The 142,961-nt window shown below is 38.8% G+C and overlaps 9 protein-coding genes across 10 annotated transcripts; 4 read left to right on the top strand and 5 right to left on the bottom strand.

Moving 5' to 3' along the window:
• Positions 1-17,399: 17,399 nt before the first annotated feature.
• On the bottom strand, positions 17,400-21,344 carry phospho2 (phosphatase, orphan 2). The gene is made up of 4 exons (XM_006779701.3): positions 21,282-21,344; positions 20,691-20,768; positions 20,373-20,467; positions 17,400-20,293 (listed from the first exon to the last, which is right to left on the bottom strand). Exons 2-4 carry the CDS (start codon positions 20,759-20,761, stop codon positions 19,728-19,730), a joined length of 732 nt encoding a protein of 243 aa, XP_006779764.3. The 5' UTR covers positions 20,762-20,768; positions 21,282-21,344; the 3' UTR covers positions 17,400-19,727.
• A 288-nt stretch (positions 21,345-21,632) lies between these two features.
• Positions 21,633-28,069, top strand: syap1 (synapse associated protein 1). The gene is made up of 9 exons (XM_006779700.3): positions 21,633-21,955; positions 22,203-22,321; positions 23,421-23,487; positions 24,068-24,141; positions 24,278-24,417; positions 24,555-24,706; positions 26,974-27,023; positions 27,131-27,284; positions 27,389-28,069. Exons 1-9 carry the CDS (start codon positions 21,754-21,756, stop codon positions 27,517-27,519), a joined length of 1,089 nt encoding a protein of 362 aa, XP_006779763.1. The 5' UTR covers positions 21,633-21,753; the 3' UTR covers positions 27,520-28,069.
• An 11,699-nt stretch (positions 28,070-39,768) lies between these two features.
• adgrg1 (adhesion G protein-coupled receptor G1) lies at positions 39,769-61,330 on the top strand. The gene is made up of 15 exons (XM_087843132.1): positions 39,769-40,147; positions 50,584-50,658; positions 51,661-51,926; positions 52,252-52,438; positions 52,669-52,711; positions 52,891-52,969; positions 54,314-54,436; positions 54,630-54,746; positions 55,203-55,245; positions 55,356-55,462; positions 55,633-55,748; positions 55,827-56,089; positions 57,208-57,307; positions 57,513-57,790; positions 60,493-61,330. Exons 2-15 carry the CDS (start codon positions 50,613-50,615, stop codon positions 60,618-60,620), a joined length of 1,896 nt encoding a protein of 631 aa, XP_087699258.1. The 5' UTR covers positions 39,769-40,147; positions 50,584-50,612; the 3' UTR covers positions 60,621-61,330.
• Positions 61,331-64,230: 2,900 nt separating this feature from the next.
• Positions 64,231-72,844, top strand: slc7a6 (solute carrier family 7 member 6). Of its 2 annotated transcripts, none has more exons than XM_087843098.1 (10): positions 64,231-64,327; positions 67,221-67,803; positions 67,894-68,019; positions 69,795-69,939; positions 70,039-70,162; positions 70,257-70,360; positions 70,505-70,601; positions 70,859-71,008; positions 71,671-71,854; positions 71,947-72,844. In XM_087843098.1, exons 2-10 carry the CDS (start codon positions 67,314-67,316, stop codon positions 72,012-72,014), a joined length of 1,488 nt encoding a protein of 495 aa, XP_087699224.1. In that variant the 5' UTR covers positions 64,231-64,327; positions 67,221-67,313; the 3' UTR covers positions 72,015-72,844. The 2 variants fall into 2 exon arrangements, with proteins under 2 accessions (XP_087699224.1, XP_006779761.2); XM_006779698.3 differs by having other exon boundaries at positions 64,260-64,499.
• Positions 72,845-73,949: 1,105 nt separating this feature from the next.
• LOC148106278 (adhesion G protein-coupled receptor G1-like) lies at positions 73,950-80,877 on the bottom strand. Its single transcript, XM_087843855.1, has 11 exons — positions 80,838-80,877; positions 80,149-80,414; positions 79,710-79,896; positions 79,446-79,488; positions 79,232-79,310; positions 76,642-76,764; positions 76,338-76,454; positions 75,750-75,792; positions 75,516-75,637; positions 75,254-75,370; positions 73,950-74,297 (listed from the first exon to the last, which is right to left on the bottom strand). The coding sequence occupies exons 1-11, from the start codon at positions 80,875-80,877 to the stop codon at positions 74,289-74,291; spliced, it is 1,146 nt and encodes a 381-aa protein (XP_087699981.1). The 3' UTR covers positions 73,950-74,288.
• Positions 80,878-83,831: 2,954 nt separating this feature from the next.
• Positions 83,832-93,416, bottom strand: slc7a6os (solute carrier family 7 member 6 opposite strand). Its single transcript, XM_006779697.3, has 5 exons — positions 93,030-93,416; positions 90,037-90,366; positions 88,506-88,712; positions 87,756-87,888; positions 83,832-84,700 (listed from the first exon to the last, which is right to left on the bottom strand). The coding sequence occupies exons 1-5, from the start codon at positions 93,216-93,218 to the stop codon at positions 84,558-84,560; spliced, it is 1,002 nt and encodes a 333-aa protein (XP_006779760.1). The 5' UTR covers positions 93,219-93,416; the 3' UTR covers positions 83,832-84,557.
• A 407-nt stretch (positions 93,417-93,823) lies between these two features.
• Positions 93,824-104,824, bottom strand: LOC102785241 (adhesion G protein-coupled receptor G3-like). The gene is made up of 12 exons (XM_087843853.1): positions 104,702-104,824; positions 104,339-104,393; positions 102,896-102,983; positions 102,627-102,755; positions 101,687-101,836; positions 101,545-101,599; positions 101,358-101,449; positions 99,306-99,424; positions 96,646-96,920; positions 96,011-96,113; positions 95,519-95,847; positions 93,824-95,431 (listed from the first exon to the last, which is right to left on the bottom strand). Exons 1-12 carry the CDS (start codon positions 104,757-104,759, stop codon positions 95,310-95,312), a joined length of 1,575 nt encoding a protein of 524 aa, XP_087699979.1. The 5' UTR covers positions 104,760-104,824; the 3' UTR covers positions 93,824-95,309.
• Positions 104,825-105,998: 1,174 nt separating this feature from the next.
• LOC118453693 (adhesion G protein-coupled receptor G1-like) lies at positions 105,999-121,068 on the bottom strand. Its single transcript, XM_087843224.1, has 14 exons — positions 120,946-121,068; positions 120,805-120,840; positions 120,616-120,667; positions 117,601-117,679; positions 117,291-117,398; positions 115,814-115,975; positions 115,679-115,736; positions 115,496-115,587; positions 114,246-114,364; positions 112,498-112,775; positions 111,501-111,603; positions 111,040-111,374; positions 106,959-107,016; positions 105,999-106,110 (listed from the first exon to the last, which is right to left on the bottom strand). Exons 1-14 carry the CDS (start codon positions 121,001-121,003, stop codon positions 105,999-106,001), a joined length of 1,650 nt encoding a protein of 549 aa, XP_087699350.1. The 5' UTR covers positions 121,004-121,068.
• A 10,188-nt stretch (positions 121,069-131,256) lies between these two features.
• On the top strand, positions 131,257-140,707 carry LOC148106277 (adhesion G protein-coupled receptor G1-like). The gene is made up of 12 exons (XM_087843844.1): positions 131,257-131,309; positions 131,790-131,934; positions 132,419-132,538; positions 133,967-134,074; positions 134,218-134,263; positions 134,441-134,535; positions 136,703-136,836; positions 137,154-137,422; positions 139,009-139,105; positions 139,414-139,543; positions 139,963-140,119; positions 140,539-140,707. The coding sequence occupies exons 1-12, from the start codon at positions 131,257-131,259 to the stop codon at positions 140,661-140,663; spliced, it is 1,479 nt and encodes a 492-aa protein (XP_087699970.1). The 3' UTR covers positions 140,664-140,707.
• The last annotated feature ends 2,254 nt before the right edge of the window (positions 140,708-142,961 follow it).

Genomic DNA, 142,961 nt, shown 5'->3' with positions numbered 1-142,961 from the left:
CCATTTTGTCCTGTTGTCTAGAATCACTCCCACTGGGCATCTGCTTTCATCATCTGAAGGTGTTCTCCACGTGAATGGATGCTCTTGGCTTTAGAGTGAAGCTGACACCAGACAACTTTGTCTATGATGTCTGAACAACCCAGGCCTCTCCTGAGGCATGTCTGTTGGGATGATGACCTATAACTGTGGCGAGTCAGATGCCCGCCCTGTTCAAGTCGTTCTCATCCACAGCCTAAACACATTTTAGAGTGAAATACATCAGTTCTGTTTGTCTGCCATCAACTTTCTGGCAGAATGTGGTCTGGCTTTAAAATTAGATTTTTATGAAACAGCTTTTACTCAGTGGGAACTTTTCGCTGAATTTAAACAGTTTTCACCATGCAGACAGTTTAACTGTTATCATTTAGTCCAAATAACTGCCAAGTTTGACAATTAAGTGTAAAAAATGTTTAAAGTATGGAGTCAGGATGTAAAAGAAATGTAAAATATTGCTATGGCTTTGCTTTCTGTTAAGATCTTGTAGAATTATGGATACCATCTTTTTTTATATTCATGTATTTATTATTAAGATAAGCAGGTCCTCTTAACTAACACATTCCCCTGTTCATTTTTCTAACAATAGTACTAAATGGCCTGTATTTGTATAGCGCTTTACTAGTACCTAAGGACCCCAAAGCGCTTTACACATCCAGTAATCCACCCATTCACACACACATTCACACACAGGTGATGGCAGCTACGTTGTAGCCACAGCCACCCTGGGGCGCACTGACAGAGGCGAGGCTGCCGGACACTGGCGCCACCGGGCCCTCTGACCACTACCAGTAGGCAACGGGTGAAGTGTCTTGCCCAAGGACACAACGACCAAGCCGGGGCTCGAACCAGCAACCTTCCAATTACAAGGCGAACTCCCAACTCTTGAGCCACGATCGCCCCAGGTTAAAGGATAATTAACAGGGAAGAAACAATCTGGTCTTGTGGTCGTTCATCCTGTAGTAATAACATTTAATCTAATGATTGGTGGTGTTAGACACAAATTTTCATTGTTGTGTGTGTGTGTATGTGTGTGTTCCTCAATGTGAATTTCCCAAAAATATTTATTGTTCGTCATATGGAGGTCAGAGGGATGTTTGAGCCCTATATCATCTTGATTTTCACATCAGAGCTCCGGGTTTGGCTCATGTTAATAAAATGTGTCACCTCACCAATGTCAGTGCGCCCCAGGGTGGCTGTGGCTACAATGTAGCTTGCCATCACCAGTGTGTGAATGTGTGTGTGAATGGGTGGATGACTGGATGTGTAAAGCGCTTTGGGGTCCTTAGGGACTAGTAAAGCGCTATACAAATACAGGCCATTTACGTGGTTGGGTTGATCTGTTACAAGTTCTTGTTTAAGAAGTCGGCAAGCAAAAAGATGGATGGATGGATAAATCGATCGATAAGATCAGGCATTTAAAATTACTGGGTAACGCGAGGACAAATATCATTGATTGGGTTATAACACAATGGCAGCCTTGTCTTTCAAATCTTTATCTTTCTGGTTGCCATGGTGATACCTCCCTTCTTTCTATGCAAAAATAAATGTAAATAAATGACACTCAATATATTTCCTATAGAAATGAATTTCTTACACATCTGCATTCACTAACACACATACAAAAAATGTCATACTTTGTGTTTATGAACACAAAAATGTAGATTCATAATTTTGTGACTCTTCCGTGAACTGCCACGAGACCAGGCCGGGGCAAACTACATGAAAGTGAGGTAAAGCAAGTTAGAGAGTGTATTGTATCAATACGTTATTAAACTGAAATAATAATTCACACACAGTGGCATTCGTTTGGTAGGAATAACAATACAATGTCTGCTGTTGATCATATTGTTCTATTAAGTATGACTGAATCACTATATTATGATGCATACATACATATACTGGGGAATCATGGGGAAAATATTGTGACTAAACATGAATTATGCAAATGTTAAATCTACATTTCTTAACAAAGATGAAACCAAAGAGAAACATCCCCATAAAGATATGAATGTATGTCAAGTATGTCCAACTCAGTCTAAACTCAGTGAAATGAAACCCATGGTATTCATCTGTGCCAGTAATCAGCTTGTGCTGCAGCGACTTCTGTTTTTTAACCAAGTCATTTACACATTACTCAAGTCTTCCCTGCCTGTGGCACTTATTAAACCTGCAATCTCTGATTTTTTGCCACTCTTTACAGGCTGTCATCCTAACAGTGATGTGACCTTTTCAGCTGATAATGGCGTGCTTACAAAGATTTCCTTATTTACACACCCAGGGAAACATTGCCTTTGTTTAGAGTGTCTTGGAGCTTTGTTTTTGGTTTCTAACAGTGCTGAGGGTTAGCATTTGCCTCTTTCTGAGCAGGTAGATTAAACCTGTCTCACAAATATTATTTGTTATACCTGCTGTACAACAAAAAGTTTGAAACACGGTAAATAAAACTTGAAGTAGTGAAATGAAAAGATGATTTTACAAATAGCTTGTAGAACTAGTGATGTGCGATACCACTGATTTCCTTTCCGATCCGATACCAAGTAATATTCAGGGTGGTATCGACGATACTGATCCGATACTTTGTACAAAAACTTATTTTATTTATTGTATCTCAAATTATAGCGCCATACTGATTACAGGACATCAGATTACTTGTTCTTATCACTTAATAATGCAGAGTTCATCATATAGAAATAAAGAAACTGAAGCTCTGCCCTATTTGAACACGTTGCCTGCCTGCAGCACTAAAGGACTGTCCCTCTCCTCCTCTTCAGTTTGCCTCAACATACGCTTGTCATATCCTGTGATATGATTTACTCTGAGGTGTTTGACAAGGTTAGTGATGTTGCCACAACCATACATGCCAACCCTCCCGATTTTTCCGGGAGAATCCCGAATTTCAGAGCCCCTCCCGAAAATCTCCCGGAGCCACCATTCTCCCGAATTTTTCCCGATTTTCCACCCCGGCAACAAAATTGAAAAACCATATCGCAGAATTCATAGCGCGGCCCAGCCAATTCCAGTCTCCAACAATGGCGGCAGCGACTTAGTTTTAATATTACTCTTATTTCTCTTTCGGGGTCGCAAAAAAACGTTTAACATATTTTCAGGTGAGAATGTAGCTGTGTAAACTTCAAATATCTGAGCCGACCGACACATCGTCTTTAAACCCCCGCGGTCTTTCGCTACTCGGGTTAAACATGATATATAAGTCACTTTGATAATTAAAAATGTTATTGTTTGGCTTTTTCAGTGTTTTATTTGTTCGTGAGTAAATCGGTTTGGCTGAGATTAAAGTTATTAGATTAGATTAAATTAAATTTAACTTTACTAATCCCTCGGAAGGGGTCCACCAGGGTTTTCACACAGCTGAATAAACGTTAAACAGAAAACTAATTAAACAAAGTGTGAGACAGTCCAGAGTTTACTCCCGTTATATTTTAGATAGCAAGGAGCAGACGGCAGAGTTTCACTCCACCGAGGGAGCCTGTGACGTACTACCCGGCTTTCTTTAGACCACGAAGGCCGGGTCCTCAGGTGGAAGCAGCCTCTGAATTTGGACACCCCAGCTGTTTCCGGGCCGGCCAATAATAACGGTGACATTTAACGTATTTTATCTGATAAATAAACACTGTAAAATGTATTTATCACCCCCCAACAGCCCTTTTGAATGTCTCTCTAGTATGGCCACAACACCTCACTCTTGGAGCACTTTTTTGCCACATGTATCGCAAAGCACGTCTGAGCTGTTTGTGGAGGTAAAATACGTCCGCACATGACTCCAATTACGCTCAGCTGCGCACGCCAAGGGGCTGCAAGACATTTATACAGCCGTATTTCGCACATGACAATGAAAGGCAGAAGACGAAGTAGTTCATTTGAATGTAGACAATCCGAATGCTATAGTTTCTTTCCACTCTGTTCCTGTTAATGATAAACTAAAATTTACTCTAAATTACTAAAATATCGATATTTTAATGTGAGAATCGATTCTAGAACATACCACCGATACCAATCATTTAATGGTATCGGAGGAATCGATATTTCAGGATCGATCCGCACATCACTAGGTAGAATCCAGACTGGCCATATCAGGGTTGGGTTTATCTATATTTTTTGCCGATTTTAAAGACAAAAAGATGCTAGATTGCATCCGCTGAAACACTGGCACCTTACTCCTTCTAACACTGAACTGATCTTAAGATTCTTCCCCTTTTGAACTTAAGCCTTTCTCATTCCTGATACAACGTCTTCCCCTGGAAGGCAAACACATGGGCACATTTTGCAACACCCACAGGTCATCACACAGGATCTATGCCTTTTGCTTGACTTTCTAATACCTCCTGGCTTTATCAAAGTGCACAGATGGTGAATCTTAGCATCTTTTGTGTGACCTTCTACATTCTAGCCTGATGTGTATTCCTGCCTAGGGTGACAAAAAATGGAGATGGATGACTTTTTACTTGTTTGCTGCCTTCTCTGTCTTGTATTAGTTTGACTTGGATCTGAAATAGAACACAAGAGCTGCCAGTGCATTTGAGCTTGGTCTCACGAAAGAAGGTCATGGTTTCTTGTCCTGCTTCAAGGTAGGCCTCAAGCATCTCTACATGCAGTTCCTTGACCCATACACTGACCTTTGCATGCAGCATGCAACAGAATTGTTCAAGAATGAGAATCTCCTCACTTTGTGTCTTCTGTGGTTCTGCTTGGCCACTTCTACTTGTGGTAGAGTTCCCCTTATGCCACAGATCTCCCAGGGGGTCTCGTCTGGTGTGATGTCAAGTTTTTGTGGGTTTCAATCTGAAGTATTTTATGCTTTCCAAACAGGACTGTGTGATATATTTCTTTTTTCACCACTTAAAGGTATTCTGATTTTGCAATTACACTAATTTGATATCTTTGGATAATAAATAAGCCGACTAATAATAAATACATGAACTCAGTATTTCAGTATTGTAACAGTATACTGTTCAACCTTTAATTTAAACATTAATATGTAACTTTTTAAAGTCGCAGCAGTCTTCAGCAGTGAAGCAGTTCAGATTCAGGGTTTTGAGCTCATCGGCACGACAGCTGAGAAAGAGTTACCAACCTTGGTTTAAGCAAAGCTTCTAAACCAAATGTTCACTCATATGGGATATGAAGGGAAATATATGTAAATGAAAATCCCTGAAAAGCCCTAATATATACACAACTGGATTAACTCTTTTTTTAACAAAAAAAGTTCTGCAAGAAAACTTTTGTTGCAACTAGAATTTTAACTAGAAATGGATCTTCAGATATGTTTCCCAGACTTGAGGTAGTATTCCAGACAAATGGTTATGGGGGATATGTTCACACTTTGCTATCTTTTATGTAATTTATGTTGCAATTAATGGCAGCTCTCTGTGCCAATGCAATAAAAAATGAAGTATATATAATGACAAAGAGTTGTTTGTAGTGACGATCCCACAGAGATGTAACGCCTTGTTTTGCATCAACAAAACAATTTTTGACTTTAAGCTCATTCTTTGTATTTTCTATTCCCCAAAAGCTCTGAACACTACCCAGCCAGCAACAAACAGAAGAAAGGTAAATATATGGGTGCTTCAAGCTGCTTTAGAATTTCCCATCAAGAGTTTGTGAAATAGTCTTTGCTACCAATCAAACAGACCTGTTTTGTAATTGTCAAACCCAAAACCACTGATGATAGAAGGTTATTTTCCATGACCAGTTATCACCTCACATTCATTTACTTTGTTTAAATCATTGGCAATGAATATGTTTAAAGAGGAATGTTTGTCTACTAATGGGCTGCTATAACATACATCAGAGTATTTATTTTTCATATTATCAAACCTATTATTAAGCTGTATATTTTAGCCTTAGGGTTGATAACTTATGGTAACAATGTTGACACCGGTTTCTTAGATCAACACTTTTTAAAATAACACTCTAACGCTTTTGTATTGCAAATATGGCAAGCGCACACAATAAAATACAAGTATTTATGTGTCAAGGTGAAGATGTGTTGAGTGACAGTGATTATGAGTTCAGAGATGGGAGAAGAGTAAATGACAGCCTGCAGAGAAGGAAATGAAGGGGGAAGGAGATTGCCAGTACCTTAAATTACTCAATAGTGTCTGATAGGAGACACGAAATGAGCAGTGGTTAATTCTAACCACGAAATAACAAAGATGTGGTGTTTTATTGCACAACTGGCCCACATATCTCCAGTCTCTGCTCAGCTGCATAAAAAAACTAAGGCATCAGAAATATAATAGTTTCAGTTTTCACACATAGTTCCACAAACACATCCTTTAGAAGCAAATTGTTTTACTCGCTGACAGGCAGTTCATCACACTGATGTCAGCGGATGAACAGCGGGGGTCAGGATGGGCAAAAAAAACCTACCCTTACCACAGGCTGAATGCATCTCTGTGTTCATCTAGTACAGATGTTGTGAAGATGCATGAGACTAATGGCAGTGCTGGAGAGATAAAGCTGTTCTCTTCCCATCAGCTCTCTGCCACATCACCATTGTCTGGTTCCTCAGATGAGACTGTGAGGTCCAATTATGATTTGTGATCTTTCAGCACAGCATATAAATGTCACCTCTGACTGAGGATCCCAGCTTCATAAAGGAATTCATTTTAAGTAAAAGAGCCAGGTCATAAAGTGTGTTATGTCTCTACAGCTCTGGATTTTTTTTTTTTTAAGTACACAGTCTTCTCAGAGATTAGAAATGGGAGTTTTATAAAAGAGCAGCGCCTTGACTAGCAAACTTTCTTTGCATACTTTTTTACTAGTATTGTCTCTTAACATCGTTTTGAAAGTCCTGAAGTCCATTGACAACACGTGAACCTGTTTCTGTGTTTAATCTTCTACTTCAGCGGTCCCCAACCTTTTTGCGCCACGGACCGGTTTATGCCCGACAATATTTTCACGGACCGGCCTTTAAGGTGTCGGTAAATACAACAAAATAAAACTAGTACCGGTACCGAAAAAAAGAAAATTAATTCATAACACACGTGAAAAGACCAAGGAAAACCGAGAAAACGATAAAAACGATAACAAAATAACGCTGAAAACCGATAAAAACCCTGAAAACTATACATTTCACACCTGAACCTCAACTCTCGTGGCCCGGTACCAAACGACTCACGGACCGGTACTGGTCCGAGGCCCGGGGGTTGGGGACCGCTATTCTTATTCATTTGTTGAGTCCCTTTCAAAATTGGCCACTGTTCTGTTAACATTTTTTTCTGCTCAGTTTTTAAAACCTTATGGTGTACAGATTTGATTGGGGTTGTGACATTTTGGTAGCAAATATTTCGAATCATAGAGCAAGATGTTAATTACAAACTTCATTGTGGATAGAGTCATCTGAATCTCTTTGTCGGCTCCAGTTTTGTCCTAATTGATGAGCTTGGTCTGCCCTTCATTTACTCACAGGTGTGTAGGTGTTCCCCAATGACTGACCCTCTATGGCTGTATCACAATTCAGGGTCTGCAGCCTTAAAGGCCGATTACATCACAACGACGCGACGAAGGCTGCCCCAATTCGAAGGCTGCTCGAAATGCGGCCCTCAAATGCGTCCTTCATTTCCCTGAATTTTAAGGATGTGGCGGTGTAGACTTCGTGGCCCAACATATCCCAGAATGCATAGCGCGGCGGTGGGTGTGGATAATTTTGCCAAATAAAAACGGCGGATCAGGGGCGCCCGAAGAGTAAACTTTAAGTAAGTACTGAATATTATGTCACTTATCTATGTGCAAATGTTTAATAACGAAGAACATTAAAACATTACTGTTGGCCACATGTCGGCAAAGTTATGTGACATTAGTGACGTTTGTACAAACTTGGCTTTAAAGCCTTTACTTTAAAATATACGCCGTTCAATAGCTGACCGTTATCTTACAGGGAATGATCAAAGCTCGTGTAGAAACAAACAAACAAATGAACAAAATATTTTCTCCTTCATTTCTGTCAAACAAAATTGTATGAACCGTTTCCAGCTGTTAGTATCATGGTTGCTAGGCAACCCGGGCAGCGCAACGGAGGCTAGACCGTCCCATTTCACAAGCCTCGCACTTCCGGCCTTAGCGGTCTTTAAGTATGCGGCCCTTGAGGATCGTTGAGGCTGCGTACTTTAAGGCTGCAGACCCTGAATTGGGATACAGCCAAAGACTGTCTTGTATCTATTTAACCACCCCTCACCCAAAGCTTCTCAAATGTGTTGTATTCATTACTTTAATGATACTTCTGCAGCTAGCCATGTAGTGGCAAATATGTCGACTAACTCTTCCTAGTATTTAGTTGTTTCTTTGTTTTAATATTTCATTTTTAGACTTCAACTAGCTCGCTAGCTAGCTTAGTGCTAACTAATAACGTTACTCTTTGTTGTAACATCTGCATGACCAGCTGATCACTTTATTTGTGCTGGAAACATTTTGACCATTTCTAATTCCCAGTGGGGCTTCTGTAGTTGTTTGCATTTGAGAATCAAAGTTTAATTTGGAAATGGCACCTATATGAGACTGGCAAGCGATTACGGTAAAGTTACAATCTTGGAATAGGAATTTTGACAAACTCGAGAACGTATGCCATTTTGCTGTGAGACCACAGCGCAGAAAGCCCTTGTGTACACATCAGATAAATTAAACCAATATCTCTCTTTTTCAGGATTTTTCTTCACTTTTTTGCAAACACGTCTCATCCACCAATATTGTCTGCTGCAATATGTATAAAACCAAATTTGCTTTAAACAAAAAAAGACAAAAAAAAAAAGAAATAATAGCATATAATGTTCTATTTTCTGACACCAATTACCTACAGCAAGTGAAAATTTCATTATCAATTTACTACTTCATGGTTAAAAAAGGGTCATTTTTGCCTCAATCAGAAAGTGGTCAAAAGATTGTGTGAAGCGACGACACCTCTCACAGAAACACTATGAAATAACACTTACTGTAACTCCCAATCAAAGACTTACAAGTAAAGCTTATATCTGTGAATACTAGACACCTCATTAGGCAAGCAATGTACAAGAGTCAAGTTCAGCTGCATCAGGTCCCACGCAATGGACCTAATAGTGGTTTAGCATCATTTCCATTTTGACTAATCAACTGAGTAAGGCATCTGCTCTTGCCAGTTTGAAAATGTGTGTGATGAACAGAGTGGACTGAATTACGCCCAGCTTGTAAGTTACAATTAATCTCGTAACATAATGCAGGCAACATCATGGAATATTCAGTCGCACACTAACACACTAGCAGATTTAATGCTGTAGCCCTCAGGAAGAGAAACTGTTGTAAACAAACACATTTTAGAAGAATGGAACCAAAATTTATCTGTAACATCTAATAAAGATTTATGGAACGTTGCAGCCTCCTAACGTAAGAGCTAAAGCGTGATTGGGATCAAATAAATTAGCCAATATAATGTAGAATCTGTAAAACAATTTTTTATTAATTCAGGCTATATAGGTTATATATTCCCTGCTATGCATTGTGCAATAATAGTGGTATATTAAAGTTGAATACTATTATTAACATGCGAGATATTCATGCAAATATAAGATCAATATTATAATGTTAACTTAGGAGAAGGAAAATATCATAAGGTGCCCGGGGAAAAAGCGATCCAACTTCTCAACAACTGTAATATTCTTAGTTCAAAGTAAAATATCACATGAAGATTAAAGTGGTCTCATAAAAAAAAACGTGATTCGCTAGTATATTGTCATCCCAGATTTATCAGGCCAGCCAACATGACAACAGCCCACCAGCAGCCTTTTCGCTGGCCAAGATGAGACATGATCGCTTCTGAAGTGTGAGAACATTTCAGCATCGGCTAATTAATTGTAATAAGGCCGGCTGGCACATACGTTGGCAATGACAACCCTTGGGTGAGAGGCGAGGCGAGGCTTCCCTACTAAAGCCGGTGTGGAGTTTGAACTGTCAGGCCGCCGTGCTCCAGAGACTTGGTCTGGCACTCACCTAGATACACATCTGCTCTGATAAATCGCCTGCATCACCCAGTGCATACATTTCATTATCGGCTTTAAGTGGGCGAAAACAACAAGAATCGGGGCTTCGAGCAGAACTTGGGTGAGAGGGCGGATGAAAGGGAGGAACAGGAGCAGAATATGCTGGGTGTTTAAAGAAATGCCCTCCTCATTTTCCTGTTAGTCACATTGACCTCTATCAACCTCTATTGACAGCTATGTGCAACTACAGAATCACACAGTTTAATTGTCTTCCATTGCTATGGGCTGATATTAGTGCTAAATTATTTGAAACTGTTACATTAATATGATTGCATAAAATAACACGGGGTCCATCCCCATTGCAGTGTGCTATATTAACTACTGCTGAGGATTAACAGCCTTCCTCAAGGGTAACTTGACAAAATGTTCTGAGGGTTTGATAAATTCTGCATGGTTTCTGGCTTTCACAGGGTGGGAAAAGTGTATTCTGCAAGTAACACAGTTTAAATGAGGAGGCTTTACCCTGCACCACACACCTGATAAGGGATGATCACTCACTCTGGCTACATCCAAAGGCAATTCACCACGACTTTCTTGTCCATCAGCTCTTTCATTGATTTTATGATTGTTCATGTCCTTGCTTGTCAAGAGCAAAGCTCCTCTGAGTTTGGTCTCAAAATGTAAGAAAATCTCAAAAGTGTGTGTAAGAGCCATTTTTATTCACAAACTCTACTGCTTTTCAAGTCTACTCAATGTAGAACAACACTGCCATCACTTGGCAGCTTCTGCTCATTACTCGGACTTGAACCCACGCCGACAATGCTGCAGAGGGCACCAAACTTGCAAGAAAGAGCAGAGTTATGCAGTCCTGCGTGGAACTTGAAATTAAATGGGTCAAGGAGATTTAGATCTAGGCCATTATTGTCAAAGAGAACAATGGGCATGGACGTAGGAGTAATTGGTAGAAAAGGGTAAGCATTTGTCATGTTAGTTCAGACTGAGTTCTGCACATACTTAATAGGGTTTCACATGATTTACAAAGGCATATTTGCTTTATTACAGCCAATGCCAGACTTGCTGTCACTGAGTATAATTAATGTGTCACACTTTAGTTGCTTCCTCTTTCTATAGTTTAAAACACTGCAAACTTTAATAGTAAAAGATTTATTTATATAAATATCCAGCACTAGCAATTTCACATGCACTAATTCCATTTCAAAACAGATTATCAATTAATCGGTCAATCTGGAACTCAATCTTTTTACAATTGCCATAACTATGAGTAATTCTGAACTAAAAAAATTAAGAAAAAATGAATAAATTGCAGTTTTTATTTCTTTCAAAAAGAAGAATGTGACAAAGTTAGAGGGTGTTGTACTTCTAGCTTAAAGCTCATATTAGCATGCTAACATGCTAACTCTGCTAACATGCTATCACTGATATTGCCAAACTAAACAGATTGTTTATTTGGCACTATATTGATATATTATTTGTTTGTCTCCTTTTTTTTCTGTTGTTGCTATACTATTTTAACAAGTTCAAAATAAAGATACATTCTAACTATTACCCAGTAAAAACTGACTGAAAGTCACAGGTGTGTAACCACAACTGGAGCTGTCCCCCCAGAAGTGGTCCTGAGAGTAAATGACCCACCCTGTAATCATGTAAGACATTTGCAGTCACATGAGTCAAGTTGTGAGTCAAGTTGTGAGTTGTTAATGTCACACAGGCCAAGGTGTGAATCCACTGTGAGACATTACCCTACCCCACCCCCATCATGTAAGTTACTATGAGCAGAGGATTGGAGAGTGGATTAACCACTCTCAACACCACCTCCCTGGGGACGAGCCCACTAAGGGTTAAACACTTTTAGTGCATCAGAACTGAAAAGCCTCTTGGATGAGAGGTGACATGCCTTCATAAACCAAAAAGAGGTCCAGTTCATTTCAAGTGCTTGAGTTTTCCAGGTCAGAAAACAAAGAAAGCAGCTTAAGAACAGATCATGAAATGCCTCAATGGAAGGAATCATGAGAGGTCATCATCGGGTAAACGAAGCACAATCCATCCCGTTTTTGAGACACTAAAAAAAACTGTACACTTCAAGCATGCTTCAAATCCTGATGCTCATCCATCACCTTAGAGCCTGAAGTCATTAATACAGTGTCATCAGCCCACAAAACCTTTTCTCAGCAGTGTTGTAGAGGCACAAAGCGCAGTGCTGCTTGTGTTTTTGGAGTTCATACTTAATCTCAGGTGTCCTTTCATGAAAACCTCCCCAGTTTAATGATGTCCCTTTACATTTTTTAACTTAAACCAGGTTCTACAGAGCAGTGTGTACCTTAGCGAGCCCCACCCAGCCACACACACAAAGAGAAAGAGAGACAGAGAACAAATAAAACTACAGATTGATTGGGATTCCCTGACTTATGCAGCGTTTCAGAAATAATTAAATGTTCAATCATAATGAATTATTGAATATTAAATATGAGCCATATTCATTTAAGCAAATTAAATTACATAAAAAAGAAATACATTTTCACTGGCGGTCTCAATCATTTTACTTTGCTGTAACCATGACCAATGTCCAACAGACACATGGTGCTTCCTAGATCTAGATAGAAAAATAGGTTTACTCATTTATTAATATTTGTCATTTTTAAATTGAAATGTAAGTGCATGATTGATTAAACTTACATTTTTTTTGCAATTCAGTATGGTCTGATCCATCCACATAATGTACCATCATGAACTCAGATACAGCCGTGCAAATTTACACTCCAGGCACATCTCTAACGATTTCTCACATTCTGTATCTGTGTATGAGGGTCATACTTCTTTATGCGCTGCAGGTAGGTCCCTTTAGTGGAGGAATAAACCCCCGTGACTTGCACGCAGCCCAGCATGGTCACCGCCCTGCACTCTACCCCTCTCTCCTTCATGCTGACAAGTGGGATCCATTCTTCTGTGTCTGGGTTGAAGCACTCAGTGAGGGTGGTCTGGCCCCCTACCATGCGCAGCCTGCTGTTCAAAGACACCAGGCACATCCCACACTCTGCAGGGAGCAACAGCATGACAATCATAGATTTATTTTAATAAAAAGGTTAAATTAAAAGTAATGTGTCTTTTTGCACATACAGTCAAGAGCAGGCACTTAATGCTAAACAAATCTCAGATAAGTTTGTCTTTTCTATTTGTTTTTTGTGACTAGATTTGCTAACACAGCTACGTGGATGCGGGTAATATTATGGTGGTTGAAATCCACTGTGAAACTTTACACCTTTTCTTAGATATAGTTGCCCTTGAAACCAAAAGATCCATCTGCTACATAATTTCCACACCTGACAAAATGTTAAAGAGAGGAAAGCAGAATAGAGATTTGATCTCTGACCTGCCTGCTAGCAGCCTGTGGGCTTCTTTCACCAGCAGGAGGGCGCGCATAGAGCTGAGAGAATGCTAGCATGTTGAAGCACTTGTCCACAACCAGGAGGGCCTCTCAGGCCCCTTTCACTGCTCAAAACTGCAGTAGGTCAGCAGCCCTTAGCAAGCTTTTCACGTTCAGCAAGGTTATGTTGACTCTGGAGGAGTAGACACGAGTCACCCAAGGCCAACACAAGCGCCGCGTCTGCCCCCGGCAGCTTGGATGAGAGAAGTAAATAACATCTTTACTTTCAAACTGAAACGTTTGTACACATTTGAGAACTTCTTATGAAAGTTAACCTCTAACTGCCAATCTCATGATTACATTTTTGTGAAGAGGACCTGCCCTGTACTTCCACACATTTATATTATTTGTGGGTTTCTTTTTTGTTGTTATTGTTGTTTTTACTGCATGGTAGTTCCTTTAACAGCTCCGCTGTGTAGCAGTTTGCACATTCCTCTAACAACCAAACGATCCCTGCTTTGATCCTGGGAGGAGAGACTAATTTCTTTGTTTTTTTGTCAGGAGAGGAATCCTGAAAGGTGTAAAAGGTCTCCCAACTCTAAAACATGCAAGACGACCTACTTTGGTTGTATTGCTGTGAAGGAAAAATGGGAAAGCAGGTCCATTTGCATCCAGTTTCCTTTACTATACATACCAAATGAGTTACAGATGCAAAAATCATATGTTGGAATGAAACTGACTGCTTCCGAACAATCTTTTGCCAAACTTTCCAAGGAAAATAGTCCAAATTCATAAAACTTGTACCCAAGTTTGACAGCTTCAGTATTCAAGATGGCTGTTTCTAAGCATCTTCGTTTAATACAAAAATCCTCATCTAAACCCTCTTGCTACTGAAGAGTGAATTCAGAGAGTAAACAAAGCCTGCTTGTCTTGGACGGTAATACCAGGTTAGATCTTAGACAAGTGCAATTGAGTTGTTGGCCCTGATTCATACTCTAAATCTATGTTCAAACCGTGATGCATTTGTGCCAACCTACTGATGTGTGGGAGGTTTTCAGTCTTAGGAAGGAATATCTTTGCATCTCCACAGGATGTAGCTGCCTCTCTGGATAGAAATGATAAATCAGTCCTTCATTTGCCACTGATTGAAGTCTGGGTGACAACAGCCCATTTGCATTTATTCATTTGGCAGACACTATAATCCGTACTGATGTACCGCTGAGGCACAATCCAAAGCATGGCAGATCAAGAACTGAGAAAAAAAACCCTTCCAGGTGTGATGTAATACACAAGTGTGTTGTCATTTTCTTTTTTTCCTTCTTCTTTCTTCTTCTTCCTTTTTTTTTTTAGGAGAAACTAGTAAAAAATCAAGCAAGAGAAATAGACAGAGGCAGTGCAAACTAGTCCAGTAACTCAGAGGCTGGGCTCCAAGCTAAATTTGACAACAGCAGCCTAAATTAAATTTGGTAAATCATTACACCAAACCAACACAGCTCTACCATGAAGTTCTAAATACCCAAGCAGCAACCCCCAGGGCTGAAAAATGAAGCCAGTGAGCCAGTACCAAACACATTTCCTTTAATTGTAACCTGAGGTTGGCTCCAGAAGTGACTCAGTCCCCATAGAGGCCCATGTTAAGGTGTCCACCTCCAGCAATGGAATGATCATGTTTTTAAAATTACCAAGGCTTATGGCTTTGGCAGTGATGGGAATAACGGCGTTACAAGTAAAGGCGTTACTGTAACGAGTACAGCGCCGTTACTGTTACTAACAAGAAAATGCGGTGCGGTTGCGTTACTGTTTTTCAACAAACAGACGGTTGAAGCTGTCTTCAGCTCACTGCACGTTATATCAGTTGCACGGAAGTAGCTGTAAAAATATGGTTATTTCCAGTAATGACAATACAGTTTGTTGCACTAATTTTACATGGGATCTTGCCTTTTCAAGTGATTTTAAACATTAAATTAGGAACATGTTAATGTGATTAAACAATGAAATTATTTATATATGGAAAAAAAAAAAAACCTAAATAAACAGTAATATTCCAGCAGCTGGGGCGCCAAAATACAACCGTAAAATAACAGAAAATAACTTTCTCATGAAAATACAGTTATTTTCAGTACTGAAGAGTCTGCCCTTTCCAATTGCTTTTAGACATCAAATTAGGAACATTTTAACGTGATCAAACAATGAAATTACCTATAAACAAGGTCAATGAATGTGGCAATATGAATGATAATACGTAAATGTACAGAAATATACAGTTAACAGTTGGTTTAAATAATAATGGATTGCATGCCCTGGGACAGATTGACAGAGGCGAGGCTGCCATATCGCACCATCGGCCCCTCTGGCCATCACCAGCAGGCGAAGAGTCTTGAGTGTCTGAGCCGGAGCTCGAACCGGCAACCTTCTGATCACAAGACAAACTGTCAACTCTTGAGCCACGATCGCCCTAAATAGCAATGATAATAATACTTATGTGATGCTTATGTTCTTTGGTGTATTAAGAGTTTTTTCATGTGCTATGTGCAGAGGTGTTTTTTTCTGTTCTCAAACTGATCTCCCTGTTGGAGCTCAGTCTGATGGGAGTTTTTATTTTCTCCTTATCTTTCCTCATGTGGTGCATTTTCCATTGTTATACCTCTCTGACCTGTCTTCCCCATGTGATGTTTTGTGTAATGTATGTATGGTCGGAGGGTAAGATGGCAACGCCATTGCATAGGTCGGCAGCCTTATGAAATTTCCCCTTGTGGGACAATAAAGATATATATCAAATCAAATCAAATCCATAGCATTACATTTGAATTCAACAGTTCAATCTTTCAAATAACGGACAGATATTTGTGAAATCATGATACATTTGTGAATGTATTTTAACAGTCTAAATATGCATATGTACAGACAGATACATTTAATAATCATGAAAATTATGTTTTATTACATTACAGTGATTTAACGTTAATTTACATTTAAAATGTGAAATCACAGTCTATTTACGTAACTTTAATGATATTCTAGAAGAACAGAACAAAACTGTGAAATGCAGTAAAATACTTTTATATCAGGATTTTTTCCTACAGTGCAGCCATACCCGCGACCTTGTGGTTGTTAGTTCACATTCATTGGCCGATGCTTAGCATCATGTTATTATGTGTCCCAACATCCAGTGGCGTGTCACATTGTTTTCATGGCCACACCCTCCCCCCCAGGTGCAGAGGCCTATTTCTGTTCAGGAATGTTGTGAATACTTTGAGATTTATATTAATTGCAATTCCTACCTCTACATTTATTTTTTAAAATATATAATTAGCACAGCGTGGCCATGCAGTGTTTTATATGTTTTTTTTGTTGTTGTTTTTATTCCTATTAATTATATTTTCAACCCTGCCAGGGTTGATCAGGTCCTGGAGTGTGTCACTGGTTTATGTTAAATTGTTATTTCTCTTCTTATTTCTTCTGTTTAGTTTTCTACAGAAAACTGAGAAATAATAGAGAAATGGATATGACACTTTGATATAATGTAAGTAGTCCATGTACAGCTTGTATTACATGTATACCCTTTAATCTAGAGAGTCTAGAAGCTAGCTTTTGTATTTGTCACTGAGTGGTAAAATTACTTTAGATTTTAGGAAAACAATTAATCTTAATTATTGTCATTCTCATTTAATATTTCTGACGAGAAGCTTGTTTTCATCCATTTATGACAGTCTGTATAGTCAGTACCCCTCAAAAATCGATTGGACTGCATTTAGTATTTTTAGTAGAATTGCTCATTGTGAAACACGATTTAAAGCAATACCTCACAATATAATGAAATCTCACCTCACCATCACAGTGTTACAAAACCATCTTAATTACTGCAGTGGAAAATATTTGCACTGCATTAATTTGGAAATATATTGGAGATAATACTTTAAAGATATGGCCACAATATTTTATCACTGCTGGTGAGAAGTAAGACTTGCCTCTAGAAGGATTTGAGTAAAACCTGAGAAAAAATAATCAAAGAGGTAAATAATTTGATTTAATCATTGGAATTACACATTAACAACACACAATATTATTTTATCAAACTGGCTTGTGACAGTGGCAACAGAAAGTCAATCAATGCATATATACACATATATGTCTCCATGAGCACGGCTTTGAAGTTGTACATAAAGAACTGAATAGTCTATTCAGATAATACATACTGGCTACAAGAAACCTGAGCAAAATCCTAAATGAGGCTGTTTGATACTTCAGAGTTAACGTGGTAAAAACAAACATGGAATATTGTTCATGTAGCTTATAGGGTAGTGGTGGTTTATGCACTCCAATAGACATATTATTAATGTACTACTCACATTAATCCAAACGTGCTTTCAAAAATCAAACAGACCTGATCTGTAAAACACAGCTGACAATACTGGAGAACACAAAGATTCAGAACTATAGAGCAGCACAGCTCTATTAAATGCGAAATAACATTAAACAAGTACAATCATTTAGGACCAGTTATAATAATGAGTCCATCTGCATTTTCTAACACCCCAAACAAAGAATTGCAACTGTAGAAAAACTGCTGGAACGTATTCAATCTTTCTTAACCAGATATCAGCTGAGGTAAGTTCATGTAAAAATGTTACATTCAAAATGTTGACAAAAGCACCTTATTTAAAGTATGTATTAGTTACATTGTAATGCGCCTTTTACAGACGTATTTTTAGTCAGTTTACACTAAGATAGACAACTTCATGCCATTTGGCAGTTTCAAGTTCCTGGTATGGTGCATGCTGTAACACTGTCTGGAACATTTAAATATAACACATCATAATGCCATCAGTAACATCAGTGCTTTTCTTTTCAGAAATCAAAATGTCTTACACAGAATATAGCGGGGAAGAACTGGTATAGTGTTTTCCTCAGATTCATAAAGAAAAATTACTCAAGTTAGTAGGAGTGCTTTAGAAGCTTTGAGTCATAATGTGAAGACAACTAACATTTGTAAACTATAAAGCAAATTTAATTAAATGCAATATCCAGAACCCATTGTTTGTTCATTGGTTTGGAAATATTAACATATATCCAGTCAGCCAGTTTCCCAAACACAGACCGAGTCTGGTGCTCACAAAATGAATAAAATTTTAAAAAGAAAGAAAAGAAAATCAGTGAAGGTCTTCACTGAGTAAAGAGTTTAATCACCAGGCTTAATCCAAGGTTGGGAAATTGAGCTAGTGTGTGTTGAGACCCACAAAACAAAGAACGAATTAATTTTTTTTATCTTTTGGCCCATTCTTAGCACGTGTTTATTAGCAGCCTGTCACAAAAACACAACGATGTCCCCACTTCTGTAGTAAAAAACACCAAAGATGACAGTTTGGCAGGCATGAATTTGCATTATAGTACCAGTGAGCTGATTTCCAAAGTGTTTTTAGAAGAAATCCACATCAGTCAGTGTGTAAAACAGGAGGCTCTTTCGTGGTTTGGGGAAAATAAAAAATTAAATAAATTAATAACTTTAAAATTTTGAAAAGTAAAGTTCATATCAAATATTGACTTTTTATGTTTATAACTGTAGAAAAATGCTGTTTTTGTTATATATATACTTAATTTCCATGCATGTTTTCACATGTTTCAATAAACTGCTGTACCAATTTTCTATCTTTCCACCAAAATATAAAGAAATAAGGGTGGCTCAATATTTTTGCACAGTACCGTGGCTAGATATAGTGCAGACTGCATGAAGTACACTGATTTAAGGTTTTCAGTTTAACAAAACGCCTTTAACATGAACCTTTCTAGCACCCTAGTCCAGAAACATTTCAATGGAGACATCTTTTAATTTTTCTTGTAGTCTGAGACTAAAATTAATCCATGTCTCAAATCTGCTCAGAAATTTCCCTGACTTCTACTTTATCAGATCAAGTTAACTTGCGGGTTCATCTCTGCTTCTTGAATCAGCCCCAACAACTGAGATCTTGAATACTATACTAAATATAATCTTAATTGAATTCTTACGTAGTATTTAACATACACTGCACATGTAAAAGCTGCTGTTGTGACACACTGCCTATGTACTGTTAGTGGTTTCAGGCGCCTCTATTTTTGATCACAACGGAAAATTAGAAAAATTGTAAAGATCATAAAGATAAAAGATAAAGGTAAATTTCCCTGCAGACAAATTAACCTTTTTAAAAGACAGGTTTACATGTGCAAATTATGTCGTTTTAAATAAGTTAAAAATTTCATAAAATCTTCTAAAATTTTGAATTATAATATGAAAAAAAAAAGAATACAGGCAGCACAATGCATCCTGCAGTGCAGGCTCAATATTTGTAATATTTCATGTGCCACGGCTACGACTGCATGCTTGCTTTCAGCTCCCGGAGAATGTCAGTGCCACTGCTCCAGGCAATGTTTTTAGCTCTTACAGAAAAGTTGCCCTCCTGACCTTCCAGTTTGGCTAGCAGCTTCTCCAGAGTGTATCCCTTTCTTGGCATCACAACATCACGGCCTCTCAGACAGGAAGTAGGGCAGAGATCATTCCCCCCATCCCCCGCATAAAAGATTTGCTCATACTCCACGCCGGCATCAGATTGCTCAGAAAGGTAAAGCTCCAGGACTTTTTTCTTGCAGAGGTTGACAGGGCATTGATCACAGGCGTGAGAATGATAGCACTGCACCTCAACGTGGCCCAACTCATTGAGCTTAGCTGGGTTGGTAAAAACCTTGTCAACAGCTGCCTGGAGTCCTGCAGCATGGAGAATCCATTCTATAAACAAGGTGTTGGAATCAGAGATGACTATGCAGTCAATGGCACTTTTATTCTCTGCTATAAACGTCAGCAACTCAGTCATTCCGGCTGTGAAGGGGATGGTCTCCATCACACTGCGAACCCTGTCTGGGCTCACCTTCTGCTCCCCTGCGGGCATAGATTAGAAAATGTTGAAGGCAGATTTCAGGAAGTAGTAAAACAAAAACAAACAGCATGACAGACTCACCTATGTAGTTCAGCACCCTGCCCATGTACTCAGTCCAGTAGCCTTTTCTGTACGAATTCTCCACAGAGCCAGGAAGTGTCTTATCAGGAAGGCACCTGACACAAGGAATATATAAATAAGATAACTCAGCTATAGTGTTTCTCTAATGGTGTATTAAGGTCCTAGTATAAAACAGTAATTACAGAGTAGTAGCGGGAGCAGTGCAATAGACATGAGGAACTGATATTATGCTCAAAGAATAGGAAAATCTTTGTCAAGATAATACATACAGATGACAAGAAACCTGGAAAGAGCTGAAGTAAAACTTTCTTGACCTACCTGACCACCCAAGTGTCACTGTTGGCATCGACCACGGTGTGGTCAAAATCAAACACCATCAGAATCTTCATTTGTCACCTTAAAAGCAAAATAGCACACAAAACTAACTTAAAAAAAATTAAGCATGATAATAGTTATTTTTAAGCTCCACCCTTCTATTATTTCGTTTGATAACGGATACTGCTCTCAACCGGTCTATTTACGTCTTATCAGCTCAAAACACAAGTAACTGAGCCCACACTTCCGCTTCTTAAAAATTACCCTTCCCATTAAAGCCGATCCTTACTTGACATGTCAAATAACATTTATTTAACAATATTTATTATTCTTTTCTCCATCAAAACTACGTTAAAACTAACGAACTTTTAAATGCCTTATTTTTTAAAGGAAGTATGGTGTAAACTCGTCCCCTTACAAGTAAACAGCCCACGGGTAGAGCTAGTCAGTCAGTCACAACGGTCCCTAACGTGCTGAAGACACGTGACTGGGATTACATAGCTTTCTGTAATAAACTGTAGTAAACTATACCCAAGATAAATACACATAAAACACATAATAACAATGTAAATTTTTGAGCAACTGCAAAATTACCGGTACGAGTCCTCCGTCAGGAATTCACCGATCTTCCTTATCTTCCTTCTCCTTATCTTGCTTTGCCGCAAAAAGTGGAACAAATCTCAGCTCATTACCGCCACCTGCAGCTTCTTTTGGATGTTGCGTTATAACGTAGTAGTTCCTCTACTGCCAACAATGAGCACGTACTTTATAAGTACCATCTTTCTACTTTAGGAAAGGTATAGATCTTTCAACATGCAACACTTTCGTGATAGTTTTTACTGATAAATGCTCTTTTTTTATTCATATATTCCACCATAGCACTAACAACAACCCATCAAACCAGACTTCCCATATTTGGCCTCCGGGTGGCGGTATCGCACGAGTGCACACACGAGAACGCAGAAGAAGAAAACGTCAGTTTATTTCCTGGTTGTATAGTCAGGAGAGTCCGTGCAGATTGTTTTTCCGTATCTTTAATCTAAGCGATCGGTGTTTTTCCACCAGCATGTTAAAAGGTTTAGGGACGTGGTTGGGTCTGGAGGGCCCGACCGTTACGGAGACGTCGGTTGACAAGGAAAAGCTGAACGTGGAGCAGGAAGAGAAGGTGGTAGAAGCACAAACCGAGGTAAACAAACAGCAGCCAGCTGACCAGGATGGAACACCAGAGGCGGAGCAGGAAAACTCGGACCAGTCCACGGGACTCGGCGGTGAGGAACAGCTCATATCTGGATGACTAACTCTTAATTAACTCTAAGCTACGTGCTCAAAGTTACTCAGCGTGACGTTAGTCTTTCTGTCTGTGTTGAACCCTGAAGGCTTTCCTGTTCATCTTTTTTGTTTGTTCTTCACTTAAAGCAAGAGCAAATATGACTGCAGGAGAATCTGTTCTGTCATATATGTATCTTTTATTGCAGTGGCAATGGTTTTATTAACAGACTCTTTGTCCATTTGAAGGTTACATCTTCAGTTTTGCTTCCAGTGCCACCAAGAAAATCTCTGATTCAATGGTGGAGACTGCCCAGACCATCAAGAAGACAGTGGAAGAAGGAAAAATTGATGGCATCATAGACAAGGCACGTTGCTCTCAGATTCTTTTTGACTGGTTTTTCAGATTTTAAAAACGGCGTGGGGTTCATCTGTGCATTTGTGGGTTTGTAGGTCAGTTTTCTGTATTTGCTTTCCCCGAACTGGCACACAAAGCTGGTTATCAGTTCGCTAATTTAACCCAGGGCTTCTCCTAGAACTCTGAAACCTAAGATTACTGTCTGACAGTCTAATAAGAAGATGAGCATAACCTTCTCCCAACAGTTTTATTTTTGATATTCTCAGCTGCAAACTTTAAATGTTTGAGAGTAAAGGTTTTTTTTTTATTATTATTATTCAAATATTGGCTCAGTCTACATAAGTTTCATATGAGTTCAGCAAGTACACTGTCGGTGTCCTATTTTAGAATCAGATTTTAATACTTATAGTTTGTTTATTAAAACCAAAAGAATAAAGTTGTGTCTAGAAATCTATAGTATTTATTACTGATTCTTATTAGGAAAACAAAGACAGTAGACGCTATAGAAGAAAACTTTAGACTCCTTTTTATGCACAGAAGTTTGAGGGATCTTCCAGGAATAGTGATGCTATTTTCTGGAGAATTGATTAATCAGTAGGCAGTGAGTTCATATCTGCTGATCTCTATTCTGGATCTTAACTTGCTCCGGATGGCGATTTACCCCAAGTAAGAAGTGAACCATCTTCAAAGTACAGAAAACCTAGGGGTTAAACCTGAGCTTACCTGGATAAGCAGTATTGTATTATTATTAAGTAGCATTGGCCTCTGGACTTAAAGGTTTGATTATACACACAAGCACACTGTGCTGTATATAGTCTACACACCCTCTTCTTATTTTTGGCAGTTTGATCAATAAAAATATCTGGGGCAAATAAAGCTTCCGTAGATTAAACATAACTTTAAAAAGTTTTCAAAGTATTTTTTAAGTCTAAAAGTGTTAAAGTTTAAAATTTGTATCAAAGTTTCCAGATTTTTTTATATGAAAGTAAAATCCTGGATTTTATCATAACTTTTTCAGGACTTCTTGCTTTGTTAACACTTTCCATTTATGCATCAGCTTTTCCAATCTATTTATTTGTGTGTGTGTGTGTGTGTGTGTGTGTGTGTAGACATTTTTAGGGGACTTCCAAAAAGAGCAAGAGAAATTTGTCCAGGAGAAGAAGGCCAAGAAATCAGGTAAACCAGACTTTAAAGCATGAATGTTATTTACTGATGACTTTAAATGATCCGCACAGTCACCACATAATCTGATTACACACCTTTGGGATTAAGTGACAAATCTGCAGCAGCTGTGTGGTGCTATCATGTCAATATGGATCAAAATGGCTGCGTGATATTTCCAGAATTTTATTGAATCTGAGCAATGAAGAATTAAACTGGTGCTACAAGGTGAATGAAGTGTAGTCATAATGTTTTCCGAAGTCAATTATTGAACCGCTATGAAAATAAATATATCAATCAAAAGTTCAAATATTAATTTCTGAAAGCAAGACTTACACTTTGAAATTGACACACTTCGTTTAAAATTGGAGTCTTGTGAGGCCTGACTGGGATCAACTGTGTAATCTTCATTTTTACATTGCGCCTGTGAGGGGCAGCAGAAATGATGTTATCACGATTTTATCAGCATATGTCACTTACTGGCCAAGCAGCTTCTATTTACAGAGAGCCAGGTGTGTGTATGTGTGCATCTCAGAGATAAGGATTGGAACTGATGACTGAATGTGTGTGCGCACATGCTCTGATGTTTGTGTAGAAGCAGCAGTGCCACCCTGGGTCGGCTACAATGAAGAGGAGACAATCCAGCAACAGATTCTCGCTCTGTCCGCTGTAAGCAAAGGCATCTTGCACAATATATAGTACGAATGTATGAATGGGTAGCTATTTTTGTAGCTACTGTTTTACTTATTTAAATGTATAAATTATGCTTTGAGTAGAAACTGAGCTGTTTGGTTGCTGATTCTAGGACAAGAGGAACTTCCTCCGCGACCCTCCCGCTGGTGTTCAGTTCCACTTTGACATGGAGCAGATGTATCCTTTAGCTGCAGTCATGCTGGAAGAAGATGAGCTCCTCAATCGCATGCGCTTTGACCTGGTTCCTAAACAGTCAGTGCTCTTCAAACATTTGTGTGTGTGTGTGTGTGTGTGTGCATGCAAATGTACCTGTTTTTGCCTCCATTTATAGCAGAGTCAACCTAAAACTGAGATTTAAAAATGGATGGTGACATGTTTGTGTTTGACAGTGTGAAGGAGGAGATGTTTTGGCGGAACTATTTCTACCGGGTGTCTCTGATCAAGCAGTCGGCTCAGCTCACAGCCCTGGCAGCTCAGCAGCAGCGGAATGATAGTGTGGACAAAGGGGCCAGTGTTTCACCTGAAGACATCGTCCTAACAGGTCTGAATTTTTAGCTCTGCTAGAGAGGTAGAGATCGCCAAGCAAACTTTGTGGTATCACAGCTGCAGGAAGGCAGGGCAGATTTACAACCCCAATACCACAGTGGAAAAATTAAATGTTTATTTTATTTATTTATTTGTTTATTTATAAGGAACCCCATTAGCTTCCACAACAGTGGTTGCTAGTCTTCCTGGGGCCCAAACCATCAAATACCACAAAATAAAATGTTACACAATGAGTTGGATGCAAAATGTCCACATAATTTGGCTCTTACATCCACAATAAGGTTTTACAATTCTGAAAATGTAAACATGTAAATATTAAAAATTATTAAAAAAAAATAAAATAACAAAAAAAAAACCACTCAAACAAAATACAAAATACACAATTTCCATTCCAATGTAGCAATTTGAAAATCTCTTTTCAAAATCTTTGGTCATGGCTTTATAAAGGTGGTTTATACAGTCAAAGACCTTCACAGTCCTGCAACTTAGGCTGTGTTATTTTACAGTTTGTAGGTACCTAAACACCATGTAAGAAAGAGAGGGCCACAGCTCTCTTAAAGTTGGAAAGATATCAGTTTAAAATGTAAAAGCAGATACTGTGAAAGGAGCTAAAAGCTATATTTATTTTGCTCTCTAGGAAAAGTTGGCATCCCTCTGCCAGATGGTCTGAGAATTCAAGAGTACTTGTACAATAAAGATTACTCTGTCAGATCTTTTGTGGTCTAGAGCCACAGAGAGCTTTATATCCAAACAGCAGTACTTTAAATTGTTCTCTGACACACTGGAATCGATGGCAGAAATTGCTCCCATGTGTTCTTTTCTTGGGCTTTATTGATACTCTGACAACAGCATTCAGAATGAAAGGAAGGTGCCTATTTGATGTGAAATAATAATGAAGGAAATGGAAAAACCCAATCATCTTAATGCATCGCTGAAATCTCTTTTGCTCCCTTATTTAAATGGACACATACAGTGTTTGTTAAGACTGATGTGGAATTTATTGTCCTTGTCTGTTTGAGTAGCTCATTGGCTACAGAGAGAGAGAAATTGTAATCCAGCAAACACAAAGGCTTTCAGTGGCACTGAGGGCAGTTGTCCAAAAGGCCAAGAACAAGTTACCCAACAGTGATGGTTTATGTAGATAGAATGCTGATTGGTTGATAAGCTAAAGGAACCAGGAAAAGGATGATCACCAGGAAGAGGTATGTTATGTAATGAAGGCTTTCCCTCTAAGCTAAAGGATCAAAACCGGTGGAAACATAAAGAGCAGCCCACATTACCAGTTGTTCCATATATTTTTAACACTACCCCCAAGTCACAGTACTTTGCTACAATGTATAAAATGGAGCTAAGTACTGTTTTTGTCATGAACCGAAGTTCAGTACACAAGCTGGACCCAGAAGCAGAGACAATACGCACAGGAGTACGAAAAATAAATTTTATTTCAACTAAAGGTGCCCCGGAAGGGTTAAAGGAAAACACACGAGAAACTAGAAAAACCAAGGAACCGGGGGATGAGTTACGCAGGAACGCCGTAATCGGGACTGTGGGAAGAGTCAAAGCGGGGCCGTGGGAGCCGGAGGGAGGGGTGAGGGTCCGCGGGGGAGCACCAGGAAAGTAGAGGCGATCCAAACTCCAGACGGGCAGGTGGACAGGCAGGTGGCTCAAAAACACGCCGAGCTGTTACCGCTGTGAGACGACTAACGGACTGGCGTGGAGCAGCTGGCTGGGCTGGATCAAATAGTCCACCTGATAATCGCCTGAGATGGGATGCAGGTGTGGAGTTAACAGCCACACCCCTGGGCGTGGGCATCCCATCAGCTCCTCGGACACCGGGCCGCGGACCATGACAGTTTTAGTACTGTTTGGGAAGCTCTGTGGACTGTTTGGGAAGCTCTGTGGACTGTTTGGGAAGCTCTGTGGACTTCCAACACAATATCTGAATGTCTGATTCAATTAGTTTAATTAGGGAAAGAAATCTGTCTTTTTTAATTATTCAATATAAACATGTAAAACGTCATTTCTTTTTTATTTTCTGCTTGGTTGAACTGGTAAACAAATTAGATATTTTATTTAAGGACTGAAAGGTAAAGAAGTCATATCATATAGTATTATAGAGTTACCTGAATGGATCAGGCAGCATCCATGGTAAAAGCTAATAAGGTTTGTGCTCATATTTTGATAAATGACCTCAGACACCGTCCAAAGGTCAGAGGTTAAAGAGTAAGTCCATTGTAATAACAATGTGTTATGTCTTTGTAGACAATGTCAGACCAAAAACGCCGCCAGTTTCCATCAGTGACATACAGAAGGTAAAAGCACTGCACACGTTGAACTTTTCCAACCACCTTTTGAGAAGTTAAGAAGAAAAAAAACAAGAGTCGCTCTCCTCTTTCTCTGCTGCCTGTTTTCCTCATAGCCAACACATGAAGAAGATGAGGAGATTTCAACAAGTCCCGGAGTGTCCGAGTTTGTTAGTGATGCTTTTGACTCGACGGCCATAAACCAGGAGGACCTAAGGAAAGAGATGGAGCAGCTGGTGCTGGACAAGAAGGACAGTCCTTCTCCTGATGGTTGGCTTTGGAAGAGTTCCTATCCTTTTTTTTTAAGCTTAAAGTATGTCTTGTTCTGTAAGAGAATGGCTTTGCTCATAATATTTCCTCCCTTTTATATCCAGACGAATCAGCAGATTGGGAAAAGGAGCTGCAGCAAGAACTTCAGGAGTATGAGGTGGTGACTGAATCGGGCAACAAAGATGACCAGTGGGATCAAGAGATCGAGAAGATGCTCCAGTCTGATGACAGCTAGTGTGTTTGATGCGTTTATAGTCACTTATCTGGGCTGAAATGAATGACTCGTGACCATTGATGCACGAGGAGAGGAACTTTCCACGACTCTCATTTCTATCTCGTATCTGATGAAGTGTCGTAGATCCAATTATAGCAAGAATGTGTCACCTCTGCTGGAGGCAGCAGTCATTTTCTGGCATATTAGCGAGTTCATTGTTCCCTCCTAAATGAGTTTCCTCTGTTTGGTTCTCCTAATCAGCTGTGTTTTTGATGAGAAATATCACTAGATGATACTCCAGTACAAGTACTATGAATTTTATAATGGAGGAAAATGGTCTTTATTATGTTTTGTTTGTTTGTTTTTTAATCTTAGTTTTTCACTGCTGGTTCCTGGTGGCTTGGACAGTCGTATATACGTCTTGCTATAATCTTAGTACAGAGAAGTCAAATGTAAAGTAACATGTATGTAAATAAAGAAGACTGTAACACTAAACTGCCAGGTGCATTTCTCTCTAATTATATCTGTCTGTGTGTTTCGCTGTTACTGCTGTGTCATTCTGTTTTATATGTCAGCCTTTAATAAAAATGCATCTGTTATGGATAATTATGCCTCATGTTCAAGGTGGACACAAAGTCAAGGAAAACCGATAACCGCAGCTGATAACCTGAAAACCTTCCTTTGGAAACTTTTAAACTACTTTACAAATCTTTTAAATTAGCTCTAACCTACATATAACATTATTCTACCTTAAAATATTTATGTGTAACGACTTGACTATGTTTTTTTTACTTTTATGTTTTGTGACTGTCTGCACAGTGGGAGGTATGTTTGGTGACTTTCAGTGAGGATTTAGTGCCCCCTCACCCAGATCGAACACTGGTGACACTTTTCAGCAGTGTTGGTCAAGTTACTTGAAAAAAGTAATCAGTAACTAATTACTGATTACTTCCCCCAAAAGTAATCCCGTTACTTTACTGATTACTTATTTTCAAAAGTAATTAATTACTTAGTTACTTAGTTACTTTTTAAAAACACGATTTACAACCTGAATAGGTGATAAAGCAATCGATCTTTAAGCCCAATTCTACTTTTTCTGCATAATCTATCATACAAAATGTAATCAAATGGAAAAGTCTCTTTTTAAAACTTGTTTTATTAGTTTTAATCTTTTAACTTTATGCATCAAGCAAAATTTTAATTATATGCAACATTCTCTGACTGGAAGAAATTTGTTTAATATTTAAACCTATTTCCTGCACATTCCAGCACATAAAATATTTTTTTGTGTGTGTGTTAACACTCACTCTTTCAAATAGATGCAAGTAAAACACAGCAGAAAATAAATAAAATCAAAGACTAGCGGTCCTGTTGCTCTATTTTCACCTGTAAAGCAGGAGTGGGGCAGGCGGAGGTTTACCCTGGTGCAGGTGTGCAGCGGTCAGTGGAAGAATCCGCGAGTTTCTCTGTGAGTTTCCCATTACGTCGTAGCGCACTCAGTGTTTGCGCGGAAGTTTAGGGGTTTTTTTCACTGTAAAAAGAAGTTTTCTTCCCACGCACAACGGACACTAATTTTTTTGTCACTTTTTATGGAATCAAACTCAAAGTAAGGTCAGTACTTCCACACTTTAAACGCTGCACCTCATACTCTCTCCCGCACTCGATATATTATCCATTGTTGCTCTGCACACAGCTGTTGTCACGAACGTCCACTTGCTTACGTCACTGTTATGAGACATTCTCGCAAGAAAATCACGGTTTTAGTAACGCAGTAACGCAGCGTTCCTACGGGAAAGTAACGGTAATCTAATTACCGTTTTTGCAATAGTAACCCTTACTTTACTCGTTACTTGAAAAAAGTAATCGGATTACAGTAACGCGTTACCCATCTCTGCTTTTCAGTGACAGGTAATGGATTCATTTGTATATACATTCCTACTGCTTTTCACACAAGTGGTCACGCTTTATAATCCAGTTCCAAAATCACTGGTACAGTCTTTAGAATATAGAAAGAAAACAGCAATTTGCAAATCATTATCAATATTTAATCCCGTGTGTAGCTTGAAAACAGTAGTTTCAGTACTGTGTGTTGAAACAATGGAAATATATCTCAGTTTATCAGGCATCTAAAGTGATATTGTATGTGGTTGTCATGTGCTACTCTATAAAAAGCTTTGAAATGAGTGCTCGTTGAAAAAACAAAGCAGTCCTGCATATTAAACAGTTTTGAAATACCATATACTCAGCACCTTTTGTCTACACCCAGCTGAAGAGTATCCAAAGCAGATAACACAGTTCAGCCTCAGGGTGGAGCCAGAGCTACAAGATGGTGTTAGCAACCACATATCAGTTTATCTCATGCTCATTAACTGAAAGTAAAGTCTAGAAATTCTATTGAGACTAATCTCAGGTTGCTGGATTACAAAAAAGGAAAGAAAATAATCAATACATCAAAGGCCAAGGCTTTATCAGTTAACTGCATGATTATTAGAGTCATTCCTGCCTCAACAGAAATTTAATATTCAGTGCTTAAAAAAATACAGTTTTCTTTAAATGTTTGTTTAAAGAAAGTTTTGAAACATTAAAAATAATTTGGTTAAACTGGGGAGAGGAACGCGAGTATTTCAGCAGAAAAAAACAGGCATTCATAATAGTCATCAGTCTAAAACAGCAAGAGATGTATAAAAACCAAACACACAGACAAATGAGGACAAAGACCGCAGACAGGAAAGATGTGCAACCGACACAGTCATGTAACCTATGTTGTAAACATCAAACTCACATGATCTGCGTGCTTTACACGTCCTATTATCATTTTCAGCTTTCAGCCTAAATTTTGAAATGTTTCGAAATATTTCATACAGTAGAAGTCTATAACATCGAGGTTTTGGGGGAGTTTTTAAATGATGAGGAATAAAATCCACTAAATCCATTCTGACAAAAATGTGAAAAGTTTTATTTTCTACTGTTTTCTTTTCTTTTCTTTTCTTTTCTTTTCTTTTCTTTTCTTTTCTTTTCTTTTTCGTTTCTTTTCTTTTCTTTTCTTTTCTTTTACTAACAGTTGGCAGTTACTAAAAAAGTCAAGAGAACCCTCCAGTAAACTAAATGAACATTCAAGTATATCATTACTGCAGGCCAGCCTCTGCTTTCATACAGTGTCTGACTTTTTAATCCTATAGTACACTTAATGCTGTATTTGTTGTCACCGCTGCCTCTTCTTTTCTATGCTATATTTGTGTAGAATGCAGAAACATGCCACCAAATATTAATTATTGCAGATGAATAGTTTTTTTTTCAGTCTCTTGTGAGATCCTAACGAATAATAATTTCATTTGTGTACTAAGTGTCGTGTGAGAAGCTATCCAACTACAAACCTCTGTATATTTTATATATTTTATTTTATTGCTTACTCTATTTAATTTGTAAAATATGTATACACACACACACGTAGAAAAACATATTTAGTATACACATCCAGTAATGCATATACTATTATATATTGTACATATGTTTATTAGTCTCAGATTTAGCCATTCTTATATTTTGCTTGTTTTATGTTATTGTATTTTTGCACAACTCTGCTGCTTGTGAAGCTCGCACACAAGAATTTCACTCGCATGTACTGTACCAGTGTACCTGCACATGTGATGTGACAATAAAAGTGATTTGATGGCAATTCATTTTCAAATTTCTCATCTAACTTTTTGGTACCAGGTCAAGTGCTTTTCAAATGTTCTTTTCTTCCACTTCAATATAATTTCTGGCAAGTCCTGAAGTTTCAGATGTCCACAGTGTTGACCTTGCAATTATGCCTCATTCTTACATTCTTCCCACGAGAATAAAATGGCAGCACTGAAGCCCTTTGAATTCCCAGGAATGCCTATACCTGTACCACCTCAAAACTGAGTTAAAGTACTTGCAATATAATGTGTTGTTTCTATGTCCAAACAATGCTTGTCCTAGTCAAATGTGAAGTGGAGTAAGGTGAGAAAAGAAAGTCCTTCAAAAGAGTGATTCAGTCAGCGTGGAATGATGTCCTGGATGTTTGGTAGTGGAAAGCCTGTAATCATGGGAAATGAAACAAACACATATCTGTGCTTGTGCCAACCAGACAGCAGACCTGCCCCAGCATGCTCCTTACAGTCTATATGAGACTGGAAGGAACAGATGCCACCCTGTCTGTAGTGTTAATGCTACTCCTACCACTTTAAGGATACTGAAATGAATTGCAAAATAAATGCCCATTGGGACTAGCAATCAATACAAGAATCAATAAACCGCGTATGTGAGCTGTGCCTTGTGTTTGAGGTGTTTCCAGGCAGTTTTATGGGTAGGCTCAGTGCTGCTGTGTGATGTCTTCTCTCTTTGTTCTGTCTCTCATTCTAATTCACATACATGTCACTCACATCACATCGTCACAGCTAGACTCCACCAGCTGGCCTCAAGTCAGCTGCACAACCATCACCATGGTGATAAAGCCCAGCAGATGAGGACCCATGTGTGTGGTTTACTGCTTGTGTGCGACGCTGCTTTAATAGTGTTTTAATAATGCATAGGGGCAGACTTGTCTGTGCGTATGTGTGTTGTTGTGTGTCTAGCCCCCATAGCCTGCAGATTTTCTGTCTGACTTCAAGATAAAGAGGATGAAGAAGAAACAGAAATGAAGAAAAACCCATTGAACTCTCTGAACTGCACTTCACACTTCATGTGCAGCACATAATATGCTGTTATTACATTTTGCTGCTGGTGTTCACACATCCTAGGTGAGGACTGCAGAAGAAAGAAACATAAAGAGGAGGTGCTGTACTCCCAATCGTCTGCTAATGGGTGGAGGCTGCTATCAAACAAAGACAACAAAGAAAGTTTGTTTATTTGTTTGTTTTTTGTTTGTTTGTTTTGAAAGTATACCACCACTGAACTCATGTTAGCATAGAAATATTTCATATGCATATTTTTCTTTAAAAACCTCACAAATGAATTCCTCAGTTTGAATGTTCCAAGTGAATAAGTTAATTTTTATTTTTCATTTATTTAAGTGGTAAGGTGATTGTTTTGCTATACATAAAACACACTCTAATACACAATACTAATTATCGTGGTGCATGTTGTCTATTGTGTCTCTTCTCACACTTCCTTAATCCGTCAACCTCCCCCACCTTATCTCTAAGCATAAAGCATTTCAGCATTGACTTCACCTTCACAGAGTAAAATAAGATGCTTTCATTTATTGCTTTGTTTGGTGGTGTTACAAAGACAGTGACCATATTTATTTTGTAATAGGCTGGAGGAGATTAAATCAATAATCAAACATGACTGTTTTAGTTGATAAGGTTGAACTCCTGTTGTTTTATGTGGGTCCACATGCAGTTCTGTCTTATCTAGAAGAAACAGTAAGAGGGAGATGGATAACTTTATAAGAAGCATCTTTATTGTTCACACTTCATCTCTACCGCCATGTAAATTTCCTCCCTCTGAGCCCTTGTCCATGAACTAACCAATCAGGAGCTAGAGGCTTTTAGAATGAGGTAAAGGTGAGAAAACCAGGGACAGACATTTAACACAAATGGCAACCTTTATACATATATGGTGTGAATATCCTTTAGCATTATCTGCTTTCATAATTGGACTTGAAGCATCTTGTGCAGCTTCTAATCTAAAATCACTAACACCCCATTTTCATGTGCTAAATGTGTCATACGTACATATGTCAAAGATCAGTCTTCACTCAGAAACACCCAGGGGCCCCAGCGAGGAACGTGGTAAACTGTAAGTTATCTTTTCTAGACACAAGGTTTCCTTTCAGTCATCAGACACACTTGTCTGGTGGCTGGACTGCAGCTGTGTTTGGTTTCACATATGGTGCTACTTATTACAGTTTTTATTTTGCGCAACGATGTATTTGCTCAGAACGATGAGCAAACATTTTCACATTTTGTTGATTGTGCAAACAATTTGTGACTTGTCACTTTGTGACAAGTTATTATGCGCTAAGTAGCTTTATTCTCCAAGAGTTATCATCACAGTATTCGATCGGATATGCAGAGAACATTTTTAAGATGTGATTTTTGTTAAACATACTTCCATACCTTGCAAGACAAACCTCTAGATCGAGCGTGGAAAAGTGTGCAAACAACAGATGTGACAAACAGCATATTTTCACTTCTTGCATCGCAAGAGGAAGGATCGATGAGAATCTGTTGATCTGGCGCTATGTGCGGTGATTCTCAGCAATATTTTGCTATTGTCAAGAAAAATGTGTAGAATAAGACTTTTAGGAACTAAAAAATGATGAACACATGCTTACTGACAAATCTAAAGATTTTGACTTTTCTGATTTCCGTAATGTCACCTGAAGTGGATGTTTTAGTACATGTGACTTGTTCCGATTGCCCCCTGAGTGAGTTAGTGTGTCTTGCAGGTTAACAATAGTGTTTTGTATGAGCTCCTTTGAGTTTCCAGAAATGTGCCCAATGGAGTGAAGTTATACTGCAATATTTCTATTTTATTTTATTTATTTTTTCTCAATATGCTGTGCACACTGGCTTCCTAAGGAAGTCATGCTTACATTATTGTGCACTAGTTGAGAACCATTGGTCCAGCATACAGTTGAGGATAATACTGTTAGTATTGTTGAAACTGCTATCACTGCAAATGATTGCTTGGAAAAACTTTAGGTTGCTTATTATATGATTTCACCTGATGTCGCATCAATTGGGGAAGGACCTGCTGCTGCTTCATTCTCTCTGGTTGTTTCTAAAAGGAAGTAAGTGGTTTAAAGTTGTGCTCAGTCATTTTGATAGATATAGTTTCATATCTGACAAGTTTGTTATTGTTTGTTTTATTCCAGGCTAGCATTCCAGCCAGTGGTACCCTGTGTAGTCTGTTTTCCTACAACCAGAAAGCCTGTATGCAGCGCTGATTTCCCCCAGAAGTTGGATGTCTAATCTGGGAGTCATTTTCAAGTTGTCCACTTTCCACTCAGTGACTCGATTCTAGCGGTGAAGTGAGAAAAGCAAGAACAAATAGAATTTGTTTTGTGCTTTAGCAAGGTAGCGCATCATTAGAAAGACAGCACAGTGCTTGTTTTTGTGGTTAAAACCCCCCTGTAGCACATTCATGGATCATGTCTATAACTTATTTCTTACTTATTAAGTCACAATAACACGAAATACACAAAGGTTGCAGTAGAGATTACAAGTTTTAAAGTTCTACTGCTGTTTATGGATCTTCTGCATTTGATCTCTGAATTTCTGAGTCCCAGTTTAACTCAAGTTGGACTTTCAGCTCCACCAACCCCCAACTTCACAGTCCAAATGGTAGTCGTGCACATGAACATTACCAAAACTGTAAAAACCTGTACAATGCACTACCACTGTTGCACAGTTGTGACCAGGCTTCTTTTCTGAACTTGTGAGTGACATCACTCCCACCGCCAACATCTGCCTTCAGAGTCAATTGGGACAAAGCAGAGAATTCAAGTGCCTTAGCCCCATCCAATTAGCTAATTATGTGTCAGGAACTAACAACTTTAAGTTAAACTATCTTGTTTAAATGTTTTAAAATGGTGTGAAATGTACCGAGGTCAGATGAACTTGTGGCAAGTAGAGCTGATTTAGGACCCTGTTGTTTCTGTTGCAAAAGCTAGCTTCTCTTTTATGACAGAGCTATAAAGTAATTATTGAGAACCTCAGAAAGCTTTGACCATTGTTGCTTAATTTAACAAGAAAGGGGCCCCCGTGAGAAACATCTACCAAGAGATCACAAGCTAACATAGTCTGAGGAAGACTGATAGTGAGAATTACATTTCAGAACACTTCAGATTTAGGTCAAGATGGTCGAACCAGTGAAACGTCACACAAGATGTGAAACAAGAAAAAACTTGACACAGCCTCACGTGTAGCTAAATGTGTTGCAGTTGTTAGAGCCTTACGTTTCTGTGTGCACAATGCAACACAATGCCTTAGCAAGTGTCTCATTCCAAGGTGGTGTGTGTGTTTCCCCTACCACTGCTGAGTATTTGCACAGTTACTTTTTATTGTGTTGGCAACAAGTTTGTTCCAAAATAATACTTGAGCTTGAAGAGGATTTTCTTTTGGATCTCATTCTTTGGTAGCTGCTGGTGGGAAACCATAATTGCAGTACGATTGACTGAAACACTGTTTTTTTGCTTGTCTGTTTTTCCTGTGAAGCTGACATTTGCACAACGTGACATTACCGCGTGCATTGTAAAAGTATTTGTCTTGCAGTTCAGCCTAGATTCTGACTGCATGTGGAGCGTTCCACAGGGGATACTATTCAGCACTATTCAGTGTATATTCAATACACTCAGGAGGCAGAATACGCAGGACATTACTTGATGTTGGCAAACATGATCAAATATTTTCTCTTCTGCTGCACCTTAGCCGTTTAGCACAAAGCCTTTAATAGGTCATGTATTAAGGAAGGACTTCAGCCACTCGAGTAGTCTGTTATGGTTTTGCATGGTGATGGAAGATAAGATAGCTACGTTGCGCAGATGCGTAATGGTCTTGCACTGCTGCCTGTCATCAGCATTTTCTTCCTCTTCTCAATTGTCTGTCTGGCACGTTTTCACCAACCGGACTTGCACTCTCACCTCTACTTTCAAAACTGCACTGCACTTCTTCTAGGTGACAAGGGTCTCTCACTTTCAGTTCTGTTCCTGTTTGTCCTTTGTGTTTGTCTTTGGGTGTGTGCATGATTCCAAGCACACCTGCCACCGCACACACAGTGAGCCCTTTATTACCTTAACCCACGCAATGCAGCTGACAAACTCAGCTCCAGACAAGAACACACACATGCACGTATTACCAGCCAAAACGGTTAAACTGAAAAGAGGAGCCAGGTGCTCGACCAAGCCATTTCCTTCTCTCTTTCCCCCTTCTTATTCTTCTATATTTGTCTTTTCCGAGGAATACAAAAGCTTAAATTTGATATTTTAAGAGGTTTGCAGCGGAAAATAGGTTTTAAATTGTTGTGTGAGTACAAGAAATGGTATCAGATATCAGTGCTGTGGGTTTAAACATTAACCTGCGGCTCAAGATATTTCCTGGATTTTTCCGTTTTGTGCAATGCAAATCAGAGTCAAGTTCATTCAAACCTAATTTTATTAACAAGGAAACAGCATTGAAAAAGAAATGCTGCTTTAACCACAGCTTTTTTTGTTTTGGATATTACAGTGGCTTGCAAAAGTATTCGCCCCCCTTGAACTTTTCCACATTTTGTCACATTACAGACACAAACATGAATCCATTTTATTGGAATTCCACGTGAAAGACCAACACAAAGTGGTGTACACGTGAGAAGTGGAACGAAAATCATACATGATTCCAAACATTTTTTACAAATAAATAACTGCAAAGTGGGGTGTGTGTAATTATTCAGCCCCCTGAGTCAATACTTTGTAGAACCACCTTTTGCTGCAATTACAGCTGCCAGTCTTTTAGGGTCTGTCTCTACCAGCTTTGCACATCTACAGACTGAAATCTTTGCCCATTCTTCTTTGCAAAACAGCTCCAGCTCAGTCAGATTAGATGGACAGCGTTTGTGAACAGCAGTTTTCAGATCTTGCCACAGATTCTCGATTGGATTTAGATCTGGACTTTGACTGGGCCATTCTAACACATGGATATGTTTTGTTTTAAACTACTCCATTGTTGCCCTGGCTTTATGTTTAGGGTCGTTGTCCTGCTGGAAGGTGAACCTCCGCCCCAGTCTCAAGTCTTTTGCAGACTCCAAGAGGTTTTCTTCCAAGGTTGCCCTGTATTTGGCTCCATCCATCTTCCCATCAACTCTGACCAGCTTCCCTGTCCCTGCTGAAGAGAAGCACCCCCAGTGCATGATGCTGCCACCACCATATTTGACAGTGGGGATGGTGTGTTCAGAGTGATGTGCAGTGTTAGTTATCCACACATAGCGTTTTGCATTTTGGCCAAAAAGTTCCATTTTGGTCTCATCTGCCCAGAGCACCTTCTTCACATGTTTGCTGTGTCCCCCACATGGCTTGTGGCAAACTGCAAACGGGACTTCTTACGGTTTTCTGTTAACAATGGCTTTCTTCTTGCCACTCTTCCATAAAGGCCAACTTTGTGCAGCGCACGACTAATAGTTGTCCTATGGACAGATTCCCCCACCTGAGCTGTAGATCTCTGCAGCTCGTCCAGAGTCACCATGGGCCTCTTGGCTGCATTTCCGATCAGCGCTCTCCTTGTTCGGCCTGTGAGTTTAGGTGGACAGCTTTGTCTTGGTAGGTTTACAGTTGTGCCATACTCCTTCCATTTCTGAATGATTGCTTGAACAGTGCTCCGTGGGATGTTCAAGGCTTGGGAAATCTTTTTGTAGCCTAAGCCTGCTTTAAATTTCTCAATAACTTTATCCCTGACCTGTCTGCTGTGTTCTTTGGACTTCATGGTGTTGTTGCTCCCAATATTCTCTTAGACAACCTCTGAGGCCGTCACAGAGCAGCTGTATTTGTACTGACATTAGATTACACACAGGTGCACTGTATGTAGTCATTAGCACTCATCAGGCAATGTCTATGGGCAACTGACTGCACTCAGACCAAAGGGGGCTGAATAATTACACACACCCCACTTTGCAGTTATTTATTTGTAAAAAAATGTTTGGAATCATGTATGATTTTTGTTCCACTTCTCACGTGTACACCACTTTGTGTTGGTCTTTCACGTGGAATTCCAATAAAATTGATTCATGTTTGTGGCTGTTATGTGACAAAATGTGGGAAAGTTCAAGGGGGGCGAATACTTTTGCAAGCCACTGTATATAATACTTTCACACAAGACAGTGCACGAAAAAAGATTTTGAACATATACAAGAATACACTTTGTGCATGTATGCACCTTGAAAAAAGGTTATGTCTTTATTTTGTGCAGCTTTGGGGTTTCTTGAAAGTTGCCAGTAGTAAGACACTCAAGCTTTTGTTGCTTGATATCTTGCAACATAAAATTTGTCACGATTAGGAAGAATTGCCTGCTGAGTCATAAACTCAGCTCAAATAAGTAGAGTAATACTTCTCCTAGTCTCATGCAGCTGAAGATTATTTTATAAGCTAGTTGATAGAATGTAATCTATCAAGGAAGGAACAGTGTTACAGCTGTTCGTAATGTTACACTTTTGTTTTTTGTAATTGAGGACATTAGTTTTCAACCCGAGGGCCTTGTTTGTCTGTTGTTCATGCTAAATATCACATTATAACAAAATTGTAGTCTTTTGCACTTCACCTGTGGGGTTTTCTCATTGATTTCTTTGCAACTCTGTTCAAAGCATCTCCAAGGTGAAGCTGTGGTTTGTGGTGATATTTGAAGTCTAAAAGCATGCCAGCTGCTTGTGGCATTGACGTTGTACAGTCATAACTGCCTTCCTGATATCAGTATCACAAAAAATAAGTCACTTTTATGGAATGTTGATCTATTGATAAGGTGGAGACAGGCCTGCCTTTTCAAGTGTTCAGGCACTTAAGAAGTAGCCTACTTAAGTGGCATTTAAGCACGCATAGAATAACTGATTTGTGCTTTTAAGCAATGCCCAACTCAGAACAAACCTTCCCACAGTGAACAAAATAAATCGATATGAATAAAATTATACATTTTAGGAGGTTTTGAAGATGTGATAACAAAGCATAATGTAATAAATGTCTATATGCCAATAACAATGACATTAAGTGGGTAGTTATTCAATCAAGCTATGCAGTGCTGAGGTTTGTCTCCTTGAGAATGTTCTTAGAAGTAGAATGAGTAATTGGATTCTCGCCAGCCCTCTCTTTCTCTCTCGCTCTCTTCTGCTCCCCCCCCCCCCCAACCTCCCCCCAAGATCCAGGGAGAGTCACTCTGTCTGGCTTTCCGTTGAACACCTTGCTGCTGTGACAGCAGTCAAGTGAAACTCGGAATTTTAAAGAGAGAGAGAGGGAGAGAGAGATACGGACAAAATTGCGTGGCTTCAAAATAAAAGCACCAATGACCAAAGTGTGAAATTGAAACTAGTCAAGTTCAGTTTCCTAAAAACTATAGGTAACTAAATTACTCTCTGGCTAAATTTAGTTCTTGTTTTTTTTAAAGATGCATGTACTTTTAACAAACACATAGAATCTGTCTGAGATTACAAGAGGAGTTTTTGCATTATTTAATTATTATTTATTTATTTATTTTGCTTAGATTGCTTAGGTTTTATTTTGAAAGTCTAAAAGAAAAGTTCCCTTATTATAGTAAACTCGACAGCTGCCGGCGCGGGCACCTTGTTATCTGTGGACAGGCTTCGCGGTGGTCGGCTTCAATTATCGTTTTACTGGGACACTTTTTTTAATCGCTCACTTTCCTTTAAAAAACAAAAAACAAAAAAACGTTTTCACGGTTTCACGTGTTTCGAACTGCTGCCGGAAAAAAAAATAGCAGCAACGGTCCAGGATGAACTTTTCCTTATCCCGGTTAACATTTTCGCTTTCTTTGATTGGAGAATCCCGGGCGTGTGGAACTACATTTTTCCATTTTTAGTGGGTTCACTGCGAGTGGAACAGTGGGTGAAAGTGTTAGGTGAAGACTTTGAACATCATAAAGCGTGGTGGTGATTCTCACGAGGAGACCTGAAACCTCGAATACTGACGGGAGAAATATTCAAGGTAAGCCCACGCGCTCATGGAAGAATAATGCTGTTTACGTTGGTTGGCTGTAGAAACCTAGGCTAAAGTTAAACACACACACATATGTATATATAACATTATCTCTCGCTCTCTCTATATATATTTGTGTGTATGTGTGCGTGTGTATAGAGAGACAGAGAGATGTGTATATATCACATTATAGATAGATGTGTGTGTATCTATTTATGTATGCGTTTGAGTAGCTCTGATATACATTTGCACCTCAATCAATTTATGAAAACATTTTGTGAATAAAATATAAACTAAAATAATCTTACGAGATAATCTTTGTGCTATAAAGTGATAATTAATTTACAAAAACATTTAAAAGGAGAGAGATACTAAGGCTCATTTGTTACATGCCCTGTAAGATAACAATGGTGGTTCAGTGTTAGTATTTATTATAAATGGATTGGTTAACAGTGGTCGACCCATTTTTAATGTGTTATTTTGCCTCGTTTATTTCACATTAATTTCTTTTTTCATTGCTTATGTGCGCGCTTGAGCTAGGAATACATCAGTGCGCTGTTTACAGTAAAAAGGTTGTGACACTGGTTACCATTTTCTTCACCTCTCTCAGCCTGTATCTGTACAAAGAGGTGATGTCTGGGTTCATGCTGCTGCCTGAAGGCAGCCATCAAAGGTAGTGACAACAGCTCGAACTTGCTCTCCTTACAGCTGTAGCGTGCGGTTTCCTGTCAGTGATGAGATGCACAATCAAAAGTCTTCACTCATGTAGAAAAAAAAAGACTCCTGAACAACAGAAGATGGGCAATGGCCCAAATTAAATTAGATAAAGCAGCAGATGCAGATATGAGAACTACTGGAAACTGAAAGTGATAAAGTGACAAATGAGAAGGGAATTTTTTTAACCATTCATCTTAAGAAATGCAAATGCTGCTGTGGTTGTGTGACTCATTTCAGAAAGCGCTTCTCCTTTGTGCTGACTTCTTTTTTTTTTAATAATGAGGAAAAGAAAGCCGTTGATGGCGAACCAAAGCCCTTGGCGATCACCTAAGGCCACACTGGGGGTGATTTAGACTTAATAATATGCAGTCTTTTGTCCGTGCCAGAGTTTGTGTGTGTGTTGTTTTATTGATTTATTCATATCCCCGAAGGAAATGTGTGCAGCATTCCACCTGCTCCTCCAATTTCCTCGCAGAGTATGTCGAGATACAGATAAAGGAGCCATGTAATCGCATGCACAGACATGCACCCTGCATCACTGTGGTGCTATGGGAAGGTATGCAAGGTCCAATGCAAACGTACCCTCAGGAACATTCCCCACGACCCATATTCCACCTAACCTTGAAAAATATCTCCGCATTCCTGCTTTGACTCAGCTTTCCTGGGGTTTAGTTGAGTGTCTGCTGCATGTGGTGAGATGAGAAAAAACAAACAACTTATTACAAATACTTTCAATTGTTTTAGAATCTCACTTTGAGACTCATTCAGTAGCCGCTCAGCGTTAGTGCTGTAAATCAACATGACAGCAGCAGCACTGATGGGCCTGTTCCTTCATGTAATGTGCTTCAGAAACACAAAAACGTCTTATCTTTTAGGAAACGGTTGCACAAAAGTGTAGCCAAGTGAAGTCTCCTCCTAGCAGCACCATTTAAGCCAGTGTTAGAAAAGACTTGAAATTCTTATTAAGGACCCCTTAATTGATTCTGTCATTTTTCTTGATGAAAAATCATATAGGGCCATAAAATAAGTAAATACAAACACATATGTACGTTTCAATGCAATCAGCGAATATTGTAATTTGAAAGTAAGTGACAGCTTTGTAAGTGTAAGCTGTCAGTATGGGTGTGCACAGTTCTTTTAACCACAGGCTGAACCAGCCTCTGAATCAGCCAGTGGTCTTTGACCCTTATTCATGCTCGCTGTCACTTCAGCTCTAAAGCCTGACAACAAAGAGCAGCTTTTGTTCCCTGGCTTACTCTTCTTCCACGCACATTCTTTGCTGCTTCACTCTGCTGCTTGTAGACGAGTGGGGTGAATTTAGATTGAAAACTGCCACAGGAAACAAACTCAGGCTACTTTAAAGGCACATTCATAATAAATATGTTATAATTTAAAATGCTCCAGTTTGTTCCAAGACTGAGGGTAAAAGAAATGGTGAAACTGGATGGGTCTTTTTTTTTTTTCACATATTTAACTCAGATGAACAGTCAGCAGAATAGAAGGACAGACATGAAAAGCAGTGACAAAAAATGTTACCCTGAGGTACTTTAAATCTTTGAGAATGACAGGAAATGGTATTTTCAAGGTACTTTTGCTGAAACCAGGTCACGTATGTCAAAGGGTTTAATAGGAGGTGCTTATCATTTGTAGAAAACATTCTCGTTAACTCATGAAAGATTAAACTAAGAATAGACTAAAAATGTAAATGTTGCCCCTTTTCACAAGTGAATTGTATAATGTGATACCCAAGTCTTGTGAGATGTGTATATGAAATAAACATTTACTTTTGAAGAATGTTAATGTGAGCATAGCATGCCCTCAGTGGCAACGCTGAAATGCTGATCCTAGCAGTTTCGTCTACTGTCGTCAGAGCTTGATCTTTTCGTGTTTGGTTGAAAATCAACCCAACTGACAAGTAAATGATAATTCACTAGAAGATAAGTCTGTCACACGCATTTACATGAAGATACTTGCTCAGTTATAGCTATATCTAGCAAAGGTGTGTGCTGCATAGATGCCAGAAGTCGTGGCGTGGGCTATGTGTCCCAAAATAACACAACACACTTAACATCTAGCCCACATTGCACAGATCTTTGTCTGAGGCGATGCAATGCGTTTCAGTTCATCTGCTAGAGGTGTGAATTACCAAAGACCCAAAGGTGCAATATTATCATAATACCCAACTCAATGATGCAATTTTATTGTGATTCTGATACTTTTGCTAAATATTGCAATAAGTTATTGTGATATATTGTGTTATATAGGGATGGGTATCGTTTAGGTTTTATCCGATACCAGTACCAAACCGGTACTTTTGAAACGGTGCCGGTGCTTAAACGGTGCTTGAACCGGTGCTTAAAGATGTGCTCGATGTGAGGTCTGGCAGCAAACGATCAAATACGGTGCATTTCTCTGTTTTTAAAAAAAACGCTATGAGTCGCCAAGTGTTTCATCAGATTCGAGGTGTTACCTCCTTTGACAGTATCACAGTATCACCTTAAAGCACTTGTTGCAGCTGCTGAGTTTGCATATTTTGCTGTGAAGTACAGCCAGACTTTTGACCGCTTCGCCTTGGGCGTTTTTAATCTGTAGCTCTGCTCTAAAAGAACGTACGTACCTGGACCCGCCTACTACGCTTGCAAAGGTAAAATGATTGGCTAGAATCCAAAGTGTATGACATCTCAGGAAAAAAAAGCACCGAAATGTGCGCTGCTTTTCCGTCTGGTTACTACCGTTTATGTCAGAACCGATACCGGTACCCATCCCGAGTGTTTTATCATCTTTTTTCTGTTGCAAATTATGTCTTCAGTCATTTTTTTCTACAGCAAAGTGTGATTGTTAACCAGCCAGACTGACCAACACAGTTTATTCAAACTTGTAATTAAAGTTGCATGCACCTGACAAACTGAACGTTTTCTATTGCAATCTAGTCCAGCTTACTAACTAACGAAAATACTTTCTATTTACTTACCAATTCAATGCAAACATGTAGACTATTGTACCATTAAATAAGTTTTGAACCTAGAGAGTGATCACCATTTCTGAGATGTGAGGTGTTGTATGAATCCAGTGCCTGTGATGTCCACATGTGTCAGGTTAATGCAACCCTTTCTGCTGTACCTTTCCTCAACTTTGCACTTCCCTTCTCTGTAGAACCTAGGTGTGGCTGTATACATGAAAAAGCATTGAGATGGTGTCAGATATCTGGATCCCATTGTCTTCATCAAGACCAGGTGATCGATATGTTATCTTCTTAGCTCACTCTGAATTGGGAGGTAGCTCTAGTGTTTACTTTGGCATCCATGGCTGATTATTTTCAGAGTTTTTACTACCATACAGTACTCTTTACAAATCCATCTACTTTGTCTTGCCCTTGTAAGAAAAAAAAGTCCAAAATAAGTCCATGTGTCTGATTTAGATGTAGATGGCACTTTTTTGGTTTTCTTTCTTTTGCTTTACATCACCCACACCAAAAAGTACCAGTAGTCAGTACTTCGTTTTCACAGAACCAAAACAAGACGAACGCCTGCCTAGAAAGGTAACTACACATTGCTGTCAACACAGCCCATACAGTTGTAAGCGCTGGCCACAATGTTGATCACTACCTTGGACTACCTTATATTGTAGTACAAGCGTAAACCAGATTGGTTATGTAGGCCAAAGTACAACCACAGCAGGTTTATTGGTACCCCAGCACAGTGTATTTGTGGTAGTAAACTGCTACCAAACATACGCCGCAACTACAACTATAACAACTATAACCCTGGTTGAATACCAAGCTGTAGTCTCTATTGTAAAGGCATACATAAAACAAATTTAAACTACTGGATTTTTGAAACAGAGTTGTCTCTTGTAACAGCAATTACCTATCCTCAAGCTTCACAGCCACTTCATTACTAACACCTTGGTAGTTCAAGGTTGGGCCCCCTCGGGCCTTCAGATTGCCTAAAATTTACATGTTAAAGATTCAAAAACATTCGAGAAACAATCTTCAGAGATTTTTGTCCATATTGACACAATAGCATAACGCATTTGTTGCAGACTTCTCATGTCCACTTCTCAGTGTAGTTTATGTTTGATGAATGAGAATGAAGAACGGCAAAGACAGTCGGCCTTGATGAGCAGAGACGTTTCAAACTTTTGTGGCAAAATATATTAGGTTTGGATAATTCACTAGCAAATATAAAAGTGTTACATATCCACAGATTGCGTACTCCGTCTGGTATCATTTTCTGCCGTCTGTGTCACACATTGTTTTGACTTTTGTGCCATAGTGTGAGAGCTTGTAAAGATGATTCATATAGGCAGGTGAGTCAGACCCACATATGTCATTACTGGAAAACAGAATCAAGCAGACGGGGGAATCACAAGTGTTGTCTCGTTGACACAGTTGTGGGTAGTTTGAATGGATGCATGTGTTTGCATAAATGCTGAGGCAAAGGCTCTTATCATATCATCTTATAAATGTGTAGGAGTGACAAATGGAGTGAATCTAGTTTCTGGATGTGTGGAGTCTTTGTGCTGAAAGGTGAGAAATTCGAAGACTGCTACGGTATGCGAGCACTGCGTCTCACTAACACACTTCCACGTATGCCAGGCTTTGGTCATTGCATCTCTTTCACACCCACATTCACGCACAAGCATAGGAAGTGAAAGAAAAGGGGAAATTCTTGTGCTGAATTGATCCTTGGCCAGTGTACATGAACAATAGAGAGTGAGTGCAGAATTAGAGTTAGTTTACATGACAAGCTGAAATATTGTGTAAGAGAGAGTGAATATATTTGTTTAAATTATTTGTGTCACTGCAAAATTTGCAAAGACTCGAACCCAATTATATAATTGCACATAAAAGTTTTGATAATAGGCATTATTCTCACCTCAACTAAGCTTACAGTGTGTGTTCACTCTTGTAGCACTGGGTGTGGTGACAGTGGCCATTTATTTTTAACCTCTGATCTCTTCCTAGATATGCTGTCCATAATGAGAAAACTGTAATGAGCAGTTGGTGGGTGATGCTGCTACAAATCATACACTAATGCTGTGTGTGAATTCATCACCACTGCGATGCACCTGATATTTCACCCCAACTCTAAATTTAAAGTTTGGGCGTTGTGATAAGTACGTATGGGGACCATGGACTCTATTATGAAGATGCAAACAAAAAGACATAACAAATTAAGACAAACATTTTAAAGCCTCAAGATTGGCCTTCTTACCTATTTATTTATTTATATACATAGGAACTCTCTTTGATGATATGAGGAGTTCGTAAAATGTACTTTCATGAGAAACGGAACAGCTGACAAAGTAACCACACCCATGTTTATTCACAACTTCAGCTTTTATACCACTCCCCAATATTAAAAACAATTGGGGGGGAAGTCTTTGTGTAAAGGGGGAATTTATACTCTTTGAAGTGGGGGTGATCAGGGCTGGTTCAGCCTGCTATTTCCGGGTGGGCAATTACAAAAAAAAAAAAGCTGGGCTGCTTGGCAATCTGCCTAGTTACCCACAGATTGCTGGTTCGAGGCTCTGCTAGGATCACCTGTATCTAAGATTACTATTGCAGACTATACCTTACAAAAAGAGGGATAATGAAACAAACAAATGACTGAACTAAATTAGGGTTTCGTGGAAGGATCATTTTGGAAATTTTAGCTCGAAAAAGTCCAAATTGGTGTGTAGGTGTAAAGGTCATATGTAGGACTTTGATGACACTATTGCCGTGTTTTTCTAACCTTAGAATGATCCTTTTGTATCTACAGAGGGAGGGATTCCTGTTCCTCCGAGTCCACCAGGAGAGACAGAGGTGTGTGTTTAGGTTAAGGTACAACAACAGCTCATTTCTGTCCTAGCATGGTACCATGCTACAAGTGCCACCAAACAAGCTCATCACTGCTTTTGAAGATTCGTCCAAGCTTTGGTCTCTTTGAGCTTTTGTTTCCGTTGTAATAACATACATGAAACAGACCGATGTTTGATGTTTTTCCTTAACAGATGTCTCTCTCATGAGACACACTGATAACAGCAATTATCCCATGCTTAAGCTTACTTCTTCTTAAGCCACTTCATTAAGCACACCTTGGTGGTACAAGGTTGGATCCTTTTTGCCTTCAGAACTGCTGTAACATATTCAACAAAAAACATTTCTCAGATGTGTTGGAGCATATTGACATGATAATATTACACAGTTGTTGCAGACTTATCAGTTGCAAATGCGTGATGTGAATCTCCCATTTTGCATGTGCTCTGTTGGATTAAGATCTAGTGAATGAAGAGGCTATTTGAGTTTGTGAAACGGTGCATCATCATCCTGGAATCAGTCATTAGATGATGGCTGTTCTGTGATTGTAAAGGGATGGACAACCATAGCAACAATACTCAGGGAGGAGGTGGCATTTTGGAAGTTAGAGGCCCAAATATGTACAAAGACTCTACCACTACCACTCTGACCTGCTGACCTGTTGATACAGGACAGAATGCTTTTATTAACACCAAATTCTGACCCATCAAACTATTGCAACAGTTTATCGTCTACCTTTGGTAAGTAGTTTTTTTCGTGCGCCAGCGCCAAAAAAAACCAAGGCACTCCGAGTTGGCTATGCACGTGCCCGCATTCCTGTCATGATCAACCAACAACGTGCTGAAGAGGTGGAGAATTTTACATATCTTGGCAGCATCATCTCGAATGACGGGGTCTCTAATCGGGATGTTGACGCCAGAGTAGGGAAGGCAGTTGGTGTCCTGCGACGTCTCCAACCTATTTGGAACTCCCTAAATGTTAGGGTCAAGATCAGACTACTGAACTCTATCGTCTTCCCTGCTGCACTTTACGCTAGAGAAACCTGGCGCTCAACAAGTGCAATTATTCAACACCTGAATGTGCTTCAACAACGTGGCCTGCGGCGAATCCTGAGAATTTCCCACCGGGACCGAATAACAAATGAGGAGGTCCTACGAAGAGCAGGCACCCGCCCATTAGCCGATGTTGTTGCAAAAAGGCGCTTCCGCTTTGCGGGCCATATTTTACGCCTACCCCCTCATCGCCCAGCTAAGATTGCCATGACATGGCGTCCACGCACTGGCAAGCGAAAGCAAGGCCGACCAAAGACTACATGGCGTCGAACATTCACGGACGATCTGAGAACTGTCGACATTGCCTGGGACGAAGCTGAAGCAGTCGCTGCTGACCGACATCGATGGAGATCACTAGCTGCCCGATGCGCCGCCCGGCGTAGGAGGAACTAAGTGCTAAGTGTGCTTTGGTGAACATATGTGGATTGTTATTTGAGTAATTGTTGCCTTCTTATCAATTCAAAGCAAGCTCCTCCTCTGAACAACAAGACATCTTTACACAGAGAACTGCCGCTCAGTGGATATTTTCTCTTTTTCTGACCATTCAAGGTTAACCGTAGAGATAGTTGGGTGGAACAATTACAGTAAATTGACACCAACAATCACGTCGTGTTCAATATCTCATAAATCACTTTTTTCCTGACATAGAGGCTGAAATTATGATACAGAGCTCCACAATGAATCATGTTATTATATCATGTTGTATCATGCTATTCTAGTAAAAGTTGTAATTCAGATAAATAAGTTTTCTATAGATTATTATTGTTATTAGTTTTTATTATTATTCATCCCCACATGTTTATTTATTTGTGATCCTTGATAAATGAAAAGACAGTAACATATTTTAAACTACAATATCTGTTTAACTGAGGCAGAGAAATACTACTGCGCTCCTTCCTGGCAGGTCACTATATTACACATTAGTTCCTTAAACATGCACCGCTTGAAGTTACACCTTAGCAACTTTTGCTTTTGTCACTTTTAAATTATCAGAGAACGAAATGCCAAAACCACACTTTGACACGGCAAAATACAAAGGTTTCATTTTCACACGTCTTTGTGTTAGATAACTGAACTGAAAAGTAAACTGTGGGATATTTTGATATTGTCTTCTTGGCTTCATTTCAAGAAGATATCCTATGTCAAACCACAGTTCTGCATCACAAGAAGTGTCGGTGTGACATCTTCACAGGAAAGCTAATGTTCAGTTGTCGCTCTCAAACGAAATGCTTGAGTAACAAGTGGTGAGGCTTGTGTGTTGACTGGGATGACCATAGTGAAGACGTGACACAGATACACAGATAATGATAGAACAGACTAACTCTTTACAGCATTCTCATGTCGGTATATATAAGAAAATGCAGTTAATTCAATATGACTTTATTTACATGACAGATTATTATCTGAAGACAATTTGTACTGTAAGCTAAAAACCCTACTGTTTTTATAGAGAGAATCCTAGCAACAGACATCCTCTATGAGTAAGTATATGGCAATGGTGGGAGTGAAGAACTCTCTTTTGACACGAGGAGACCTAAAGGAGAACCAGGTCTTGGGAGGGGCAGCCAATTGCCTTGACCAATTTGGGTGTCAAGAGAAGGAAAAGGGCGAAAAGAGGAAGATATAGAGGCAAAAAAACAACAAAGAACTGAGCATGTTAACATCACCGACTCATCAAACTCTAAAACTGAAGCCCAGCCAACAGAGCTTCAGTGAAAGTGCCACATAATGCAAAAAAGTAAGGTAGCATTTTGTATGTTCATCAAATAAACTTCCTGTTTGTGTGTGTTTGTTTGCTTATTTGTATGTCTCTGTGCATTACTGGGTGGGTTGTGTAAGGCTTATATCTTTCTCAAGTATCGAGTGTGGGTGTTATAAATAGCAAGCTGACCTCTCAGGATATGCAGTGTGATGTTTCCCTGTCTTTCTCTTGTTCGTTTGTCTGTCTGTCTGCCTGCTTTGTCTGTGGTTCAACAGGTTCCTGTCTGCCTTTTTGATTATTTTCCAGACATTCTCACTGTCACGCATACCATGCAGTAAACCCATGCGACGTGGTCACAGATCTAGTATTGGTTAGGTTTGAACTTCCACGCTATCAGCTTGTCTGGATGTGGTGACGCTTGAAGCAATGACACCAGACTAGGATGAGTTTCCGTCTTTGGTTGAAATTGAAAATGACAAAAATGCATTTGTGGTTATTTGAGACATGTCCGTCTGTTGACAGTCATGTGATTCTCTAATATGATGCAAAGTGGATTTTTTTCAAAGAAAATTCCCAGTTGTATATTTTTCTGCTTTAAACACTAACTGGTGGTGGACATGGAAACCGTCAGTATAAGCTTGCTTGACTATTCAGCACTTGACCTTGGAGGAAAAGCAGCTCACTGTAGGGTTATGGAAAGACTGAATTGCTGATGCATGTGTATGTGTTCTCATTCCCGTTACAGGGGGAAGACTGTTTCCATTGATAAGAGCTTAGAAAGGTCGCTGTGTTTATTTTGAGGCTGAACTCATTTGTGTTCACTGATATATAAGGACAGATAACAAACCAGGCGTCCAAATGAGAATGGTATCACTAAAAAAAAACGTCATTACATTAAACTGGAAACTTTTTGTTTCGTTTTTTTTATGACTTCATGTAAAAAGAATGTAATTGATTTTATTTGTTCTAACATTTTCTATATGTGGTTAAAATTGGCTGCAAATGAACACTGTGCTCTTTCATTTAACCATGCACACACACACTCACACACACACACATTTTTAGCCACTGATTTTAATGGTGCTAAATTGCTGTTCTCCTTGCATAAGCATTTACGCAGTTATAAATTTGTTCCCCTTTTAAAACCGTTTCACTTTTTGTATTTCTGCAGAACAGGTGTTAGCAACCGAGCCGCAGCTGATGGATAATCTGAAGTTTGCGCTCTTCTTAATCATCCTCACCACTGGTAAGATCACCACATCTTAGAGACTTCCACATCTTTATCTTGTTCATCAGAAAGCAAACTGCATTCATGTTGTGCCACTTCCTACATTATACGTTATGTTGCCCTTTTTATAGATATTCTAGAAGAGACATTAAATGAACATGACAGAATTCTCAAAAATATATTAGATTATCAGTTTTTCATAGCATTTCCTTTATAGTATTTTTCTCTATGTGACCTCTGTTTGTGAGCATTAGACAACTAGAGTGCCTCAGATACTAAGGAAATACTTTGCTGACACAGGAGAGTTAAAGTTTCCACTACCATAAGAACTCTTCGGTCAGTATCATAAAGCAAGGCAGGACACATGGGCTCCAATAGGAATCAATGCAACGCCGAGCTCATGAACTGATCATTAGTTTGAAATTTGTAAATTGTAACTGTGACCTATTACTCAAGTGCTGGCAGACACACATTCATTTACATGTCAGTTTTCTGCCCTGAACTTAAAGTCTAGCCAAAGTAGTGACATTTTAGCAAACAATGCAGGTAGATGGCAGGATTGTGTTACTGAATGCAGAGGTGTAGTATTCATTGCTTTCAGTCATGTAACCAAAGCAAAGCCCTGGAGGATGAAAATAATATAGCGACAATATGCTAGGAAACACTCAGTACTGTAGAACTGCAATACAACCCACTACGTTTCCCAGTAGCTTCAAACCACAAATATTTAAATCACCTCAGTGAAGAGAAGTGAAAAATATTATTTGAGCGCTTGTGGTCCACATTGCAAAGTCCCTGCAAGAGGTCTACTTTAGAAATGTTTAACTTCTCTCTCTTGGATAATCCCTGCCCTTAAACTACCACCAGGATGAAAGCACATACAGTAGAGTGCAGCAAGAGGATTGTTTTTAGCATCTGGACTGGTCACTAATACCATTGTGACGTAGATGAAATTTTTCATTGTCAAAACAAGTGGGAAAACCAATTAGCTAAATAATACTGTGTGCTGTATTTTAACAGTTTCCAGTAACAATGACCTGGACTGGAACTTTTGCGGCACATGGCACCATGGCAACAACCCCCTGAGCCTGAACCTCAACATCTCTACTGGCTGTAAAGGAATCTCCATTTCAGCCAATGAGAGCTTTCTGTCCATAAACGGGCAGATCACAGCCCAGTGTAGGAGATCTGAAGTGATTACCTTCAAGCACCTTGGACTTGAGTCAGGAGGGGACATCAATTTCTGTCTGGACTGGGAGCCACTGCTGGACCAGTTAATGCTGACAGTAAGTGATAACAATTTTTAAATTTAAGTGTGGGTTCTAAATGCATTTTTTTTTTTTTGTTTCATCATTTGACACCCATTATTTTACTCAATAACATTAAAGTTCAGGAGAACTCAACTAAAAAATGAGCGTGAGGTAGTTAAATGAAAGATGTGGAAAAAGAACGTGTGTATAATAATGTACCACCACCACATTCTAAAAGCCATATAACAAAATGTGAAATTTATATGATATTCTGTACACTGCATACACTACACTAGCTAAATTCAAGATTATTATGATAATTTCTGTTTTTTGTTTTTGTTTTTCCTGTTGTGATGTTCAGGTAAGAAACAAGAAGCTTATTCTGTGCTCACCTGCAAGCCTGCAGGATTCCTGCTGCACTGACGTGAGTAATGGCCCAAACACACAAGAAGCAGACTACGGCATCCTCAATGTCACGTTCAAGAATGATTTCATCACCAACAAAACACGGATAGCGTACAACTTTCAAGCGCATTCCACCAACTACAGTAAGGAAGATTACACATATTGTGTCAGCATATTCTTGATAGAAAATCTGTGAATGAAATATATTTAGCAAAAAATAAAATTGATGTTCTGTACTATTTTATTTGTTCCAATAACTCAGTTTGTCTGTAATGTTGTTAATATTTAGCCTTGCTGAACCAACATTTCAGATTTCAGTTATCAAGTGCAGCATGTCAGAATCAGAACTTTCTCTTCTTTTCTGTTTTTGCAGAAGAATTATGTGAACAGGCGAAACAGGAATCCGGCTCCAACAAGTAATTTCCTCTCTTTTCCTCAAATGCACCAGTTTATTGCAGACTTGATCCTTCCTGAAGTACACAAACTTTGATTACAAACGAGGAGTGAAGACATTAGCTGTCTGATGTAATATTGCTCCATTCAAATGAAACACGAGAAACTTCTAATCATGGCTGTGCCTGATGTTTGTGTCCAGGTGTGCTGAGCCTCCATCCGCTTACAAATCTGATGTGGAGATGAAGAAAGATTTCAAAGGCCAAATCGTCACATCACCTGTAAGACAAACACACAAAAGTTAAAGAGACTTGTCTTCAGATTAACCTTTTCTTTTTCAAACCAACCAGTGTGAGAAGGCTTTGATGATTTCTTTTTAGAGAGTGGATGCTCTTTGTGATAGTGTGTCAACTGTTGTATTGCAGTGTTGCTGTTCTGAACTACCTCATCTTACAATCTCATTTAATTATAGCTACATTATGAAAACTTGTATTATGAATTTGTAATAAACTATACTGAAACAAAATGAAATTGAAAAATAATTGAAATTGAATAAAAACTAATGGATAGCTCAAGAAGATGATTATTGTGTCAGGGATAAACTAAAAACAACATTTGTAGTTCATTGGAATTCATTTCTGTTGCCCACTGTGGCACACGGATATGTTTTTATAGGTTAAGAGGAACACAGAGGGCATAATACATGTCAGGTTTTGGATTTGTGTAAACTCAGTAGTGTCAGTTATTATTTGGTGTAGTGATGAGTTTAAAAACTGGAGGAGTGAAGAATGAAGTTAGCCTTACCTTCGCTTTCTTTAGTGCTCGGGCTGTGATGAAATGCAACCTTTCCTCCTTAGACACACAGAAACATGTCCCGCTCTGCAGAGTAATATCACCTCTTAAATCCAAATATTAGGTTTCTGTAGGTTTCACCTGAATCACACATCTGCAGACGTGAGATTTCACTTTCAGTCATACGACTGGGATGAAGATTCATATTTTTAGAGTTTGCCACAGCACTGCTGACATTAGCAAAAAACCTTCTTTGCATCTGAGACTGTGTGCTTCCATTTTTAATCCAGACTTACTTTACAGCACATTTTTGAATAACCTAGAGCATAAGTGTCAAACTCTGGCCTGCGGGCCAAATTTGGCCCGCAGCCTAATTACATTTGGCCCGCGAAGCCGTACCAAATTACTATTAGAGCTGGCCTACTGGTATTATACAGCTAATATATATATATTGTTTAGTATTAAGCTTTGCTTGTTCCATATTCAGTTTTTCAGCAAAACTTGTTTGAGTCCATAAGAAAAGATTCATTCTTATATCTGGAGGAAGTTTTTTTTTTTCAATAAATATTAATGTTAGCCCACGACTTTGTTCCAGTTTTGAATTTTGGCCCACTGTGTATTTGAGTTTGACACATAAAAGTGACTGATGGCAGCATTCTGCTGACGATTACAGGATGGTGTTGAAAGCTGACATTTTTTTCTCTAAACGACCCTAAAATAGAGTCATTTAGTAACCCAACAATCTCAAAGCGGAGCCACAAGAGCTGCAGAGTGAAGCAGGTTTTGCTTACATTGTAAAAACTCACAGTTCTTATATGTGCTCTTTTTTCCAGGCCATTGCTAGTAGATCTGTCAAGTCCAATATCACTGTCCACCTCCCTGCTGCCTTAAAACAAGCTGCGAAAAATGTTAGCAAAGTAACCTGCACTTTCTTCAAGAACATCTCCCTGTTACAGGTAAGGCTGTTTGCCTTCAGTCGATACAGGCACATATGACAGGATTTCAGGTGACCTCATTTAGCTGTCAGCCTGCCATTTTTTTCCAGTGTTCACATTTGCGATACTATCTGGAATACTTTTGTTGCTATGTGTGCAAATATTTATGCTGCATTATGTAAGATGAAGGTCAAGTTGTGTGTGTTTGTTTCAGGAGGCTCACAAAACTGCCAAGCCTATCAGTGATGTGGTGGAAATCACGGTGGAGAACGAGATCATCAGAAATCTGCCTGAACCCATTAGGATTGATTTTTACCATGAAGCCGTATCTGTAAGTTTGTGTGCTTCTGTGGCCTTTAGCCTGTATCAGTACGCTCCCCACCCACTTTATATTACTTAAAGCTACTTCCTTAAATTGACACCTACTGTACCAAATAGTAACTGTTGAATTGACTGCAATGTGCTGCAGTACAGATGCCCATACACACACAGGCTGTCAAATGTGGCTCAGGTGCAGATGCTGTTAGAAGAAAAACAAGATGGTTTTTACTTCCGTGATGTCTGCATATCTACCTCCACGGTGCAGCAAACACACAGAAACCACTTATAGGTTTCTTTTCTAACCTTATGTATGGCAGAAACAGACTGTTGTTTATGCAATTTATGAGGCTGTTTATTGCATCTGTGCAATGCACACAACAACACATAAAAGCACCTGTGACGTGGATATTCTTTAACATTGTGGTGACATTGCAGCTCATGTCTCTCCTCTCCTTCTTTATTTCAGAAAAGAAAAACAAGGGCATGTGTTTCATGGGACACCAGAAAAGGTTGGAACCATTTAGAGATGAATATTATGTGCTACTTTACATATTTATCTGTATTTTCGTTTATCATCATTTTCAGCAATGCGGACTGATTTGATATTTCCCTGTTGCAGATTCTCTGCAGGTGAACTGGTCGAAGGATGGATGTAAGACAGAACAGAGTGGGGAAAACCACACTGTGTGTCAGTGTAACCATCTGACGTACTTCACTGTGCTGGTGGTGAGACATGCGGATACACTGCTTTTCATACAGCAAATAAACAACAGACAGAAACCAATAGTGATGAGATTAGTAATGATTTTTAAAAGATACACAGAAATCAACAGTCTTCATTGTACCAGTGTGTCTTGTGAAGGCCATGTTGCTCACTGCACTGTTTCCTATGGCAGGACCTGAATCGTCAACCAGTGCCCCACCTGCTGGAGCTTACTGTCATTACATATCTGGGATGTGCCGTATCTCTGATCAGCTGTGTTGCTCTTATAATATATCTCTTCAGGAAAAGGTACAGATGTATTTATGTAATATACAATATATATATTTTTTATTATTTTATTATTTTAACTTTCCACTGTCTTTCAAGGAGGCGATCAAAGGAGCAGTCCTTGCCCATCCATGTGGGCTTAGCTGTGTCCCTCGCCTTCCTCAGCCTGAACTTTTTCTTCAATGGAGTCCTGGCTAACGTGGGAGGGGAAAGCGTGTGCCCTTGGGTAGCAGCACTACTTCACTACGCCCTCCTCTGCTCCTTCGCCTGGATGGGCATCGAAGTGTTGCACACTTTCTGGTTGGTCTACATGGTCTTCACCCCCCGCCTGAAGCCCTACATATGGAACCTAGTTGGTTTTGGTGAGTTTAATTTCTGAAATATACCTCATGACTAGGGATGGGTATCGTTTAGGTTTTATCCGATACCGGTGCCAAACCGGTACTTTTGAAACGGTGCAGGTGCTTAAACGGTGCTCAAACCGGTGCTTAAAGAATGGAGAACACAAAATTGGTCCAAAAACCTCTCATGTTCAGCTGTTTTTTTGTAAAAAGATAACAATGTTAGCCTTTTCTGCAGCTATGGGGCATATATGGTATCACTCTTGGCTGGGAGCAGTGCTTAAACAATGGAGAAAACACAAACTTTGTCCAAAAACCTCTCATGTTTAACTGTTTTCCACTTTTTCTTTGGTCATTTTAGCCTTTTTGGCCAGGGTGAAGGGAGTATCTGCCATCAAACAAGAAGACAGCCGCATGTAGCTATGATGATGTTTGCTAGTTCACCTTACATGCATTAATGTAATAACGTGGTTAGCCTACTCAACGTAAATTACACACGAACAACATTAAGCTACTCACGCAGAGAAGAACGGCTGCTGCTGCATCATCATCCTCATCATTTCTGCTACACTGGCAGGGCTAGGGGCCAGGACTCTCCTCTTCGGGTTTTTGGGGAATGTTGCTAACTCCGGGTCCGATAACAGGCACCACACCCGCAGTAGATGTGCTCGGTGTGAGGTCTCGCAGCAAGCTATCAAATACGGTGCATTTCTCGGCTTTTAACAAAAACGCTATGCATCGCCAGGTGTTTCATCAGATTTGAGGTGTTACTTCCTTTGACAGTATCACAGTATCAGCTTAAAGCACTTGTTGCAGGCTGCTGAGTTTGCATCTTTTGCTGTGAAGTACAGCCAGACTTTTGACCGCTTCGCCTTGGGCATTTTTAATCTGTAGCTCTGCTCTAAAAGAACGTACGTACCTGGACCCGCCTACTATCCTCGGAAACGTAAAATGATTGGCTAGAATCTAAAGTGTATCACAGCTCAGGAAAAAAAAAGCACCAAAATAAAGCACCGAAATGTGCGCTGCTTTTCGGTCTGGTTACTACCGTTTATGTCAGAAACCGGTACCGGTACCCATCCCTACTCATGACACATAAAGGTAAAGCACATGTAACACTCTTGATTATTCTTTTCCAGCTCTTCCTGCTGTTCCCGTTGTCATCCTGGCTCCAATAGGTGATATTTATGGGCCCATAGAGGTGCCACCAAGCGAAGACCCTGAGAATCCATATAAGATGTAAGCCTTTCCTTATCTGATCTAAAATTATTTGGAAAGTGAATAAATACAAGCACATGCTTGTATTTAAAATCATGCTTTCAAGGCAACAGCAAAACATTTCAAGGGGGTTATTGGAATCTTTAATAAAATGCTGAGCATGTTTTGAGCATCATTTTTATTCTGGATTTTTTTTCTTTGTCTTCTGACTGTTTGATTTTTCCAGGTGTTGGATGGATATAACTGAGAATAAGGGCTGGCTAGCTTTCTGTTTCACCAACGTGATGATTCTGGCCCTGCTGGTGTCATCTGGCCTTGTGATGCTGTTCCTGGTCTACAGGCAGATCCGCACCAGGGATGAATGGAAACAGAACCGAGTGGCGTTTCTCAGCATCTGGGGCCTCAGCTGCTTATATGGGACCACTTGGGGTCTGGCCTTCCTTGAGTTTGAGCCCATTTCTACCTTTATTCTCTTCATCACCTGTATCCTCAACTCATTTCAAGGTCAGTGCTTTTGCTGTACAGTGATTCCAGATTACACTTTGGGTTTGAAATGAGATGTTACACTTAAGGACAAGTACCATAAGGATATTTTGCAGACCATCACGTGATAGATGAGCAGTTCAACAGTCATGATGACTGAGATGTATGATGACTCATACATTCTCCTACAGCTGTGCGAACACTGAACTGCTCCTGATAGGACAGCTCACATGGACTCTTTGCTTTTCAGACACAAACCAACATGGCCACTCGCTTGTAAATATCCAGCAAAAGAAAAAAAGAAAAAAAATTAATCCGAGGCATGAAATGCCATGCATCTTCATCTTTCAAAATCCTTCGGGAGTTTCCAGAGGCATTATATTATGCTGGATGCCCCTAATTTGCATATAGAACCCTACACCTCAACTGTATGCAAATAAGGAATGTGTACCTCAACACCACATAGCCTGTAACACAATGCAACTTTACCTCAGTGTGTTATGTAGATGTTTTTGTAGCACAGTAGATGGAAACAATGGAAATGACAGACTCCTTGGACACATGCCATTGGCTCATGTTTATGAACTTCTTTGCATTTGTTCTTATTTATGAATACATTCCAGAAAGCTGTCAAAAGAGGATGATGATGCTTCTCAACATTAAATTACATCATTGTCATCTAATAAATACACAGATCCAAAGAAAAGGTGACTTGGAATAATCTCCACGTGCGTTTATAGCTTTTAACTATTTATAGTCGGTTGTTGGATGGGAGTATATTCATTGTTGACTCATACACTGTGACTGTACATGTGGAGCCAGTGGCCTATTGTATCAGTGTGGGAATGAGACAATGGCCATGATTAATCAAGGCCTTCAGTTGCTGTTGCCTATCAGAGACAAAGCTGTTTCCTCTCACGTGCAGCGTGCTTGTTTTTGATTCAACACCAAATATGTGATTTATTAACCCCATTATTGCTGCATAGTGGTGTCAGAATGTGTTCTATGCCAGCCATATAACATGCAGTGGCTAAATGCTACATCTGTAATTTTATTTCACGACCCTACCTGCAGGTGTATTCTTTTCTTAAACATAGAAACAATTTAGAGCCCAATCTAGCTGTTTGCTGACATGACATTATCTGCATTTATAATGGCTGTAAGTTTGTATAGAATAGGATTCTCTGCAACTTCCTTGTTGCTAGCACACAAGCTTGGAATGGTACGAACACAAAGACCATCTGATCCAAGCAAAGGCAGGCAGCATAGAAATGACTAAACTATGTCTCGTAACAGTAAAACAAGATTAAAGATTATTTTTAAACTGAATTGTTATGATATCGTTGTAAGAACTACCACATAAATGATACCACAGATTATTTATTGTAGAAGAGCTGTATTATCCCATATGGAAAAGAAATAGTAAAAACATATATGATTTACTCATGAAAGTGGCCACTTTCTCATTACTTTCATATATATGTATGAATATTCATATATATCAGTTATATATTTTTTTAGTAAGTATACAAAACATACAAGTTTCATTATATAATTTTTCAAGGGATCTTATGTGTTTTCACTCTTGTATGCTTTTCATACAAGTTTCATGCAAGACAGATAAAAACTTTATATATATATCTTTTCCATATGGAATATTTTTGTCAGCAGAAGTTGGAAATAATGTGGTTTCTTTTTTTACAAAACAGAATATAATTTTTCATTTTTTGTCCGTCATTTTTAGAGTCATTGTTCAGCTACATCCAGGCAGCTGATAAAATCATGAGTGTATTGGTTCACCTCTGTACACTGTAAAATAATTTATTTTCAAAAATTCTTTAAATAAAAAAAATATTAAAATTATGCAATATCTTTGAGTTAAAAATATATATTTTAAGGCTTTTGAATGATTTTAGAAACACGTGAAGTGAGCTGTTCTGCTGAGGAATGGTGGCATTTACTGCAAATAACAGATATTAAAGGCTCATTTGTTTATCCAATCCAATTTTATTTATAAAGCACTTTAAAATACCCAGCACAGGAACAAAGTGCTGTACAGAAAATAAGTTAAAACAATAGAATAACAGAAAACAGCAAAAAGAAATAAATAAAACACATAAAACATAAAATTAAAACAGCCCTATATTAAAACAAAAACAAGATAAAACAGCATCGAATCACCTAAAAACAACTAAAATAAAAAAAATAAAAACCAACATCTCACGTGGTGTCAAAGGTCAGGGTAAAGAGGTGGGTTTTCAAGAGTGACTTAAAAACAGATAAAGAACTGGCCTGTCTAATCTCTAAAGGAAGCTCGGTCCACAGTTTTGGAGCAGCTACAGCAAAAGCACGATCTCCTCTAAGTTTACGCCCAGTCCTGGGTATCTTCAGGAGCTGCTGATCAGCTGACCTGAGAGAGCGGGTGGGTGTATAAGGCTGTAGCAGCTCAGAGAGATAAGATGGGGCTAGGCCATGGAGAGCTTTAAAAGTAAATAAAAGACTTTTAAAATGAATCCTAAAAGAAATGGGCTCATTTTTTATGTAGTATATCTGAGAACGTTTTGCCACTGACATATTCTTACTGCAAATCATGCTCGTTTCCTGCTAGCATATTTACTGCATATTTTCACTCACGTCAAAGATTTTTTAAAACAATCAGATACTGTGGCAACTGAGTAAAAACAATACATTTTGAATCTTGGTTTCTCGTCTGTCGCTCACAGGTTTCTTCCTGATGCTGCGATTCTGCATGCTGGACTGGATGCAGAAGCAGGCTGGTGGCTCTGGTCTTGGCAGCAGCAGCACCGGATCTACCAGGCAGCACATGCTCCAGGCCCAGGAGAGGAGTTAAATGAACAAAGATGCAGAAGCCGGACTTTGAATGTAAAAATAATGCCAGTATACCACCAGTGATGGAGGAGCTGGAAGCTGACCAGGCCGTTTCTCCTGGAGGATTGTTCTGATGAAATGTGTCTGTCAGGGGTGGTAACTGCAGGAGAATAGGAGCTACAGCTTAAAAAAAAGTCCAGCAGGTTCTCCATATATCCTACGTTTCTTAACTCTGTAACTCGGTAGTAACGAGCACAAGTTAGCTGTACGGGCAAACACAAATATGACCTGCTGTGTAACTGTAAAAGTAAAGATGGGTCAGTATTCCTTCCCAAACATAATCCAGCTGCTGTAACTTCTCAAATTTTGAGTGTACAAACCTTTTTTATTCACTCTAAATTATTTATTCTTGAGCTTGTGTTCTATTTAGTAATCATTACAACAGGAGAAAAAAGAAACATTTTACAAAATGTATTTGCTGTTTATTTATAGCTCTATATGTCACACATTCTGAGTTATAATTAATTTTGGTGGCAATTAGCTAAATATAATATATCAATAATTCACTCAAGTTGCATTAAAAAGGCATTTAATCACTTGATTCTTCTCATTTAGGCAAGTGGCAAAGAAATGACAGCATCACTCAGGAACTCCTTAATCAGGCCTAAAGCCTGCATTTGCAGAAAAGCTAGACTGGCTCTAGTTATACAGGAGACGGATGTCAAAGTTCAAAGTAACGTATGTGAAATTAGAAATTGTAAGTTGGAAATAATTATGAATTATTCCCAACACGGAAATTGCGAGCAGGAATAGATGCAGGTTACTGTTCTATTGTATATATATATAAAAGAAAGCTATATAATACTATTGATGATGTTTTGAACTTTAGATAAGCTTTTTATTTTATTTTGTATCATGTATGCTTTTTATAGCTGCTTCCTAAGTTGTTTAAAGTAGCACTTTAGATTGTCGGTCATTTAAACATGTACTTGTTGAGCCTCAGTGAGTTTTCTTTTGTACTGTTTTGATGTGCAGATGGTAAATTCCATATTGCATTTGTCCACACTGTAAATTAATAACTGAATATTTTATAAATGAATCCAGAGTGACTGTTTTTCTTTTTCTTTCAAACCTGATTATCAGACCTTTGTCTTTAAAATGGGCCAAAATGCATTTATTTGGTTGGATGTGTTCCAGTATTAAATAGAAATGTAAAATTGTCATGTATTTCATTGGCGTTATGTTTCAGTCATGTCCAGCAGAACTCACATATGTAAGCTTTTAGATACTGAGATGTTTGCACTTTTTTCAAAATGTTAAAATTAAAATATATGTCACTCAATTTAATGTGTATATTCTGGTTTTCTGGATATATGTTGACTTTTAATAAAAAAAAAATCTTTTGGTTAAAAATGTCAAACTGCTGTGTGTTTGTCTAAATGCATGCCACACTGCACAACAACAACATTTGCAGCTTGTTGTTTTCCTGCCCCCTCCCTCTTATCTGCTTCCTCCCCTGGGTTTTGTTTTTTCTTAATTGTTGCTTTCTTGCTGCTTGTCTTCCATCTCTGTTGTGATACAGTGCGTATGTATTTGGTGGAAGAAGCCAGCCTGATAGTTCGAAGAAAAAATTCATGGCTTTTCTTAATGCCTCAAAAGACTTTCATTAATAAATTTCATGATAGTGTTTTACTATTTTTTTGCACCATAGCAATAAAATACATCCTTGCTCCTAGCATATGGATGTCACATTATTCTGTCTTTTCAGACATGGTGTCTCGAGACAGGTCTTTGTTCCAAAGATTCAATGGAAACATTGTTTCATCATCCTTAACATGTAATATATTCATAATAAACTAAATAAAACAGAACACTTCACACTGACTTTTCCTATTGAAAGGAATAATAATACATTATAGTAAATATGCAGGGCCTAGCCTGGTGACCCCTATTGGATACAGACACCCTGGTCAGGAGGGAAGTAGTGTTACCAGTATGCCATCCAGCTGCTATATATACACATTGTGCCAAAATCAAGTCTTAAAATCATTGTTCAAATTCATAATTGGTCAATTTTAGTGTTTAAAGGATAAAACGATTATTGAAATTGCATGTATAATTCCTTGAAGCTTAAAAGATCACATTTTGAGGTTAATCAAAGAATTTGAAACCAGCACATGGTGAAAATATGCAAACTCCCCAGGACGCTCTTGATGTGAGGCATCAGAGCTCAAAAGGTTACTGTTGCATTACTAAATATCTTGTGAGTGGTTGTTTTTGGCTGCCAGCGGTTACTTGCTCTGTGGTGAGCCTTTCATGGTTTTTGCTGTTTAGGAAACAAGACCCATCACTTAAAGTTATTTTGTAATACACTACTTTGTTTTTTATGCATTGCACAAACGGTCTACAGCTATGAATGTGTCCTGGATTTTTGCGGGTGTGCTGACATGGATACATTTGTTTCATCACCTGACATCTGACTAACAGAATATTGGCACATTCTGTTCAAGTACCCCTCTGCCCCATGCTTCTAACAGGAATGCTCTAATTACACATGTGCTTTTTACACACTCGCATCAAGTGCCAAGGGGAGAGAAGTGATAACTGAGAGAAGTGATTAGAAACATGACAGCAACAACTTGATGATACTATTATTTGTAGCATCCTGTGATGACTTTTTGTCATCTTTTTTGCTTCAGTGTAAACACAATTAGTCCCTCTTTGGTATCGGAACAATGATATGTCGATCATGGGTAAAGAAAATTTCCAGGATGGATGCATTGGGGAAAACCAAGCTGGCAGCAGACGTGTTACAGGCATCACACAGTGTCTCCAGGCTCTTTCACGTCTGTCACATACATTTAGTGTTAACCTGTCCTTGAAGCATGGTGCACTGATGGTAGATCTGTAAGTTCTAGTGTTCTCTAACAAATGCCACAAAGGAGCAGATAACAGCACTGCTGCTGGGTCGATGTCCTACTACAGACATGTCCAGGTCTTTTTGTCCATTGCCTGCCACCGGGTACCTCCTTCACACTCCTGAGACTGTGCTGGGAGACACAGCAAACCTTACATTGGCCTGGATATGCCATCCTGGAGAAACTAGACTACCGTTGTAACTTGATTGAGTTGTCGGTAGCAGTAGTGACAAGGAACCTAGAAAATGGTAGAGAAAGATCAGTCAGAAAGGAGCAATGGTCTGTCACCACTAGCTGCAAAGTCATTCTGTTTTGCTTCTCCACTGCACCTGTTGCATTTATTTGCACTAACGCTGGTCCAGTGGATTTCCAACGATTTATGGTTCCTAACTGGACAAGATGAAAACCTAACTAACTTTAACTTTAAGTTATACTGTGAAGATCATGTTTCTTTCTTTTTTTCTTTCTTTCTTAGCAATATATTTGATTTTGAGCTCTTAAAGTGTTAAAAACATAGCAGAGCATCTGATGTCTTATGTTTAAAATTTCCTTGCTTAGTGCTCAAACCAAACTTACGCCCACGGTGATGATATGACAACATAACTCTGAATGCCATTTTCTTTTTATTTATGTCATAGTCTTCCTAACAGATATGTTCGTACATGTATGCGCAGTTATACGAAGAGCCAAAAATACTGCAAGATCACGTGACGACGTCTCCTCCTGAGCAGCAGCCGGTTGTTTACGGGGTGATGAGGACGCACTGCTGGCCAGCTGTCAAAATCATTAGACAGGAGGAAAACCAGCACAGGTACCACTGAGGAGCACGGCTCTGAACCCGTCGTCACTTAGCGGGCATAGTTTATGTTAAATGTGTTCGTGTTGGGAAGTTTTAGCACTATCTGAATTTAGACAGAGAAACGGGAGAAAGGGGAAGTCCGTTTGCTACAAGCTAGCCGCAAAGAGCCGAGACGGTACAGGAGGTAAGAAGCTCCGCATTCAAAATTAAAGCCAAAATTACAATTAGCCAATTCAATTCGTGAGAAATTAAAGCTGTGTCGCTTGATAAAAGATGGGAAATTTCTGCTGTTAGGGAAAAACAAAACAAACAAAGAAAAAAGCAACTCCATGGTTTTTCTCAAAGAAATCAAAGCTATGATATGCAGTGAGTCGGCTCAAACAATAAGCTAACAGGCTAATATAATTTGGATAGTCTCATGTTCTAACTGTTGTTAACATCAAGGTAAACTAGACCAATTTTATTAATTGTTACACTTTTTTGTTCGTTCACTATATATCACTATTCACCGCGCACGTATTTTCATTTTTGAATTGAGGTAAATGCTTAGTAACGAAAAACCTGATGAACGTGGATTTGACTGATAAAATTGACAACAAAATGTAGCAAGGTTGCCTTGAAAAATAAAGAGGGAATGTGCGAGAAAATAGAGAAAGCCCTTTTCTACCAGAGATGTTTGTAACTTTATTTTGAAAGTCTTACGCGGAAGTAAGGTTATTGTTTTAGGAAGAAAACACCGGCTGCAGCTGTTTTGCGTTGACAGATGTTTTATTTTGTCTTTGTGATGTAGGCAGGGGACGGGCAAGAGAGCTATTAGATCATATCCGTATATAGGTTAATTCTCTAGCCTTAAAAACAACATTTTACAGATTTAATTTAAGAAGAAAAAAAAATTAACATCATTATTTATTAGATTTCCAACAAATGTATTTCACAAAGGAGGGAATAACGTGTCATTGAACGTGCTGCTTTTGCTTAGCACAACAGTACCGCGTTTTACAAAAAAAAAACAAAAATTAAAGATTGTTACGGTGGTCCACTCTAATAATTACATAAAACAATAGACATATTGTGACTACAGCAAACAAAAGCCCTGCTTGCTTTTGTTACTAGGGACTGTCTGTTATCGTGTTTACCTGCCTGTAGCTCCTCCTGCACTGCTGAACACACATCTTGAATGGAATGCACGGACAGATAAAACCTTTTTTTGTTGTAATTGCAGAACATGCTGGCATGCTTACATACTTGTTGAGACCAGTAGAATACATGATGTGTACAGATAGATTTCAGTATGATTCATTTCACCTACTAATTCCTGGTCATTTTTCTTCTATAAAAACTACCCTCCTTGCCATCAAGGACTTTGTTGCGCAATGTACAACTGTAAGCAAAATATAAGAACGCTTGGAAGCAATTTTGAAATAGTTCTCATGGGAATATTTCTTGATTCTTTTACAAAACAGATCTTCAAAAGCAGGATTCGGCTAACTATTGGTTACGTTTTTTTGGGTCTGTTAATCAAAAGAATATGAAGTGAATGAGGATGCAACTATTTGGTTCATGAACACAATTTTCCTCTGAAATGCAGCGATTTTCCTGAACAATAAACATTTTTGTTACCAACCTTATTTTTTAGCCACCGTTTCCAATGTGGAAAACAAAACAATATGTTTATTTTGTTTTTATGTTATACATTGTCTTTGCCTTACATAATTCATCTGTATTTGTTTTTTTTTTTATTGTTTTCTCATGTTTTTAACTGATTGTGAAGCACTTTGGTCAACTCTGTTGCTTTTAAATGTGCTATAGAAATAACTTTGATGTGATTAGATTTGAATGCTACCGATTTTAAACCAGCTTTGGGGTTGCAGTTACTGGATGGATAGATAAAAATAACATAGATATGGATTCAGTTCAGTCAAACAATCTAACAGTTAGATATATTGTGCTTGGAAAAATCTTCTGTATATACAGTAGTCAAGTGTTTCTTAACATTGGACAGTTGACCTACTCCGCAGTGTCTTTTGTTGTTATTTTTATATTTTAACCTTCTTTTGAAACCACAGGGAGAAAGTCAGTTGAAATCCAGAATATCACCATTGCATAAAAAGATCTCCAAGGGATGCCTGTTTAGTTTTAATTCCCTTTGAATGCTGAATCCTTCTTGTGTTGTGTAATCTTCAGGATCGTTAGCAGAGTTGCATGATACCTGTTGCATTTCGCACATATGGAGATTCACACCACCGTCACCCTTTGCTTTAATGAGGCACAGGCAGCTTAACGCAGCCATGAAGGCAGCTTTATCTCCTCTGCTGTTGAGTGATGAGTCAACAGCTGTGAGCTTGTTTGACTCATTGATTGTTAAATTATCATGAGGTAAACAGGTGGTGTGCTGGTGAGTTTGTGCGTGAGGAACAGATGCCTAATGATTGAAGTGAAGCATGTACCTCACATGCACACAGGCACAAGCAGCTGCCCATTAATGATGATTAATGCAGAATATAATAAGAGTTAATAAGCAGCTCATCATATCTAGTCGTGGTCATGTAATTGAGCTGTAAATTGCACAATCCACACTGACAATACAGAAAGCCACTGATATTCTAAACTGCTTCTCCCATATTCAGACTACTTTTGCAGCCTTATAATTTCTAATTTGGTTTTTATTTTGAAATAATTATTTCCCTTTTAACAGAAGTTAAAGGCTGAACAACCTTCAGCATCCTCCATGCACAACGAACAAGTTCCATGTCATAGCCTTATAAATTATGTTTCTCCACTTGATTACCTTTGGCAATAAGTGATACCCTAAAAATCAATCACTGGACATTCGTCTGACTGCTGAGAATTTATTTACTCTCTACTTTACCAATAAGAATTTTCTTCTTCTGGTTCTGTTGGACAGGTTGTTTCAGAGGTTCTCAGAAATTGACAAGGGACTGTAGCACACACAGCCGGTCTTCAGTTCTTGCTGGTTTTGCCCTGTTGCAGCGGCACCATGGCCAACCGTGAAGAGTCCAAGAAGATGAATGGCAATTCTGGTGACTCTTCTACCCTTTTGGAAACACCCAAAGAGAGCATGCAGCTTAAAAAAGAGATCTCATTGCTTAATGGCGTCAGTCTGATCGTAGGAAACATGATAGGCTCTGGGATCTTCGTGTCCCCGAAGGGTGTCCTCATTTACAGTGCCTCTTACGGACTCTCACTAGTCATCTGGGCGATTGGAGGTCTGTTCTCAGTAGTTGGGGCCCTTTGTTATGCTGAGCTGGGCACCACAATCACCAAATCAGGAGCCTCTTATGCATACATACTGGAGTCATTTGGTGGTTTTATTGCATTTATTCGTTTGTGGACATCTCTGCTGATTATTGAGCCCACGAGCCAGGCAGTCATAGCCATCACATTTGCAAACTACCTGGTGCAGCCGCTCTTTCCAACATGTGAGCCACCGTATGCGGCGTCCAGGCTCATTGCTGCAGCATGTGTTTGTAAGTACTTTAGTTCTGTTTATATCCAACTTCTGTCTGCTCATATCTATCTAGCCTTTTCTGCAGTAGTAAGTGTTCCTCTCTTTCCAGGCCTGCTGACATTCATCAACTCTGCGTATGTAAAGTGGGGCACCCGTGTTCAGGACATTTTCACCTACGCTAAGGTGGCAGCCCTGATCGTCATTATAGTCACTGGCATCGTCAAGCTATGCCAAGGTGAGTGGTGACGACAGTACTCACCTTTTCATGTAGTTTGGAAATTATGATTAAATAACATCCACAGACAGATGATCCCTTGGCTTTAGTGCCTGTTGGAGGTTTTCTAGGTGTCAGGAAAATTAATTTTGTTTTGAACATAATTCATGGAATGTCTGTTTGTCAGTTAGGAACTTTTAAATCAGGATTTCAGCCCTGAATTATCAGTGTAGCTGAAGAAAGTTAACAGTGTAGCTGTAAACCCATTCTTGAAATAGTACAGAACTTTCATAAAAATAAATGTATCCTCCAGGTCTTAAAGCAAACCCAATGCAAAAGCAGTCTTGGAACTCATTGGATAGTCCTCTAGTTTACCTGGTCAGGCCAACAACTATTTATGGAGTCTTCAAGTAAAGTCATCTTCCTCTTCTCTGTGGTGGTCATTAGGGGTGGGGAAAAAAATCGATACTGTGTAGTATGGTGATATTTTGTTTGCTAATAATGTATCGATACAGGGACAGCAGAAATCGATATTTTGTTACAAAAAAAGTTTTTGTGCTCTGACTTCAGAGCATGTTGATCCTTTTTCTGAGCAAGAATCCTGACATTCCTTCACTGTCCAAATGTGTTTAACTTTTTTTTGGCAGCAATAAACATGACAGTTTACTTATTTTAATTTAAGACATGTTTTATTTTAATTAAGTTTAAAACTTTTTTATTTAATGTAAAATTATATTTTGTTTTAATTTACTTTCAAATTCTTCAGTTGCTGAAGGGGCTGCATAGTTTTCATAAATTGCATAGTTCAGAATAGCTATAATTGTACCAGATGGTTGTTCAGTTAAGTTGGACTAGACTGTAATACAAACCGTTCAGTTTGTCAACAATAAAACTGAAATGAGAGAAAGACTGAGTGTGAGACTTTGATATTAGATAAAATGAATATTAATAAAGTTTACCTTTATGTACAGAATCTGAATATCGCAAAATATTTTAAAAAATTGCAATAATATCGTATCGTGCGTTAAGTATTGTGATAATATCGTATCGTGGGATGTATGGTGATTCCCACCTCTAGTGGTCATCGCCTGCAAATGCCCACTATTAAAAAAACAAGTTAAAAAAAATCTAAATCATCAGATGGCAGCCACCAGTCTCAAGTCCTTCTTTTGATCAGTACAAAGACTGATTAACTTCATCCACACAAAGTCTACTGTAATGTGCTTGGTGAACAAACCCAAACTATAAACAGAAACCAGAATCCTTCCAGTTCCAAAGAAAAAGTCAATTAATGATAAGGTCTGTATAATCATATTGATATGCATTAATCCTGATTAATGGATTGCTTTAGATTGTTATTATTTCTGAAGGTCAGCAGTGCCTTCAGAAATAATAACACTTCTGCTTAGGAGTAAAGCAGAGATCTTTGCATGAAAGTATATGACAAATTGACTCTGGATATTGCTTCAGTAAACATTTTCCTAAGGACTTTATGGTATTAATCGCAAGTTCAATAAGGTAATGAATATGGTATAAAATTTTGAAAATTACAGGTTCATTTAGAATAAAGTGAGTGATAAAGCAGGGGCTACCTCAAGTCAGCTACCATACGAATGTGTCCTCAGAATCCTTTTATAACTGCTTGGTGCTACAAACCAAACTGAAATCTCGAGAACCATCAACATACTTCTCGCCAGAACACCTAATGCTGTGTATCTGTGGCATCTAATCACTGTTAATTTGAATGCAATGAGATTTCACAGACTGTTGCTTTGATTGTCATGTTTCCATTTTAGGCTATACAGGCAACTTCGAATCATCCTTTCAGGGATCATCTACCAACCCCGGTGACATTGCGTTGGCGCTGTACTCTGCCCTGTTCTCTTACTCTGGCTGGGACACTCTCAACTTTGTAACTGAGGAGATCAAAAGTCCTGAAAAGTACATTTTCTTTTCAGTTTTTTAATATTATTATTATTTTCCTCAGTAGAAAAGATGTGACAAAAATACTCAGCCTGATCAAATACCCCGTTTTTCCAGGAACCTGCCCATGGCGATTGCCATCTCTATGCCGATTGTCACCATTATTTACATCCTCACTAATGTTGCCTATTATGCTGTTCTGGATGCCAGTGCTATACTGGCCAGTGATGCAGTTGCAGTGGTGAGTAAGCAAACTGAAAAGAAGTAGCTAATGAAAGGGAAAACTATGCTTGTGTGAGTTTAAGTTGTTGAACCAGTTTCTGTTTACTGCTTAGACGTTTGCCGATCACACGCTTGGTGTAATGAGCTGGACCATTCCCATTGCTGTGGCTTTGTCCTGCTATGGAGGCCTCAATGCATCTATTATAGCTGCATCCAGGTAGAACAAACAAATATGCAATGATTTAAGAAGTGCAATAAATATACTGTGGTGATTTCTTTTTGTTAACCATTTATTTTTAGGGGTTGATTTATCTTTAAATGGCAGAAATGGTATCCATGTTATGTATTACTTTGTGTCCAGGTTATTCTTTGTGGGATCTCGTGAGGGTCACCTTCCAGATGCTCTGTCCATGATCCATATACAGAGATTCACTCCGATTCCTGCTCTGATCTTCAATGTATGTAAATAGAAATGCAGATTATAGTGGTTGAAGAAACTCCTACTTAATAACAGCTCACTGGGAATCCTGTGATTACTACTCCTTGATTGCATTATTGAAACTCAGGGGTGTCAGTTTCATTTCTTGTGTTGGGAAATAAAAGGATATAATACAAACTGCTATCAAGGGGCTCTTGGCACACTTGTTCTATTGTACTTGCTCAAACTATGAAACAAACTCAGATTCTGGTGTCATTTTCCCCGTCTGCTGTCCAGTGTGTCATGTCGCTGATCTACCTGACAGTGGAAGACGTCTTCCAGCTTATCAATTACTACAGCTTTAGCTACTGGTTCTTCATGGGGCTGTCAATCGCTGGCCAGATCTACCTCCGCTTGAAGGAACCAGACAGACCCAGACCTCTTAAGGTATCTCAGGTTTTCCATGTTCAGTTTGAATGTGGGTGACTCATTTTAATTATATGTAATTATAGTATTAAAAGTAATGAAACAGATTTAATTTGGCTTTATTTAATGCTTTAGAAAAAAACAGCTTTTACACTGCTTTTTTTTTAAATTATTTTTTTTAATTATTATTATTTTATTATTATTTTTTTTTATTATTTTTGATTTTTATTTATTTATTTATTATTATTTTTTTTATAATTTTTAATATTCACATGTTTACATTTTCAGAATTGTAAAACCTTATTGTGGATGTAAGAGCCAAATTATGTGGACATTTTGCATCCAACTCATTGTGTAACATTTTATTTGGTGGTATTTGATGGTTTGGGCCCCAGGAAGACTAGCAACCACTGTTGTGGAAGCTAATGGGGTTCCTTATAAATAAATAAACAAACAAATAAATAAACAAACACACACTTTTCTGCTTTGCCAACATTAGGCTGACTGTTTCACTAATAAGTAAAGTTACAGTAACTGGATGGATGTTATGCTGAGGTATGAAGAATGTCACAGTGTAGGTTTACTCATATAAAATCAAAAATAATGATGATGATGATGAAATATTTTCATACTATGTTTTTATTTAGGAGGATCTGTTTTTGAACTCGTGTCTCTCTCTGCAGCTCTCATTATTATACCCGGTGGTGTTCTGCCTCTGTACCATTTTCCTGGTGGCAGTTCCTCTCTACAGCGACACCGTCAACTCCCTGATCGGCATTGCCATTGCCCTGTCTGGTGTTCCAGTCTACTTCCTGGGTGTCTACCTGCCAGAGTCCAAACGACCACCTGTCATCACTAAGCTGCTGCGTGAGTGCACTACATGGGAAGCAAGAAGGATTTGTCATTTTCACTTAACTTCACCTGAGTCAACTAACCAACACTGTGTCTGTTTTTTGCAGGTTCTCTGACTGACTTCACCCAGTACACCTGCTTCTGTGTGCTGACTGAGATGGACAAAAGTCAATAGACTCTGTTACACTTTAAAACCCAGGAGTTTGTGCATCCTCACAGCCAACAGATGTGGCCTTCAGCTGTATAAAACAAACATTCCTTTGTTGTACTGTCCACTGTCATCTCAGAGTTGTTTACAGCACTGAAGGTGCTGCAACAGATGAACATATTCACCTAAAGATTTTTGTTCTGGGAAAACATTTCCAGGTGCAGTAGAGAGGTGGTTATGCAGTTTATTTATTATTAATCCTTATTAAGTTTAGCAGGTAATTTTATATATTATATGCCTTTTAAACAGTATATGCCTTTGAGACTTCACTGGTGCTATGAACATGACTGCAGGGACCAGAGCATAATGCAGGTAAATATTCTCTCCTGGGTTCTAACTAAAAGGTGTGAGTGTGTTTAACATTGATCTAAACTATTGGTCTTATTTATTTTCTAATGAAGAAGGGGAGAAAATACTGCTGCTGCTATTTGAGGACAGTGACTCATCCCTGTAATGTCATTGCCTTTATTTACTCTTGGCCTCATTGCTTGTAGTTTCTTGCTGTTTTTTTTTTTTTTTCAACCAACATAACATGTTTTCCATGTGTTGAATTCAGTGACTCTTGAGTGTTTCAAGCTGACCAGCTGAGGTGGGTTTAGTGTAATTCACCCTGTTTCACAGTATGAGATGCTGTAAGCCTTTTTTTTTTAAACCCACTGTTGTTATTTTTGAAACATAACTAATATGCACTATTTCTTTTTGTTCTTAATCATGTCCACACAGACACTTTGTTCATTCCACATCTTTAGTCCAGTTGTGGAACTTCTGCACATCCTGTCTTCTAAAGTAAACTATGCTCCAGACATCTTGTATCGCCGAATCTTCATTTCATCTCAAAAGAGAACCTTTTAGTTTCAGATTAGTGCCTTGGTCACATTTGGAGCTTTAGTTTTAGTCCAGTCTGCTAGCTGTTGTTGTATGAACGTAGCTGCTTTATGGCTTTTGAAAACTTTCTGTAAAATTCCATAATTATTAGTTTAAATGATCTGTCCTGTCAAAACCTGACTGCAAATGAGAAAAGTTGCAGAAGAAACAGCTAGCCTAGCTGGCTTACAGATAAGAACCTGGGACATTCTGAGTAAACATCACAGAGCGATCACTGTTAAAAAGCAATTTCTCAGTTGTGTAAAAGTAGAATAGCCTGTGTTATTCCTTTCTCCATCCATCCATTCGCTTCCGCTTCTTCTTTTCAGGGTCGCGGGGGGCGCTGGAGCCTATCCCAGCTGTCATAGGGCGAGCGGCGGGGTACACCCTGGACAGGTCGCCAGTCTGTCGCAGGGCCAACACACAGGGACAGACAACCATTCGCGCTCACATTCACTCGCACATTCACACCTAGTAGCAATTTGGATTTTCCAATTAACCTATCCCCACAAGCTGCATGTCTTTGGACAGAAGCCGGAGTACCCGGAGGGAACCCACGCAAACACGGGGAGAACATGCAAACTCCACACAGAAAGACCCCGGCCTGATGGTGAAATTGAACTCAGGACCTTCTTGCTGTGCGGCAACAGTGCTAACCACCGTGCCACCGTGCTGTCATTATTATCAATCTCATCTTACTGCTGCTTTCCTCCCTTTGGTGATAACTACAATGATGTTGTATTGGTGGGTATGTTGTTAGCAAACAACTACGTGGTCCAAACCAGCTTCGCTCATGGCCTTGTTTCATACACTTTGCTGCTTACATTTTTATTCAAGTTGTTTATTTATTTTTTAATACATGTTTCTGTGACATAGTGAAAAGCAGTCATGAGCAATTGATTCAAGACTTTTAATGGCAAATAAATACATTTTTTGGCATTAGTGACACTTAAACCAAAACCTTTGACCACAGCTGTTCAACCTGTGTGCAACAAAAGCTACCTCTGCTGTTCCAGCTTGTATAAAATTGCAGCTCACTTAGATTTGGTCTGCTGAAAACGCTGAAGTGACAAGCTGGATTGTGAGACTTTATAAAGATGACACAGTGTACAAGAACATCTACTGGATATGAGATACAAACTGAAACACAGGTGCAACAGTTGGTAGGAGATAAAGAGTCATACTGCTGTACATGTAAATAAACTGTTTGCCTCTAAAATGCTGCATCATACACAGTTAAGCATGAAGTTTGCTTCATAGTTAACTGTGGGAGTAGTTGGATTATGATTTGAAGCTGAAGTATTTCCTGTGGCCAGGTACCTGTTCCTCAGGTAGGGTGAAGGGTGCTGCATGATGTCAACAAACAGCACTTCTTGTTTACCAAACCTGAAAGATTTTAACATGAAAAACAGCCAAAATGACAAACGGCAGCATAATCTATGATGAGATGAAACAAAAAAAAGCACTATTCATTCACTTTTTGCAGATTGCAGCTGTACTTGAGATCAAATACCTTTTATTTATATAGCAGTAAAACACAACAACGGTCATCTCAAAGCACTTTATAGTGTGAGGTTAAGAGACCTCGACAATCAGTTGTGCAAACATAGCCAGACCATGCAAAGGTATTTTAATCTGAAAATAAATTTGGTTCACATGTCCAGAAATTGTTTAAAAAACATAACAAACAAAACAAAGGAACATTTCCAGTTTTTAAATGACAAGAATGTGGTGAGAAAACAGTAATATGATTCTGTTATTAACATCAAGGGTGATACAGCTCACATATTTTGGTACATGAGCTGTATCTCCATTTTGAGCAAGTTAACGATAAGATCACAGTAATGCCACCAAGTTTTTGTTTTTGTATGAACTTGTTCTATTGTTGCTTGCACTTACAATAATTCAGTAATCCTATATTAATATTAATACGTATACTATACTTAAATACCTTAAATGTTCTTCAAATAAGATAAGACAAAAACACTTTATTTATTCCAAAACCTAAGAAAATACCTTGTTACAGCAGCCAGTTTAAGTAAAAAGTACAAATAAAGACCTCAATAAATCTATGTATTGTATGTACTGTGTATTTAATTGGATAACAGTGTTGAAATGTAACATCTAGACGCACCACATAATGCCTGAAATGCTGTTATAATTGTATAATCAGAAAAATACAAAATACAATGCAAATTCCTCGTGTTTGCAGATACTGTATTGGAACGTGTCTAATGGAATAGATATACTCATAAGAGTATTGAAAGGATGTAAGTAGATTACCTAATTATAAATAAAATATTTAAAAATAAACTGTTTCCATAGACTGTATGCACACATACCTTTTTTCTGCCAAGATAAATTATAAGAGCAAAACCGCTGATCATAGATACAGCACAGCCTGCATATCGAATGGCAGTGAGATCCAGGGGCTGGCGCACTGGTCGAGGCTTCAGGTCCTACAAGTGGACAGTGCAATGAGCAGAGCAAGGCCTTCATATACAAAAAATGCAACACACAGAAAAAGACTGTTTTATATCTCTTTAAAATGACTTAGTACTACTAAGCACTATCTCGTACTGTTTTTGTTATTGTAGGAAAAGCAGAGTCTGTTGTGTGTCTCAGCACAGTGAAGTACGTCAGATGGTTACACAGACACACAGTGTGGTTTTCCCCCTTCTGTTTTGTCTCACATCCATCCATCAACCAGTTCACCTGCAAAGAATCTGCAACGGGAAAATACAAATCAGTTAAACTTCACTGGTGGAAATTATAGAAAAGAACGGATAGATAATAATTAAAAATGTCAAATGTGCTCGACCGCTAAAGGATTCCAACCTTTTCTAGTGTCCCAAGAAACACATTTCCTTAAATAGCTTTCCTGAAATAAAGAGGGAACAAAGATGTGAGCTGCAGACATCTCCTAATTGGAAAGTGCACATATTTGTTGCACATATGAAAGTTTCAGTTCCTCTAAATTCATTTCCTATTTGCTGCACACGTAATCTGCTTGCTGTGTATCGCCATAACGCTAAATATTTAGATCACAGCTAACATACAAAGAGGTGGTTTTATGTGTTGCTGTAACTACTTCACAGAAGAAACTATGTGCATTAGACAGTCCATTAACACCACAGTCTATTTTTGCTACACATAGTTTCTGTGCTTGTTGCACCTTTGAGGTCGACAGGCGGATATTACAAAACTTAACAGCATTTTGCTTTTGTTTTCTGCACCTGAGCCATATTTGTCAGCCTGTGTGTTTATTGATATTTGCACTGCAGCACATTGCAGTAAATTTCAACAGTTACTATTTGGTACAGTAGGTGTCAGTTTAAGGAAGTAGTTTTAAGTAATATAAAGTGGGCTAGGGTTAGGGTCATACTGATATAGATACGAAAAAGGCAAGAAAACAAACAAACTTACAGATACAGCTTCATGGTAAAAATCAATCCTAATGGGTTCGGACAGATTTCTGATGATCTCGTTCTCCACCGTGATTTCCACCACATCATTGATAGGCTTGGCAGTTTTGTGAGCCTCCTGAAACAAACACATACAACTTGACCTTCATCTTACATAATGCAGCATAAATATTTGCACACAAAGCAACAAAAGTATTCCAGATAGTATCGCAAATGTGAAGAAAAAATGGCAGGCTGACAGCTAAATGAGGTCACCTGAAATCCTGTCATATGTGCCTGTATCGACTGAAGGCAAACAGCCTTACCTGTAACAGGGAGATGTTCTTGAAGAAAGTCCAGGTTACTTTGCTAACATTTTTCCCAGCTTGTTTTAAGGCAGCAGGGAGGTGGACAGTGATATTGGACTTGACAGATCTACCAGCAATGGCCTGGAAAAGAAAATTCACGCATATAAAGGAATTTAAAGAGTAGATCTGAAGCCAGATTTGTGGGTCACTTATAGAAATGACTAATTTTAGGTTGATTTAGAGAAAAAATGTCAGCTTTCAACATCCTGTAATTGTCAACAAAATGCTGCTGTCAGTCATATTCATGTGTCTAACCTCTGACCTGTTTTCTGAACTAAATCACAACTCCCTTCAGACTGAATGAATACCCTCGTATTTGCTGAGAAACATGCTACACAGTGAGTCCCATGTTAAGAATGAAAGTGCACAGTCTCAGTTGGGAAATTATTGTTTCATGAGTGGTTACAATACTAATGTTAGATACATGCTGCAAAAATGTCAGACTTCACCCCAATCATATGACAAAAAATAAAATATCACTTCTGTAGATAAAACCTACAAAAACCTAATAATTTGATTAAAGAGGTGAAACTAGCTTCCCAGAAGGAGATCCCTTCCCAGGCACCTCAGACCCCATTCACATCTTGTGAGCTCATAAAGTCTCACAATGGTTTCACATGAAACCTTTGCTGAAAAGGACCCATGCCTTTTTTTACACCTTCGCGTTTGTGGTGAGCAGTAATGGAAATAACGGCGTTACAAGTAACCGTTACTAACAAGAAAATGCGGTGCGGTCACGTTACTATTTTTCAACAAACAGACGGTTGAAGCTTACTGCATCTTATAACACCACGGAGGTAGCTGTCTATGCAAGTAATCTTTAAGTTTTAAGCACTTTCTGGCACAACACCTGGAGCTAGGGGGCAAAACAATCGCATGAGTGCTGCTGTTTGACTGAGGAAGAATAAAGTAGCCGTGGTAAGCCAATCACATGACCACTTCAAGATGACAAAGCAACAAGGTGACATATACCAGCTTTTAAATTATGTTGATAAACCATGTAAATCGAGAATCATGATAAACAATATATACGGCGTTTTTTCCTCAATAGTTTCATTGCGTTGACTGTCTAAGGACAGCGCTTGCAAGCACTCTCTGTTTATGAGCAAAAAACAAACAAACAAACAAAACAAAAAACAGCCCTTTCGTGTTGGTGGAAAAATGTACAATGTCAACCAATCAAAAAATTATATGGCAACATGACATTTGGTTGCTTAGGAACAGGGGAAAGTTTTAGGTGTGATGGCGAGAGAGAGAGAGAAAGACAGCAGAAAAAGAGAGAGAGCGAGTTTTGAGATATTTGTGACATTTAGCGTGTTTCGAGTGTGTAGTTAATGTGTTGTCTTGTGTAGTTAGTGTATTGTGGATAGTTTTGGGTTGTGTGTCAGAACAATGAGGCAACTGCTGTCTCCAGGTAGAAAACAGGAGTGATACACCTGCTGCTGTCTGACCTGCAGGTATCAGGCTGTGATTGGGCGATCGTGGCTCAAGAGTTGGGAGTTTGCGTTGTAATTGGAAGGTTGCTGGTTCGAGCCCCGGCTTGGACAGTCTCGGTTGTTGTGTCCTTGGGTGTGACACTTCACCCGTTGCCTACTGAAGGTGGTCAGAGGGCCCGGTGGCGCCAGTGTCCGGCAGCCTCGCCTTTGTCAGTGCGCCCCAGGGTGGCTGTGGCTACAATGTAGCTGCCATCACCAGTGTGTGAATGGGTGGATGACTGGTTGTGTAAAGCACTTTGGGGTCCTTAGGGACTAGTAAAGCGCTATACAAATACAGGCCATTTACCATGTTCTCCTTTATAGTGGACAGAAGTTTTTGGAGTGGCACAAATAATTTGTGCGGCATGGTATTGAATGTAGAACAGCTGATTGTTCTGTAAATAGTTTGAAATGGTTATAAAAATAAAAGGGTAAAAGGTAAATGGCTGCAAATAACTTTGTTGTTTGCAAAACTTGTGCATAGGATTTTAAAATTGACAATTTATATTTGCATTTAATCAAAAGTAGTTAAAAATGGCCAATTATACCCTGGACCCCAAAGGGTTAAATGTTTTTTTTTTTTTTAAAGTAACGCAATAGTTACTTTTCAAGTAACTAATTACTTTTAGAATCTTGTAACTCAGTTACTTTTTTGAAGTAGTAACTAGTAACCATAATTAATTACTTTTTCAAAGTAACTTGCCCAACACTGGTGGTGAGGCACATGATCAATAGCAGGTAACCAACCCTCTTAAGGTACAACTCCCACTAAGGATTACAGGTTTTAGAACTGAAGAAGCTTCTTGGATGAGAGGTGAAAGGTCTTCACGACACTTAAAGTCTGGTCGCTTTCTCTCTAAGCTCCTTAGAAGACAACAATACTCTATCCTCTAACTCTAAACATGTGCACCAACCCATTCTTAGGTTTGTTGATTTGAAAGAATTGATCAAATATATCTTTTTTAAAACCACCAGCACTGAAGAAATCTTAAAGAAATCCTAGTATTAGTATTTTAGTTATTTTTTTTTTAAACTGTAGAGTATTGTTTAGATCACAACTATTTGTTTCTTACAGGTGATGTGATGCTGTGGCCTTTGAAATCTTCCTTCAGTTCCACGTCAGATCTGTAAGCGTATGGAGGCTCAGCACACCTGGACACGAACAGCAGACACAGCCATTTTTAAACACTCCTGCTTCATAGTTTATATCTCGGCTGTAGTCACAAACAACTTTAAATAATACATATGCAACAAGTTGGTGTATTTGAGGATTAGAAAGGAAATTACTTGCTGTTGGCGGATTCTCGTTTGGCTTGTTCACATAATTCTTCTGCAGAAAAAGAAAAGAAGTTCTGATTGTAACACGCTGCACTTAAAAGTGCAATGATTAATTTGGAATGTTAAGCCCTTTCTTGATTCAGCAAAACTAAATGTTAACAAACACTGTGGGGAAACTGGCTTATTGGGCATAGAATAGACCAGAACATCAAGTTTTATTTCTTGCTAAATATAATAAAATTACACTTTCTGTAGATATAAATTCTTTCTTACTGTAGCTGATGGAATACGCTTGAAGGTTGTACGCCATCTGTATTTTGTCGGTGATGAAATCATGATGGATCTTGACATTGAGGATGCCGTAGTCTGCTCCTTGTGTGTTTGGGCCATGACTCAGGTCAGTGCAGCAGGAATCCTGCAGGCTTGCAGGTGAGCACAGAATAAGCTTCTTCTTTCCTACCTGAACATGAAAATAGAAATAAAACAAAAAAAAATGTAATTCTCATAATAATCTTGAACAAATTAGCTAGTTTAGCATAAACAGTGTAAAAAAAATTCCATGTACATTTAAAGTTTTGCTATATGCTTTTTTAAAATTCTGTGGCGTTATGACTCTTTTACATTTCATTCACCTGTAATTTTGTTAGTTTAGTTTCTTGCTATTGATTATAATATACAGGTTGCAAATGGCAGCTGACTTTGTCTTATTTACCGTCAGCATTAACTGGTCCAGCAGTGGCTCCCAGTCCAGACAGAAGTTGATGTCCTCCCCTGACTCAAGTCCAAGGTGCTTGAAGGTAATCACTTCAGATCTCCTACACTGGGCTGTGATCTGCCCGTTGATGGACAGAAAGCTCTCATTGGCTGAAATGGAGATTCCTTTACAGCCAGTAGAGATGTTGAGGTTCAGGCTCAGGGGGTTGTTGCCATGGTGCCATGTGCCACAAAAGTTCCAGTCCAGGTCATTGTCACTGGAAACTGTTAAAATACAGCACACAGTATTAAAAAAAAATTCAACTTATGTTGCAGTGGTGTGATCTCTGGGTTTGGGCCAGGTGGAAGAAATCACACTGCTGAACTGTTTGTTCTTTAGTGATGCTGGGGACCTGCAGTGGAGCGTGGATCCAACTGGAAAGCTGGCCATGGAGAAATCAAAGGTGCTGAGCTGGAAGCATTGTGTGTGCCATAACCTTAAATACTAACATTACAATACGAACTAAATAGCGGTTACACAGAGAAAGTTAGTAAATGCTCCTGTCTATTTTTTTTATGTTTCTAAGTGAATATTCCTACACACAGCAGCATACAACAACATATAATGTATGACGCAGACCAGCATGAATACAGCACACATGTATGAACAAACTATTACAAAGCGTGGTTCCTGTGTGGTGATCTTACCAGTGGAGAGGATGATTAAGAAGCGCACTATGTTCTCCATCAGCCAGGGTTCTGTTGCTCACACCTGTTCTGTAGAAATGAAAAAAGTGAAACAGTTTTTACACAAACCTATAATTCTTTATTTACTATGCAAGGTGGTATACGCCACCATTAAAAATAAGCAAAACAAATTAAAAAAATAACCAAACAGAAATAGCTTGAAGACATTTATCTAAGCTCCCACTGCGGAACTAACAAATACTGCATCTGTGGCCATGCAGAGTTGGGGTGCGAATGCATAGCAGTGTGAACATGTGGTAAGAAATAGAGGAACGGAAGACAGAAAACTTGTTGAACCACAGACAAAACAAACAGGTGACTAAAAAGAACTCTGGGGGTCTGAATATTTAAATAATACAGAGCGACGAGCACCAGTTCATTTACTGAGCTACCTTACATTTCTGACAATTCAGCACTTTAGCAGGTGGTTTAAGATTATCTTCATGTCTGCTTCTATTTATAAGTCATGGTCTCCATTCTCAGGTCTCTCTTGTCTTCCCCCTTAGTCCCAACCAATCAAGGTAGATGGCTAACACCTCCCTTCCCAATGCCCCTGTGCTTGATTCTGCAGGTCTCTTATTGTAGAAAATAGTTCTTCATCCCCACAGTGGACGTCTGAGATGTATGATTACTTTGATTTTCTCTCTAATATTGTAGGGGGTTTACCTTACAATAAAAAAACAATAAAAAGTAAACCGTATCACAATCTATGATATCAATTTCCTATCTATATGCAATTGATATATTTATATAACAATAACACTTACAATCAGAACTGTATCACACTGGTGATGCTCACCACTATTTTTCTTCTGTGAGCAATGAGCTAATTCTGCCTCTGTAATTGCTGTTATAAAGAGTATGTCTCATAAGTTCAGAGAAATCTGTAAAACAACAACAACAAAAAAAATAAAAATAAAATAAATCCTGTATTCTATTACAAAAGACTCTAAAGTCTAGATGTGTAACTGAGAGTGCTAACTGATGTGCTTGTGTGGTGGGAGTTTACCACCCTAGGGCTTACAGACATCTGTGCTTTTGATTAGAACAATTCATAATCTGGTGTATTTTTGGAAAGGTTATCAAGAAACCATTGGAAGGAGTTTACCCACATCAGCAGAATGATCTGTAGATCTCTACTCTGGAGCATATCTAAGAGCTCTGTTGGGGGAGCAGGGTCTGAAATTTTTCAGCTGCTTCTAACTTCTTTGTGTTTCTATGGTCAGTATTAGTAGTAAATAGATTATTATCAGTGCAAGTGGGCAAGTTACTTTGAAAAAGTAATTTAAAAAAAGTAATTAATTTTAGATACTAGTTACTTATTCAAAAAAGTAACTGAGTTACAAGATTCTAAAAGTAATTAATTACTTGAAAAGTAACTATTGTGTTACTTTAAAAAAAAAAAAAAAAGTTTAACCCTCTGGGGTCCAGGGTATAATTGGCCATTTTTAGCCACTTTTGATTTTACCTCTACATTTGACCTTTAAAAACTGTTTATTTGCCTCAGCACAACATCACGTTTCTAAATTTACAGTTATGTTTTTATTTTGACATACTGTATTAACACAATTTATCTAAAATCAGACAAAAAACATAAAAATCCGAGTAGAAAAAGTAATATTTTTTACTGTAACAATCACAAACACGTTTATTGAATCATATTTCATAACTTTAAATGCAAATATAAATTGTCAAATTTAAAATCATATGCACATGTTTTGCAAACAACAAAGTTATTTGCAGCTATTTACCTTTTACCCTCTTTTTTTATAACCATTTCAAACTATTTATATAACAATCAGGTGTTCTGCATTCAATATGTACTTACTTGCTCTCTCCCTTTTTCTGCTGTCTTTCTCTCTCTCTCGGTCACTCCTAAAACTTCCCCCTCTTCCTAAACAACCAAATGTCATGTTGCCATATAATTTTTTTATTGGTCGACATGGTACAAACTATTGAGGAAAAAAATGCAGCATATATATATATTGTTTATTATCTACGTCATGGTTTTACGTGGCCTATCAACACAATTTAAAAACTGGTATATACCACCTTGTTGCTTTGTCATCTTGAAGTGCTCATGTGTTTGGCTTAGCATGACTATTTTATTCTTTCTCAGCCAAACAGCAGCACTCATGCGATTGTTTAGCTTCAGGTGTTGTGCCAAGTGATCGTGATTGTCGTCCGCGGGAGCGCGCGCAGTTGCTTAAAGCTGTACCGCCCAGATTACTTTACAGCTACTTCCATGCAACTGAAATAAGGTGCTGTAAGCTGAACACAGCTTCAACCGTCTGTTTGTTGAAAAAAAGTAACGCCACTGCACCGCATTTTCTTGTAAGTAACGGTAATGGCGTTGTAACGATAGAAATAGTAATTAGTTAGATTACTCATTATTGAAAAAAGTAACGCCGTTAGTCCCATAGTCGCCGTTACTAGTCACCAATTCATTGATTTTCCACCCTTTTGGCAGGAAACAATTAAACATTAATATCTTTATAGATTTTTAATCACCATTTGATAACATTCCTGGAATAGGTGGCACTATCTTTTTAAATTCTGTTAACACCGCCCCCTTTCACGTGAACATCCAGGAAATAACTTTATGAGGTGATAACTTACTTCGTGTGACCATGTGTCCCGATCGCTGAATCCAGATAGTGGAATGATAACCCGGGTATGCTGAACACCCTTCATAGTACGGGGCCCTGGATAAGCCCAAATCCTGCTTCACAGTACAGGTCTCTGCTCTTAACTGGCTATAGGTTGAGCAGAAGTTATCATGGTGACTTAACCAGGTTGAACAAATAATAAATAAAGAACCTGACATTAATCCCTTAAGCCTTTGAACTCAAACGACATTTATAAAATTAAAAGATATTTATACGTGTTTTACAAACCAATGATATTGCATAGTAATACATTTTAACCTCTTTAGAATGCAGGACAAACTGACACTGAGATGTTTCATGTTTATTTTCAAAGCTTTCTTTTTATACACATCTACATATTTACAAAAACCTTAACAGAACAAGCATCCAAGAGAAACAATTTAAACTCCAGAGGAGATTTTCTGAACCAAACTCGCACACCCACAACAGAATTGATGCACCACGCTTTCACATTATGCAAAAAAATCTAACACAGTTATACGTTCACGCACTACCATGCACAAAATGCAAACACCCTAAACTGCAACCACGCGCGGCCAGAGACGTCTCACTAACAGAAGGATAAGAGCACAAAGCATACGAGGCATACCACACTAATGTGCAACATTTTCTAACACACGTCCACTTTGAACAAACATCCACACATGAATTCACTCCACCACAGTTTTAAAAAAACCAAAAACATAAAAAGGACACACGGGACCCTTCTGCAAATAACTCACCTACTCCATCACCATCTGTGTAGGAAAATGATCTGATCAGTTAGTGGCCACTGAACTTCATAACTGTGACAAAATACTTTTGGCACGTTTTTAACCAAGGTATTGTTTCCCGGTGTTTTCCAGAAAGGTTGTCCATTTGTTGAGTGCTACACATAAACTGCTACACTGTGAAAAGTGATTTCTTTCTTTATAACCTTTTCGGTCTCTGCTACACAGATGTTGCACAGAGTAAGGGGTTACTTGTGGAAAGGTAACTGGAAAGATCCACTACAAGTGGGGTGAAGAGCAGATCAATCGGAATCATATTTGTCTCCATCGTCGTCGTCATCATCGCCGTTGTCGTCGTCACCACGGCAGCCCAGCTCGTGCGTCACTTCCCTCTGGTAGCGCTGCCAGCTCCTCCTGCTGTAGGAGTGTTCCTCCTCCCAGTAACCTGCACAGAAGGCAAATGTAATGGTTAGCAAATAAACACCATTCAACACCTGTTTGCACCAAGTGACACTGAGGCTGAAAAATGAAGCAAACACACAGAGAGCAAGAAACAACAGCTTAGTGAACTGAACTTCACTGAACTGCCATTTGAAGTTCGTAAATATTGCGAAATTTGTACTCTGGTTTTAGTAGTCAAAGGAGCTTGCAAAGAAAAGCGTCTGGACTTCGTTAAGTTACTTGAAGACGTTTCACCTCTCATCCGAGAGGCTTCTCGGATGATCAGACACCAGCGAGGGAGGATAAGAAGGACAGGCGCAACAACATTGTCATCCCCTATGTAGCCGGTGTATCAGAGAAACTCAGGAGGGTTTTCTCCAAGCATGACATCCTGGTGTACTTCAGACCCAGCAACACACTCAGACAAAAACTGGTTCACCCGAAAGACAAAACGCCAAAACACAGACTTAACAATGTGGTGTATGCCGTACAGTGCAGCGAGGAATGCCCAGACCTCTACATTGGAGAGACCAAACAGCCACTTCACAAGCGCATGGCACAACACAGAAGAGCGACCTCCACAGGACAAGATTCAGCTGTCCATCTGCATCTTAAGGATAAAGGACACTCTTTCGAGGATGCCAATGTTCACATTTTGGACAGAGAGGACAGATGGTTTGAAAGAGGAGTGAAAGAAGCCATCTATGTCCACTGTGAGCGACCATCTTTGAACAGAGGCGGTGGTTTACGACACCAACTCTCTGCCATCTATAATCCAGTTTTGAGATCCCTTCCCAGACGCCTTAACGCCCACTCACATCCTGGGCCATCTGACCTCAGGAATTTGCATGATAAGGTGGGGCCAGGTTTCACAATGAACTCACCCGAAACTCTGGCTGATTGGGACCCACACCCAGTTCCACACCTTGGCTCAGGCGATTAGAGGATCATCAGGGGGTCCTTTTGTCCCTCTGTGGGGGGACACTCCCACTAGGGTTATATCTGGGACTCTCCACCATTTGACCTTAGAACTGAAGAAGCCTCTCGGATGAGAGGTGAAACGTCTTCAAGTAACTTAAAGAAGTCCAGACGCTTTTCTTTGCAAGCTCCTTTGACTACGATGACCTGGATGACTGAGAACCTTCACAGACATTCTGGTTTTAGTAAGTGTTTCATCAGTCCATTGCTTCGCAACAACTAGCACGTATCTGTGTCTGTCTAGCGAGTTTATAGATGCAATCTACAAACCTCAGCACTGAACCGTCTCACCCATATATGTTAACTTCCTGGTCTGAAAGACCACAAAAACCAGTGAGTGACGTGGTGGCTCCATCCATGTCCTACATACAGTTTTAAGCAGAACACTTTTCTTAAAAGTAATGCAGTAGTTTCCTTAATTAGAATCAGAATCCGAATACTTTATTGATCCCTAGGGGAATTTTTTTTAAATTTAATTTAATTTAATCTAATTACACTCAGGAGAAAGCAACACGATACACTACTTGTTACATTACTTTGTAGGGATGGGGGAAAAATCGATACTATGTAGTATGGTGATATTTTGTTTGCTAATAATGTATGGATACAGGGACAGCAGAAATCGATATTTTGTTACAAAAAAGGTTTTTGTGCTCTGACTTCAGAGCATGTTGATCCTTTTTCTGAGCAAGAATCCTGACATTCCTTCACTGTCCAAATGTGTTTAACTTTTTTTTTTGGCAGCAATAAACATGACAGTTTACTTATTTTAATTTAAGACATGTTTTATTTTAATTAAGTTTAAAACTTTTTTAATTTAATGTAAAATTATATTTTGTTTTAATTTACTTTCAAATTCTTCAGTTGCTGAAGGGGCTGCATAGTTTTCATAAACTGCATAGTTCAGAATAGCTATAATTGTACCAGATGGTTGCGTTCAGTTAAGTTGGACTAGACTGTAATACAAACCGTTCAGTTTGTCAACAATCAAACTGAAATGAGAGAAAGACTGAGTGTGAGACTTTGATATTAGAGAAAATGAATATTGATAAAGTTTACCTTTATGTACAGAATCTGAATATCGCAAAATATTTTAAAAAATTGCAATAATATCGTATCGTGCGTTAAGTATTGTGATAATATCGTATCGTGGGATGTATGGTGATTCCCACCTCTATTACTTTGGCATTTCTCCTTAAAATGAACTGAAATGCACTCTCATAAATATCAATGTAACAATACAAACATACAGGCTACAGTCCCACACACCAACACAAATCTGTATTTTAATGAGGATACGCATATGAGCTTTCTCTTGGTATTTCGGTATGAATGCAAAACTGACAACGAAAAGCAAAAGATGAAAACCAGCACACAGACATTCAAATGGATCGCCACAGTGATTCTACTTTAGAAACATGAACAGGTAGAAACGGACACTGCAGCCTGACTGCTCATCTGTTTTTTACCCTTTGAAGTCGAGTCTAGTAGCTGGGCTGGGGTTGAATTTCACTCATCTTTAATATCACTCCGGGTTCTTAGCTTAGCATAAACGTGATGTCTGTGCAGAAGCTTGCAAAGAGCCGAAGTTCTGTTAGCAGCATACTAGCAGTTGTTTCTGTCCTGGCTGCAGTTTGCACTTCGCCATCGATCTCTCATCCTCTTTTACAATAAGAATAAAAGTATTGTCTATATCCACTCTGTAGACTGCGCCACCATTTTCCTCCTCTGGCACAACAACTGAAATCAGCTAAATGTAGTGCAAGTGCAATTGATTGGCAAGGAAAGGAAGGAAGGAATTGAACGACTTGGAATGAGTTCTTGTAGAGAACCAATTCTCAAGTTATGCACACTAAGTTTCGTAATGCAGAAGTCTAGACAATCAAAAGTATAACTAAGACCTTAGGATACTGTCTATGAGTGAAAATGACTAGAATATCACACTAACCTGGTTTGACTAAATAACTTTTGGCATCTTGCCATCATAGTAAAAGTTAAAATGGGAGACATTTGTTTAAATTAACAGGAGTTCCAAGTAGAGACTGCAGCACTGAATAACTGACATGTTTCTAAATACATACCACCATAGCGCTCCTCTCTGTCACTGTCTGTATCGCTCTCCTCATCAGGGTAGTCATTCCTCCAGTTGCCTTCCTCGTTCTCATCATCCTCATCTTCATACACTTCCTCTTCATGAACCACAAGGTCAGGAACCTGAGATTAAAAACACCACATTTATCAGAAAAGCTTTTTCTTTTATATAAATGATTAAGTCAGTGTTGTGGTTTGATATTAAAAATTACCAGTGAGATTTTGAGTCATCACTGATAAGAAGAAACCCTAACGGTATACTTTGGCAAATTACTTCTCCAAACATCCAGGGCTAGAAAACTAAACAATCTTCTTGCTTAAATTTTTTACTTTCAATGCTTTAAAATAAACACCATTTAAAAGTCATCAGTTAAGTTACAAAAAACCCCAACATTTTTCTCATCTTAACCCCTCTTCCACCCTTTTGAGATTATTTTTAACTAGTGCCAAACTGTAATGAACTACCACCACCAGAAGGTGGCAGTAATGCAACAAAATGTTTCTACATTCCCCAGGCACCATTACAAAGTAGTGATGCTTGTTTACAAACAAGCGATCATTTTGTAGCAATGACAGAATACTCCCCTGTAAATATCAAATAATATTTCTGCTTTAAAGGCCACCTGTTTACCACCTGACCATCATTTATTTTTCCAAATATAAAATTTGGACCACTCCACCCATTCACTCACTCCAATTTCAGCACTCATTCATCTGCCCGTCCATCCATCCACACACACCAGTTCTCCCTCATCAGCATAGGCCCTGACAGACAGGATGTCCTGGATCCACCCTGGTGTGACCGTTTCCTGGTAGTAAAGATCATAGACGTAGCCATCGTCCTGCTCTCGGTGCTCTTCCCCCAGTCTATCTCCAGATATGCTCAGACGCTCCCGCAGCATCTTGGTGTTGTTACAGAGAATCTCATCTGGTTCTGAGGACAGTATCTTTAGAAAAATAAAGCAAGTGATTAGAAATGGAACAAATGAATGAGCTGATAGTCAGTCTAGTTGGGCCTAATAGCAAATTAAATGACATTTACATCAATATTAAAAAAAAAAAAAATCTCACAGCTGTTTACCGGTAACTATCAAAACACATACTGTTAGGAAGAGGCAAGTTGTGAGCTTCATGTGTTTGCTGGTAGGCAGTGTAATACCAGTGGCTGCAGTAACTCCAGATTTCTCACTAAAGTAAGTGTTTCCTACAGCTGAAGCACACGACTGAAACGCTCGAGCCTGAACGCTTCTTAAAAAGAGAAATGAACGTGACTCTTCGATCAGACACTTAACACAGCTGACCTGGCTGGTTGGCATAATTAAGCTAATTATACACGTGCAACACTATTTAACTGTTCTGAGATGTTATGTCACAGTCTAGAACTAGCTAGGCCTGCAGTGTGTGTGTGTCTCTTTCTCTCCCTCCCTGTCTATTTGTCAGCTGTGAAAGCTCAACTGGAGTAATGCAGTGTTGTTCGTGCATGGTTTTTAAACTCCAAGGAAAGATGGCTGCTGCTCCTGCTAGCCCTGCTAACACTAGCCACACTTCCAATCCAAAATTGCAAGACCAGAGATCAATGTGATTCGATTGGGGAAGAATGCACTTCCAAAAGGTTTTTAAATAAACACGCACTATTTGTTTAACAATTCTGCCTGTTTGCTGAACAATTTCTTACTTTTTGACCAGTTAATGTTTTTTTTCCTCTCTAATTTCTAATGACTATAGTAAATGAATTACCAGGAAAATCCTTACTTAACAGAACAGGAAATGTGCTGGCACAATGAGAAATCAGAAGATTGGATCTGTGAGACCGATCAATGTTAATACCGTCATTAACAGTTGATGACTGTGCCAGCCATGTGGTTGAGCTAAGACTGGATGACTCTCAGCAACTGAATTATATTGATATTTGTAGCATCTGCCTTCTGAAAAGCACTTGTTAAACTGCACAATTGTGTTCAGTAAAAGCCAAATGCCTGGTAAATTGTGGTAAGATGATAACCTGTGTTAAATAATCCCAAATACAATCAAGCAGCCCTATGAGGACAACCATTTATGTTTTTTTTTAACAGTCTGAGGGCAGCATGGTATTTATTTTTTTTAACTGACTGTTTCTGTAATTTAGCCTCCACTAAGTGAAAAAGGTGCAACATCTCAGGACCCTAAATTGATTATAATAACTGATGATTGGGCTGTTCATGAGTATGCTTGCCAAACAGCACTAGGACAACTGCTGCAAACAAAACCCAGAATCTCCAACTATCAACTTACCTTGCCTGAAGGTTTATCCTGGTCCTCTCCATCCTCATGGATCAGATCCACCACCTGGATTTCACCTAGTCCCCAGCATTTGTCCGTCTCTTTCCCCGTTTCCTCTACACACTCAGAAGCACCCATCTGTGGTGTCTGCTGCTCTGCTGGGGCTGACAGACCAGCACGGTGGCTTGAGAGTATTCTGTAGCGTTCCTCTCTCCGAGTACTCCATTTTGTGCTGCGTAAATCACCAAGTATCCGCTGTGAGCTGGCAGCAGACGGACGCAGTGCATGCGCCGTGCGAGGCCGAGCCAAAGCCTGTCGAACCTGCGTCTGAACGGGAGCTTCCTGGTGATGGGATGACAAAGATAACAACCCACGAGGCTTTAACATAAATATGGATTTCCCTTTTAATTCCCAACTCATAGAAGCTGCCGGAACTGCACACTCATCTTACTCGCGGTTCCACTAATTTGATGCAAATATTATCGAAATCCAACAATTAAAAACCCCTCATCCAATTTTCTACAATGGGGAAACAACCAATTTGTAACAACAGACAATAAAAAAAACCACTAACAATTACCTATTTACAAAACAAACTAAAAGAACAGTAGCAATAGGACATGTGCAAAGATGCAAGATTCAGATGTTGAAAACACAATGACCAGAATTTTCCCTGCGCATAGAAATGTTTGGTGCCCTCAAAAGACAATTTGGTCTAGCACAAAAATGACAATCAACAGGACTGTGTTCATCAAATGGCAAGAAATAAAAGGAAAATCCAGAGAAATATGTAAGGTAACAAAGACTCTTTGCCTTAACTGTATGTGACTCAATTATGGTTATTTGCTTGGTCACCTCCCAAAGCATAGTTATCACCAGGAAAAACCTACTGTTAAAAAAAAATAAAAAGACATTACACGCACCTAAAAATGCAGAAAAGACAGAAAAGCCTGTTAAGGAGAGACTCATTATCCGCCTCCCAAATAGTTAACTTTGTCATCAGAGCCTAGGAGTGGTGCATTCCTCATTTTGGCTGTGGTTTTATTCATACACATTTCACTTCCTAATGACATTAAAAACTTTAAGACCAGGGGCGATTTTAGCCCATTTTTGGGGGTGCTTCAGCACCCCCAAAATGAATCAAAGCACCCCCAAAGATTTCTTACTTTTTTTTGACAATATTTGTTGTTTCTGTGACACACTATTAAAAATATAAAAAGCATACAGTACTTAATTGAGATGGAACATTTTAACAGCAAACGTTTAGATAACCCCTCCCCCCTCCCAAAATGGTTTGTTCCAGCTCGGCTCTCCCCTGCTCTGCAGCGCCGTTGCTGCCAGAGCGATAGTGGCTGAGACGCAGCGGAGCGGAAGGAGAAGTGCCTGGCTTAAAACAGGACATATTAGCTGCATTTAACCTTCAGTTACTCTTTATATAGTTAGGTAGGAGTCAGACCATGTTTCTTTTTAGCTGAAAAACATTACACCAGGTAACCTGAGGTGTTGAAAATGTCTTTTCCGACGATGTTTGCTACCCTACAATCCGTCCTGCTCTGTAGTAAAATCAGTGATATTTGACCGTCCCGTTGCTCCCATTGAAATTTATATAACCTATTTAAAATCTAAAACTTAACATTATCTAGCCTGCTGTTGTTACCACTGTCCTGTTTGAAATGCAATGAGAGAAACTGGTTATTTTGTCATATGTGCATGTGCCGATATTGAATCCAAGTTACTAACTAGCTAACTGACTGGATGCAGTACAGAGAGGCAGCCTCTCTGTACTGCATACTCACTATGAGCATAATTATGAGCATCATTCATTATTCTCCCGCAGTAATTAAGGTTAGGATATGGTTTTTTTTAAAAATTCCAATCCATTCTTCTTTTGCAGCATTTAAATAACCTTTATCAGACTTGATGGTTTTGTTACAGACTTGTCAAAAAGTGTTTTGCTTTTCTTTCACAAATGTGGGGATTAAATTGTGTTAAAATGTACAAAACAGTGATGTCATGTTTTGTGACGAGGAACCAGGCACAGAGAGACTTGATGAATTTAAGAATCTTATGATTTAATAAAGAAATTTGCAGACTTGCACAGAGAGGGTAAAATTATGATGACTGATAACAGAGATGAAGTCAGCAGACGATGAGGACAGGGAGGAACAGGGGTTTAAATGCACCAAGGAGACAGTCAGAGGGAACTCGGGACAACTGGAGACATTTAAGGATGCAGGGACTGACAGAGACAGGGAAGACGTCTCATTATGATGAGTAAAGTTTACCTTGCCTGGATGGGCAGCTCTCTGGGTGCTCAGCACCCCCAAAGCTCGGATCCTAGAATCGCCCCTGTTTAAGACTGCTTACTTCTGACACAAGACTGAGTACAAAAAACCCTTTATAAAAGCTCACCAGAATCAATATTGTGATATCAATTTTTCAGTCATTGCGCCCATCACTCACTAGGAAGCATTCTCAAAATGTACTGAAGTGGAAAAAGATGCATTAGCCATCTGTCCGTTTTACCGAATCCCACAAAGAAAACCATAGTGGTCGGTGTACACATTACACAAACAAATGCAGTGCTACAACTGTATAAAGCAGTGTTTACAGCTAATCTAATTAGCTTACGTAATGGGTCTTATTTCGTCTATTGAATTGCGCATGTAAATATTTAATTTACTTCAAACGTTAGTCATACCACAGCTTGAATTTTGATTGTCACTTCGTTTTCAAGGCCCAAATTACGTCAAAAAAAAAAAAACAAGCTAACAACAGTTTGTGGGGTAGCTAGGGCTAGCAGCTAGCATGATTGCTAACAACAATAAGCACAAAGGCGCGTTGTTCCGGACAGTAAGTGACGCTCTCAGCAGCTTCATTCAGCTCGCTATCACCCACTCAGCTCTTCTGAGTGGTTTCAACTATCATGATAACTACCACCACTATTTTTCAAAAGCTACCCCTTCCACTGACCGCTGCTCTGGCGATAGCATTGGGCCCCTCACCTGTGTTGCTACGGTCGCCACGAGTTTGAAGACAGAGTTTTCCACTTCGGCTTCGTTGGGCTCAGGTACCGTTTCGCCTGAGCTCTGGGACGTTTCGGGACGGATACGTTTGCATGCCAGCAGCAAAGCATCTGCAGGGTCGGTTCCCCTTTTTCTTTTCACTCGGAGAATCGTAGTATTTGGATCCATGTTGTCTCCGTCTCTCTTTAGTGTGTCTGGCAGTTGGAAAGAAAGGAAACGCGAGAGATCGCAATCCTTTTTTATTTCCGGTGACTACGAATGCGAAGAAACTCGTAAAACTATAATAATTTATAATAATGTAGTTTACTTGATACATTCCCTCGTATTACTATATAGTTAAATTAACTAAACTGCTGTCACGAGTTTCCAATGTATCACTGTAATCCACAATCTCAATAAAACATTAAACATTTTACTTCTTAAAACTTCAAAGTAAAAGCACTTCCTGTTAACGTTGTCCAATTAAAAGCTGACTTTGTGACTTCTGCTATTTTTTTTAGACATTACGTCATTGTGATTGCTGTGTTTTGTTTTTTCAAATACATAATTTTTTTGTTTTGTTTTTTTGTTTTTGTGATGATGGAGCTGCAAAGTTCTACAGTGTTTTATCTCCGGACAAAAGAGTCGCAAGTGGTTCTCAAACGTTTTGCCAAAGTTAAAAATGCTTTCAAACATAGTTATCAAAAATAGTCCAATCTATTGTTTAATCAGTTAATAAAATAATAATAAAATGATCAGTGTTGATATATATTTTTTAATTTTCTAAACTGTACTTATTTTATTACAAAAATTGTATTATACATAATATTACACATAATATAACATTTGATCATAACTGTTTTACAAAGACCTTTTACTAGTGAAATTTCATAATCTTGCTTATATAGCCTAATAGTGCAACAATTTTGTCCACAAAATAGACTTCAGCTGCCCAAAGTAAAACAATGGTTATGCAAAATAATATAGATTATTACTTTTCGCATTTCCTACAATGATAACAGTCATGCAGACCTTTGTCAACATGTTGCAGGCGTTTACTGTCACCAGGGGGCAGTGTCAAAAACAACCTATCCGTTATTTACTCCAGCTGTTATTGTCTGTCTCTTTATTACAACTTGAATCACCCCTACAGTGAGTCAGCCAACATAACAAGCATTTTAGTGAGTGTATACTTGATGAAACAATGCAGAAATATTAAAATACCACAGAGTACATAACTGAACTGATTAGTCTGCAGTGAAGTCACCTGCTTTATGAAGATAAATATCTACCATGTCTAGCCAATAACAGTAACAATAACTAATAACATTCTGTAGTATATAGGTTAAGTTTGTAGGACAGATACATTACCTGACCTATACCTATAATACAGTATAAAGAATATGGATGATCTTCACAGTAACTGCTTTTTTAATTAAGTTAATTGTTGAATATGCTAACAAAAATCATATTTGTATTTGATTCCAAAATAAGAAAGAAGAGAAAAAACATCAACAAATAAAATGAGTCTTCATTACCATATATGAATGTCACTGGTAAAATGTTAGAAAATGCTGTGTAAAATGCAACTAAAAACTGAATGCAACGGTTTCCAAATCTCATAAAGCCATATTTTATTCACAGTGGAACATAGATAATATAAAAATATTTAAAAGTTATTTGAATAAAAAAATGTAGTAGACGGAGAGGACTGCCTGCTGCTCTCCGCCAAAGCTAATTTAGAATGGACAGAGGCACGTTTTACAACAGCATAATAGGAATAGGAGAGTGGAGGTGTTGAACTACCCAGTCTGCAGTCCAGACCTTTCACAAATTAAAAACATTTGGCACAGCCAATCCAGCAGCTGGTCTCTGTGTCCTAAAATTCAGTTAAATTCAATTTTATTCATATAGTGCCAAATCACAAGAACAGTCACCTCAAGACACTTTATACTGTAAATGATTGCATATTTATACCTTGTATATTGCAGTGATAGAGACTGTAGCTTCCTCTCTAATAAAAGAAGAAAGGATCCTACACAATGGCAAATATGGCCCAGTCCAAACTTTTTTCAGATGTTCTCCTGGCGTCTAATTCAAGCTGGGAGTTTTCTTAGAATGGTACATTTTTATCAGATTTAAAAACTAGATATATTTTCCATGTTCTGCTGTGAATAAAATATGAGGTTTTAATTGTTTCATTTGTTTGCATTCTGATTTCAGTTACCTTTTACACACCATGTCAACATTTTTGGAATTGGGTTTGTAAGTCAGGATAATTCACTTGTCTTGGCTGTTATTTAAACTGGTGGTCAGCTTTTTCTGAGAGGTGTCCGTTGATGAGTTATTGTTCGATTGAGGCTTCCTGGTCAAAGCCAAAGACCACAGGAACATGAAGACACCTGATAAGAGAGAAAAAAAATGCAACTTTTCTCACAAATGATCAAAATCCAGTGCATACTTTATACGAGAATTAGTCACATACTAACCTTGAAAGGAGTTGAATATTGTGAATACATAGATACCAGGGAGTGAAACATATGTGATGCTGGTTAACCCCCAAGGTAACCCCAGCACAAGGCTGAGGCCCAGCACTTTAACAGAGTCCTTCCATAAATTCCAGCCTTTGTTTTTGTTTGTCTTTTTCCAGCCAGTGTTGCTTCCAAAGCCTCCACTACCCCTTCTTATCCCCCAGAGCTTAAACACAACTAGTCCCATAACACAGGCATTAAACAGCACCACCAAGGAAGGAAAGGCCACTGTAGTGATGAAACTGGTTATAAGGTGCTTCTTCGGGAACTCGCTGTTCATCCAGCATCTGCTCATTATTGAAAAATAAATATGTATTAAATAAATATAAAACATTTTGGAGGCAGCATATAAATGTCACCAATGTTAACATCAAAGTATGATTTTTTGGTCTTAAGAAATCAAATCTCATGGGTCACTGCATGCATAAAAATCCTACTGACGATACTTACATGTGTGCTGTTGTATTGGAGAGTTTGGCGTCCCGCATGTGCAGGGTGTATTTACCATAAACACCTGAAATCGCACAAATCACTGCGACTAGTGTCGGGAAGCCTAAAGAAGTAAAAATAGAATGATTTTCAAGTGAAGCATTAAATGCATATACAAAGATAAAATAAAAAAAAATGTATGTGCTACAGCTTGAAGTGCAAATGTTAGCAAACATGACTTCTCTGCAGTCTTTCTATTGAAAAAGAAGTTGCTCAACATGAAAAATGAAAGATTATCCATCCTTGAGGCTTTATTATGACACTGATTGCTGGACTTTTTTTTTTGCCATGCTCATTTTAATCACTCGACATTTGTGCACATGCTACAATTTCATATAGTATTATTGGAAACTCTCAGCAAATCATTGAAGTATTTGTAGTAAAAAAAAGTTGTAGAAAATGGAAAAAATACTGTATACATACCATACGGACAAACCAATCTCATTCAGCCATTTACCTGGATTTTAATCACCAAATTTATGATGTTTTCTCAACTTTGTAGTATCAAACAACAACAACAAACCTACACTATCCATTTCCATTTGGCCTGTTTGACAGCATCTGACAAAATTGTGTTTTAACCTTACTTTACTCACCCCATCCAACTAAGCTGAGTTTGAGAAGATATTTCCTGAACGTGATGTTAAAAACCCGGCTCAGTAGAAGGTAGAGATGGAACCCCTCCAGAGCAGTCCAGCTGAAGGTGGCCAGCAGAGACCAGTGTAAAATCAGACCCAGAACCAGACAAACTGGGCTGTCCTCATTCAGCAGCCATGATGAGAAACAGGACAGCAGGAAGCTGAGGTGGAGGCAGAGCATTGCTCCTGTTAGCTGCATGTGCAGACTGGTCGTCTTCTCAGGACGCCGACGACTAAAGAGAGAAACAGCATTACAATTCTTTAAACAATGGAAGAAATTTGGCCTTTTTTAAACCTTTCGCTTTGAACCCTCGATTTTGATAACACTAACAATAGTAACTCCACACAGAGGAAACTGAGAAGCTTGTGGTTTCCCATAATTATTGTCAGACTAAATATGCCAGATAATGTATCCTGTTCTATAAGTAACCAAGAGTACGGGAACCAAGACTGCCAAAAATGGGAAGAAGATGATGAAGCTGAAGGAAGAAAGAACTAAACCCTTTCAAAGTAATATTAGAGATAAATGAAGTAAATTTAAATAAATAAATGTAGCAATTTAGAGTATGACCCATATATTGATATTTCTTCATAATTTGCTACTATATTCATTTATTTGAAGACTATAACCCCTTTTTATTAATGTATAGGTTTTATGTAAAATAATGATTATCTTTGCATCCTAACTGCCTTTAATCCAAGGAGATAAGTGTCAGAGGATCCAGTGCTCCTTTTTCTGTTTCTTCTTCCAGCTACTTCCTTTATGGCAGTGGTTCCCAAAGTGGAGGGTGCAAAGCCATTGGCGGACGGGGGTGGGGTATGACTAAAAAAAGAAGCCTTGGACACTGCTGTGGACAGGTTTTTTGACGGAGCTCCCACACAAACACAAAGCAGAAGATGAAGCATCGCCAAATATGCTTCCGAACCAACTTCTAAGCCAAAGACTAGAAAATGCGATGAAGCATATCTTGCAATTGGCTTCACCTGTACAACAGTGGTGCCAAGTAGGGGTGGGTTTCAAAACTCGATTTTCCAATCATTTATTTAATCCTGAATCGAGCCAGAAATGCCAGGATCTCGGGTTAAAACTCACAAAACTACATCAACAACCACCAAACAGCTAAAATAGTAAATGATAGCAGGAAGAAGGATTCCACACAAAGATGTGAACACAAAGCGCGGACCCGACGCATCAGAATCTGTGAGACGTCGGCTTTCTCACCTGACGGCACGTACACGGGCACGCTGTCGGTGCTGAAAGCTGACACCTCACAGCTTCTGACGCTGCAGGTTTTGTCACTCTCTGACCTAAATTCACTGAAACAGCAGCAAAAGATCAAAATTACATTGCATGTTGTATAGAGCGCTTTGAGTGCTCCGAGAGAGTAGAAAAGCGCTATATAAGAATCAGTCCATTTACCATTTACCATTTACACTTCACATTTGATAAACATCATCATTACTTCCCTCTTACTTTCACTGTTTTGTGTCCACTACGATAAAATCACACTTCCTGCACAGCTCTCTCGCTCAGTGTATTTTCAAGAACGCTTGACCCATCTGTATTTAATCCTCAGTTACTTTGACACAAAGGTATCTGCTGTGATGCTCACACCTCTGATGAAGTCTCACAAGTGTCAGTACTGATAAATGATCAGAATTATAATATTTCTGACTGTCTGAGGCAAAATTTAATCAAATCGAATCTGAATCCAAATGATTACAAATCGTTCACGATACCCAGCTCTTGTCTTCTTCTTATAATTACTGAAATTTTGGAGATGTTAGCTCTTTATACAGTAAAGTTACAGTGGGATTCTTATAAAACAAAGGGGGCCTAGCAAAAAAAGTTTGGGAACCAGTGCTTTAGGGGAAATCGTTTTAATTTTTCACCCTATCCCTAGCATCCTCCTCTGTACCACCAACACTGCATGTGACATCCAAAAACCTCCCCCTCAGTCCTGTATAGCTACTATCTCTCCTCTGCACATTCCCAGACCATCTCAAACTTTCCACTTTAGCTTTGTTTCCAAACTGCTCAACCTGAGCTGTTCCTCTGATATGTTTTGATATTTAAAATGTTGCTCATCCTGCTTACTCCTCGTGTGATTTATGACTACCTGCCAGCTTTCAATAATCCAACATGTATTAATACTAAAATGTTAGTATATGCATGTGTAATTGTTAGTATATGCATATGTAACTGTTAGTATATGCATATGTAACTGATAGACTTCAGCTTCAGAAAAAAATTCCAATTTTGTCTGCAAACATGCAGAGGGCTTCAGGACTGTTCACACTTGACTGAGGAACAGTCAACTGTGAACAGTTTTCGACCAACGACTGTGTGGTGCCACACTTTAGGAAAGATTATGTGCAAGTGTTTGTTTCCCACCAGATGTGACACAGTACATTTAAACTGGTCTGACTGATGCAATAAACCAGTCTTTCACAACATAACTTCTGTCAGTTGTTGACCTTTAGAAGTTTTTCTATAACTAAGCCAACAATAATATATTTCTTTATCAACACATCACATCTTTAAAATGTAGTAATAGAGAAAATATCAAAATATGGCAGAAGTTAAAAGGACATTCAAGTAAAACATATGTACTCACTGTAGACAAATATAGATGATCAAGCTGATGAATGTGAAGACAACGGAGAGTGCTGATCCAATGTAAGTGATGTAGCTGAGTGTCTCCGAATGAGATTTACTCACTGATAATTGTGGGTTCTGGAACATAAAAAGACACTGTTGAAATGAAGTCTATGTTAAGATGTTTAATGGAGGCCTATCCACGGGCCTCGGTCAAATAGTTTCGGTATTATAATTTAAAATCACTCCACCTCTTCTTATAACAACTTTTCCACTTTTTTCACTCTAGTTTTGACCCATAGAAGACTGCTGCACTCCTGCTTCAAGTTCTCATATGGCATGGTGAACCGTTTTTATAGACAAAGATTTGTTCCTCAGCCCATTCAGTGACTTCCATGACAGAATCATGTAGGTTCCACCGGAAAACATGAGTATCCACTATTGATTTTCTGCCTTTTTTTGTGGACAGAAATTTATTCAAGACAAATCTGTTGGGAATTTATATAACGAGTGGTAAAATGTTATTCTAGCTGTCTTTTTATTTCTCCAGCCTTTTATAGCCCCTGTCCCAACCTTTTTGAGATTTGTTGCTGCCAACAAATTCAAATTAAGGGTATTTTTCCACATGCATTCATAAGATTTGCAAATCACTGAATTCAGTTGTTTTTTTGTTTTTTTAATTGAAGTGCTAAATTAAAACTCCTTCAATCAAATGTTATTTAAAAATTGAATGCATGGGTTAGCTAAGATCTGAAAAGCATCTCTTACTTTGTTAGACATAGGGTATCTAACCAGATTCTTACTCTGGGTGGCATTACCTTGGCCTCCAGTAACACTGTGAGGAACCTTGGAGTCATTTTTGACCAGGATATGTCCTTCAACGCACATATTAAACAAATATGTAAGACTGCTTTCTTCCATTTGCGCAACATCTCTAAAATTAGTCTCTAAAAAGTCTCAGAGTGACGCTGAAAAACTAGTTCATGCGTTTATTACTTCCAGGCTGGACTACTGCAATTCATTATTATCAGGAAGTCCTAAAAACTCCCTGAAAAGCCTTCAGCTAATCCAAAATGCTGCAGCAAGAGTACTGACAGGGACTAGAAAGAGAGAGCAGATTTCTCCTGTTTTGGCTTCCCTTCATTGGCTTCCTGTTAAATCCAGAATTGAATTCAAAATCCTGCTCCTCACATACAAGGTCTTAAATAATCAGGCCCCATCTTATCTTAACGACCTTGTAGTACCATATCACCCTATTAGAGCACTTCGCTCTCACACTGCAGGCCTACTTGTTGTTCCTCGAGTATTTAAAAGTAGAATGGGAGGCAGAGCCTTCAGTTTTCAGGCCCCTCTTCTGTGGAACCAGCTTCCAGTTTGGATTCGGGAGACAGACACTATCTCTACTTTTAAGATTAGGCTTCAAACTTTCCTTTTTGCTAAAGCATATAGTTAGGGCTGGACCAGGTGACCCTGAATCCTCCCTTAGTTATGCTGCAATAGACGTAGGCTGCCGGGGGATTCCCATGATGCATTGAGTTTTTCCTTTCCAGTCACCTTTCCCACTCACTATGCGTTAATAGACCTCGCTGTGTTGAATCATATCTGTTATTAATCTCTGGCTCTCTTCCACGGCATGTCTTTATCCTGTCTTCCTTCTCTCACCCCAACCGGTCACAGCAGATGGCCCCGCCCCTCCCTGAGCCTGGTTCAGCCAGAAGTTTCTTCCTGTTAAAAGTTTTCCTTCCCACTGTCACCAAAATGCTTGCTCATAGGGGGTCATATGATTGTTGGGTTTTACTCTACAATATAAGGCGATTGTTGTTGTGATTTGGCGCTATATAAATAAAATTGAATTGAATTGAATTTGTTAGAAACACTTCATTATATGTGGGAACTTCCAAGAGAAAATGGCTTTGTGACTAAAATTTGTTGCTTGCATTGAAGTTGAAGACATCACCCTTCAAGCTCTTTAAAGACTCAGTTCATATGCTGTTCCTAACTAAAGTTGTTATACACTGATTAGACAAGCGCAGGTTTTATCACATTCTGTAGAAAGAGGTTATCATTTTACCACAAGCACAGCGAAGAAGCTCAGATGGTTGCAGCTGCAAATAAATTCATGTCCTGTGTTACTGGTTTCACAGCCTTCAGTGCTCCAATAACCTAATAAAATAAATAAGTACAAATACATTAAGTAGATGTAAATCTTCTTTACATTTAGAAATGACTATACTGGAGGTTGACATCTGTAATAATACCTGTTCCATTTCCCATCGCTGATTCCTCCCAAAATACACAAGTCCCATTTTCCACCTGTGAAAAAAATGAATAGAAATACTATGAAAACAAGTTAGATTTTCAAAGTAAGATGCTGTTGCAACCATTTTGATGTCTTCTTACCTCTTTGTCGTGTCTGAAGATTAACTCGATGGGTTGCTGGAGGTTTTTCACTGAAAGAGTTCCTGCCTTCACCGATAGGACTGAGCCCTTAAACACAGTGCCTTCTCTGCGGTGAAACTGTATTTGCCTGCCTTTTGAACGAGGACTTAGCTGCAATGTGTGGGACACATGGACAAAGTGCTGGGATGAGACTGACTGCAAAAAACTCTCCTCTTAACATGAAGACCCACAGGCCAAATCTAGCCCTTCACTAATTTAAATTCAGCCCACATACTAACACATTTGTTAGTATGTGGTTTACACAACTACACACACCCACGCAGTAAACAGCCTAAACAGACTTAGCACTCAAAACCACCTGAAAGCTTACAAGCTAGAAAAAGCAGAATACATCAAACAGGAAAGCAGATGTAAGCAAAGATGGAAGTCTGAGGTTGTTTTTAGCAGGAGACGTTTGTATAATTATATTAAAGAACATAATTTACATTGTGATTGTGATGTTTGAATCCACACACCAGCACGACAAGATGGAGTTACAGATGGAAGTTGCCAAATTTACAAGAGACATACAGCCCAGTATGTTTCTGTTTTCTGTAACTGAGCTGTAAAGGCAAGTTTACGTGCACTAATTTGAGGGAAGAAGGGAGGCTGAAGGCTGACCTACATGCTCAAACATGTTTTTACTCGTGTTTATGAAACTTCCCACACAACTGATTTGTCATTTTCAGGAATGTGAAACAAAACTGGTGAGATTTCTGGGTATATGTACATGGAAATTTAAGATTTGATTAAATATACTACCAGACGAACATATTTGACATGATATAAAGGACAGTATTTCTCATTTCCTACTGTGGTCTTCAGTGAAACTGAACCTGCAACCCCCACAGATCAGCATTTCAGTGAATGACATTAACATTCTCTTTCTGGAGTCACTGACCTTAAAATGACTGCTGTTTATTACAGAGGCCACCACCAGGACCTCCACCTCAGGCACATTTCCTCTGCTTCTCTGGAGAGCTGATGATGGGATGTGAACCCTATGTTCATGTGTAGGACTCACATCAACCTGAAGAGTATACACAAAAATAAAATTTTAAATATTCTGTTTTTGTTATTCATTGAGTTCATTAATACAAAAATAAAGCAATTCAGATAAAATGTAATTTTTTCACTTCCAAAAAGCACTTCAGCTCCAAATGACCTCACCTCTTGAAGCGAGTCTACTTTGAGTTGTCTGATGCCTGACATGAAGCGACCTCTTGGCTTGCAGGTCATAATTTTGTCCTCATAACAACTACCAACAGAAATTTAACATAGTTCAGATATACAAATGGGCATTAGTGATATAACTGTAGACAGAGACAATAAACTAATAGAAATAATTAATAAATAAGAAAAAACAATTATTTCACAGTCTGCTATGGTGTGATTTGAGTTTATTGATTTCATGTGTTCACAGTTATACTTTATAAAACTAAAAATTAAGCTGCAAGATCTTGAGTTGAACCAAAGTCCATATGTTCTGCATTGCTCAGTATTCTTAATTAATCCACACTGTAGCCCAAAAGTATATTTTGGCCAAAAAAAGAAAAGTGCAAAATAATAATAAAATAAAATAAAATAAAATAAAATAAAATAAAATAAACCAATATGTCAATTTTTATTCAGGGAAAACCCTGATTATAATTATATTTACTTGCTTTAAAAAGTATCATTTATTTTGGGGCAACACGTTCTCACTCCCAAAGCGTAACATTTTACGCTAGGTGACAAATCGTCAACATATTACGTTTTCGGCTACCCACCACGTTCCTAAATGACGACCTCGGAAAAATGAGGAAAAATGAGAACCGTATAGACTCAATCTACACATGTTCGCTCTTTTTCTTCAAATCGCTTAGAAACACGCTATTTAACATAATTCAAGTCTTGGTTAAGGTCAGGAAAAAGGTTATGGTTAGGGCTAGGGATAAGGTTAGGTTTAGGGCTGGAATACAGGGCTGGAACGTCTATTACCGCGGGAGCATCATTGCACTGGATTTCAGGCATAACCCGCCGCGTACCATAAGAACGCCGAAGGTCTCCTTTCGCGTTCCTCAGGAACGCCGCGGGACGTGACAAAACGTCGGCGTGTTACGCCTCGGGAGTGAGAACGGGCTCTTTGGGGAGTGCAACCAACACCCTTTCCAGTTAGACACATTATAGCACTGATCTTTGAAAACCCCTGACAGTAATTTAAAAATAATGTCCAATGCTTCCAGAGTGTCAAATGCATCTCAAAATGTGACAAAGTGTCCTTTCATGTCATAAATATTTATTTATACACAGACACTTTGCCAGGAGCCCTCAGTGTCACATTTGATGATTGAGATTACAGTATACATTAAAAAGATTATACACTAAGTATGTTTTTATGATGAAACCATGTTAAAACACTGAAAAGCAGCCTATGTAGAGATAAAAACATTTTAACAGGCAGAAACTTCTGTTATATGGAGTGAATGCATAAACAGTGATCATATCTCTCCTTCAGGTTGTATCAATTATGTTAAACTAGCATTTATCAACAGCAAGTTTATTTATTCATGAGAAAGATGGTATAACCTTTCAAAAGCAGGAATGTGAGATGTACAGAATAAAATGAATTACCGTGTCCATGCAGAGGGCCTTTTTATGCACTCCTGGAGAACATTTTCACAGTAGTCTGCCATAGTGATACACACCAGAAGTGAAGGGATCAAAATTACATCATTAATACATTTAAACAAGACTGAAAGGTGATAAAACATCAAAGTGACATTTAACTCCAGAGGCAAGTGAGAAGCAGCTGTTTGATCAACACTCTAGGAACAGCGTTCCTGCTACCTGATAGCTGAGATGCTAGTCAGTGATTTTACTTTTCTTGTGGTTTGAGAAAATCCACAACCTTGAGATACTAACAGTCAGATTGGTATTTCCCTCACAAGCACACAACTTTAAACATCATAGGAATGACATGGTAAATTTACTCACCCACAGCTTGGGACATAGAAAAACAGAAGATTGTAAGTAGAAAAAATGTAATCCACATCGTGGCTCACTCAGCCACAAACACAGGTATGCTCTACGAGGTCCACAGGGTGTTGCTCTGCTTGGCTGAGGCTTGCTGAGACAAAGTGGGAGTTTCACATCTGTATATATCACATGTTCTTGGCAGGGATGACCCCTGATTGGACGAGGTGATTCATGTTTTTTCCAGAGGTATCACAAAGTTCAAGTAGTGAGTTGTTGCTCTGAGTTATGATAGAAATATTTACACAGACAGTATATAACCACACCGTACACACAGGCAGTGAATCAGTTTGAGAGTTGTCTGCTGGAGACCCTGCTGCTATGGTTACATGAAGGAAAATTATCAGTTGTTTTATCAAGGCTTTATCATTTGAATTAATGGTATGACTTAATCCTTTCTATGCTGTGCTTCTTGGTTGACAGAGAGAGCCAGAGAAAGATAAAGAAATATTCATAAACACAAGATAACTTGATGAGATCATAACTTGGGCAAAGAACTTCAATAAATTAATGTTAAAACAAGTCTGACAGAAATCATAAAATCCACCCTAAAGAAAAAAAAGAGTTAGGAAATAAGTTTAAAAAAATAAAAGACATTTCCAAAGTAAACAAATCCAACACAGAGTACTGTTGCACCCTGTTTCAAACCATGCTGATAGTTACAGCCATCAGTACCTGTCAGGGTTCCTGGGTCGTTGACCCAGTGCTTTCAGTTTTGTTCATGTTCAGTTTATTTTGCCACTTCCATGTTCTCACTTCCTGCTTTTCCTGTGTCAGCTCGTCTCGTGTCATTAGCCAGATTATGTTCAGCTGTGTACTCACCGGTCTCTCATTATCATCCTCATCAGTCTGTGTATTTAAGTCTTCTGTTTCTACTCGTTCACTGTCGTGTCATTAATGTTGATGTTCGTGTGATGTTGTCCTTCCCGTGTGTTCTCTCAGTTCAGTCAGCCATTCAGTGATCCAGCCAGTCAGTGTCCATTCACCCTCTGTTCATCCACTCCTTATAATAAACCTTCACCAGTCTTCACCTACCTGTGAGTCCTGTGTTTGGGTTCCTTCTTCCTCGCCTCCACACAACGCCTGACAGTACCATTACAAAAGCCTCAGTTAAATAAGGTTTCATTACTGAGTGATAGAAACCATTTAAAATTAATCTATTATGCTTATTTCCAGCTTATTTCTGCTACTCCTTCACTATATTTTGTATGTAAATATTGTATTTTGTACTTCATGTCTTTATAATATATCTACGGGTTTATTTTGATGCTGCCTTCCTGAGTTCCTGAAGGCTCTGGATGTTGTAGGGCTGTTCTGGTAAACCCATCTCTGCAACGTTCAGTGGAGATCTCAGGGGGGTGGTGGTTCCCCTGTTAAAGAAGAGGTCCAACAATAGGGGATCACACTTTTCAGCCACCTTAGGAAAGTGTATGCCAGGGTACAGGAGAGTCTGCCAGTTAGTCAAACCTTGGATTCTGGAGGAATGATGACTTTTTGTTCTGACGGTGGAACACTAGACCAGCAGTCCCCAACCCCCGGGCCTCAGACTGGTACCGGTCCGTGAGTCGTTTGGTACCGGGCCGCGAGAGTTGAGGCTCAGGTGTGAAATGTATAGTTTTCAGGGTTTTTATCGGTTTTCAGCGTTATTTTGTTATCGTTTTTATCGTTAACTCAGTTTTCCTGGGTCTTTTCAGGTGTGTTATGAATAAATCTTCTTTTTTTCGGTACCGGTACTGGTTTTATTTTGTTGTATTTATCCGCGACACCTTAAAGGCCGGTCCATGAAAATAATGTTGGGCATAAACCGGTCCGTGGCGCAAAAAAGGTTGGGGACCGCTGCACTAAACCACATCTTAAACCTCTCAAGGATATTCAAAGGTGGGTAGGAGTTTGCTTTTGACAGGGTCCCTCAGGATATCCTGTTGAGGGTGCTTTGGGAGAATGGGGTGCCTGGCTCATTTTTACAGACCATTCAGTCCCTGTACAAATAAAGCCAGAGCTCGGTTCGTATCACTGGTAGTAAGTTGTACTTGTTTCCGGTTGGTGTTGGACAGAATATCTAAGCATGGCAAGGTGGTGGAGGGTCTTTGTTTGGGTTTTTTTGAGATGGTGTGTTCATCATGCGCTAACCTTCTGCTTCGACTGGAGCAGTTTGTGGCTGAGTGTGAAGCAGCAGGAATGAGAACCAGCACTTCCCATTCCAAGACCAGGATCCTACCGGGAGGAGGCCCCAGGGCAGACCCTGGACTCACTAGAGATTGTATCTCTCAGCTGGCCTGGGAACGTGAGTTGGAGGAGTTAGGTGGGGTGTGGGAAGTCTAGGCTTCTCTGCTCAGATTGTTACCCCTGGGCCCAAGCTTGGATGCGAGGCAGGAAAATGGATGGATGAATGGATATTTTTTTTATATTTGTATTTACTTATTACTTACTATTTTAATTATTATTACACATTTAAAAAGTTTTAAAAAAATAGAGTTACTTTTTAAAATATTTTATTCTCATAGATAAATCCACACAGCAGTCAATGCTGATCCATCCATCTTCATCCGCTTTATCCGAGGCCGGGTCGCGGGGGCAGCAGCCTAAGCAGAGAGGCCCAGACCTCCCTCTCCCCAGCCACCTCCTCCAGCTTATCCGGGGAAACACCAAGGCGTTCCCAGGCCAGCCGAGAGATATAATCTCTCCAGCGTGTCCTGGGTCTGCCCCGGGGCCTCCTCCCGGTGGGACATGCCCAGAACACCTCACCTAGGAGGCGCCCAGGAGGCATCCTTGTCAGATGCCTGAACCACCTCAGCTGGCTCCTTTCGATGTGGAGCAGCAGCGGCTCTACTCTGAGCCCCTCCCGGATGGCCGAATTCTCACCCTATCTCTAAGGGAGAGGCCAGCCACCCTTCGGAGGAAGCTCATTTCTGCCGCTTGTATCCGCGATCTCGTTCTTTCGGTCACTACCCACAGCTCGTGGCCATAGGTGAGGGTAGGGACGTAGATCGACCGGTAAATTGAGAGCTTCGCTTTTACACTCAGCTCCCTCTTCACCACGACGGACCGGTGCAGCGTCCGCATTACTGCAGCTGCAGCCCCAATCCGTCTGTCGATCTCCGGCTCCCTTCTCCCATCACTCGCGAACAAGACCCCGAGATACTTGAACTCCCCCACTTGGGGCAGGAACTCATCCCCGACCCGGAGTGGGCACTCCACCCTTTTCCGGCTGAGAAACATGGCCTCAGATTTGGAGGTGCTGATCCTCATTCCCGCTGCTTCACACTCGGCTGCGAACCACTCCAGTGCGAGCTGGAGGCCCTCACCCGATGAAGCCAACAGAACCACATCATCCGCAAAAAGCAGAGATGAGATTCTGAGGCCACCAAAGTGAAAGCCCTCCGCCACTTGGCTGCGCCTAGAAATCCTGTCCATAAAAATTATGAACAGAACCGGTGACAAAGGGCAGCCCTGGCACAGCAGTATATTAGTAATTAGAACACTCTCCAGCTACAACATTAAAATAATTATATTAATTATAAAGCTACCATGCCACTATATGACTATACTACACCCCAAAATTTCCTAGATGTTCAAAGTTGAAATTTTATTTGGCTGCACCAAAAAGAACAGTGAAAGTACACACATCAGGAACAAGAGGAGAAAAAAAATCTACTTGAACTGGGCTCCTAACTGGGAGCCAGTTTGAGGACAGTAAAGAAAACAAAAAAGCACATGAATATTCACATCTTACTCTGAATGGGGACAAAGTGAGAGGTCAAGCTGTAAAATTTGAAGCCAAAATTACACCATGTAAAAGGACGTGACATGCAAAGGGAGGAGGGTATGGGGTAAGGAATGATCCGGTGTAGACAGCATGTTGTCCTGCAGCCTTTTCCAGTGCTGGACTGGACCGTCTGCATCAGGTGGGTAGCAAGCATGAGAGGCTTTGGAATGGGGGAGTCGGGCTAATGTCCCTCACTGGTCATCAGGTATATCAATTCCCCGTTGCAGAGCCATGAGCTTCTACAAGATCTCATCCATATTGCGTTCAGTAAACACAGTCCGAGTGCTCATGGCTTGCCCATCGCATTCATGTCAGCCAGCCTCGTGGGGTTTTGAACAGCTGTAAGCGCGAGTTGTTTGACAGATGTGATGGGACTTCCCATGATGCACAAAAGAATTCTTCTCTGTTAAACTCTTTTCACTCTTGATGTGTTTTACGGCACTACTGCATGCCACAACATGTTGCCTTCTTCTCATAGTTTGTGCCCTCCTTATCTCTGTGTGCTCTTCTTATTTATCTTCTATTTCCCCTCACCTGGAACCACAAAAGCAGATGGCTTCTGTTGAAGATCTGTTCCTGTCTGTTTCCTTTATGGCCAAGTGCTGCTTATAAAGGATCACCATATGGTGGTGGTTTTCCTTCCTGGGGTATTTGACTTAGTCTTAAGGTGCCTTGAGACTAATGTTCTTATGAACTGGATGTATAACTACAGCTTAATTGAATTAAATGCTATTCTGGTTGCATGTGTAGTGGAGGATCTGTCACATTATGTGCTGTTGTAAATCAACCAGCCTATGAGTAAAACCATAGGCTCGTGAAATTATTGTGCACAAGGGGTCACTCTAGAGCGACTCTAGTTGAGTTTCGTAGTTCAATACTCAGTTTCAATTCCTGTCAGATAACATCAGATGATGTCTGCAGCCCCATTTCACCGAAAAGTCAGTTCAGTCCAAAGCAATAAAAGTATTTTTTCAAGTTAAACACTCCATCAGTAACAGTACTGTTACGTCTCCTCGAGGGCAGGAGGGGATAACACAACAACTCCGGAAACTCGGTACAGGTGTTATGAAAAAGGTTTAATGGCAGCGCTCTCACAAAATAAATAACCCAAATTCAAACAACAAATGTGGGGGAGAAAGGGACAGTTAGGTTGTGCCAAAAAAACCCCACCAAAAAGACAAATCCAAAACTTAGCTGAGCTATTATCCTAGAAAAGCAAAAACAAGAGGGAAAGACCCTAAACCTCAACTCAAAACAAGCTCAAAATTACATGGGTGGCACCAACCTACTTACCTAGTGTTTCTAACAAAAAGATTCTACGTGAGTAAGTGTATGGGGTCCCCAAAATTACCTAGTCCACTTTACTCCCACCACAATTATCAAACAAAAGAAGGACAACAGAGAAACTTCACACATGTCCCAAACAATTCAAAGGAGGGAAGAGAGCCACGCCCAGCCACAGGTGAGTCTCCTTATCAAGGTGTGCACTCCTGGATTGTCCAATCAGGGTCTCCCTCCTCTAATTAGTTGGACGGCCCCAGATTGACATCAGCCTGCGACCTAAGGGAACGGCAAACAAAAGGAGAGGGAAAGAAAACATGCAGCCTGCAGACACGTAACAACTAACCATGATAATCAAGATGGCTTCCACTGAGCTATGTTGCAACATTCATGCTTCACAATCATCTGTACAGTAGCAAAAAGTCATAGCGTGTCTGCATAGCCTCCTCAATTATAGGTGACTAATACACATTGAGTCAGCTGCTGAGAGGGTATGTGGGCTCTGTGATAGGCTGGCTTGTGTTTCAGGATGTACTGTTGATTAAAACAGAAAGACTGACAGCAATCTTTGTACCTAAACCACTAAAGCAAAAGGTTAGGTGCGATTTTAGCTCAAGAAACTAACATGAAACTTTAAACCTTATGATAGTTTCCAGAAATTATCATTTAGACCATTTAAGTGTGTAGAACTGATGCTGTGCATTACAATATTTTAATCATAGTTTTCCTACTTGACTCATACGTGAGAAAGCCAGATGAAAATATCTGAAAGTGTATAGTTCACTGAGAGACTGACCTGCAGTGAAACCAAAAGTTTCCATTTACAGTAACTTACCTAAGTCATAATACATGAATTTTCTTTTATGAATCAGTAAATTGTTGAGAATCTTTGCCTTCTCTACTAAAAATAATACAACCATAAGAATCATAGCTGCATTTTTTCAAATGCATATAAAAGAAGAAACAAAACAGCAACAAAACCCCCCAAACTCATTCAACAGTCAAGACCTAATATACATCATAGATAATACATCTTGGCTGTTATTGGCTATTGGCTGCTGCAACTGGTGTTCATCATTTTTTGAAGAGTCTCTGACTAATGAAACATAGCCCGATCAAGACTTCCGGGCCAAACCCACAGACCAAAGAAATATAAATAGACCTGAGAAGAGAAGAAAAATGAGTGTTAATTCTTCATGCATATGATCAAAGTCCAGTGCATATTTGATATAAGAATCATTCACATACTAACCTTGAAGGGAGTTCAAAATGGTGAATATGTAGATCCCAGCGAGTGAAACGTACGTAGTGCTGGCTAACCCCCAAGGTAACCCCAGCACAAAGCTGAGGCCCAGCACCGTGACACAGTCCCTCCATAACCTCTTCTTTCTCTCTTTGTTTGTCTCCTTCCAGTCACTGCTGCTTCCAAAGCTCATCTTCTTATCATCACTTCTTAATTTCCGCATCTTACACACAACCAGCCCCAGCATGCAGGCGTTGAACAGGACCACCAACAAAGGAAAGGCCACGGTAGTGATGTAGCTGACTAGAGGACGATTTGATTGGAAGTCGCTGCTAATCCAGCACCTGCCCATTATAAAAGATAAAATAATAAAATACAATGAGCTCCTTTAACATAACAGCATGTATCTGTGCATAGTCAAACTACCATGCTAATTACATATTTAAAATCAAAACCACTGAGTTTCTTACATTTGTGCTGTTGAATTGCCATTTTTGGTTTCCCTTAGTTGTAGAGTGTACTTGCCATAAACACCTGAAATCCCACAAATTGTTGCGACCAATGTGGGAAAACCTGGACAAGGGAATGATAAATTACCTTTAATTGAATTATTAGATGCAAAGACCAAGATAAGATCAAATGTAATTTTTTTTAAAATTTGCAATATCCATTGCAGTTTCTCAAACATAAAATAAAAGATATACGGAGAATGTTAGATTATCACCAAGTTCCAGCTTTCAGTGTAAGAACCTTGCCAGTGTCTGTGTGTGTACGTGTAAAACGCAAACACTGGAATGTGGCTTCTCTTAATTTAATTTATTCAAAAAGAAATGGCTCTACATGAAAAAAAAAATACAAACAAACAAAAAACAATAATATGAGTCTACACAAATCACCAACCTTGAGAAATTTTGAGATTGAGCCCCATCTACATATTCCTCTTATCTCTAAACTGCCAGACTTTGTCAGTTTGTTCAGTTGACTAGAAGCTGAACTGAGAGAGGAAGTGATTTGCAACACAATGGCAACCACAGACTGAAAAAAGTCAATAACATTCAGCAGCTTTAGTAGATATAACTTTTTCTCAATTTAAAGGTGACCAATTCAAACAACAGCCAAAGAGAGCTCAGGACACTCTTGTTTCTGAATTTTTCTTTGTATAATTCTACTTGTTTTTAAGGTTATTTGTCAGTTTTTTGGTTTCTTAGTGTTCTTTATTGTCAGGTCTCAACTGTTATGAGTTTCACCCCCAACTTGTGCTCAGTATTTCCGTTTAGGTAGTTTCTCATTTCTGATAGAAGGATAACGACAGAAGTTAGATTAGATTCAGCTGTCTTGTTACTCTCCTGTTTTTAAATCATTAATTACCTTGCCTATATTAATTGCCCTCAGTCTTGTCTTGGAACTATTGCTTCATTAGTGTTTTTCTTTTTTTGCCATATTTGGCAGAAAGAAAACTTCACTAACCCCATCCAACCAGGCAGAGTTTGAGCAGGTATCTCCTGATATAGATGTTAAAGACCCGAATGAGCAAAAGGTAGATTTGAAACCCCTCCAGAGCACTCCAGGTCAAGGTGGCCAGCAGAGACCAATGTAGAAAGAGACCAAGAACCAGGCAAATTGAGCTGTCCTCATTTTTCCTCAGCCATTCCCAGAAACTGCACAGCAGGAAGCTGAGGTGGAGGCAGAACATCGCCCCTGTAAGTTGCATGTGCAGACCTATGGCCTTCTCAGGACACCGCCGACTACAAGAGAAACAGGATTATTTATTTATCACCAGTTTTGCAGACAGTAGACATTATCTGGCATTTTTAGATGTTTAATTTTAAAATCAGTTTCAATATCGGTTTATACTTTCCATGCTTTTCCATACTTTACACCAATAGAGATTATAAGCTTGTTGTTTGCTTAGAATGGCTATAAGACTAAATATACAAGATAAAATGTCTTGTCTATGTGTAAGCGAGGCTCGTGGTCCTGTGGATTAAACAATAAAAGACAAAAAACTGAAGCTGGCAGCAGTGATGATAGGGTCTTCACACTTTGTCAAAGTGTGCTACAGCTGAGGCCAACTGTTGCTGTCAAGCTATTTCCTGTTGTCACATGAATACCTTACACATTTCTTCATGGTAGTTGCATGAAGGAGTTGCTTGTCCTGTGTAGAACCCACAATGAAAATTTCCTGTACATCTCATGAACATTGAATGATGAATTTCTTGTTTCTATGCCTATGCAGTAGTTCGTTCATCTGTGACCAACAGACATCCAGACGTCTCCACACTTGGACTCTTATCAAACGTGAAGTTTGGAGCAGATTGGGTAACCATGTCATTTTGGCACCGTCACGTGCAAGAGCCATTAAATATAAACATTTTCCCAACAACTGACAGGATTCACAATGTTTCCAAGCTTTCCAACCCCGTAAAATATTTTAAGGTAAATTGAGATGTGGCCAAAGTTCAATGTAAATTTACAATTTTCAGGCGAAAGTATCACCTATAGCTATAGCTGCTGCGCAATACTGACATATAGGTGTGTTGAAACTAGACTGGGCCTGAAGTGGTTTACTATCAGCAGGGTGCAGTGTCACAGACAACAAGTCAAACTATAGAAGAGAGAACAATAATTTATTTATAAGGAACTAAAACCTACTCTCTGCAAATGGCAAAAACCCAGGCATTTATTTAGGTTTATAAACTAACTAGGTTTTGTAAAAAAGCATTCATGCAGGGAAGTTGAAACATTATTTTTAAAAAGTTTCAAAAATTGGAGCAACAACTGAGGTCCTACGAAGCAACATGTGGTGAGAGGCGCTGTAACCTAGTAACATAACATAGTAGTCTTCTTAGAAACAGGCAAGCCATCTACTTAGCCACCAAACACTGCGGTAGGCTTCCTGGCTATTTGTGTGACCTGGGTTTTGCCACTCAGAATGAAATGCTTGATGCGAAATATTTCACATTGAATGTAATCTTAAATGTGTGGGACAAGTTAGCTTTGTGATGCTTAATAACTAATGTCTAATCTTTCACAACATAGTAAAAAACAAAACAAAATTATATTTTCTATGAAATGAGATGGCAGTAATTCACTTTGCATGAACACATTACTTTAGGTCCTTGATGAAAGGATGAAAAAAAGGTCTCGTCTGCTAAACTAAAGAGATATTCTACAATATTTAAATATGACACATCACGGGACATGAGGACACTCACTGTAACCAAATGAAGACAATCAGGCTGATGAATGTGAAGACGACTGAAAGTGCTGATCCAATGTAGGTAATGTAGCTTAGCTTCTCTGCATCCAAGTTTGTGACTGATATCTCAGGGTTCTGAAACGTAAGACAATAGGTACGTATGTAAAAATACGTAAGTACCAGTGTGACCAAGAAGCCGGTGTAGACATGCTAAACACTGCAGTTCCTCCAAAAGCAAGTTAATTACTAAGGTTAAAATTGCCATAATGATATTAACAATCAAGTTTACAGCTTAGTACAAAAATAGTTTTGAGGTTCTATAGATAATTTCATCCTATTTATTACAACTGTAATAGAGTTATAATTGAGAGGCTCAAAGTAAGGCATGCACCATCTTTGAGTAACATGTTTGCTAGCATAAACAGCTCTGGCTAAATACTGTCAGCTAACCTTTAGATTAGTGATATTATTTAACAAATACTATGTGGTGTGACACAACCCAGCCAAACAATTTGTACTTCAGTTTTAGTGAGAGAATACAAGTATTCCAGTATTTTATTGTTGTTTCGTAAGTCATCAAAAGCAGATATCTGTGTCTGTACAATGTACCAATACAGATTATTGATGAAGATTCCTAACATCCGCTGAGGCTTCTAAATGCTGATTCCAAAACTAACGAGTGACATATCAGGTTACGTCCTGCTTTTATACAGTCTATATGTAATGCACTAGTTAGCTCATGCTGGCATTAAAAAATCTATTCCTCTCATTTATTCTGGTATATTTAATTCTACAAAATATGTCACCCTTCAAATGCTATACACATGGCATTTTGTCTCCTAATTCAGCGGTCCCCAACCCCCGGGCCTCGGACCAGTACCGGTCCGTGAGTCGTTTGGTACCGGGCCGCGAGAGTTGAGGCTCAGGTGTGAAATGCATGGTTTTCAGGGTTTTTATCGGTTGTCAGCGTTATTTTGTTATCGTTTTTATCGTTAACTCGGTTTTCCTTGGTGTTTTCACGTGTGTTATGAATAAATCTTCTTTTTTTCGGTACCGGTACTAGTTTTATTTTGTTGTATTCATCTGCGACACCTTAAAGGCCGGTCCGTGAAAATATTGTCCGGCATAAACTGGTCCGTGGCACAAAAAAAGTTGGGGACCGCTGTCCTAATTGATATGCTGTGCCGAGTTACAGCTGCTAAACAATAATAAGACAAAATATATTTTTATGACCAACTTTGATCATTTTCTGTTAAATTATATTACCACAAGAACAGCAAAGAAGCTGAGATGGTCGCAGCTGCAAATAAATTCATCTTCAGTTTTATTGGTCTTGCAGCCTTTAACACTCCAGTAACCTACACAGGAAAAAAAAATCAGAGCAAGTAAGTGTGCATCGCCTTTTTACTTAGAAATAAAAATACCAAACAATGACATCGAAAACAGCACCTGTTCCATTGTCTGATTCCTGCCAAAATACACAAGTCCCATCTGTAATCTGTGAAGACTAAATCAAAATAAGAGGGAAACAGGTTATTCCATTTTCTAAATATGATGTTAGCCCAACTATGTTTGTATTTTTACCTTTTTGTTGTGTTTGAAGAATAACATGATGGGTTGTAAGAGATTTCTGATGATTTCACCATTTTCCGCCATGTTAACTGCCTTCACCGCGAGGACTAATCCTCCGAGCACAGTGCCTTCTCTGCGGTGGAATTGGAATCTACTTTTCTGAGGAGGACTCAGCTGCAATGAGGCAGACACATGACAATAATGTCAGTGTTGAAAATGGGATTTTTGTTGTGTGTGGGACTGTAGGCTGTAGGTTTATATTGTGAGATGGTAATTATGAAAGAGTGAATTTTGGGCCATTTTACAGAGAAAGGCAAAAGTAATGTAAGGAGTAGTATAACGAATTATGTTGCCCTAGATGTAACTAAGTAGTGTACTGCGTTACTTTGAAGAAAAGTATCCCGTGCAATGTGTAATACATTACTTTTTAAAAGACCCCAATTCTGATAACAACAAAGAGGGGAAATAGCTCACAGCATGCAATTCATTTGCATGAATGTTATATCTTTGACATGCTGCTGGTGGTGGTGGTGGTGACTCTCAAAGCAAAGCCCACGAGAACCTAATGAGCATCGATAAGCAATCGAGTGGGTAAAAATTATTGATAATGGAATCAGCATTGCTAAATTCTTATCAGTTCCCATTCCTACTGATATGTGGGAAAATAATAAAGCCCTCTGAAAAGTGAGGACTCTTAAAGAGAATGCAACAAGGATGGTAAATGGCCTGTATTTATATAGCGCTTTACTAGTCCCTAAGGACCCCAAAGCGCTTTACATATCCAGTCATCCACCTATTCACACACTGGTGATGGCAAGCTACATTGTAGCCACAGCTGCCCTGGGGCGCACTGACAGAGGCGAGGCTGCCGGACACTGGCGCCACCGGGCCCTCTGACCCCCACCAGTAGGCAACGGGTGAAGTGTCTTGCCCAAGGACACAACAACTGAGACTGTCCAAGCCGGTGCTCGAACCGGCAACCTTCAGATTACAAGGCGAACTCCCAACTCTTGAGCCACGAGCGCCCGATCGCCTCGAGGATGCCATGGAAAGATGATTCGTTTTGCAGGGCAGTGTCCTGTTGAGAATCCAAATCCTACAACTTTAGCGCCCTAGCTTGCAAAGCCATAATGGGCTTTTGGATGTCGTCATTTTGCCCCTGCTCAGGCTTTTCAAAAGCTGCAATCCTCCATCTGAACTTTCACCTTCGTGTCTCTAACGTCTGGCTTTCTTCAACATCACCTTCGGACAGCTATAAATACACTTCTACAGCTCTGAGTAAAATCCTTTCTGCCTCGCTCGGCCATCATATCATTCTGCAATCAAACAAGACCTGATCTCCACTTCAAGGGACAGAGGATATAAAGTAAATAAACAAAATTTTTGGGAAAAAAAAGTTGATGCAAAATGTTTCTATGAAAAACAATACTTAAATTATGTATTCTTACGGTATGATGGGACTAAGGTTCTCTCTTAAGGTTCTACTTACCTTAAAATAAGTGCTGTTGATAACAGAAGCCATCACTGTGGTGGCAGCTCCTTTGAAAGCTGAGGATGGGATGTGAATTCTGTGGAGAGATGTAGGGTTCATATCACCCTGAAAAGCACAAACAAAAGCATGAAAAAAGATCTGAATGCATACATCCTCTACAGTATATCAATACAAATATATATAACACAGGTTATAATTTCTAAAAGTTACCTTTGCTTGCACCTTGTTCCTTGTCTCAAGTATTTATAGATCTTTCAGGAAAAGATATTATAAAAACAACAAACTCACCCCCCAAAAATGTGCTCACCTCTAGTGATGAGTTCACGGTTTGACGACTGAATATACGTCTTTTGAGTTCACAGGCTGCAGTTTTTTCCTCATAACACCTGCAAAGATATATTCACTATATAAGTATTCACTGATCAGAAACAAATGGCACAACTAAATCTATGAATATATACTGAAGGTGACGTTTCCATTACAATAATCAGATATGTTACCTGCAAATATTGATAAACACTACCAGTCAAAAGTTGGGACACACCTTCACATTTAATGGTTTGTTTTAATTTTTACGACTATTTATGTTGCAGATTCTCACTGAAGGCATCAAAACTATAAATGAGCACACATGGAATTATGCAGAAAACAAAAAAGTGTGAAAAAAGTCAATACATGTTTTATATTTTACATTCTTAAAAATAGCCACGCTTTGCTTTGATTACTGCTTTGCACACTCTTGCCATTCTCTCACTGAGCTTCATGAGGTCGTCACCTGAAATGGTTTTCCAACAGACTTGAAAGAGTTCCCAGAGATGCTGAGCACTTGTTGGCCCTTTTGCTTTACCTCTGCGGTCCATCTCATCCTAAAACATCTCGACTGGGTTTAGATCAGGTGACTGTGGAGGCCAGGTCAACTGGCGCAGCACTCCATCACTTTCATTCTTGGTCAGCCTGGAGGTGTGTTTGGGGTCATTGTCGAGTTGAAAAATAAATGATGGTCCAACTGCAGGATTCAGTGTTCCTTCAGTTTTGAATAAATCCCCAACTGTGTCACCAGCAAAGCACCACCAAACCATTACATCTCTTCTTCCATGCGTCATGGTGAGAACCATGCATGCAAATACCATCTGTTCATCTTTTCTGCATCGCACAAAGTCACAACGGGTGGAACCAAAGATCTCAAATTTGGACTCATCAGACCAAAGCACAGATTTCCTCTGGTCTACTGTCCATTCCTTGCATTTCTTGGCCCAAACAAATCTCTTCTGCTTGTTGCTTTTCCTTAGTCGTGGTTTCCTCTGAACAGTTGATGCAGAGATGTGTCTGCTACTGGAACTCTGTGTGGCATTTATCTGGGCTCTAATCAGAGGTGCTGTTAATTTCTGAGGTTGGTGATTGGATGAATTTATCCTCAGCAGCAGAGGTAACTATTGGTCTTCGTTACCTGTGGCAGTCCTCAATTTTATGGCAGCACTCCATGGTTTTCACGACTGCACTTGGACACATTCAGTTTCAGCAATTTCCCGGACTGACTGACCTTCAGTTCTTAAAGCAATGATGGACTGCTGTTTCTCTTAGCTGTTTGTTTCTTGCCATCATATGAATTCTAACATATGTTGTGAAACAGGGTGTCAGTTGTGTACCAACCTGACTTCTGCATAACACAACTGATGGTCCCATCCCAACTAAGAAGGCAAGAAATTCCACAAATGAACCCTGACAAAGCACACCTGTGAAGTGAAAACCATTTCAGGCGACTACATCATTAAGATCATTAACAGAAGGCCAAGCGTTTGCAGCGCTGTCAACAAAGCAAAGGGTGGCTACTTTGAGGAATTTAAAATATAAGACATATTTAGAGTCATTTTGTCATTTTGTTCTTTGCTGCATACTTCCATATATCTTGCTTTATATATTTCAATTCAATTCAATTCAATAAACTTTATTGATCCCGAAGGTTGGCCCTCAAGGAAATTGGGTATTTGATATCTTCAGTATGTATCTACAATGTAAAAAGTAGTAAACAGACTGGTAGTGTATATATGATAAACATAAACATGGATCTACTAAGTTGATCGAACACATTGTTTAATGGAACATGTTCCGAATTCCAACAGTTCAAGAAAAAAAACCCCCATGAAGTTCTCTAAAAGCACACAAACCCCATTTTCCTGCATGACAGTCTGGTGATTTAAGTCGTGCACTGACACCAAATGACACGGTCAGCTTTTAGTAAAAGTCAGTGTCATGGGCTGTGTGTGGCAGGCAGATTTGGGGACCCAATATGCAGACTCACAGAGGCGGAAGTAACCTCAAACTTAGCTTTATTGCTGGACAAACAGTGGGTTGATGACCCAGGTACCCTAACAGGCAGTTGGATAGCATCATTTATGACTCTAAAATATAGATTTGAAATTGGCATTTTTGTCTGAAAATGCTCCGCGTTCACACTAGCGTTTTCAGTCGTTTTCACAGAGTTGCGCGTCCACATTGTAACGGCCGAAAACGCTTACGTTCCAGTACTGAGCATGCGTGAAACAAGAAGATTCGACCTGCCTCACTTCTGTGAGGCAGGTTCAGGCTTTAGTTTCAGGCTCATTGAAAAATGTTGAGGAAAAGCACCGAGTTTTTTAAATGGACTAACAATGAGGTGGAGTTGTTGCTGCAAGTAACACAAAAGTACAAAGATGCAAAAGCGAGTGAGAATTAAATAATTTAAAGAGAAGCTCTCTGGAGCATGTACAAACTGATATTAATCTTTAATAAGGCTGTCAAAATTGAGAGCAAACGAAACTACTGCTCTATAATGCCCTCCGCTATCTTAGTTTAATTGGTCACATGACTGCATCATATGACTAACATGTGTCATTGTTTAGAAAGTCTGCGTTTTTGCTGTCCACACTGCGCCGTGAAAGCACCGTTTTCAAATATATGCGTTTTCAAGAACTTTTTGAAAACGCTGCGTTTTCCATCAGCGAAAACGCCGTCTCAGTGTGAACGGGAGGCCAAAACAGAGAGAAAACGATGCATTTTCAAACGAAAACGCATTAGTGTGGACGTAGCCTTTAGCTGAGGCAGATATTTCAAAACATAGAAATGATGACAATCTAGATATGAACATGTTGTTCATCTTAATTTCAATAAGTTTAATGTCTGATTCCATAAACAAAATTTATTGTGTATATCTGTGTTTCTCGTTTTGACAGTCACGTTAAGTCAAATCCAGCATATAAATAGTGTCCACATTAATTCATTCATGTAGTACAACAATGCAACTTATCCAAAACAGGAGTGTTTAGATGTCCATCATTTAAATTACCGTGTCCAAAAAAGAGTACTTTGTGTACAGTGAAGCAGGACATCTTCACACCCTGCCAAAGTGAAGCAAACAGAAAGTGAAGGAATCAGAAAATAACAGTCATACAAGATTTGAAGTTGATACAGTTTTGAAGTCTGAATTCAGAGACAAATGAAAGGCAAGATGTTCGGCTGTTTGGCCAGTACTTACTCAGTGGCTTCTGCGTTGGGAAACTGTTGTTGCCACCTGGTAGTTGAGAAGTATTTTAAGAGGCTGTTAACAGTTAGTGTTACTCATCTCATAAGCAAATAACTGTAAACATACAAGCAATTACGTCGTAAGTTTACTCACCAACAGCTTGGGACATAGAAAAACAGATGATGTTGAAGAGAAAAAGTGTAATCCACATCGTGTCTCACTCGTCCACAAATAGCTCTATGCTGTAAGAGGACCATTCAATGTGCTGCCCTACCAGGTTGAAGTGTGCTTAACCAAGTGAGCTGAGAATTTCACACATTCTTAGCAGAGCTGTGGTTCAGAGGTCAGAGGAGGAAGTGATTCATGGCTAATGTTTTGGGGTTTTTTTTTCAAAGATGTCATGACTGAGTAATTTGAAGCTGCTGGTTTAAATTTCCACTGAAAATTTCATTGTAAACATGGACTGACACACTGTGCAAAAGCATTAGAACATGACTAACCAGCCAAGACCATGATGTGGTCTGGTTTGCTTTAACCAAAACAAGCTTCAGAGCTTTAACTGGCTTGAAGCTAGTCTTGACCATTTAAAAAAATTAAATGACAGTTACACAGAAACAAAAAATGTAACTGAATAATGAATATTAGTTTTTTTTGAAGAAAAGGAATTACTCTAATGTTACTGCTTTACATATACGCAGATAGGAAGAAATGTTGAGACTTATAAGTTATCAAGGAAGTGAAACCTGAACCTGCATCTTGTCATTTTTCTAAAGATGGCAATACATGAAAATAAATCCAGATTTTTGAAGGTATCTGTATTCCAGTATATAGTGTTTGTCTGCAGCTCCATAAGAACCAGACTGTCTGTAACAGTGGACTGAATACCCCATACTCCCAAATCACCCCTTCCGAGGCTTGGCCTTGAACCCACACGCTAACCATAAAAACTAGATGGAGGAATCTGTACTCTGCCTGGAGTAGTGATATAACTGTTCAGCCTGGGACACCACAAAGAGGCTTGTGGTGAGGATTTGGAGACACAAACTGATATCAACCTCGTCCCAGACTGAAAAAAGTTGTAGGATACCCCATATAGAAAATATTGTCAGCTCCAGGAAAGGGAAACTGGGCACCTAATTTATCACCCTTGTACGATAGGAAATTGGTTAGGATGATTACAACAGCAATCCTCAACGTGCGACTCTCACAGTCTGTTCTCCAAAACATAAAAGAGGAATTATGGATTTGATCAAGCCTGGGCTCGGGGGGAGCTCGATTGTCCTGGAGGGATGTTCCCTGCCGGATACACGATAGACGGGTGGAAAAACTAGAGGGTCGTGTGCCTGGCAGGACTGTCGATCGAGGACATTGAAGACATCTACCTTTTCGGAACCATGATAACGGGGTTTTTGCTGATCGGAGCTGGCTTGGCCCTGGCTTATTGGAAATTGAAGAAGACCCCACAAGGCTGCCTGCGATGATTGAAACAATGGGACGAGTCGTGAATTCTCAAACTGTGCACATCAAACGCAACACGGAACAAACAGACTCTGTTTAGACTCTTTGTCCCCATCCCATGTCCCCCATCCTGGATTCCAAATGCGTTTGAACACTTATCTCGAAGGCGGAGGTCGGACATCGTGAGTTTGGTCGGAGCGTTACTTTGTGAGTGCGCAAGTGCCAACCAGCATGCTGCCGGCTGTAACTCATGATTTCCTTCAGGCTTAATAAAGTATTTCTGATTCTGATACAGAGTAACATGTCAAAGATCAAGAACGCAAGCACTGATAATAGTGTCCCTTAATCACAATCAGTGTAGAAAAACATCTCAGAAGATGTGGACAGGGTTCTGTATAAGAGAGACTCAGCAGGTTTCCTATCAAACTGTTTCCTCTATTTCCATCTATGACCTGAAACGCATTTCTTGGTATATCCTGTGCTAAGCTTAAACACCGTCACACACGGTTTGATCCAAACAGCATGTAGTATATACTCAGTGATGCTGCGCTACACCAGGCAGTTTCAGGAGCTGGGGGAGGGTGATAAACACCTTTATCAGGAGGAGACAGAAGTGCATCAAAGACCATCCAGGTAAAAAGCAGAGCACGGAGTCATGCATGAAATGCATGAGCAATTCATAAGAGCAATGCATAAAAAAGAGGAAGAGTGTCTCCTGTGGTATTGCTGCCACCTGGTGGCACCTGCCACCTGTTTAAACTTTAATGTCAGGTCATGATGTTGGAGTTGATTATTAAAACACAGGAGAGCATGGTTCCTGCTTCCTATCAGAGAGCAGCACGGCTCCTCCCGAAAACCCTCAGTTTCTATATTCATTTGAAATTGAGGGTAGGGCACCAGCGCCAGAGGTGGGTTGGAATACACCTACCATCCTCTGGATGCTGTAAAATGTGCCCACCCCCAAGGCCCTATATGTATGTGTTATGTGAGAGTGTGAGTAATGTGGATCTTAACTCTTAACAACTCTTACACTTAATCCAAAATAAAATAATGATGGAAAAATGATACAGAACCAAAACATTGTGATTAATAGTTAAATGAGATTGTTTAGGGGCACAGGCAAGACTCCTTAAAAAACACACATAAAAAAAAATGCCTCAAGAAAAGGGCACTTGGCGCATCCCAGAGAAAAGGGGCAAGTGCTAAAGCCCCTTCTATCTGTTGGTCATAGCAGTGACATACCACAATTTAGCCTCTAATGAAAAATTTCTTTAAAATTCAGGATAAACTAGTTTTTAAAAGGATAACTTAGTGCTGAATGTGTGAACAGAACAGAACAGTGTCTAGAACTCAATGTAATATTTTTCAGTAATTTAATGTTAGCCTGTATTTGCTGTACACCCAGTGGAAGAAGATATATATGTATTTTTAGGTTTATGTCAGCTGATGTTTCCTCTTTTATTCAAAAAATAATTTCCATGTCAACAACTTCCTATAAACCTCTTCAGCGTTACTCATTTGCCTTTTTCCTGCTGTCACATCAGGTGGGCTCCGAATTCTTTTTGCATAAAATCTTTTTAACAGGGACTGAGCAACATGCAAAGGTAGGCTGTTTGGCTGTATTTATGTTAGCGATTTACTTCGTTTCTCTGAATAAATTTATAGATTAATAGATTTTTAAAACTCTGAATAAAAAATTATTATTCTAATGTGTAAAGATTTAAATTTTGTGAATGCCTATCTCTGTGGTTTTTGGAGGGGTTTAAGCCATGTGTACTTTTTTAAACAAACTATTCCTTGTGCGTAAATGTTGTGTTATTTATTTTATCTTATATTAATGTAAGATAATTAGAATAATATATTTTGAACATGTAAATATAACTCAAATAAGAAGAGAAAACTGTCTACGAAATGTTTATCCTCAAAAAAGAGTAGGATGAAGTATACACTTTTTCTGTTTCTGCCCCCTTATTTCAAATTCCATTATTTACAAGTCAGTATTCAGAATTCGACATAATATAGTCGATACATCAAAATGAGGACAAGTCTTCAATAGAATACAATGAGACAGCTCAATCCCCGAGAGGAAAATGTCTTATATTCTTGCAATTTATTGTTTTTAAATATTCGTGCAAATTTTTGTATTGATGGTCATTAACTTCATCTGTACAGGTGTTCCACACACTAACTCTGTGATATTTTACATTTGTCCTTACTACTGGCTTGCTGAACATAAAGATTCCTCTCGGTTCATTAGTATTTGGCCTTATTTGGAACAAGTTCTGAATATTGTGAGGCAAAGATTTATTTTCTGCTTTGTACATTGATTGTGCAGTTCTGAGTTCAGCCAAATCCTTAAATTTAAGAATATTACATTTAATAAAAAGTGGATTTGATAGTTTTTTTGAAGTGGTTTTATTTAAGTGTTACTTCACATCAGGCTAATATTATCATTGCTAATATCATCATTATTAGTGGTGTAGCAGTTGTAGTATAAGGTGTAGAATTAGTATTAATATAATTGGCCTAACGGTCTTTGCCCTGGGTGGGTTCAGTCTTGGACATCCTGCCTTTTCTAATCTTTGGAACTAATATGGCCTCATGTGTTTCCAATAAAATTAATTAGAACTCTATTACAACATTGATAACTCGTGTCTGCTGTTAAACATATTGGTCATATAGCAATATGTATATAAAGCAGCAAATAATGTAAATATAAATACAAATATAAATACAATTTAATATGTAAATATTATAACATCTCACACCTTTGAATGTGACCCATTTCCTCGCTTTTTGTGGAAACAGGAAGTATAGATCAGTGGCGTCAAACTCATTTGATGGGTCAGACCAGTAACAGTCCCTTTTCTGTCAGTGTAAGGAAGTTACATACTTAAAACCGGTCAGAGCAGCACGCTCCGTTTTGCATAACTATTTTTAAATCCCGGTAGCTCTGCAACCACGTCAGCTAGCGAATTATTATTTTTTGCATATGAAACCAGAGGAGTTGTACTTACATCTTATGCCATCAGCTTGTCCTCGGTCACGGTTTCCTTCCACATATAGCTTTGCAAAAACTGCATAAAAAGCACTTGCAGCAACAAAAACATAATATTCCAGAAACACGCTTTGCCGATCCGATCAGCTGTTTGTAACACTTCCTATGTCCATCAGCACAAACTATCGCATGTCCGCCATGACCTGCCTGAAACCGGAAGTGACGTCATTTTCGCGGAAATGTAGTTTTTTTTACCATCAGGGCCTCATAAGCTTATACTGGTGGTTTTAAAAGTTATGTTTTTAACTTTCTGACTTTGTGTCATTTCTGGGATCCTTAGGACTCATATTGCACTGCTGGAAATAGTTTATTTTGATGCATATGCTGCTTTTTTGCAAATTTGCACTATAATATTTATTTTCGTTTTTCCTGCAGTATATAAAAATTGGTGTATTTCAAAAATAAAACTATGAAGACACTTAAAATAAATTTTCTGTGGTGGGAAACTATTTTGTACAACTTTTTTGTATTTACAGTTTTGAGGGATAAGCCTCTTGAATTTCTCTAACTAGAAATATATGTTAAAAAAACAAAAACAGTTTTAAATTTTTGTAGTTTATTGCACTTTTTTGCAATTTATGTAATTACTATGCACTTAATGCAGACATATTATTGAAATTTAGGCTGTAATGGTTGTATTGATGTACAGCAACTTGAAATGCTCCCAAAAATGGCTCCACAGCATGTAAAAATATAATATAAGCTCTGGCGGACTTGGTTCTATGGTAGGTCTTAAAGGGTTAATAATTTGAAATCTGTCAGCATGACTCTACCAGAAAAAGCTCTCGCAGCTCATTGCCCAGACTGTCCAGTTTTTTTGTTGTTGTTTTCTTCCTTTTTTTCACATTCAGGCCTGAGAGATTCAGTTACAATAGAATAGAATAGAAAACCTTTATTATCCTACTAATGAGAAATTTGGGTGTTACACAGCTCTTATAGCAAGAGGAATATGAAATATAGAAGGAAGACACAAAGTGGTCCTATATACATAAACAACCATTCATGCCAGCAACAGCTGCTGGTAAGAATGACCTGCGGTAGCACTCCTTCCTACGCTGCAGGCAGTGTAGGGACTAATGCGTTATTAAGTAACACGTTACAGTAACTACATTATTATTGTGGTAACGAGCACGGTAACTAGTTATTATTCCAAAATCAGCAACGCGTTTACGCTACAATATTAAAACAAAAGTTTATTCAGCATAAAGAGTGGGTATATAAGATTATTTGTCTGTTGTCACTGGGTGGTGCTGAGGTCATATTCTGGGGTCAGCTTGTGTAAAGGAAGAAATACATGAGAAGTTTAATTCTCAAAGCTGAACTAAAATCCAATCCTTCCCCTCCTGACCGGTGCTTCAGGTTCTGAAGTTCTGCTTTTACATTTTTTTGAGTCAACAGTTCTGCTGGTGGCTGACGTGCAATATAAAAAGACAAAGCTGTATAGACTAACAGGTTATCCAGCATAATATTTCACCTTTGATATTCAAATCAAAATTATAAAGAAGGAGACTCCTTAAATCCAAATCATTGTAATAAAAAGTGGCAGGAAACGTCTTTGGGATGGCTGTAGCTCAGGAGGTAGAGCAGGTCAGCTGCTGGTTGGTTGGTGGTTCTATCCCTGGCTACCCCTGTTTGCATGCCAAATATTCTTGGGCAAGATACTAACCCCAACTTGCTCTCCGATGCATCCATTGGAGTATGAATGCGGATGAATGATAGTTAGAAAGAACTCACCATAAAACAGTGCTTGTGTGAAGGGGTGTGTATGGGGTGAATGTGGCGTGTTGTATAGAGCGCTTTGAGTACTCTGGGAGAGTAAAAAAGCGCTATACAAGAACCAGTTCAAACTAGTTCACGCATTTTTTACTTCCAGGCTGGACTACTGTTTTTCATTATTATCAGGATGTCCTAAAAACTTCCTGAAAAGCCTTCAGTTAATCCAAAATGCTGCAGTAAGAGTACTGAAAGGGACTAGAAAGAGAGAGCAGATTTCTCCTGTATTCGCTTCCTGTTAAATCCAGAATTGAATTCAAAATCCTGCTCCTCACATACAAGCAATGTTCCCTCTAAGCTGCGCACGTGCGCAATTGCGCACAGCTGGCACGGTCTCTGCGCACAGAAAATCTGCGTTGCGCACAAAAAAAAAAATCTAACCTGAATTGAAATTAAAATTAATTAATTATTTAATACTTTAACAATTCAGTTTTGCAGTGTTAGTCAGTAAGTGACTGGCTGCTCCCGTATGGGATTAGAACGATGCCACCTTATCCCATAGTCCAGCCAATGATGCGATTCACATTCGTGTATACGCAGCTAATCAACGTGGTTGACAGGCTATGACAGCGTCCTTATGTGCCGACACCGGTGTTTTAGCAAACAAAGCGGCGTGGCTGATGTGGAGTGAAGCCACATTAATGACAACGTGGACAATCATTGGAGATGTGAGCAGGACAGACGGAACAACTGACGGGAAAAGTGTGGACTTTATACCAATTTTTTAATTGTGTTGATAAACCACGTAAAACCAGAGTTAAGATAAAAAAAATGCAATGTTTGGTTTCCTTCCTGAATACTGTCGTTGTTTATATTTACTGCAGGAAGAAAAGGTAAAAACGGCGTTTTATAAGGAAAAAGGCTCGAAAGTGCTCTCCGTATGTGAGCAAAAACAAACTCCACCCCCCTCTCCCTTTCCTATTCGTCCAAAAAAGTACCATGTCGACCAATCAAAAAATGGTATGGCAACGTGGCATCTAGTTGTTAAGAAACGGGAGGAAGTTTTAGGAGTGACGGCGGTGTTTTGAGATGTGAGAGATTTGAGACGTTTAGCGCAAATCTTGTGTAGTTAGTGTGTAGTGTAGTCAATAGTTTTGTTGTATGTGTCAGAACAATGAGGCAACTGCTGAATGTTACAGGTGTTACAGCAGTGATACATCTCCTGTTGTCAGGCCTGCAGGTATCAGGCTGTTGTTCTCCTTTATCTCATAGTGGACAGAAATTTTTTTTTGGAGTGACACAAATAAGGTCTTAAATAATCAGGCCCCATCTTATCTTAATGACCTTGTAGTACCATATCACCCTATTAGAGCACTTCGCTCTCGCTCTGCAGGCCTACTTGTTGTTCCTTCCTGTTGAGCCTTCAGTTTTCAGGCCCCTCTTCTGTGGAACCAGCTTCCAGTTTGGATTCGGGAGACAGACACTATCTCTACTTTCAAGATTAGGCTTAAAACTTTCCTTTTTGCTAAAGCATATAGTTAGGGCTGGACCAGGTGACCCTGAATCCTCCCTTAGTTATGCTGCCGGGGGATTCCCATGATGCATTGAGTTTTTCCTTTCCAGTCATCTTTCTCACTCACTATGTGTTAATAGACCTCTCTGCACTGAATCATATCTGTTATTAATCTCTGTCTCTCTTTATCCTGTCTTCCTTCTCTCACCCCAACCGGTCGCAGCAGATGGCCCCGCCCCTCCCTGAGCCTGGTTCTGCCGGAGGTTTCTTCCTGTTAAAAGGGAGTTTTTCCTTCCCACTGTCGCCAAAGTGCTTGCTCATAGGGGGTCATATGATTGTTGGGTTTTTCTCTGCATCTATTATTATACGATATACTGTACAATATAAAGCGCCTTCAGGCAACTTGTGTTGTGATTTGGCGCTGTATAAATAATATTGAATTGAATTGAATTTACCATCTTTGGGAAAACTTTATCAAGGGTTAATCTAACAAAGGTTAGTTTGTCAATTTTCTACTACTTTACCCATATTTTGATTTGACTAGTGTATATTTTGATAATAATTTTTTATTTGAATTATCATGGACAGGCGAAATGTAACCCACTCCTGAGTAAGTACACCTCACTCTAGGTTCAGCAGTCAAGTATGAGTGCATGTGATGATAACACACACGTTTTTGAGTTAACTCTAAACAATCTTAATGCAACAACAGATAACAATTACAAGACAGAAATTACAACCTGAGGCCTTCACTAAAAAGAAGAGGAACAAGAGAAAACTGTTCCTCTTCTTTTAATCTCTTGAAATGATGTTTAAAGGGTATTTGGTTAGTTGCAACTCCACCTTTCAGTCCAACCCAGTAGTCTAACAAAATATACTTGGGTTACCACACAAACATATATATTGGACAAATTTCATTATTAATTTATTAAGATAAGATGAGGCCTGATTATTTGTGGCCTTATATGTGAGGAGCAAGAATTTAAATTTAATTCCTGATTTAACAGGGAGCCAATGGAGGGAAGGAGAAATATGATCTCTCTTTCTAGTCCCTGTCAATACGCTATTTGCAGCATTTTGGATTAACTGAAAGCTTTTCAGGGAGTTTTTAGAACCTCCTGATAAAAATGAATTATCAGGCAATATCATTATGTGTCATTGTCATAAGGTTTGCTTTATCTCCCATCAACGTCTCAAGAGCGTGGAGGGGACAAACACTTTTACACAGGGCAGTGTAGGTCTGACAGAAAGGAGAGTTTCACTGGTCCTGCCCACCCACTTAAGATCAATGTAAAACGAGTTTGACACCACTGCTCTCTAGCGTTTATACTCGGGAGTTAAAGTGGGCTGGAAGGAGTTCAGGTGTCTGGTTGTGTTTTGGTTGTGGTACTTAAGAATCTAGCTGGAGATACAGAAGAAGATTTTGTTACACAGTGTGTTGCTAGCTAAAGGTAAAGCTGCTGTATTTCATGGAGAGAGAAAAGAGTGCGAGATCAATTCATTCAGAGATCCAGAAAGTTGTAGAAAGACAGACAGGACAGGAGAGGGAGAAGACAGGTCAGATTTAAAGATAAGCACTGCTCAGTGACGCTTGATAAACTGCAGGTTGCTGTCAATTGTAAAGACAGTATAAACAGTATAGTGTCAGTGTATAGGGGATGGACATCAACCATGATAGCTTGTGAAACTGCTGACATCCTGCACAAAGAAAAGCAGCTGAAGTTGTTAATTATTGTGAGAACTAGGGAGAAGTTAAAGAGGAAGACCTCAGAGGACAACTATGTAGTAAAGGAGGACATGCAGAGGGTTGGTGTGAGAAAGGAGAATGCTATGGTTTGGGTGAGATGGAGGAAGATGATCCAGTGTGCCAAACCCTAAAGCAAGCAGTCAAATAATAATAATAATAATAATAATAATAATAATAATGATAATAATAATAATAATAATAATAATAATAATGATAATAATAATAATAATAATAATAATAATTGTTGGTGATGTTTCTCCATCAGTGCTGTTAAGTATTTTTCCGAAGAAAATTATCTGTGTCCTCGTAGACTTTAGACAGTTGTTAGAACCCACAGATTTCACAAAAATGTGTCTCTTAAATTCAAAAGTCTTATGTTTTAGTGCTACTTAATAACACCTTAAGCTCATCAGGCAGTATTTGCTTTGACGGAGGGTGAACTTCTTCCATAACCTAAGCCTATTATTGTTTGTAAAAGCACAGATACTGTTTTAAATTAATTCTCTGCACTTCACAGCATGAAGTGGTGGCTTCTCTTTTGGCTGGTGTTTTTCCTGTCACACCAACCTTCTGCATGTCGTAGGTCACCACCAGTCTGTAAAAAGAAACCAGGTCCACCAGGTCGGGATTCCTGCAAGGACAAGTGCAAGGGCAACGGTAAGATGCTTTACTATTAATATTTAAGGCTCATGTTTCCATGCCTCAGGTTATAAGTAAGTAACCCCCCCCCCCCATGTACTGTAGCAGAACCTGGTAGAGGTAACTGTTGTGGCAGTAAACAGGAAGGCAGTACACGGAAAAGTGCTAAGCCATTTTAATCACACACACACACACACACACACTCAAATTTTAGTGATTGGATAAAACAGTAATTAAGAAGCTACCAAAGTTCTCAAGTGAAACTCAATGTTGTAAAAATGTGTATATGATTCATTTATTTATTTATTTATTTTTACAGAGCGTGGCATATGCTGTATGGAACTTTTAAACAACTTTTTTAAAAACAGAAGCTGTGATGGCGCTGTCAAGTAAACACTTTCCTTCTAAATAACTTTTTTTGAGTTTTCTATTTTGAAAAACTGTTAGATTAAATATGTATATAGGAGCAAAATCAAAAGGGTTGAGATGTTAATGTGTTTCAGATGGTTTATGGCAGGGGTGTCAAACTCAATCAGACAAGGGGCCAAAACCCAAAGCACACTTTAGTTCGCAGGCAAACAGGATTTACTGAACAGATTAAAACTGAAAGTGTTTTTAACATAAATATGAACAAAAACAGGACAGGATACAATATTCTTTCTTAGAAAATGCTGCTCACAAACTCTTTTCCCTGATTTAGTTTCTGCACCTTTGTAAAATACACCATGTTGCCAAACTCTAAATCTATTTTCTGGGATTTGACCTGCTGGCCTTGACTTTGACACCTTTGGTCTGTGGTGTGTAATTAATGTAAGATTTTTAATCAGAATGTGGCATTCTGATTTTTTTTTCTTATCCTTTTCAACAAGGTCCATTAAGGAGCTGCAAGAGATTCTAGAGGAAGAAGAAATAAGCGAGACCAGTTCATCAATTATTTCTGACACAGTTGTTGCCCTACAGTATAAACCCAATGGTACCTTTAGAGGCCTCAACATTTATGCCAGCGATAATCAGGTGTTTAAAAAATAATTTCATAGTGTAATGTGACAATGATATTTTAAGCTGTTCACAATTTTTAGCAGCAAAACTGGCAATATCTGTTTTGTCTAAATTTTTGGTCTTGAAAACTGCTGGGAATGGTTGAGATTGTTTACATCCTATTGATGTCCAAATGTGCATGTATTTTTAGTTACTTTTGTCCTTATTGTCCCTAAGCCACAAAACAGCTTGTTTGATATTGCTTTTGCTATGAAATATCTGAACATGTTCTTTATACTGTAGATTAAACTTTCCTGCTGCTTTGCATTTCGGAGTCTGTGAACCTTAATGACTTTCCTCAAGTTCCAGCAATTTGAGATCATTTGGACTAAAATGGCTGAAGAGCAGTTTTGGATTTTCATTAAATTTCGAATGCACGTTTAGATATATGCTAAGTTGAGAATAATGTTACTGTTATTCACATCATCTTCCTGTTTTTGGCACGTTGATGCATATGCAGGTACAACCAGGCCAGTCTCCTCCCAGCAGCAGAGTGAGAGTTCAGCTGCCGAGTGAACTGAGAGCTGGACCAAAAAACAAGATTGTGTTCTGCATGATTAACTGGCCTGAAACAAACCGGGTCAGAAATTAAACTCTGTTATACAAAATTTTGAATTTTATACAGACATAGATTTTACACTGTAAATTAAACTACTATCGTTTGTTGATTTAGCTTGTTTTAGCCAAGTAACATTACTAAAAAAAATCTTTTTAAATAGGCAAACATTTGGTCCATATTTATTTTATCTTCCAGTCATTTAACATTATTTATTATTAAGAAACCTTTGTCTCACTATCTTGATAACAGACCTTCATCTGAGCACTCAAACCTGCCACCATTCAGCTCGAGTCACATTATTTAAAAACAAACAAACAAACAAACAAAAATATAAGCGTATATACATAATTGACCCTTGACATTACAGAAGTAAAGCAGGAGACAAATAATAGATTTTTTACTTAGTGCAGACCTCTAGGAAACAGCTAAAGTAACATCCACATAAAGGCCCCAAGGTCTTATAGTTTTCTGTAGTAAAACACTGCATTGTAATAAAATCAATTCTACACACATTACATGTCAATTGTTTTAATTTAGCTGCTTATACACCAAAAGTGCCTCAGCCTCAGCTTCATTTGGAAATATATGATAATTATCGGATAGAGTTGCTGGCAGAACAGTAAAGTGATTGTTTTTATGTTCATGTCAGGAAGACAGATGCGTAGATTTTATAAAGATTTATTTGGAACCTGCCGTGCCTCTGCACATCAAACTAGTGACAAAAATATGGCAATTTATTTTGAGTTAACTCGCACAGATACCTTCATGTGGAGAAACAGTTTTAAAACTGCAATGATTATTTACCCTGCTGTGTATTCAAAATACCTTTATACCATATAATAGCATTTCTCCCAAGCTACAAATATTAATTCATATATGCAGTACATGAAAAGTCCAACACATGTAACAATGTACAAATAACTTTGTGTCCAGTACGTTATTGCCTCCATGATTTAATAAATGGATTGGATGTGTCTCATGAAGGAGTAATAACTTTAGACTTAACAATATTCTTTATGGTTTAATGTCTTCATATTTTAAACATAAAAGAATGTTTTGCCACAGGAACATTAAGTGAAATAGTGTTAGTCATTTATTTATTAACACTAAATTAGTTTAATTTAATACATTAAAAGACAGCTATGGGAACTGCTCTAATCAGTAAGAGTTAATCAATTTGTTCAACTTTCAAACAGGAAGAGGATGAGTTATATATTTAAACACAAATGTGCTGAAGGTCTTTAGCAATAATGCACAAAATATAAATGCGGTATATATTAAAGACACTTCTATGTATATTTTTATGTAGAAAAGTTGGTACACCAGGGAAAAATCACTACAACCTTTTAATAAAATGTAAATTACATTAAAATTATTTCATAATAGACAACAAATCTTAAATAAATATTTTCTCAAAAAACAAACTGATGAATGTGTGTTTTATTGTAGACTGTCATTTATGACCGAAGACTGTTTGGCCTGAGTGTGCAGGGCCAGAACATATCAGGACTACAGCAGCGTGTCAACATCACCATAAACCTAACCAAGGACATAAATGTACTTAATGTTGTCATTTACTGCAGATGTGCCTTTTACAATATTATATTATTAAATATATTTTATCTTTTGTTTAGCAAAAGTTAATAAAAAAAAAGGTAGGCATATATAGTATTTAAACATGCAATATTTCTGTGTCACAGGACACCCAAGAACCCTCGTGTCAGTTCATTAACTTCTCAACAAACAGTGAGTAACCAAGCATCACATCTGCCAAGACTAATGTAAAACATTAATATTTTTTTAAATAAACTTCAGTCATTGTTGTTTGTGGTTTGTCTTAAGATCACAAAGCTGAGCTGTTCTGACTTGGATATAAAAACAAGTCAGTATATGTATAACTGATCTCTATTTCTGATGTATCAGCTTTTAGTGAGGATGGATGCATTACTCTATGGACTCGTGGTCAGAATAATGTCACCTGTTCCTGTGACCATCTCACATACTTCGGTGTGCTCATGGTAGGATTGTTTGTTTCTTTGTGTTTCAGTATACAAAATGTCATGCCATATCTTGAGAACTAAGGAACCTTTCTTCAACAAAATACAGTCATAAAATTGCACAAAGAAGTTAATCCATCTCTTCATTTGCTATCTGCATCTTGGGTTTCTATAAAATTTTCCATCCAATTTGCTCTAAAGGTGGCAGATCCATTTCTGGATGTAGTATGTGTAGTGTCATGTTTGAGATCTATTGCTAAATTCAGCCCTGTGTTCTTTATAAACAGTGTTGGGACTAACGTGTTATTAAGTAAAGTGTTACAGTAACTACGTTATTATTGTTGTAACGAGCACAGTAACTAGTTATTATGCCAAAATCAGGAACGTGTTAATCGTTACTGGGATTTAGATAGGGTCGTTATTCGTTACTACGTGTGGCGGCTATCGCGGAGCTTCCACAGATTTAGTAAAATTAGCAAGTGGTGGAGGCAGCAGGTGGATGAGGGAAAGGGGACGCAAGAGGAAGAGAGCGCCGAGGCGGCCGCCGGTCTGAGTGTCAGGTGAGCTGAACTTCAGGTAAGAAGGTATGACCTGCAGTCTATCTGGGTCAGATATAAACCAAGTTTAAGGCAAGTTTATTTTCGTTATGCTGAATCTTTCGTCCTCAGTACTAGTCACTGAACACAGTGATGTGTTTACTGAAAGTAAACACATCACTGTGTTTACTTTCATTCAAAGGCTTTATGATTTTTCCTATAATGGTGGGCCGGTCTCTAGTCAAAACGCCGATCTTTTGTCCCATCAATTTAAAAAAAAAATTTTTTTGCTGGGAGTTTTAGAGCCCTATTAGTTAGGTTGCTTATTCTTTAAAATACCAGAATAGGGAGGATGGAATAGGTTTAAGTTTATTAGATTGATCAGTGTTGCTGAACTATGAAATATTTTGGGTGCAGTGCATTTTTTGCATACAGGTATAACAGAATAGCTTTAGTGTTTTTTTTTTAACTTGAGTATGAACTTATACAAAATGCAGCAAGATATTAAAAAATTGTTTTTTATTGATTAAAAAACACACTATATCGGATTCATATCGGTATTGGCAGATATCCAAATTTATGATATTGGTATCGGTATGATACCATGATATGATACCACATGAAAAACGGGTATCGTTCGATCTCTAATAGAAATACCAGGCCGTTCTCACTCCCGAGGCGTAACATGCCGACGTTTTGTCACATCCCGCGGCGTTCCTGAGGAACGCGAAAGGAGACCTTCGGCGTTCTTATGGTACGCGGCGGGTTATAGCTGAAATCCAGTGCAATGACGCTCCCGCAGTAATAGATGTTCCAGCCCTGTATTGCAGCCCTAAACCTAACCTTATCCCTAGCCCTAACCATAACCTTTTTCCTGATATTAACCAGGACTTTAATGATGTTAAATAGCGTGTTTCTAAGCGATTTGCAGAAAAAGAGCGAACATGTGTAGATTGAGTCCATACGGTTCTCATATTTCCTCATTTTTCCGAGTTCGTCATTTAGGAACGTGGTGGGTAGCTGAAAACGTAATATGTTGACGATTTGTCACCTAGCGTAAAATGTTACGCTTTGGGAGTGAGAACGTGTTGGAAATACACCATTATACAGTACACAAATCCTCTCTTGTTAAGCAAAAGACTGTAACTAACGTCCACAGCATACTTCTACCACTAGATGGCAGAAATGGCACAAAAAAACAAAGAGAGAAAAAACAGAGTAATTGTAAAGTTCCATGCAAAGTATTTACCCCCAAAAGTTTCATTTTAAAGAATTAAAAGTTAAATTATTTATAGTATACTTACTGTGAGGTTATTATTACTGATACATTAACGTAAAATTAACAGTGTTGTGTTAAAACTAGCCGAGGTGGAACGGATTTAATGTGCCAGTACTTATTCAATTTTAAATGCCTATTGTTACAACAACACCTATTAACTACATTAAAAAATACTAATGTATAACAAATAGAAACAGCACAAGTTAGAGAGTGTAAAGGTAAACATCTGGTGAATTAAAAACTGTTAAATGTCATCAAAATGTACCATGAAGTTGAGGATTTGTATATCTTGTATATACAGGATAAGTAAAACTTAAAATATCCGTCCTGCTAATAATGTGACAAGATAACATGAATATGTATTTCTCTACAGGTTCCTGCTTCGTCTGGGGGGGGTGCTGTTACTTCAAAAAAAGACATGGAAATACTATCATACATTACAATGATTGGCTGTAGCTTTTCTCTTGTTGCCCTGGTCATCACCGTTTTACTTTTCATCACAAACAGGTAATTTATTCTTCTCTGGTTGTATTTTCCAGACTCTAATTATTTTTTCCCTTTTCAGGATCTGAAATGAGTAAATTCCACCTTGTATTTATTATTATTTACTATATATTTACTTCTATTTTCTGGCACATTTGTGCACCAATGTGTTTCTTTTTTTGCTCCTTCCCATTTTTTTTCCTTTTTTGTCAATTTTTCCCCACCATCTGTGTTTTGCAAAGGTCATCGTTTTTTATTCTTTTGTAAAATTTTAATTTAAAGATAAAGATATGACCGATAGAAAGTTATTTACAACAAATCCCTTCTTCTCTGTCCAACAGGACGCTCAGAAAAGATCTTTCTATGAACATCCACATCAATCTCGTCATTGCCTTGATCCTCCTCAACCTGCACTTCCTGCCCAGTCAGGCAGTGGCAGCACACCCCTCCAATTGGCTCTGTTTCTACATGGCTCTTGCCCTTCACTACTCCCTGTTGGCCACTTTCACCTGGATGGCCTTGGAGGGATTCCACCTCTACCTTCTCTTAGTCAAAATCTTCAACATTTCTGTCAGCAGATACATTCTCAAACTCAGTGTGGTGGGATGGGGTAAGTGGAATCCTTCAAACAGGAAGCGGTGGTTATTAGCAGTGTTGGGCAAGTTACTTTGAAAAAGTAATTAATTATAGTTACTAGTTACTTCTTCAAAAATGTAACTGACTCAGTTACTGAGTTACAAGATCCTAAAAGTAATTAATTACATGAAAAGTAACTATTAAGTCACTTTAAACAAACCCTCTGGGGTATAATTGGCCATTTTTAACCACTTTTGATTTTCCCTCTACATTTTACCTTTAAAAACTATTTACTTTGCCTTGTTTGGTATCATTCTTTTCAGCACAACCTCACGTCTGAATTTACAGTTATGTTTTCATTTTGACATACCGTATTAACACAATTGATCTAAAATCAGACAAAAAAAACATAAAATCTGAGTAGAAAGTTATATTTTTTACTGCAGCAACCACAAACATGTTTAATGAATCATATTTCAGAACTTTAAATGCAAATATAAATTATCAATTTTAAAATCCTATGCACAAGTTTTGCCAACAGCAAAGTTATCTGCTGCAATTTACCTTTTACCCTCTTTTTTAAAAAAAAACCCATTTCAAACTGTTGACATAGCAATCAGCTGTTCTGCATTCAATAAGATGCCGCAAATTATTTGTGCCACTCCAAAAAATAATTTCTGTCCACTATAAAGGAGAACATCACAGCCTGATACCTGCAGGTCTGACAGCAGCAGGTGTATCACTCCTGTTTCTACCTGGAGACAGCAGTCGCCTCATTGTTCTGACACACAACACAAAGCTATCCACAACACTACACACGAACCACACAAGACAACACATTAACTACACACTCCAAACACGCTAAACGTCACAAATCTCTCACATCTCAAAACTCGCTCTCTCTCTTTTTCTGCTGTTTCTCTCTCGCTCTTTCTCGTGGTCACTCCTAAAACTTCCCCCTCTTCCTAAACAACCAAGTGTCATGTTGCCATATCATTTTTCATTGGTCGATATGGTGCATTTTTCCACAAACACGAACGGGCTGTTTTCTGTTTTGTTTTTTGGTCATAAGCAGAGAGTGCTTGCTAGCGCTGTCCTTAGACAGTAAACGTGACAAAACTATTGAGGAAAAAACGCCGCGTATATATTGATTATCATGACTCTGGTTTTACGTGGCCTATCAACACACCTGGTATATATCACCTTGTTGCTTTGTCATCTTGAAGTGGTCATATGATTGGCTTACCACGATTACTTTATTCCTCCTTAGTCAAACAGCAGCACTCATGCGAAAGTTTGCCCCCTTATAGAATAGAATAGAATAGAATAGAATTCAACTTTATTGTCATTGCACATGCACAGGTACAGGGCAACGAAATGCAGTTTGCATCCATCCAGAAGTGCTTTAGCCATGATATAGATATATTACAATATATGTAAGCTCCAGGTGTTGTGCCAAAAAGTGATTGTGATTGCCATCCGCCGGAGCGCGCACAGCTGCTGAAAGCTGTTGCGCCCAGATTACGCCGTTAGTAACGCCGTTACTTGTGATGCCATTATTCGCATCACTGGTTATTAGTCAGCAAACTTCAGAGTGACTAATCGATTCTTGTGTTTCAGGTGTTCCTGCAGTGATTGTGTCAGTGGTGGTGATCATAGACAGAGGCTTTTATGGCCATGTCCCTCCAGACAGGTCAAACCATGGTGACACTATAATGTAAGGAAAACCTTTTAAAGGGTGAAAAATTAGGAATTATAATTAATGTTGACTTATTAACTGTTTTGGATGTGTATTAGAGATTCAATATATATTTCAATGTTTTAAATTGTCTTGTACAGCACTTTGCTCAACGCTGCTGTTGTAATTAAATGTGCTAATGTGCTATATAAATAAATAAACTATAACTATAAATTAACAAGTGGAAAAAAATATTAAGCAACGCTGAGGCACTGAGTCATCTTTATACACTCAACAAAAATATAAAGGGGTAAGATGAAATCACTGTCTGTTTTCTTTCTTTGTAGGTGCTATATATCTAATGAAATAGTGAAGGCGGTCACTACTACTGGACTGTTCGCCATGGTGTTCCTCTTTAACATGATCATGTTTATAGTGACAGTCAAGCGTGTTTTGAATGTTGGGTATAACAAAGAGGTATGAGTTATTCTTGCAATCTTTTTTAAATGAACATTAACCATTGATATTTCCAATAATTTCCAAATCCTTCCACAACATTGTGTCCCTTGATAAGCCAGAACCAATAATTAACAATGAGATATTTCTCATTTTATTTTCATTCATTTTTAAAGGACTCTTTTTACAGGAAATAAACACTGATGGATTGTTCACATCAATCTCAGTTTATATAAAAGCCAGATTGGCTTTTATATAAACTGTTTACATTCCAGTAATATTTAAAGTCAGTATTTAAAACTTTATACACACTGTCTATAAAAAACAAGTGACATACTGGTTAGACACTGAAGAACAGCTTTTGTTCATACACAACTCTGTTAACTTCAGATTGTCAATAACCTGCTGTGTCATATGTCATTGTGTATTTGACAAATTAGTTTGGGCAGCTTCACCATAAACAGGCCAGGAAAGCAATTTGCTCCCTGCTGGGTGTCAGCGTTCTGCTCGGGATTACCTGGGGCCTGGTTTTCTTCTCATTCGGTTACCTGACCACCGTTGGCCTCTACCTCTTCTGTGCTCTGAACTCCCTGCAAGGTCAGTATAGTTTGCTCCTATTCATTTATCTCACTTCTTTAAAGCTGGCATTTTTAACATGCATATGCAGCGCCAGGGTAACAATGCATTAAACAACAGCCATTTGGCTGCTGTTTATGCTATATATGGTATTTTTTACAAAATCATATGTTGGGGTCTTATTTTAGGTTTATTAAACCTGTTTATGCTCATAAACAGTTAATATAGGCCAGTTTGGGAATGTTACAGTGTTGGGATTGAATGAGTGATGCATAATATTAATATACATCCTTATACTTGGAGCAGACTTTTGACATTACTGTTATATACTCTGTATGAAACAGTAATGTCTGAAAGAGTTGAATTTCGTTTGCATGATTTGTACTTCTTGTACACAGCCTAAACCTATTTCACCGTTTCTCCCCCTGTATGCTGTGCAGGGTTCTTCATCTTCCTGTGGTTTGTGAAGTCACTGAGAAAGGGTAAAAGCTCCGCCCCTAAGATAAGCAGTGAAGCAACTTCCCCCAACAAAAAGCTTGACAAAAACGAACAGCTCAAGAACTGAGTTGTTGGGATTTTTGTCTGATATTATTATTTCTGCTTTAGGTTGTTTACAGCGACCGATTTTTAAATGATTTAAATGAATGTGATATTTGTGAAATTTTTAAAGGCACTATTTAAATGTTATGTTTGATGCTTTGTGATTATAACAGACTATACATCCAGTGTAAAATAGGGCACTTCTGGGAGTGAAAGTGGAAAATGCTGATATGATGCATCTTCATTCATTTTGTGTGTGAAGCAACTGCCATTGGTTTCAGTAGCCTGAGTAATTTTGATATTGTCATGCAGATTACACCATCACTGTTGTGTTTTGCTGTATACTTATATCCTATTTCATGTGATATTTGAAATATCTTTCCTATATCTTCTTATCACATATATAAAATAAAATATATGAATCCTTTCAATAAAATCATGTATATTTGAACCTCTATTTGCACACATTGTGAGTTGCATACATTCACATTTCACTAAAATCTGTGTTTATGAATGCAGTCATATTGCTGCCTGATGTTTTGAACTATTGAACATGTAAAAATAACATTTCCAACTGCAGTTATAAAGACAGAACCTTCTTTAACAGGCTGAAATTTAAATATGACAGTTATGTAAGTGGCTAAAGTAAATAGCTTTTATCAAAAGATAGTCCAAGTTTAAACTATACTCTTTCTGTACACATTGGTGTTTCTGCCTCAGGTCATTGGTGTAGTTGATGATAGGGAGTTGGTTTAACCACATTCAGGTCTCTAAAAGCATCACTTACTCTAAAATTGTCCGGACATTAAACTCAGCCTACGGTAACCAGATGCCAAGAAATAAAGCTCCTACAATAATACAGTAAACAGAGAAAAGCCCAACAATCATATGACTCCCTATGAGCATAATAACTAATGATTAAATGCAGAGACGTGTATAAACACGTAGTGAATGAAAAGGGTGGCTGAAGAAAAAGCACTCACTGATGTGCTGTTTGAGTGAGTCAAGATATTTAACAGTAGCAGCTTTGAAAGTTATAACACATGGTGACACAAGGTATATGTCAAGCTTTTATAAACACTGGAATAAGTGTCTATATGACTACCCCCCAGTAGCCCTCACCCCCATCATTACAAAGTGCTGCTAGTCCTAGCACACTTCAAATCCTGTCTCCCCCCCCACCCTGGACCCCCACCAATTTGCATACCGTCAGAACAGGAGCACAGAGGATGCAGTCTCCATTGCACTGCATTCTGCCCTCTCACACCTGGACAACAACAACACATACACCAGAATGCTGTTTATAGACTTCAGCATTCAATACAATCCTCCCCTCACAACTCATCAGGAAACTGACAGACCTGGGCATCAGTTCCCTCATGTGCAAATGGTTACTGGACTTCCTGACCAACTGCCCCCAACATGTCCAGCTGGATAACCACTGCTCATCTACAATCACGATGAACACCGGTGTACCACAAGGCTGTGTGATGAGCCCTTTCCTCTACTCCCTCTTCACCCACGACTGCAGACCTACCAGTGGTTTTAACATCATCATTAAGTTTGCAGATGACACCAGAAACGATGTCCTCAGCTATTCCACAGAAGCAAAAAATGTGGTTAGTCAGGACCTGATAGGTTAGTTTCTTGATCACTAATATGCAAATTGTGATGACCACTGATCAGTATCCACTGATCAGTATGGATATTGATCAATCAACCTAACTAACCACATTTTTTGCTGATCAGTGGATACTGATCAGTGGATACTGATCAGTGGTCATCACAATTTGCATATTAGTGATCAAGAAACTAACCTCACAGCCCATTTTTGGTCAGTGGTGCTGGTTTTTTTCCTTATGAGAATGTTCTCTTCGTAACGTTCGGGAAACCTTCTTCAATCTGGGCTGAAGAAGTCACTTTGATGAATGATGAAAAGTTTGTACCACTGAAAATGTTACATTCAGATGAACAGAAGCAATTTTTGGGGGGATATATTATAATTTTATCTATAAAGGTTAGAAAAAAGATATGCACTCACCAGCGACTTCAGTAAGGACACCTTTCAAGTGGACCCTGGTTTTTCATTAGAACTGTTTTAAATAGAGACTGAATGAAGTTTTTATTCCCATCTACTAATATTATTTTATTATTACATTATTATAGGACAAGGTTCAGTTGGGTTTCCATAAACACAGGTGGTAGAAACACATTCTCCAAAGAGCTACTGTTCACTTTCTTACTTTAAGTAAACCCAAGAGCCATCCTGCCAGTTTTTAAATTTCACAGCAAAGAGTAAGTAACCAAGCATCACTATTCAATA

The sequence above is a fragment of the Neolamprologus brichardi genome, chromosome 1 (genome assembly GCF_056152115.1).
Source record: "Neolamprologus brichardi isolate AB-2024 chromosome 1, ASM5615211v1, whole genome shotgun sequence".
In the NCBI taxonomy this organism is placed as follows: domain Eukaryota; kingdom Metazoa; phylum Chordata; class Actinopteri; order Cichliformes; family Cichlidae; genus Neolamprologus; species Neolamprologus brichardi.
This window is presented reverse-complemented; position numbering and strand designations above follow the sequence as displayed.

Excerpts from the sequence above, each read along its gene's own strand:
- phospho2 (XM_006779701.3), bottom strand. The coding sequence starts at position 20,761 with ATGAAGATTCTGATGGTGTTTGATTTTGACCACACCGTGGTCGATGCC. Across the intron at positions 20,468-20,690 it reads AGTGACACTTGGGTGGTCAG|GTGCCTTCCTGATAAGACAC; the intron begins GTAGGTCAAGAA and ends TCCTTGTGTCAG. Across the intron at positions 20,294-20,372 it reads CAGGGTGCTGAACTACATAG|GGGAGCAGAAGGTGAGCCCA; the intron begins GTGAGTCTGTCA and ends CTATGCCCGCAG.
- syap1 (XM_006779700.3), top strand. The coding sequence starts at position 21,754 with ATGTTAAAAGGTTTAGGGACGTGGTTGGGTCTGGAGGGCCCGACCGTT. Across the intron at positions 21,956-22,202 it reads CCAGTCCACGGGACTCGGCG|GTTACATCTTCAGTTTTGCT; the intron begins GTGAGGAACAGC and ends GTCCATTTGAAG. Across the intron at positions 27,024-27,130 it reads CCATCAGTGACATACAGAAG|CCAACACATGAAGAAGATGA; the intron begins GTAAAAGCACTG and ends TTTTCCTCATAG.
- adgrg1 (XM_087843132.1), top strand. The coding sequence starts at position 50,613 with ATGGATAATCTGAAGTTTGCGCTCTTCTTAATCATCCTCACCACTG. Across the intron at positions 54,747-55,202 it reads TTTACCATGAAGCCGTATCT|AAAAGAAAAACAAGGGCATG; the intron begins GTAAGTTTGTGT and ends TCTTTATTTCAG. Across the intron at positions 55,246-55,355 it reads TTCATGGGACACCAGAAAAG|ATTCTCTGCAGGTGAACTGG; the intron begins GTTGGAACCATT and ends TCCCTGTTGCAG.
- slc7a6 (XM_087843098.1), top strand. The coding sequence starts at position 67,314 with ATGGCCAACCGTGAAGAGTCCAAGAAGATGAATGGCAATTCTGGTGAC. Across the intron at positions 70,163-70,256 it reads CCAGTGATGCAGTTGCAGTG|ACGTTTGCCGATCACACGCT; the intron begins GTGAGTAAGCAA and ends TTTACTGCTTAG. Across the intron at positions 70,361-70,504 it reads TCTATTATAGCTGCATCCAG|GTTATTCTTTGTGGGATCTC; the intron begins GTAGAACAAACA and ends CTTTGTGTCCAG.
- LOC148106278 (XM_087843855.1), bottom strand. The coding sequence starts at position 80,877 with ATGGAGAACATAGTGCGCTTCTTAATCATCCTCTCCACTG. Across the intron at positions 79,489-79,709 it reads AGCGTATTCCATCAGCTACA|AAGAATTATGTGAACAAGCC; the intron begins GTAAGAAAGAAT and ends CTTTTTCTGCAG. Across the intron at positions 75,371-75,515 it reads TGAGACACACAACAGACTCT|GACCTGAAGCCTCGACCAGT; the intron begins GCTTTTCCTACA and ends GTCCACTTGTAG.
- slc7a6os (XM_006779697.3), bottom strand. The coding sequence starts at position 93,218 with ATGGATCCAAATACTACGATTCTCCGAGTGAAAAGAAAAAGGGGAACC. Across the intron at positions 90,367-93,029 it reads TGGCGACCGTAGCAACACAG|GAAGCTCCCGTTCAGACGCA; the intron begins GTGAGGGGCCCA and ends TCCCATCACCAG. Across the intron at positions 88,713-90,036 it reads AGGATAAACCTTCAGGCAAG|ATACTGTCCTCAGAACCAGA; the intron begins GTAAGTTGATAG and ends ATTTTTCTAAAG.
- LOC102785241 (XM_087843853.1), bottom strand. The coding sequence starts at position 104,759 with ATGTGGATTACATTTTTTCTACTTACAATCTTCTGTTTTTCTATGTCC. Across the intron at positions 104,394-104,701 it reads TTCTATGTCCCAAGCTGTGG|ACTACTGTGAAAATGTTCTC; the intron begins GTGAGTAAATTT and ends TCACTATGGCAG. Across the intron at positions 101,450-101,544 it reads AGCGATGGGAAATGGAACAG|GTTATTGGAGCACTGAAGGC; the intron begins GTATTATTACAG and ends TTATTTTATTAG.
- LOC118453693 (XM_087843224.1), bottom strand. The coding sequence starts at position 121,003 with ATGTGGATTACACTTTTTCTCTTCAACATCATCTGTTTTTCTATGTCC. Across the intron at positions 120,668-120,804 it reads CCCAACGCAGAAGCCACTGA|GGTGTGAAGATGTCCTGCTT; the intron begins GTAAGTACTGGC and ends TCACTTTGGCAG. Across the intron at positions 106,111-106,958 it reads TGCCCTGGGGCCTCCTCCCG|GGGAACCACCACCCCCCTGA; the intron begins GTAGGATCCTGG and ends CTTCTTTAACAG.
- LOC148106277 (XM_087843844.1), top strand. The coding sequence starts at position 131,257 with ATGGAACTTTTAAACAACTTTTTTAAAAACAGAAGCTGTGATGGCGCT. Across the intron at positions 134,536-136,702 it reads CATACTTCGGTGTGCTCATG|GTTCCTGCTTCGTCTGGGGG; the intron begins GTAGGATTGTTT and ends ATTTCTCTACAG. Across the intron at positions 139,106-139,413 it reads AACCATGGTGACACTATAAT|GTGCTATATATCTAATGAAA; the intron begins GTAAGGAAAACC and ends CTTTCTTTGTAG.